This window comes from Myodes glareolus, chromosome 14, assembly GCF_982192425.1.
Source record: "Myodes glareolus chromosome 14, mMyoGla1.1, whole genome shotgun sequence".
In the NCBI taxonomy this organism is placed as follows: domain Eukaryota; kingdom Metazoa; phylum Chordata; class Mammalia; order Rodentia; family Cricetidae; genus Myodes; species Myodes glareolus.
Window position 1 is genome coordinate 68,293,272 of NC_142039.1, and position 144,179 is coordinate 68,437,450.

General features: G+C 46.3%; 2 protein-coding genes across 10 annotated transcripts in view; both read right to left on the reverse strand.

Moving 5' to 3' along the window:
• Positions 1-7,191: 7,191 nt before the first annotated feature.
• Positions 7,192-104,351, reverse strand: Auh (AU RNA binding methylglutaconyl-CoA hydratase). 5 transcript variants are annotated; one of them, XM_048447869.3, is made up of 10 exons: positions 104,134-104,351; positions 93,899-93,966; positions 93,701-93,788; positions 74,994-75,080; positions 65,306-65,398; positions 62,826-62,882; positions 12,905-13,092; positions 11,516-11,566; positions 10,722-10,769; positions 7,192-7,753 (listed from the first exon to the last, which is right to left on the reverse strand). In XM_048447869.3, the coding sequence occupies exons 1-10, from the start codon at positions 104,318-104,320 to the stop codon at positions 7,676-7,678; spliced, it is 945 nt and encodes a 314-aa protein (XP_048303826.1). In that variant the 5' UTR covers positions 104,321-104,351; the 3' UTR covers positions 7,192-7,675. The 5 variants fall into 5 exon arrangements, with proteins under 5 accessions (XP_048303826.1, XP_048303827.1, XP_048303829.1 ...); XM_048447870.3 differs by lacking the exon at positions 65,306-65,398; XM_048447872.3 differs by lacking the exons at positions 93,701-93,788; positions 93,899-93,966.
• Positions 104,352-140,058: 35,707 nt separating this feature from the next.
• Positions 140,059-144,179, reverse strand: part of Nfil3 (nuclear factor, interleukin 3 regulated) — a 16,366-nt gene continuing 12,245 nt past the window's right edge. For all 5 annotated transcript variants that reach the window (XM_048447863.3, XM_085699528.2, XM_085699529.2 and 2 more), the window contains one exon: positions 140,059-141,932. In XM_048447863.3, the coding sequence (XP_048303820.1) occupies positions 140,373-141,761 (1,389 nt within the window). In that variant the 5' untranslated portion in view covers positions 141,762-141,932 and the 3' untranslated portion in view covers positions 140,059-140,372. The remainder of the gene's footprint in view (positions 141,933-144,179) is intronic.

The following is a 144,179-nucleotide window of genomic DNA, read 5'->3' on the forward strand; positions in this document are numbered from 1 at the left end:
GATCCAATGTGATTTTTTTTTTTTGCCTCTGTGGGCACCAGGCATGCATGTAGTGCACAGACATACATGTAGGTAAAACACTCATATGCATAAAGTAAATAAGATTTTAAAAAAAAAAAAAACCACGTGCGTTTGCTGTACAAAGCAGTGGATTTCATATTATTTTGTTCAAACAGACCGTGCACTTTGGCGTTATTTATCCCTTACCTCACCCTGTCCTTTCTCCCTCCTCCCACTACTTCTCTTCCTTTTCCAGAGCAATTCCCCTTCCACTTGCACTGTGCATTTGTGTGCATGTCTGTGTGTGTGTGTGTGTGTGTGTGTGTGTGTGTGTGTGTGTGTGTAAAATTTGAAGTATATGAAGGAAAACAGTATTGGTCTTTCCAAATCTAGCTTGTTTAGATCAGTAAGTACAGTTATCTCCTCTTCAGTCCATTGTCTTGCAAATGACATGATTTCATTTTGCTTGTGTGTGAACAGTCTTGGACGGAGATCACACTTGCTGAGGTTGCCGCCGGAGCATGGCTGCTGAGAATAGCGCTAGAGCAAGCTTGGGTGCGCGGCGGTTCTGCTGCGCATGCGTGTACCTAGGAGTGATACAGTTAGATCAGAAGGTAGCTCTATTTTTAGTTCTGGTCGACCTTCCAGACAGATCCCCACAGTGTCTGGACTACCTCCATTCTCATCAGCCGTGTGCTCCCCTTTGCCCCACATCTCCACTGCTGATTGTTTAAGGACAGCCGTCCCAGGGCGCGTGCGGCAGAATCTCGGGGTGCTTTTGGTTTGCATTTCTCTAAGGCCTGTGGATGTTAAGCATTTCTCCAGTACTTAGTGGCCAGCTTTGCTCTGTTTTTGGAGGAGTACCTGTTCATTTCAACTGGCCTTTGTTGATTAGCTTATTTGGTTCTTTTTATGTTCTTCCTGTTAATCCAGCAGGTGCACAGCAAATGGTCTCTGTTCCGTTGCCCGTCACACACCTAACAATGCTTCCTTGTCCAGATTATTTTAATTCCATGCAATCCCAGCTGTCTATTCTAGCTGTGACTTTCTGAGCTGTCTTGGTCCCCTTCCCTGTCCCTGTGATAAAAGCAGCTATATGGAGAAAAGGTTTACTCTGGCTCACAGCTCAAGGGCTCAGTCTGTCCCGACCTGAAAGTCAAGGTGACTGGCACATTCTTTTCAATTCAGGAACGAAACATGCATATCCCACTTTCTCTACTCTTCCTCAATACTATGTTTGGAGTCCTAGCCAGAACCTGTTTGGGGCACAAAGGAAATACCCTGGAACTGGGCCAGGACCACAGTTATACAGCTCTGGATCTACTTAAAACAAACACTCAATTGTACATGCAGGTGGTGACTTTTGTCAAATATGAGATTTTCAAAAGAGAAATCCCAACTGAGATGGGTTTTCCTCTACCTCTACCCCCATGGCATGGTAGGATACATGTGAAGGTTCAAGCCCAGGAGGCAAGGGTTGGGTGCCCTGTGTTAGGTCTGGTGGGCAGATAACACTGAGCGATGCCGCACACACTTGCTACCCACCTTCCACCTGTAGTAGACCACAGAGACAGAGAAGAGGGGTTGGAGTCGGGCCAACACTGCTTCTTTTCCTTAGCACCTCGGCCCTTATGCCTGGAGCATTTCAAACACTAAAGTTCTAAACTTGTCCAATTTTTCAGGAAATTCAAGAGACACGCCTGTCTGTATACAGGACGCTCAGATGGGCATACAGAAACCACAGTCACGGGGTGTGACGTGAGCACAGAGGGCTTGTGTCACTGCATCACAACTGCACTTGGGGGACCGGTGTCAATGATGGGTCAGGATAAACACCCTACACCCATCAATTCTCAACAGCAGGTTAACAATCCCAGGCTGCACACTACACTTTTCCAAAAAGACCAGATTTAAAACAGCAAGTAATTCCACCTATCGGGCATTTCAAACAGAGCCAGCCACCATGGGCTGCTAAGAATAAACACCCTGGGGATGGAGATGAGGGTTAGTAGGTTGCAATGCTTGCCTTGCGTTCCCACCGCCCTGGATTTGGGTCCCAGCACCGCATAAACCAAATGTGTTCATTCCAGCACTGGGGAGATCAAGGCAGGAGGACCAGAAGTTCAAGGCTATCCTCCAACATGTAGCCCGTTCAAGGACAGCACGGGCAATGTGTGATCCTGTCCCTCAAACAAGAATATAGCACTATATCACAGCTGTCCATCATCAGAATTACCTCCTGTCACGTTAAATGTCACCGTCACTGCCTATCTCTTACAATATGTCACATGAATCTTGCAGTTACGTTTTTAATGCATTCGAACGATGGCCCTCTCAATGAGCCAGTTCTAGGCTCTGTGTAAAGCATTTTTATCAGACATCTTAAAAAAGAACTGTTACTCAATGAGGGAGAGGCTGCTCAGAATTGGACTTATCTTACTTGCCCAAACACTTTACCTTCTGCGGACTACACAAAAGATTCATTCAACCCGTTCCGAGGCTGAAAGCGAAAGTGACTCATTATTTTTGAGAAGGTCAAGAGGGTGCAGCTGCCAACTTTTAAATGTCTCTAGAACCTTCTGGGTGAACATCACCACTAGATGCCCTCGGTCCTCCGCTGTCACCTGCTGCCACGGGGCTGCTGCTTTTCCTGGGAGGTGAAGGCACTTGCTCTAAGACGGGTCCTGCTGCTGTGGGCAGAGCCTGAGATGATCTAGACATTTCAGGGGCTGACGCGCTTGAAGCTGTCTTGGCAGCCAAGATTCAGGAGTGAAAACTTAGGCAGGAGACCTGAATGCTCTCAGCCCAGTCTGACTCCTACTCAGGTGGCCCAAAGGAAATAGTAGGGCAACCATGTGGAAGCCAGTGGCTGATGAGAAAATTCAGTGCCTTCTTCAAGGTAATCCATATGCCCAGTACAAACTGGTACTGTAGAGGTGCCATACACATACGTGTGTGTACAGGAGCATACATGAACATGCAGGTCTGTGTTCAGGTATGTCTATGCACATGGAGGCCAGTGGACACCCCTGACCATTGCTGCACTGACCTGGAGTCCATCAAAAATGCCAGGCTGGCTGGCCAGTAAGGCCCAAGGATTATCCAACCCCTGACTCCCCAACACTGGGGTTGAAAGCATGCCACCACATTCCAGCTTTTCTCATGTGGGTTCTAGCACCTGAACGCCAATCCTCTTTACTCCCTGGGATATTGAGGCCATGACGGTGCCAGTTCTTGCACCCAAATTCCCTGCATCAGGGTTAATCCAGTGGAGCAGAGTGGCCAATCAGACCCCTCCTGGGCCATACTATTTTCCTCACTTCTAAGGCCTGACTGCCTTCTACCTGAGGCCAGTATCTATCACAAAGGCAGAGCTTCATACCTCAGTCCTTATCCATGTTTGAGGCAACAGGCTGGTGCACTCCACAAGAGTTGGCCCCCATCTCCTCCTAATATAGCTGGCCTGCCTGGGACAGTCCACTTCCTGTTTGCAGGGCGGCATGGATGGGTGTCCCAAGCTGCTTCTCCTGCCTTCAAGTCTCATCTCTAGTGACTGGGAGACTGTCATGTAGTAACTTCCTCCCACCCGGACAGCCTCTAATGCCCCTCTCCTGGGAAACAGAAGCGCAGTGGAGGGTGGTGCCACTCCAGGGTCCCCAAACTGGCTACGGCTGTGAAGCCCACCTCCTTGCCACACTGCTCAAGAAGGAACCTTGTCTGAACCAGCCACCCTGAGCACTTCTGATCAAGGCTGACATGCCTCATTTCTCCACCCTGGATGTTGTGCCCAGTTCCAATGGTGGCTCAGGGGCACAGTGAGAGACCAGGCCAGGTCACTTGGCTTCACGGTGGAGGCCAAACACCCAGCAGCGCCCTCCACACTTCCCAAGGTCTTCTGCTGTCTGTCATTCAGCACCAGGGTCCTGCACAGATACCCAGCACAGCTTCCACGCCTGACCTTGTCCACTAAACTAGAACCGGGTAACGTACATTTGAGGTCTTTGGGGGGACATGGGCGGGCATACGTGCAGCACCTGGGCCAGGGGAATGCCAAGGAGCGTCAGCTCTGCCGCCTGTCTGTATCACCATTCGATAAGCACACCTCCGTTATCTCGCCAAGTCATGAGATGACTGAACAATCAAGACGAAGGACACGTGTCCCTGTGTAGACAGCACACGCATCGCAGGCAGCCATAGTGTGGTTCTGTTATCCGGCTGGCTGCAAGTACAAAGAGCTGAGTCATCAGTTCTGGCTTCCATCCCTGACTCAATGCGCTGGTCTCCTCTGGGCACCACAGGAGACCCAGAGTACGAGTCCTAAGAGATAAAACAGTGTCTGAAAAGCTCTGGGCAGCTTCCTAATTCAGTCATTACCATGACAACATGTCAACAAACCTACATAAAGCACTTTGTTTTGAGGTGCTGCAAGCTGAACCCAGGGCCGCAAGCCTGTTAAAGTATGCACTCGACCACTGAGCCACACTGTTTGCCCAATGCTGTCTTTATGTTAGGATTTTACAAACAACAGCCATGCTGGTTCCTGTGAGCAGTTGTCCTCAGAGATCTGTCACTTGCCAAGGAAGGGTCCTCTTATCACCCACCTCTTCTAAATGTGGACAAGCAAAAGGACAGGGTAGCTCTCCATGGCGCCTGTGTGCACTGTTTTGGGAGTACCCCACCTTCCCTGTCAGGTCCACAGTGTTTTCCTGTTGTCCTGAAAATTTAGAAAATAATCAACCACAGCTGTCTGAGTGAGGTTCAAGTGAAGTTCTCGAGCAGGGGAGGCGAGTTCAGAACTTTCTAGAAGGGAGGGGCCGTAGCAACATAGAGATAGGCATCTGCAAGAACTTCAGGGCTCGCAGCACTGATATTTTGAGCAAAGGGTTGAAACGACCCTCCTTCTTGCCCCCCAGTCGCAATCTATTAATTAATGTAAACAGCTCTTAAGTTCAGATTTTCCCCTACTAACTTTCAGATACTTTCTTTTGTGACACATCTGCCACATAGTTATTTTTAATACACTATGAGAAAATCTGAATTGATTTTTTGATACAGCCCAATAAACACAGACACACTTGTCAGTTAATATTTAACTAGGTCAGCAGACAAATAGTGGACTTATTATTTAAAACTGGGATCTTTGGACTTCAAATGAGAGCTAATGGAGAGTATGTCACCAAAGTGGACATGCAGGCCAACTGAGGGATAGGACCACAGACAGCCACCCCAAAAGGTCGTTTTCTCAAAGCACTGTACCCAGGAACTGACACCTCACCTCTGGAAAGCATGGTTCCCGCTGCTGCTGGGAAAATGACCCCGCCTGTTAAAGATGCATTTGATGGAAAAAAGAGGGTAAGTCGATTGGTGGAGAAAATGGACCTAGAGATGACCCTTAAAGTTAAAGATGCAACCACAGAAAATCAGAGCTGCTAGCTTTGTCTTCTCGTTTTTTTGTTTTTGTTTTTGTTTTTGTTTTTTCAAGACAAGAGTTTCTCTGTGTAGCCCTGGCTATCCTGGAACTCACTCAGTAAAATAGGCTGGCCTTGAACTACTCACAGAGATCCATCTGACTCAGCCTCCCAAGTGTTGGAATTAAATGATTCTAGCTTTTTTTAAAAAAGGGATTCTAGCTTTTTTTTTAAAGGGATTCTAGCTTTTTAATTTTTATTTATTTATTTTTCAAAGTGTGCTAGAGATGGCTCGGGGGTGAAGAGCACTTGCTGCTCTTGCAGAGGACCTGGGTTCAGTTCCTGACACCCACACTGAGTGGCTCACAGCTACGGGCAAAACCCAGAGTGCTTGCTGCTCTTCCAGAAAACCTAAGTTTGGTTCCCAGCACTAATATTAGGTAGCTCATAAATGTCTTAATTCCAGTTCCAGGGGATCCAGCGCCCTCTTCTGGCCACTGTTGGCACCTGCATATACATGCACACAGACATTTTAGACAGAGTCTCACTAACTGTCCTAAAATCCCCTATGTAGACCAGATTGCCCTCAAACCCAAGGGAGATTTGCCTGTCTCTCTCCCAAGTGATGGGGTTAAAGGCATGTCCCAGGCCTATAAGTTATATATATATATATATATATGTAAGATTTATTATTTCTGATTGTATGTGTATATGCATGCATGAGTGTGTACATGGGTGAGGGTTATGTACAAGTGTCAGTGCCGGTAGAGACACTGGATCTCCTCGAAGCTCTATTCTAGGCGACCCGTCTTCTACAGGTTTAAGTCTTCAGAACCAGCAGGTCTCACACTGAGATGAAGTGAAATGCTTTTGTTGCTTCTGCTTCTTGGAGGACAACCGTGACTGGTACCCTCAGTCCCTTTCTGTGCCACAGGCGGGGATATCAGCAAGAGAAAGAGCAGGCAAGGTGAAACACCCAGAACCAGCATCCAACTCCTGCTCCCTCCCCATCTAAAGCTACCACAGGTCTTCACTTCTAGCCTCGCACCTTGTTAGGAAATCAAATGTGATTAATCAGCAAGTACAGTCTGGCTACAGATCCACACCCTTTCCCATCAGCAGCACCACTTCCAGCCCAGTCAGAATACAAGTGACATTTTTAGCATGCTCAGCAGCTTCCTCGGTAAACAAGTAGGGACACCCCCAAGGATCCCCTGAGGGCCAGGTGTGCACACCAGACAAGAGCCCCAGAGAGCCGAGCTCCTCAGCTGGCTAGCTGAGCTACCTAACAGGTAGGTATGTGGATCTGCAGCCTCAGTGGCTGAGGGAGTGAGGGAGAAGCTGGCCCACGGGCAGCATGTGGCTGTCACCCTAATCAGAACAGACAGCAACTGTAGGCCAGGTGGTGGTCAGCCCACTGTGTCTCTCTTGAGAACTTTAAGAATCATGTCTGTGTGCTCTCAAACAGCAGGGCAGCCTCAGGATGAAGATGTGAGGGCAAGGGAAGAGGCGGGATGCATATATGCTGCAGGACACAAGGCCCACTGCAGTCTCAGGCAAGCACCAAGTCCTATCTGAGCACAGCAAAGCTCGGCCCTGCAAACTTCTACAGAGGATACTGTGGCTAAGCCAAGCAGAGCCACCTGATGGCCAACCCCTCACTCACCTCCTGTTCTGGGACCGTGTCACATGGTTCCATGACAAAATCAGTACAGAAATATTATTCTAAAATCCAACATGCAGAGATCAGTTTTGAAGAGCAGGGCAAGGGGCAAGAGGCAGATTCTCAAATCATCTTCATTGGCTTTATTGACACTGGGGAGTTTCACTCATATGTCCACCCAGGTCCTCAGGTGGCAAAGGACATGTACACAGATAGTCAGCAACTGTATTTGGTATAACTTCACATTTTTGGTATACAGAAATAGTTTTATTTTCTTGATGCAGCACAGTAGACGTACAATCAATTATTCCCTAGAGTGTGCAATATAAATTATTCACATTAAAAAATTAACGACAGAAAGCTGATATGCAGGGAATATTAAAAACATACACCTAATTTGAATGTGTTTTGACCACAGACACGGCTAGCTTTATAAATCTGAATAAATACGACATGGCGCACAGTGGCTCGAGCACAGATGGGCCTGCTCCAGGCGTAGTGAGAACCAACCCACTCTCGGCTTTGGTCGCTGAGATTCCCCGTGCCAGACACGGAGCCGATCGAAGGAGTCTCCAGCACTACAGGGCGTCTCGGGCTTTTCCTCCTATTCTCCTTTATAGCGAGGGGGTCTTTTCTCCTTAAACGCAAGAAGACCTTCCAGTCTGTCTTTCGTTGAGATGGTCTAGGAAAGACAAAACATGAAACACTAAAGTCTGCAAACACACAGCGCATCAAAGCATTAACTACAACAGCCACCAGCAGGTGCTGAGAAGGCCACTTGTCCTTTGAACAAATTTCCTAAGTGTGTGGCAAACTAGTTTTAATCCAAATATTTTTTTCCACTTCAAATATGCTTTAAAAGTGCAGTATTTTGTTTTCAGAGGTAAACCAATGAAAAGCTCAGCACGGAGACCCTGGGCTCCCTCTACCACCAGCTCCAACTGCCTACGTCAAAGCACACCACTGCTATCTCCTGAACAGTCGGTGTGCCTGCGTGTTCTGGGAGTTTGACTGAGGCACGACGTCACCTGCTCGTCACCACAGTGAACAAAGAATGACTTAGCTGCCCCAAACGTTCTTTGTTCTCCACATACTGGTCTCCAGCCTTTCAGACAGCTCTTCCAGGATGTCACTGGACTGTCAGGAACAACTCAGGACCCAGTCCTTTCAGACTGGACCCTTTCACTGAGCGCCATGAAGTCAAGGCTCCCTTACACCATTTTCTTCTTGCTTGACAGGCAGGACAGGCTTGAGTGAAGGACATTTATTTATTTATTTATTCGTTCTTGAGAAAGGGTCTCACTACATAGTGGAGGCCACCTTCAAAGTCCCAAGGTGTGGCTCACTAGCCTTGAACTTTGTTGGATTTGAATCATGTGCCACTAAGCCTGACTATGAAGGACAGACATCTTTACTGTTTCTAAGTTAGTAACTATGAATAAAGTTTAGCGGCAGGTTCTGGGGCAGAGATGCTTTCACCTTATCTGGGCAAATATCCAAGGACATAGCTGCTGGGCAACATGGTAGTGGGCACCAAGGCTTTCCTCAAACTGCCATCCATGCTGGGGCCACAGAACCACTAACGCCTGGGCAGCCATGGTCAGTGCCCACTGTCCTGAGGTTTGGTCATTTAACACATACTTCAGTTTCCAAATGACAGGTAACTTCCAGCAAAGTCTCAAATGGTTGTGTGCCATCTGCCCATCTACTGCAGCAAGAGAACTATTCAGATCTCCTTCTGTTCTTTTATTTATTCATCTATTCAGATCTCTTGTCCTGTCTCTGTCTGTCTGTCTGTCCCTCTATCTAAGGTGTGAGCATTCTGCCTACATGTGCACCTGCAGGCCAGAAGAGGGCATCAGATCCTATTACAGAGGGTTGTGAGGCACCATGTGGTTGCTGGGAATTGAACTCAGGACCTCTAGAGCAGCAGTCTCTTAACCAGTGATCCATCTCTCCAGTCCCTCTTGTCCATTCTTAAAGAGGTTTTCACTACCTTATTGTGCAGTCTTCAAAGTTCCTGCTGTGTCTAAGATGTGAGACCTTCATCCGATCCATGTTTTGGAAAGACTTCCCATCCAGCACAGTCCTTTCCATCCTTTCAGCAGTGCCAAACCCACCACTCCTCTCTCTTGAGGGTTTGGCATTGCCAAATCAGGGCTGACCGCCCCCCCCCCACACTAGGGCTGACTGCCCCCCCACACCGGGGCTGACCGTCCCCCCTACACCTGGGCTGATCGCCCCCCCACACACACACCAGGGCTGACCGTCCCCCCACACCTAACCATCTGTCCATTCTACAGTTGCTCATTTCACACACAGCTTCTAGTCCATTTGGAACCTCATTCTGTGCACACTCCACGTACGCAGACGCCCAGTGCTCCATGCTGCTGCCTTCACGCCCATCGCTCTCCACTGAGCGGCTGCTGTCCTTCTGTCCAAGTGTCCATGGTTAGAATGAGTGGGCTCCCAAGTGAGGCCCTGGGTCCATTGACGTGCTCTCTCATCAGCGGCATCACGAAGTCTGGGTACTCTTGGTCTCCCAGCAGTACCTTCTGGCCACACAGAGCTATCTGTTCTATAGCTATGAACTCTGAATCAACCTTCCATCCATAAAGTTAGGAGTCAAGATGCTTGCTGTGATTGAATTAAATGTACAGACGCTTTATCTTTGTTTGGAAACAAGGCCTCACTTCACTATGTAGCCCTGGTTGACCTGGAATTCACGCCTGCCTCTGCCTACGGAGAGCTGACATAAAGGTGTGCACCACCACACACCGCAGGACTCATCCTGCCCTCCAACATGAACAGCTAATGATGTAGATCATGGTTTCTGCTACCAGTGCTTACTAGTTTTCTCCTCTAGAGCTTGTGCATTCTTTATTAAATGTTTTGACTACCAAGATACTAGCCATTATTTCCCTTGTGGCTGGTGGGCAGGATCAGTGCGCTCTTGCTGACTTCTGAGCAGGGTTTCCATTGTTGCTGGTGTGCAGGGTCAGTGCGCTCTTTCTGACTTCTGAGCAGGGTTTCCATTGTTGCTGGTGTGCAGGGTCAGTGCGCTCTTTCTGACTTCTGAGCAGGGTTTCCATTGTTGCTGGTGTGCAGGGTCAGTGCGCTCTTTCTGACTTCTGAGCAGGGTTTCCATTGTTGCTGGTGTGCAGGGTCAGTACGATCTTGCTGACTTCTGAGCAGGGTTTCCACTGTGGATCTTTTGGAATTTCCTCAGCTATGTCAGCAGTTTTATTTCTACCTTTCCAACTCCGTTCTCTTGCATTAGCCTGGCTCCTAGCCCGGCGCTGAGAGGAAGTGAGAGGACACCACCACCTTGATCCTGACAGAGGGACCACGTCAGCACAGGCCTGCTCTGCTCACACTTTATGAGAGCTGTGATGGTGAATAAGGACTAGAACTTGACAAAGACTTTTGTTTTGGGGAGGGGTCCATTCATATGATCATATGGTTTTCTTTTTCAGTGAAGACAGTAGGCTCAAAATCCCAGGAATAGCCAACAAACCACAAAGACCATCAGCATGTAGCAGGGCATCCCTGCAAAATCTCAGATGTACCCACCCCCAAGGATAAGAATGCACACAGAAACAGAACCCCGTGTAATTATCATGCCCTGATTGTATGACCATGTTACATACCTGAGCATAGCAGGCTTCTTCTATGGCTAACCCCGTTACTAAGTCGACCTGAGGATAAGAATGTATTTTAGCACAATAAGGAAGATTCAATATAATCTCAAACAATCTAAAATAATAGAATCCTTCAATATAGCACAACTGTCCTAAAGCATGTGCAACCTGAGACCTCCAACTCGGCTCCTGAAGTCGCAGCCTGACGCCACCATCTGAAGCTGTGCAGCTTGGGAAAGCTGTTGGCCCCCTCTGCTTCAGAGGCATGTCTGACAAGGACCTAGCTGCACTACTCCCTACAGAAGAGGTACAGTGAGGGTTAAACAAAGACTTGCACACTCATGCACACATGCACACATGCATACACGTGAGTTCCAAAGTTTATGAGAATCTGCACTGTCCACTGTTCCTCCAGCCCAGGACCCCTCCTTATGGTCATGTTCCCAGTGTGATGCACAAACACGTCAGACCAGCCTGGGCTCAGTGCTTCTCCCTGCTCAGGTAAAGCAGGACACTCGGCAGAGCTGGGCGGCTCTCCTTTAATTACCGATAGAATTATGATCTGGCTAAGGAACCTGTTTCCCCAGGGACTGGCTGAGGACCCCACTAAGGCAATGTCAAAGAGAACAAGGCTGCCATGAGCTGTCAGGACGCCAGAACCTTGTATCTATGGCTCTGAAAGGAATCCCAGCAGCTTCAGTCAATATGACCGCAGCTCTATTCCAGAGTACAGGAAATAACCCGGATGTCTAAGCTGATTCCCAGGAGCAGCCTCCCTCCCCTGCAGCACCAGAAACACTCACCTCCATCCCCTGATTAATCGCTAGTTTGGCCACTCTCATTGCAACAGGCCCCTGAAATTCAAAGTCAAAAAACAAGTTTTAATTAAAACTTATGTAAATTATACAGAATACCTAAGCATAATTCCTATAATCTCAATGCAGGATCCACAGATCAGCTAACAACAACCAGGATGCGAGACAGAAACTGATTTTCTGAGCTTCTTGGACTTCAGAGTGGCTGTCACTGATCACACTGGGTCATAAGGCAGCAGGAGGTGTGTCCTTTAAATGTCCAGCACTCTTTAGTCACTGTCCTTCCACAGGAAGCAGAGGGGAGTGTGGGGAGTCTGCCGGCTCAGCACCTCACCACAGGGGCAGAGCCTGAAGCTCAGGCTGGAGATGAGCTGGGCTGTGAAGTCAGGCTCTGTGTCGTCACTGATGCACTCGCTACCTCTTCCTGCAGCATGGAGAGCCCACAGGGATCGACCGGGCTGTCCTCTCAGCATACACAGCTAACCGCAGAGATGGTGGGCTGACAAAGGTATGTCCCCCTCAGGTATGTCTGGGTTAAGAAGGGAAGAACTAAACGCCCTCTCTGAGAAGACAGAGACACTCACAGGCTGTGGAAGCTCAGCTGCCATCACTACCCTGAGACGGTCACACTCTGCAAACAGAACTGAGGTCTTTGATCTTGGTTTACATCTATCTACAGGAGGTGAGTGTCAATTTGATGCTATATTTTGTATTGAATGGTCTTTTTAGGTTAACACACAATGCAGTAGGGCCAAGGAGAGGGCTCAGTGGGTAACAAGCTTACTGGGAGTTCAGATCTTCAATGCACATGACAGGCAGGTTGGTGTGGCAGCCACCCTGTAATCCCAGAACTTGGGGAGGTAGAAACAGGCAGAGAGCAGCTGAGTGGACCAATGAGCTGGGCTCCATAGCTCAGGGCCCGAGAAAGAGACCCCCTCCTCAGTACACAGGTGGAAAACGATGGAGGAAGACACCAACAGCAAGCCTGGCCTCCACGGGAGTGTGCACATGCAGTCTCCTGACTCAGTGGGAGGCAGGGTGTCATGCTTTAATGTGAGGTAGCAGCCTGCCCATCACTGTCTCTACAGAGATGACTTAGGTTGGAGTCTAAGTTGGTAAACAAGCTAGGTTTCGCCTAGGAAGTTACACTGTGTGTGTGTGTGTGTGTGTGTGTGTGTGTGTGTGTGTGTGTGTGGTGCACATGTGTGCCATGAGTCTGTCTGTATGTCTGTCTCCCGTGAAATCCTAGGATTACCTTCAAGTCTTATTTTAATTGCTTTACTTGAGGCAGGACAGGGCCACCTCAGGTCGTGAAATGGGCGCTGTACTATGCCCGAGTGTTAGTGATCTCAAATGGACACATGTTCTCACTGGTACCTGAGGTAGAAACTCTCTCGCCAGGTCCAGTGCCTTCCTGTAGGCAGCATCCCCTTCCTGGTTCTGTTCTAACACGTGGCTGATCAAGCCTACAGCTTTGGCTTCTTGACCATCAAGAACTCGTGCAGAGAAGATGAGTTCCTTGGCCAAGGACATCCCGATGGCACGCGGTAATCTCTGTGTCCCTCCTGAAAGGTGGAAGAGAGAGAGACGAATGGCATGTGATGATCTGAAAGAATTCCTTCCTAAAAATAAGCCAGGACCAGAGATACCTATGTGCTTCAAGAAAGATTCCAGTGTACTTGAGTTACCCATCCGCTAACGCCAAAGCACGTAAGAATACATGTCACAGAATGGTCTGGACACCTGGACACAGCTGGTCTGGCAAGGATAGGCCCTCCTCCCAGTCACTGACCTAAGCCAAAACCACACCAGCAGACAGCAGCAGACAAACAGGGCTACCAGGAATCCACCCACCAGAAACAGTTCCATTGAGCTTCCATTTCAGCCTGGGGAGAATTTCCCAAATTCTGACAAGATCAGTTCACAAACTTGAGAGTGCTTGGTGGCGTGTGAACTGTAAGCTAATTCTAACTCAGCAGAAATGAAAGCAGCTATGAGGAAGCTGGCTGTGTCCTACACCGCTCACTGCTCTATGGGCCTCTGTGCTGCTGGAGATGCTCGCTCACAAACGCGCTTATCCATCATCTCACTCGCTCTCCTCCTCATTCAGATGTGTTCTCCCTACTGAGGAAGGTTGCTCTCCAGAGTCAGGATACATACTTGGTCTTAGCTCTGTCAGTACCTCAGGGACTCCTCAGCTCCAAAGAAAGACAGTGGTACAACTGCCCAATTTAGGGTAAACACAGATCAGAGGCTAAAGGTCCATCCATACACCAATTCACTGCAGCATCTTCTGGGGAAAGGAAGGGAAGAGGAGCCAGATGCCCTGGGGCTGCAACTACAGGTGCTTGTGAGCTGCCCGAATGAATGCTGGGAACTGGACCTAGGTCATCTTCTAGAGCAGTAAGGGCCTTAACACCGAGCCATCTCTCTAGTTCCAACCAACAACTTTTTAATCCTTGAAAAGCATCCCTAACTTGCAGATTTTAACCTACTGGACACTTGACAACACTAAGAATTTCCCACTGAGGCTGGAGCCAAGCCCTCTGGGATGGTGGGGACCCATGGGCTCTGGTGAGGTTCTGATCCGTGGTCATGCAGCACTTTTGCTCTGTGGTGCTGACAATGTGGGACAGCCATGACTTCATATGCATGTTCCGAAGATTCTCTTAAATATTTTGCATAGGCTGAGGTTTCTACCTCCAGGGTGCACTGACTAATGAGTGACCATTCGGCACGTCCATGTGATCTCAGCAGATCTCCGACCTTCCCACTGCACACTTCACTAAAGGCAGCTCTGCAGCAAGGCATACAGTTTACCATCTTGATTTAACTGCTTCTTGAACTCCAGAAGTCAAACACAAAAATTTGAGGGGCTAATTTTCTCAAAGGTGCACAAAGACGATAAAGAGCTTTTGTAAGGTCGGAAACCAGATTCTCGCCAGGTTTCTCCTTTGCTATCCTCCATACTTTGTATCTTCCAGTCTCTACATTACATCAGGGGTCCAAAATTGCTGCTGAAGCCTTGCCATCATGTCTGCAAACATGCAGTGGGCAGAAAGAAGGGGGAAAGGCAAAAAGTACTCTGTTGGAGACCTTCATTACTGGTCAGCGACATTGAGGTGACTCTTCACTGGCTAGAGCTGGGTCATACAAAGCTACGGGGCTCAGAAGTGAGGCTATCCTTGCTGTGTGTCTCGCAGCACGAGGAATTAAACTGGACCTCTGTTTCTAAGAGAGTGGAAACTAGCTGACAATCAGCAGTCACAAACAAAATGGGCAAAACAGATTTAATCTTGTCACTAACATTTCACATTTACATGTTATTTGAATAGGGCGAACGTACACTAGACATGCCAAACTTGGTTTGCAATTTCTGTTATTTAATCTAATGGAAGGCATCAAGAAAAAAAATCTTCGAAAATAGCCTTCTGAAGGTACGCTACATAAAACAGGCAGAGGTTAAGCAGGGGCGCAGGCAGAGCAAACTTTTGCCAGAGGAGAAATGCAAGGCTGAGTGCAGGAGGCAGCAGACAGATACAGCTTCCCTAAGAAAGCTCTGACATTCATAATCGATTATAGCATAACATGCAAACAACTGAACATAATTTGGAGCCATCCTGTATGAAATGTAAACTGTAGAAGGCACCAAGCTTGGTCTGGCTTGTTTGTCTTCAGTTTCCACCCTCTTGACTTCGTAGAAGAACCCATGCTAACAAAGGGGGACACTTAGCACACAGACTTCATAGCAAGGAATTTTACCTACAGGACTACCAGTGACCTTTGGCCCCAGGAGCTCCTTATAAATCCCTTCTCAAATCCCTTCTCTTAAACAGAGCGCTCCACACTGCAGTAAATGCCCTTACATTCAACAGATGCTGAGAGCTGTGTCAGAGGCTTTGGGCCAAGCTTCCTCAGTAGACGAGGGCCCAGTGCTCACACAACTCACTTTCTCTCCTTTACAATATGTTGACTGGTGTGAACACGCATGTCACAATCACACAGAAACCGTAGGAATAGCTAGCCTTCGATGTGATCATTGTTCAAAGTGTTGTAGTGCTTTCTACTCCCCCATGCTCTTGGCATGTTGTAAAGCAATGGGGGCCAAGGAGGCCATGATCAGAACACATGAGGAGAAAAATCAGCTGGCTAAACCACAGCAGAACGTCCTGAACCACACAGGGAGAGCTCTGCCAGGCTCTCACTAATACCTCATTTAGCAAAAACTAGAATGCTTAAGGACTGGACAGAAAGACACAGGTTAGACATTCAATTATTTTCACAAGGTCAATTAAGCAACTGGCAGCAAATTAGAACACTTGATACAGCTTTACAGCTTTGGAATTAGTTATTAAAACCTTCCTACCAGGGCCCTAAACACCGTGAGTGGAAGACAAGCTGAAGCTTAACTCAGCACAAATAAACGATGCTTTTTAAATGTCTCGATATGCTTGCTTTCTCTAACAAAAAGAATTTGTTCAGACATCACTGTGTCTTAACTTCTCTTTCTGTGGTTCTGGGGCTCTAATCCAGATCCTTGTTAACTGTGGTAAGAGTCCCGCCTCAGAGCTACACCCCTAGCCATAATCACCCCCATGTCTCTTTAACATTTTAAAAGTACGTCACTGCAGACCAGATAACAGTCTTCCTTTTAAAAGCTATGGGAAGACAGCCAAAGAGCACTCTGACTAGTTCCAGCCACTACCAGCAGCACAGCCACCCTCTGTACCTCACAATAGCTGCTTCCCACATAGCTGAGTGGACTCTGCCGGTCTCATGTACGCAGAGAGCTCGCCAGCAGGGTCCCGCCATCAACACACCACCTGCCATCAACACACCACACACCATCAACACACCACCTGCCATCAACACACCATCCTCCATCAACACACCACCTGCCATCAACACACCATCCTCCATCAACACACCGTCCGCCATCCACACCATCAAGACACCATCCTCCATCAAGACACCATCCTCCATCAAGACACCATCCTCCATCAACACACCATCCTCCAACAACACACCATCCTCCAACAACACACTACCCACCAGCAACACACTGTCTGTCAGCAACACGCCATCCACCATCAACACACTGTCTGCCATCAACACACCATCCAAAGTTTTGAATCTCTGGAGAGCAGCAACCCAGAGAAGAGGCCGCGGGGAAGAGGGAGTAAATGAACCCTGTAGCACCACATGGTACCAGCTAGCTCACTTCAAGCAGCCCATTAAGGCGCCATGCCACCATACACTCTGTGACCATGTCTACTCTCCTGTGTGACACTCCTCCATTTCATTCCCTAGTCATACAAACAACATGTTATAGATTATCACAAACACCAAAGGCTGGGTCTCTTTCTGTGATGACTACCTATTCTACCTAAAAGAACAGGTGTGTGTGTGTGTGTGTGTGTGTGTGTAACATGACATAGTTGTTCTGCTAGAGGAATACACACTTAAAGGAGCCCCCAAGAGAGATACTCAGTGCTGGAAATGCAGTTTTCAACTGACAGTGAGGATCATCAGCTGACCCCCAGCACTAGCTGCCATAGTCAGGCCACGCCATGAGCTGTTTATCATTCTCTCTCTCTCTCTCTCTCTCTCTCTCTCTCTCTCTCTCTCTCTCTCTGTGTGTGTGTGTGTGTGTACATGCACCTGTGTAAGTGGACATACAGAGGCCAGATAATCCCCTGGAGCTGGAGTAACAGGTGGTTGTAACTCCTCCACAAGAACAGCAAGCTATCACTCTTAACCTCTGAGAGTCTTAACCACCGCCACCCCCCAACACACACACACACACACACACACACACACACACACACACACACGCACACACACACACACACTTCTTACATCTTAAATGTTGAAAACCAATTATGCAACAGTATTTCCAAACTCAGCTTGGTGGTGACAGTGTCTTCACTAAGTTCTTTACCAAGAAAAGGTTTCCTCATCCCTATGACCGGATAAGGGGGCTGTGGCAGTCAGCGAGCCAGCATTGCACAGGACTCTATTAATCAAAACAACAGCTTTCATCTCACAGGTTCTGCAGGTCCTGAGCTCAGGAGGCCTCTGCTGTAGGTTTCCCCTGCCTCTGCCTATCATTCTGTGTCCTGCAGCAGTGAGCCAGGTGAGAGGACTGCCTCCTGGCATGGTGTGACTCAATGGAGTGATTCAACAGAGACAAGACATAGTGGGGAGGCCAGTCTTAACCTCTCTGAGGGTGTCAACTCGGAGTGAACCTCAGTGGCGGATCGCCCACGGGAAAGTGCAGACCATGCAACACACCCTGTGCATCCCTTCCTACCCCTTTCTCTAGAAAGTCTTCCGAGCACCTCCCCGAAGTTTACAATCATCTCCATCCTCTCCAGGCTGAGGAGACAGAAACAGAGCATGCTCAGGAGTCACCTTTAAAAACAACGAAGGAGGAGCGAGGAGAGAGTAGCACAGAAGACGCCGCTGTCAGACAGGACAGCTCTTACAGAGGATACACGTGGTACCTGCCCATGACAACGAGGAGTAAATGATGAGGTGCACACATATGAACAGCTGGGGGCTTTCACTCGGTGAGGGGCCTGAGAGTTTAAGAAGACACAGTGGAGTACCCCTGGTAGCAGGCACGTACTCTGCCTCAAATCCAACTACTACACACTTCCTTCTCACAAATGTGGGGCGTTACCATCGACCAGCAAAATATTATTGAAAAAGAAGAACATGGAAAAACATTTAATGTTTCCAAAATATAACCAAACAATGACTCAGAGATGAAGAAATGAAAAGTTTTATTTTTCCTAACAAAACTAGGTCACACGGTGAAAACCGCAAGATTCTAGTACAGCAGGATTGTCATGAACACACAACCAGCATCTACTGGGAGCTGCCTACACACCACAGCATAACACAATGTCCACAAGACTTCCAGGAGGCCACACTGCCAATGTGTTATTAGTGAAATTGGCAACCCGGGCTCACAGAGCTGCAGTGACCAAACCATGCATGCACGCACGCACACACTACACACACACACACACACACACACACACACACACACACACACACAGGCTCATGAGTGGATGGGGGCAGATGAGCTCACCTGTCTTCCCTCACCAGCAGAGGCCAGAGCCTCACAACTGCCTGCCCTAATTCTCCTTTGACGGACAGAGGTTCTGTGAGTCTAATGAAAGGAGAACATGAAGTTGACAGTGTCATCCGGAGCCAGCAGTGATAGCGGCAGAAAGCTCTCAGAGAACAGTAGAGCTCAGCTCAGCGAGCAAGGGCCGCTGCAGGGAAGAAGGGGAGTCACCTGTGCCTCCTGGGGGATGGCCCGGTCCCCACTTACTCTGCAATGGATACATCTCCCACTGTCTGTGGGTTTAGGGCCTGGCCATTGTCACAGCATCTCTATGAACTCTGAGGTTGTGTGCGTGGAACCTGTCGTCCCAACTGGAATTGCCCACTGCTTTGTGTTTTTAAAGACAGAAAAACAAACAGCAAAATGAGCAAATTTAAGCAAGTAAGATGCTCGAGAGTCCACTGAGAAAAGCAGTGAGAATTACTGGTCACTGGGGAAACCACTGGCACTCTGCAAATGCGAGCACAGGAAAGCCCTCCTAGAGAAGCCAGTCCACAACTGCTTTACATTAAGAAAGGATGAACACTCTCTGGGGCATAGCCCAGCACGATGAGGCAACTCTAACTTATTGGAAAAAATTATTTTTGTAAACCATATCCAACTACTGGTCAGTTTTTCAAAACTCTGAGTCATATCTCAAGAAAAACAGAAAAGCAAGACAAATAACATAAAAACAAGATATACCACAAAATGCCTCAGTCTTCATCCAAACCAGCAAGAAGAACCATGCACAGCATAAACCAGTGTCAGCTTACTGTCCCCGCCCTTCAGGCAGCACTGCTAAGAGGAAGCCACCAATGCTTGCTCATGGCGCTGTACCCTGCCCCCAATCCACGGTTTCCCTTTCTGAGGTTCAGCTCCCCAAGATGTGTGCAGTTTAGTGGAAAACTCAGAAGTAGTTCATGGATTTACACTGATGCAGCTTGGGGACAAACTACTCCATGCTGCCCTGCTTTGGACGTGATCTCCTCTCCTTCAGTGTGCTTGAGAACACTACTGCCCCACAGTAGCCGGGGATGGTCTACACCGCTGACAGTGTTCCCCTGCACCTGGTTTCTACCATCAGTGCCTCCACAGGTATGTACCCAGAGGGAAGGCAGTGGACAGGACCGACCTGCTGTTTTAGGCATACACTGGGGATCTGAGAACACAGCCCCGTCGACAACGGGCAACAGGTGTGTTAGCAGTACCATTACTATATATTGATCAAAGCTGTCATAATAAAATGTCAGGGAACCCACAGCACAGCCTACTCACAGACTTCCTTCTTAGAGACTGCTCATAAATAGACAGTTAGCTGAGCGTTAACACCCATTTTTGGGGCAAATTTTGCACTGGGTTATTTCAAACTATTTTAAAGTACAGTTGCAAGTTAAACTGTCTAATGCTGACACACTTTCACGCTACCTGTATCTCACAACCAGCTCCCCAACTACACTGCCGAGTGTGTGAGTGACAAGGCTACAGTCTGTCCTCAGAGTGCTATCCCCCCTGGGGGTGAGGGGCACTGCCCAGGAAGACACTAGAGGACTACTGGGACAGCTGACACTGTCACTGCTTCCATGTGAGAACATGACTGTCTGCTACCACTGTGACACATTCAGCTGAGGGGGCAGTGATAGATTTACGGTGTGTGTGTGGGTGTGTGTGTGGGGGGTGTGTGTGTGATTAGCCCACACTGTCAGTATTTTAAACAAAACCATCACACTGACTGTAAACTTACAATGTATGTAAACTGCCGATACCTGCAGGGAACTTAGGTCATAGCTAATTCCTCTCTATTCTCTTCAAAGTCTGTGGGAAAAAAATCTAGTTGAAAAGGCATGGGGTGTGTGTGTGTGAATCAGTGTGGGCAGACCACACTCAAGAGGAAGAAGTAAAGCTAACAGAGCCAGCACAGGACACACATTCAAGTTAGGACACAGCAAGCTGGGGTTCCAAAACCCAGTCCCTCCCTTGCCTTGTCAGGTGGTTCCCACTGTGGAGATGAGCACTTTGTTTTTTACCTAAAAAGAGGAAAATCCGGAAGAAAGCAGAAAATATTACAGTTGCCTGGTCAAAGGATAAAAGAAAAATCACATGATAATCTCAAAAGATGCAGAGGGCTTTCCACAAAGTTCACTTTCCCTTCACGATAAACGTCTTGAAGAAAACAGGAAAAGAAGGATCATTCCCCTACCACAATAAAAGCTATGGTATAACCAACCTAGAGGCAGAGCTACACTCAAAGGGGAACCAAGGATGAGACAAAGGTGACTGCTGTGTCCAATTACTCACAGGATCCTTAGTGGGCCAGAGCAATAAGCAAGAGAAAGAAACAGGAGGGACCTGAAGGGGAAAGGAAGAGTCACAGTATCCCCATTTGGGATGACAGGATCTTACACAAGACCATAGGACCACCAGGGAACTCTTTCATCCAGTGAGCACGTTCAGTGAAATGGCAAGAAACAAAGCCAGCCTAAAGAAATCATTAATCTTTCTGCATATCTGTGACAAACAAGGTGAGAAAGCCATCCCGTTGATAACAGCTCTGAAATGAATGAATGAACGAAGCACACAAATAAAATACACAGAAATAGATGTAACCAGTAAGATGGAAGATTTCTGTAAGAAAAACTTTAAGAAATGAAAGACGACAGTGTAGGTGGAAAGACTTTCCATGCACGCAGATCAGCAAGGTCAGCGTAGTCAAAGTGGCTATGCTGCTGAGAGCCATCTAGAGCCGACTCTTCACAGGAAAACAACCCCAAAACTCATACAAAAGCACAAGAGATTCAGAATAGCCAAACCAATCCTGAGTAGAAAAAGCAACAGCAGAGGTATCACCATCACTTATCTCAAATGGTACGAGAGAGTCAGTGACAAACACAGGCTGACAATGGATGTGCAGACCAACAAGACCCCAACGAGGACCCGCGAAGAAGCCCACACATCTGTAGCCACCTGACTTTTGACAAAGGTGCCAAAAATATAACTGGAGGAAGAAGAGCCTCTTCTACAAAATGCTGGGGAAGATGAACATCCAAATACAGAAAATCACACTAGATCCCTCTCACACTGAATCGAAATCTACTCAAAATGGGGGTAAGGCCTGAAATTGGAAAGTTGCTAGAAGACCTTCAGGACACAGGCAGGCAAGGGCTTCCTAATAGGACTCGACAGCTGGGAAGTGAGAGCAAGAACTGACGGTGGGGCTCCATCACACTGAAAAAGCTCTGGGTGGCACAGAAAAGGGATGACAGAGTGGGAGACGGGAGACGACCTTCAGCCATGTACCTGGTGGGTGTGGACACAGAATGAAAAAGAACGTGAACTGAAACCCAAGAACCTCAAGTAATCCAATCAACAAGGACCAAGCGAAATGAATAGGCATGTCTCAAGAAAGTCAAGCTCAACTGGCCAATAAGTATGCAGAGAAATGTTCAATGCCCTTAGCTATAGGGGTAATGACCTGTCAGAAGAGGAACTACCACATCAAAATCGAAAGCCGGAGAGAGCACACTGCAGTGGGCACTAAACCAGTGCGGCCAGCAGATGGGCAGTATGGGGCATCTGCAGGGAACTAAAACTGTCTCCGCCCTCTGGCCCAGCTGCACCACTCCAGCTACACCCACGGGAGTCAAGGAGTAGACTAGAGACACCTGCACATCTGTGCCACTGCAGTACCAGTCAGGACGGCCATGCTACGGAGTCAGCCGAGGTGCCAGTCAGCAGATGGCCTGCAATATACATGAACTGAAGTACCCCAGCCATAAGGAAGGATGGAACTGTGGCATCTGCCATAAAGTGGGTGGAGCCGGAAATGTTACATTAAGTGAAATAAAGACAAATGTTGGCTCAGGAAGACCAATGTTGCATGCTTACCCCCAGCTCCATGTCTAAGGTGGGAAACATGTAGAGGGGGGAACTACTTAAGAAGAGGAAGCGGACTAGTGGGAAGGGGGAGGGGGACAAGAGGGAAATGAATGTAAGAGCAAAGCACACAACACACATTCCTAACACATCAGAATCCTGAAACTCAAACTCCCGAAAGCAAAACTAGCAGGCTAAAAATGTAAAGAGGGCAATGCCTGAAATAGACACTAAAATGTCAATCTGGCTAGAAAAGAGATGTGTGCAGTACACAAACTCAGAACACCCTGCTCACGAGTCAGATCACTACCTAAGGTCGGGGGAAGGAGTAAGCAGGATTGTCACAGTCCTCAGAACACCCACCATTAGTGACAGACAAGGCTATTCCAGTCTTGAGGACCTACTGAATGGCACACTGTGACATAGTATGTGAAGCTTTTCCTTGTGACATTATTTTAATAACAAAGAAAGGAAAACAAGCCCATTCGTACCAAGAGGGAGTAGTGGATGGACACAGCATTGGAGAAGAAAACGAGGATGACGTTCATGCAACGTAAAAGTAGCTGCAGGAGACACTCACAGACCACATGCTGCCGCACTGCTCAGGTGTAGACAGGCGCTCAACTTCTAAAGAAAATTCCAATGCTTCTTAAATTGCGTCTATCGTTTTACATGAAGATGTCCCACACCAACAGCAGTGCCCATCACTGTGGGTGTGGAGCTCAGGCCTGGCTGTGCTGAGTCCACATGCCCAGAACTGCTGATGGTCAGTATCTCTCCACCCTCTTATCTGCTGCCCTTCCACTTCTTAGGGAAATCTGCTCAAATCTCGACTCTTTCTTCAACCGGTTACTTTAATTTCCAAGGAAATCTCAAATCTCTTGGCTCTTTTTGTCAACTGGTTTCTTTGGTTTTCCTTCTATTGAGCTCCAAGGATTCTTGACATACTGCAGGCATGGACATCCTCCATCAGTCATGCCCTAATAGTGCACACACTTCCCCCACCCCACCTTAGCAGAGTCTTCTGACAACAGACAGTTTTCATTTCGATGGATCTGGCTGTTGTCCTGCAAGTCATGGGAAGAAGGGTTTCAGGACCCCTGGGGTTAGATGCACACAGTCTCAAGACCCTAATGTAAACACACAGCATATGCAAATGTATGCTAATCCTCTTGCACAAGCACAGCCCTTTCTAGATAATTACATAACATAAACACTATGCAGGAGGGATGGACTGTTTGTGGAAAATGACAAGAAGGCAGTCTGCATGTGCTCAGAACAAAGTCTCCAAATGTTTTTGGCTCAAGGTTGGATGTACATGTGGATGACGAAGGCTGGGATGCAGAAAGCCACCACATTTCTGCATTCTTTTCAAATGAATAATGCTTTTGGTGCCTGAGAATTCAGAAATCTTACTTTCTAACTCAAGACAATTCCTACAAAAGATCTTGCTGTAAGACATTTTCTTAATCAATGACTGATGGGGGAGGGCCCAGCCCATTGGGGTGGTGCCATCCACGAGCTGATGGTCCTGAGTTCTATAAGAAGGCAGGCTGAGCAAAGCCATGGGAGCAAGCCAGTAAGCAGCATCCCTCCATGGCCTCTATATCAGCTCCTGCCTCCAGGTTCCTGCCCTGCTTAATTTTAAGTTCCTGTCTTGATTTCCTTTGATGATGAACAGTGATATGGAAGTGTAAGCCAAATAAACCCTTTCCTCCCCAAGTGCCTTTGGTCATGGTGTTCACCACAGCACAGTCACCCTGGCTAAGGCAACAGAGGGTCATGGTGTCCTCCACTACATCTGTCCTTCCTATTGTCATCTAAGTCAGTACTATGCTGCCCAGGCTACTCTCAAACTCCTGGGCGCAAGTTATGCTCCAACCCTAGCTTCTGAATTAATGAGGTTCCCAGCACTGCCACCCCATGTCCTGCTGGTGATAGTCCCCATCTTATGGCAGCAGATAGACAGTCAGCCCCAAGATAAGCCTATCAGACTGCACATGATGATGACATGTGTGACCCCAGTACCCAGAGACTGTTCACTTCAGCACAGAGAGAGGTATGCTAGAGATTGTACATACCTCTGGCTTCTGCAAAGGCAGAAGGGCTAGCTAGAAAGAAGTCACTCCAGAATTGATGGGCAACTTCCTCATATAAGGCAAGCCTGTGAGGTCACAAAGACGCATGGAGTTCCTCTCCTCTGCCTGGGCGCCAGGTGCAGCAGCAGTGCTCCCCGCCCCATAGGTGAGCCCTAACATCTGGAGTGTCCTGGCACAGTCAAGTGTTAAGCTCTTCAAAGTTTTGCTAACTTGCAGTCCATCCTGCTCAGTAAGAGACTGCCTCATGTTCCCATCTGTTCTCCAAGCAGAAGTGGCCTGGGCAAGCACACCCTCTGCTTTGCATTTTCCATGAGAACTTGGGAAGGAATCACCTGTGGGGTCTGTACTACTTACAGAGGAGCTGGGCTTCTGAGAAGAGCCACTGGAGAGTGTTAAATACAAGTCAATCATGGATGATCAAGTATTCATTACAGAAGCCAGAGGTGTGGCTTCTCAAAGAGCCTGTAAAAGAAAAGGGAAAGGGGGCCAAGTGTGGAGTACATGCCAGCACAGAGGGCCTTTGCTTTGTCCTGACTCCTGAGCCTGCTCTCTGGCTCCCGGATAACTCTTTGGCCACTGTGCAATCCACTCAGGACAGGGGGACTTTCCATTTACTCCTGAGCATGCTCACTGTCTCCCTGATAACCCTATAGCCTCTGTACATTCCACTCAGGACAGGAACAAATTCTTACACCGAACAAGCAATGGATGGTTCCCACTGGCCCCTAAGTGCTGTGACTACATGTAGTTCACCTTCATATCCACAGGCTCTGCACTCAGACTCCAGTCACCACAGGCAGAAAATATTACTGAACACAAACGGACATTTGTCTGTTCCTACTCTAAATGATGCAACCTAACAGGCAGCTATCAGCAACTAGAGGTAATCTAAAGTACAGGGAGGGTGCACACAGGCCACATGCAAATACGCTCTTTACTGTGGACTGTGAGGTCCTCAGGCTGTGGTCTCCACAGGGGAGGGCTGTCCTATGAGCACTCTCCAGCAAATGCTGGGGAGCAGAACAACTACTGTGTGGTGAATGGGCAGGCTGTGTTTTTGCTCCAGTTTCTTCTTCAGCATCCTTTGTGGTAAAATGGCTCTTTAGGTCTAGTTGAGCTACCAACGTTTTTGAGGGGACCTACGCACCTACCTATCAATCTCTCTTATCTTTCTTTGAGTCATTTTTAACAATGTTCACCTATGTGTGAGGAACAAGGACACAGAAATGAGACCTTATAAAGGGGGCTTTGGGGGAGGATGAATACTCAGTTATGTGTATCAGGTGCTTACACACATGTCCAACAGCCACATGGACCCATGACCCACACCAAGTCTAGGGTCTGGCAGCAGGCACGGCGAGATGAGGGCTCACCCATCACACCATGCTAACCCTTCTGTCTAATCTAAGGATGACATGGCCGTGAAGTTGTCCTGCAGAGATTTAGCCCACAGAACTGAGAACACGATGGGGACAACTGGGCAGCCAAGGTCCACCTGGAGACAAAAACAAGTCCCTCTGAAGACCACACCACTGAGTACTGGGAGTGGGTACAGCACGTGTATTGACTACACCGAAACAACAGTGTCACAGACTGTGCTGGGGACGGGATCTTTTCTGACTGAGGTCCCGCCCAACCATCTCAGTTTGCCATTGTCACCCCTGGACTGTAGTCACTCACATACAGTACAGATGTGGATGTCAAAGAATAGGCAAAACTTCCTATTTCATTATAGTTATTATTATTGCTTTCTCGGTTTGTTTTTAAATTTTTTTCCTTTAAATCTAATGTACGGGATTTGTCTGTAGCTCACTGGTAGAACAGTGTCTAGCATGTACAAAGCCCTGAATTCCATCCTGGCCCCATAGATAGACGGACAGAAACAGACAATCAGATAGTTTAAATATATGATTTTCAAAAGGTATAAATTGGATACATTACTTTTTAGAAAATAATTCATCATGCAATTCTTCTAAAAAATTTATTTTAAATTTATTTATCATTCTGAATATGTGTGATGTGTGACCACTATTTATGTATTCACGTGGGTGTGAAAAGTGCACATATAGATGTGTATACACCCTCAGGCTGGCACCAGGTGTCTTCTTCTACCACTATATCCTGTGTTGATATGGAGTCTCTTACTGAGACTGGACACCAGATCTGCTGGCCTGATCTTATGCCTCTGCCCAGTGCTGAGATTACAGGTGTGAAGAACAAGCACTCTAATGACAGAGCCATCTTCCTGGACCCTTGTGTAATTGTTCAGGAAGGGTCATTCTAGCAAACACGGACCTATTTAAACCCTTCCACTTCAGAAGAGCCACTACTTAATGAAAACTGGCAAAACTAACTCGGCAGTTCAGTCTCATGTTTAATAGGACACACCGAGAGGCTGGAGAGTGTGTGCGATTCTGGCAGAAGACCCGGGTATGGCTCTCGTCACACATCAGGCAGCTCACAACCACATGGAACCCCATTTCCAGCAGGATCTGATACCCTCTTCTGGCTCCGTGGGCATCTGTACATGTGTGTGTGTATAAGCACACGCATACAAAATATACCATGAATATTTGAAAAGGGATGCGAAGTTGGAATTCTACACAGCGTACACAAAGTGGGCAAATAACTAGAGTGGATTGGACACTCTGATCTCAGGTAACCATCTCATCCTAAGTCCACGGGATCTACTACAGAAATCAGGCTTGTGAAGAACACCTCGTTCTGTTCAGTGTGCAGACACAGTCCTCAGAGCACCTACAAAAACAGGAAGCATGTTACGGTGTGCGGCCGAAACCTCATCAGAGGGCAGGAGACGGCTCCGTGTTTAAGAGTGTGTGCTGCTTTTGCAGAGGACCAGGTCAGGTTCCCATCACACACATCATGCAGCTCACACACTTTAACTCCAGTTCCAGGGCATCCAACACAGTCTACTGCTGTGAAATAATCCTTTTGTACACCCTCAGCAGCTTGGCACGTGGGGTCTGAGCTTCGTCCTACACAAACTCAGCTGGTAACCCAGCCGCATGCACTCACAGAACAGGCTGATTAAGGTAACGACAAGCACAGTAATGGACGCACATGTCTGAAACAGAAGGAAGACAGAAACCATTCCGAGGACATGCATGCATCTGTCCTGACACACAGCCTCTCTGATTAAGCAAGTGCATCCTGTGCACACACGCTCTTAAAGCAAGGGTATTCATATCTCCCCTGTGAGCTTAATGGAGCCATAAAAGGACATTTTTATTTCAATCAAATGCTAACTTGGCACATAGTGAAGTTATCATTTAGTAATGACCTTTCTTATTTAAAACCAAGTATAATATACATTAGCTTTGGAAAATGTCATTTTCTTTCTCACACTGGAAAACCAGCCACTTGCTTGGGAAATGGTGTATACTGATGTGGCTGTGAGAGGACCAACTCTAAGTGCTGGCATTTATCTTCCGTTTTACAGGAATTGAATTTAATCAAATTTAAATAATATTGTATAAACATCTTACTTCAGTTTTGTCTTATCTTATAAACAACAAAGATTGATCATTTGTAGTACTTGCAAGTGTTTGAAATTGCTTTCGGTTGCTCTATTAAATCAGTCAGTGAGGCTTAGACTGTAAACCAAATGTACATCTGCCCAGACTGCAGCAATCACACAAACAGTTTGTTTAGTGCTTTGTGAGGCTTGTCTAAAACAGCACATTGACACAAACAGGACCATGACAACGCTAAGACGACAAGCAGGTAACATGGTTGCCCACACAGTGAAGCACGGAAGTGTGCTCCTGATCCCAGACAGACACCAGTGAGCCACCCTACCCGCCCCCACCTAGGACGCCTGACTGGTAGCTCTGCTCCCTGCAACACGCGAACTCATTTGTGGGGCTGAAGGTAACGTCTCCCCATCAGGTTCACACTGTGTCGCAGGGCCATCCAATGCTGTGGGAAGCCCAGAAAGCAGCTGGTATTGTGCTGTGTGATCAGCTTCCCGGGCTATGCCAGGGGAGCTTCCCAGAGCTGCTGCTCTAAGAAGGAAATATCAGGATCAGGACAGCAGCAGCCTCTGCCACAGGGGACAGGGTTGAGGCAGATAGCACTATGGAGGGAGACAAGGAGTCCCCACGACAGAGAAGAGGGGGAGATCCCACCTCACAGTGCTGCCCCAGGAGCTGCATCAGGGCCGCACTCCACTCTGCACCCCCTCCAGCCAGAGCAGCAGCTGAGGAGGAGCTTGGGCAACTTGTGTGTAGTTGGCATGGGGGGGAGTGCCAACCAGCTCCCAAATAATGACACGGAGACTAATTAATTATGAATGCTCGGCCTTAGCTTAGGCTTGTCCCACTGGTTCTTTTAATTTAACCTGCTTCTAGTCATCTATGTTTTGCCTCGAGGCCTTTTACTTTTCCTTCATTCTGCATGTCCTACTTTCCTGCTTCATGTCTGGCTGCTTGGCCCCTGGCATCCCCCTGTTGTCTCTTTTTCCTCTGAGCCTAAATTCATCCTCCTACTTACTCTCCCTGTCTGAAATTCTGCCTGTAACTCTTCCCTCACTACGGGCTGTTCAGCTTTTTTTTAGACCAATCAGGTGCCTTAGGAACGCGAGGTAAAACAGCAACACATCTTCACATAATTAAACAAATGCAACACGTCTTTGCATAGTTAAACAAATATTCCACAACATTTGTGAGTTGAAGAAGTTTCTTGCTTGTAAGAATTTTTTTTTGATCATGAATGAATCCTGAATTCTGTCTACTGTTTTTCCTGCAAATGTTGGGATCACTGAACCATTTCTTTTTTTTTTTTTTTTTTGGTTAACAAGTTCAGTGTTAAGTGTTGTGAATGCCATATCATTTATTAGATTTGGTGATTTCTGAAAATTTCAGAATTCTGCATGTTTTCAGAGTTATGATCTATATATGGCTTTCTTTGCTTTTGGCAGGAAGGCAATAAAGACCCTGTAGGGTGTGCTGGGTTCCACACCCTTGAGGCGCTCTTCACAGAGAAGCTGTCGCAGCCTGGAGTCTTCTCTGTGAGAAAACCCTTAACTATAAATTGAAATTTCATTTAAAAAGTGCGGGCATTCTGCTTTCTGCTTCTCGGTTTGGTTTGGTACCTGCACCCTACAAACCAGTGAACTCCACAGCACAGCAGTACCTATACCCTGCAAGGTGGCTTGGCTCCCCCGACAGTCTTCAGTCCTGGAGCTGTGAGGAGGTGGACACCTTCCCATCCTCACATGGGCAATCTCTCTCTCTCTTTCTCTCTCTCTCTCCCCCCCCTCCACCATGTGGTCATCTTTTCTGTTCTAACAGACCCATCTTTGGGTTATTAATTTTCCTACCATTTCCATAGTTTGTTCCATTTCATGCCCTCCCAAAGGAAGGGGTAACTGAGAACCTTTCTCACTGTTTCTCCCTTTCTAGACCTGACTGCTTTCCTAGCAAGGGCTTTGCAAAGCTGTCCTCCCCTGCAAGCACCGTTTAACTGTACCTGAAACAGTTCACTCTTTCCATTTCATTCACTTCGAAGTATTTTTTACATTTCTCTTGTAAAGGCTTCTCTGGCTCAGAGATGACGAATAAGTGTTTTCATTTCCAGGAATCTAGGGCTGTGTCATATTGTTTTCTGTCACTGATTCTGTTAGAGTCAGAGAAGATACTCTGCATGATTTCAATTCTAAATCGTGGGTAACTCTTGGCTCATCACTGGGTTTTGATGACTATCTCACGTGTGTGAGTGGGAGCATCGTGACGGCAGCCCAAGTTTCCTAGGTCTGCAAGGGTTATCTTGCTTTGGCAACTACACAGTCACCAACTTTAGAGGAGTGTGCCCTCCCTCTCTCATCTTTTAAACAGTCTCACTATGTATACCAGGCTGGCTTTAAACTCACAGCAACCCTCCCCCACCCCATTCTCTTTTCTCACTTTGTGTATTCTCAAGTTTTGTTGTTATAGCCGCCTGAGCACAGGCTTGTTTGTGTCTTCCTGACAAATTTGCTCTGTTGTTAAGAAACATCGCCCTTCGTCCCTGGGAGCACTCCTGCTCTCTGCTGTTATGGAATGTTGTCCTTCATCCCGGGAGCACCCTTGTTCTCTGCCGTTAGTTGTCCTTTGTCCCTGAGAGCACCCTTGTTCTCTGTTGTTATGGAATGTCGCCAGTCCTGGGTCCCCGGGAGCACCCATGTTCTCTGGGAGCACCCTTGCTCTCTGGTGCTAAGGAATGTTGTTCTTTGTTGCCACTCCTGCTTCCCTCTGTCAGCAGATGGCACACAGACTTCCAACCTCTTCTGTAGCCTGTCCTGCCTTGCCAGGAGAGCGGCCCTTAGAAACAGCACACAAAGGCCTTGTTTCACCATCAGTCTGACAATCTCTTCCTCTGAACTGTATTCTGTAGAAAATTTACATTCGTGAAAACACAGTCTTGCTTATGCATCCAATTTTTAATTTTCATCTGTTCACCCCGCTTTCCACTGCACTCTGTCTTCGCTGCCTGCTTATCAACAACTATATGGTTTTGCTTTGCTGTTGTTTGTTTGTTTTGCTTTTTAGTAGTCTATCTGCAATGTCTTTCTCAGTAGGTTTTATGGAAAAACAAAGCTGACAGAAAATAAAATGTTTATATTTTTAAATTTTCCAGGGACACTACCCAAATACGTTATGTACACTGTAAGTTTTTAGAAAGTAAAACATCAGTTTCCACCCATTTTGGAAAACTCTGCCCAGCATTCCCTTTCACGACTTTCACTGTCAGCTATGACTCCAGTTCTGTCAGGCCTGGATCGGATGATCTGCAGCTCAGAGGCTCTGTCCACTGGTTCTTTCTGGTCTTCCCCCTGACATTTGCTTCAGAGAGTCTATTTCTGTGCTTTCAAATTCACCAAGCTTTTCTTCAGCAGTATCTCATTTGCTTTTAATTTTGTCCTGAAAGTTTTCTGCCTTAAAGACTGCTCCTTCAGCCCTGGGTGCTCCACATGGTTCTGTCTTCTAACTCCCCCTCCTCCCACCATGCTTACCTTCTGCTCCTAAACCCTTGAGTTTCTGAGCCCAGCCCATGCTGATTCTCTACCTTTATCAAAGGTCATATTTCCTCAGTTTACTGGTTGGATGGCAATTGGCTTCCTTTCTGTTATGATAAAAGTTCTGACCAAAGCAACTTGGAGAGGAAAAGATTTATTTGGCCTCAACTTCCAGGTCACAGTCCATCATTGAAGGAACTTAAGGGCAGGAGTTTGGAGCAAAAACCACACACAGAGGAACCAATGTTGCTTGCTGGCTTTCTCAAAGGCTATCTAGCTCCCAGGGTTTAAATTTCTGGAGCTTTTCTGTGTGCATGTAGTATACAGAAAGGTCCCGGGATTTCCCAACTAATACCATCCAGCCTGCCCCACACTTCCAATCACCCATCTAATGCACTCTGGCCAGCTGCACAAAGGCAGTATGCAGAAAGCTGCAGGGATTTTACGGCTTCCTATTGGATCACAGGCCTGTAATATTTGTAGTCTAGTATCTGAAAAGAGCTGTTTTATAAATTTGCTTAATTTCCTAGACATTTAAGGTATAAAAGCAAACTTGGTCTGTTAATTCAATGTGGTTAGGAACAGGACAAAACTGGGGTTCTGAAATGCGCTAGAATGCGGAGGTGTTTTTCTCTGCTGAAGAATAAAAAATGACTGTATCAGTCAGTAGTAGCTCCGGGGACTCAGCAAAAGGCTCAGCTGAGGCAGTAAACAGAGTAGAGCGCCCACGGCTACCACCCACTCCACTCACACTGCTCAATCGGCACCGGGTTCTCTGAACACAATCTCCAGGGCTGCATGGAGACATCGGTGCTTAGCATCTTCAATGTTTGGTTTAAAGAGTCACCTGCCCATCTAAGATTTACATTAGTTATACCTGAGATAATTTTAGTCAAATATTCTTTCTAATATCATACTTTAAAGTAGATTAGGTAATGAAGAAGTACCTGAGAGTGGTAAAAGCATTTAAAGAGGTGCAAAGTGGTGTGGGAGAATTGTCTGTATTCTGTCAATCATGTTTTAAATTAACTGAATCCACAAAAAGCCTGAAAAAGCTTGGGAAAGACTAGAGTAAAGCATTTTGGTTTTCAGCCGTAGCAGAAAAAAAGCTGCGCTGTTTTAAAAAGCTGGCTTTCTGGGCCGTCCTGCCAGGGAAAACTCTGACTCTTTCAAGCAGGCAGTCCAGACCATGGACACAATGTTGCAGCTTGCTTCCTGGCAAGGACCTTAAAACGCCTTAAGAGCTTTTGAGTGTTGTTTTCTCCATATTCCTTAGCAAATTAAAGACCCATGTGGTCAAAAAAAGAGAGATATACAGTAAAGAGATTCAAAGAGTAAAAAAAACCTCTAAATGGTTTACACTGTGTTAAAAATATATGCAGGCTTAAAAAAAAAAAAGGTTTAAAGCCTTAAAATAAAAAAGAAAGAAAGAGAGTAGTTGGGTGTGGTGGAACACACCTTTAATCCCAGCACTGGGGAGGCAGAGACAGACGGATCTCTGGGAGTTTAAGGATAGCCTGGTTTACAGAGGGAATTCCAGGACAAAGATATGCAGAGAACCTGTCTCAAAAAAACCAAAAGTTAAAAGTAAAAATAAAAGAAATAGAGGTTAAAATAAAGTCATGTAAAGATGAAAAATACACAGGGAATCTTGATACTGTATGCTATTATGCTCTCTTTAAATTGTTTAAATGCTGAGGAAGGAGCAACAGCTGCTAAAAGATACTTGCTTATATATGCTGCAGATAGGTATTTTGAAAATACCTTGGCTTCAAAATTGAAGTCAAAAGGTATGTTACTTTGGAGAAGAGATTTTGCTTTTGTTTCCACAGAAAATGAGAGGCTTTGGATTTATTCAGAGTTAAGAACAATCATCTTTGACCAAGGGAGACCACCTGATCAAGTCCTGTGAGTCTTGATCATCTCAGGTAGCAGTCTTGAACCTGTTCTGGATGAAGAACTCAGACAGGATACTCCAGTCAGAATTTGATTATAACTCTAAATTTCCTTTAGGTCCCCATAAGATTATCAGCGCCCCCAACCAGCAGGAAGTAGTCTGGAATACTACGCCCACATTCCCAAAAAAATGGACTATGGATATTTTCCTTTGTTTTTTTTTTAAAAAGAGGGGGAAGTGGTGTGGGAGAATTGTCTGTATTCTGTCAATCATGTTTTAAATAAATGCTGATTGGCCAGGCAGGAGGTGTAGGCGGGAAAACCAGACAGGAAGTGGAAATGATGCAAGGAGAGCAGGAGAATTCTGGGGAGGAGGAAGTTGATTCCTCCCACTCCTGCCCAGATCACGGAAGCAGCGGGATGTGAGCTGCCCCACTAAAAAAGGTACTGAGCCACATCGAAAATAGATTAGAAAAATGGGTTAATCAAGATGTAAGAGTTAGCTAATAAGTAACCTGACCTAATGGGCCAATAGGCATTATAACTTATAGAGATCTCAGTGTGATTTTTCTCTGGGACTAAACAGCTGGGGGGCCGGGCAGGACAGAAAAACACAAACAGGACCCCCTCATGTTACAGCAAAGCCCTGGCTTGGCTGCTGTTACCCCCCCCCCCATTTCCTTTATACCCACTCACTGGAAAGTATTATTTCCATGGATGAGAATATGACCCCAGGCATGTTCCCCAGGGTGGATCAGCACACGGCAACAACCTAACTGCTCCAGTCAGTGAAACTGCTTGGACAGCTGCCCAAGCCAGCACTGTTCACAAGCCTGGGACACCTTCCACCTCCTCCAGCCTTCAAAGCTCTCTCCACTGAAGACCAGAACAGCAGCCCAGACTATGACAGCATCATTAACGAGAGCGCTAACTTGCTCCAGACTATGCCCTCAGTGACTGCCAGCTGTTTTCACAAATGAGTCTCAGCCAGGATGAAGGAGGGAAGAAACTATGTTCATAGTCACATGACAGAAATTTGGAGGAAGGTACACAAGATTCACTAACACTTGAAAAACAAAACTCATGAGTATCATGGCAACAGCTAGCTTTCCTGGGTGCAGGAAACACCTTCAGTGCTTCTGGTTGAGGTTCCATTGTGCTGTTCCTAGCTGGCTCCTCTACCAACCCTCAGGGTAGGAAGAGACAACAGCTCCTGAGTCAACTCCAAGTAACCAATAACATTTATCTGATGCATGGAATGCAGAGTAAAAGGTCCGAGCCCATTTCCTACCAATCCCCGAGCCAAAAATCCCAGCAATCCTCGAGCTCAAAATTCCACCAATCTCCACTCTGAACAATTCCTCTCCCAAGAAACCCTGCTGCTTCTGCCTAAGCAGAGGCAGCCACCCTTGTGTGCCCCACATATCTCTTGAATGAGGTTTGTTATGTAGTATGACTGGCTCTGTGGCATTCTTTGGCTTCTGACTGCCAGGATACTGTTCCCTTCAGAGCTCTAACAGTTCCACAGGAGGAGCCTTTGCCCTCGGAGCTGTAACACTAATATATGGAAAACAGGGTTCAAGGATCCTGACTCAAGCCTCCACCAGACCGACATGACCACAGTCTCCCAGAGGCAGAGCACTATCTCCAGACAGAGCGTTAGGTCCAATACAGGACAGAGCACTGTCTGACTTGTTACTGCTCAGATTAAGAAGCATGACTGGAGGAGGAGGTCGCCCTTTACTGTATTTCATGAGGTGCCATGAATGTATTCAAAGAGACAAGTGCTCCTCCCTCCACATCCCATCGCGCAGAAGAGTTTCGGCATAGTCTCATTTTTTATTCTGGTAGTTACCACTGTTCCCCTAAATAGTACACTCATCTGGAAGTTTCTGGGTTTAACACTTTTACACGTCCATTTAGTCCTCTATTTTTCAATTATCACAACTAATCTCCCACCACCACTCCTGTGTTCAGCACCTTTACCAGCTGTGACTGTAAATAGATAGAACACAACTCAGCTCTCAGTCCCACCAAGGTCACCCCACTGATAGCCTGAGCTCCAGAGGCAGCCGGGGGTCAGTTTCACATCTGCTTTCATGGTGGCTAGACCTTGCTCTGCATGCCCTGAAGGAGACAGCAACCGCAGGCCAGAGTAACAGCCAGCCCCTACACTAAGATAGCCAAGTACTACATAAGCTCCAGGCAGGGGAGGAGCTCTAGTTACAGCTTCCAACCATCAGGATCTCCTGGCCACCCTAGAAAGTAAAAGGGTTCTAGCTTACAGACACGTTTCCTGCATATTGCTTTAAAGCACAGCCTTCCTCACAAGCAGAGGTTGTCTGCGGTCTCTAACTCGTCTTCCTGGGAACCTGAGTTCAACCCAGTCTGGTTTGAGTCTTTTGTACTCCTGGCTCAACATGAATGGCCACTGTGGTGGACTGAATGAGAATGGCCCCCATAGGCTCCGATGTTTAAATGCTTGGCCCCCACAGTTGGTGCAACTGTTTAGGAAGAATAAAGAGGTATGGCTTTGTTGGAGGAAATGCGTCACTGGGAGTGGACTTGGAGGTTTCAAATACCACACCATTCCCAGTTAGAGATCACTGACACAGTGCTGCAGATGATATCAATGGTGCTCGTTTGGTGGTTGGAACACAGACAGTCTGCTTTCCCTTCTCTCAGTGACTTCACAAATGCAATGTCTCCTTTCCATCGACTTCAGATGCCTCGGGTTCTTCCACAGCTGAAGAGGCGTCTTTGCCATCTCTGGGAAGTACACTGTCTCACATGATGCTATTTCTTCCCTCTCTTTTCTTATCACTAACTTTTTAAGTAAAAAAACCTATATTTTAATTCTAAAGTATCTGCATGCACACACACACACACACACACACACACACACACAGAGAGAGAGAGAGAGAGAGAGAGAGAGAGAGAGAGAGAGAGAGAGAGTCTGCACTTCATTTTTAAATGTTTTCCAGTATTCCTACTTAAATTTTGTAACTAAAAGAAACCCTAACAAGTACTCCCTGTAGTGTAATCATCTGGTTCTGTCTCACTGTTTAAACAAGGCTCTCATCAGTTGTTCTGGCACCTGTGATGTCATGGGATGCGTCCTCACCTGAGAGCAGAGCTGCTCCCTATTGTGCGACAGAGAAAGTACCCTGCGTCCTCCGTGCATGTAAGTCCTCCTTTACCATGTGCTCTCCAGTCCAGTGTCTGGAAGCACAAAGCTGATCAGGACACAACAGAGCCCCGTCTGCTGGCTTTAGGTCCAGACAGTACCACAACAACCTGCACTAGCACCATTAGCAACCTGGAGCCTAAGGAGGTACCTGCCACACACTAAGCATTTGTAGCACATATGCAAAGAACACGTTACCACATTGCTGTCAGATTCTGAATCTGTTGGGAAAATGCAATCAACCTTAAAGGACTTAGTATATGGGCAAGACCTGGCTTTCCTTTTAGAGAATTAAATAATCACCACAATTACAACATGCCGCTCAATCAATAAATGGCGTTAAGCCCAGTGCCTGCAATTCTAAACCTTCACTAACACTGAGCAAGTCCCATTTTCCCTTTGTTGACACACTCCCTTTGCCATGGCGCCTTACCCTATATGAACAGCCAGCCAAGTAGATTTATTTGAAATTTGTGGTTTTAATTCTTCGCATTTTGATTCCTTTGGGTCCCATCTGCTGCCACCCCAAGAAGATATGTGGGAATGATAACTCAGCTGAGGAGGTCCGAGCATCCCACTGCAATGTCTCTCGCTGCTAGTGGCTTCAGGGGTTTGCTGTGCTGAGTGCCCCCAGCAGGCAGGGCAGAGAGGTGCTTCCCTTGCCCTCTAAGGCTGCCACAAGTTCTTATCAAAAGACTGCTTTCCATCCCTCTGACCTACCCAGGACTGCCCTGGTACTCACACATCTGACATACTAACTTCTACCTTCACTACAGGGCTGCTCTAGGCTTCAAACGTCAGCTCTAGGTGATCATGAGGCTGCCAGGGGGAGGAAGACTCAAAGTCCATGATGGTGCCACCTCTCACAAGGGTCAGCTGTGACTCTACTCTTCACACTCTGGGTCCCGTTTCCCTCTGCAAGCTCTTCACACAGACACACTGGTTTGTTCTGTACGTGAATCAGGAAGCTCACCCCCAAACACTGAGCTATATTAGCCAAAGCACTATCACATGGGCGGCTCCTTCCTGTGAGACACTTTTATAAAGGACAACTCAACCCTAAAACCCAATGCATCTGGAAACTCAGAATGTGCAAATATGACACCCTCTGGAAGAAACAAGACGGTGTAAAGATCCCTGAAGGCTTCCAGTTTTAATGGCAGTATACTAGCAGCAGCTATTTCAAACCCTTGGCTTTAAATAAACCCATGCAGGTTACAGTGTGGTATTCTTAAATATATCCAGGGACGAGATGCCTCATACACCATCTAAGGACGGATCTAAAGCACTGCACACTATGATGTAGCCTCGTGAGGCACTATGATTTAGATGCTTAACATTTTCTACATATCTGCGAAGACATCTTCTCGTGAACTCCTTCACAAAAGATGGACAGGCTAAATGCCAACAGGATCTAGTCGAGGTAGGAAGACATGACTCAAAATAAAGAGCACACGGCAAGCCCTCAATGTAAATGGACACGTCCACTTTAGCTCACACTCACACTCCAGCAAGCACGGTTCTCCCAGCAATGGTTCTTCTCGGGAGAAAACCCATGCCTTCAGAGGTAACTATATATTTTATTCTAAATGAACTTCAAAAAGCAATGTTTGAAGTGTAGTCATGTTCTTCTTACCTCGACAGGGTCACCTTAAATAAAACAGCAAGAGGGAAAAGGAGACTGGGCTTGCTTTAATAAAATTTCATCACATAAAAATTCAGTGCACGACACACTTAAAGAGTCTGACTACCTATTTATAAAACACAGCCAGATCCAGTGAGCAGCTGCAGCTTCCCATGCCAGGCTACCGGAAACAACACTTGCCAGACCTCACAAACCACACCTCTAAAACCAAGCTACCACGTGTGGTAGTGAGCGCCTGGCTGGATACACCTGCCTATGGAAGACCTATCGCTGGGACAGCACCATCAAGTCTGGCAGGAGACCATGTGTAGTAAAACTAAAACTTTGCACTAGATTCTGAAAGGTTATATCTCTTGGCTTCTTGTGTTTTGAGGCAAAGTCTGTGTATAAGAGCAAGCTGGCTCCCAGCATGGAAGGAGAAGGGTCTCATGGTATTCTACCCCTAGCTGAGGATTGTTGGCAACTGATGGCTGGGAGAAGGGGCCGTTTTCTTCACGTGCCATGAAAAGCTGCCCACAATCCAGCAGATGATGCTTCCGTGCCCAGGCACACACAAACAGCACTAAGTGCACTCACCAGGTTTTTATCCTAAAAAAAGAGTACATGATGTTGGGTGGGAAAAAATGGTGGGGAACAGGAGAAGAATTAGATAGGAGGGGATGGGGATAGATTTGAGCAGTTTGTATGTGTGCATGCCTGAAAACCTCATAAGTAAATTTAAAATAAACAAATTTATTTATTTATTTATTCATTCATTCATTCATTCATTCATTCCAGGCTGGCCTGGAACTCATTATGTAAAAGAGGTTGAGTACCAGGATTATAGGTGTGTGTATATCACATGCTCTGACTTTGGAAGCACACACTTCTTAAACCAATTACACTCTTGCAAAGGTGTCAGTTGACTCTAGGTAGCATAAGGGAAAGAGGATTTATGGAAGGTCACAGAATCAAGGAGGGGGCTTCTGAAGTGACAGAGTAGCCCACCAGACCTCAGCCACCATAGCACCTCCCACTGGACGGCCCAAGGGCCAGGATGAAGGAACGAAAGATTGCCTGGTCATGTGTGAAGACTCAGATGGGCTCTGGTCCCATCCCCACAGAAACAGGTCTTTTATACAGGGAAACTGAGTTTTCAGGAAACATGACAGATGCAGGACTCCAAAAGACAGGCAGAGAGCTTCAGGAGCATTTGGTCAGCAACAATGAAATACTACGCAGCATAGGCACACAAATACCACATTCAAAAGACGTAAAACAGATGTCCCACATTAGGCCAAATAATGGATGGATGGATGGATGGATGGATGGATGGATGGGTGGAAGGGTGGATGGATGGATGGATGGATGCTTGGAATCTTTGCTCCAGTAAGACTGTGGTAAATTTGAGTAAAAGTTCTACTTGACAAACTGGCATAGCCTGCCCGCTGCTGATCAAACACCACTGTGACACACCCACACAAATGCACCTGTGCAAACCACCATCGTGACACACCCACACAAACATACCTGTGCACACACCACTGTGACACACCCACAAAACACACCTGTGCACACACCACTGTGACACACCCAGACAAATGCACCTCTGCAAGCACCACTGTGACACACTCATATAAAACCACCATGACACACCCACACAAACACACCTATGCAAACACCACTGTGACATACTCATACAAACACCACCATGACACATCCACACAAACACACCTTTGCAAACACCACCATGACATACCCACATGAACACACCCGTACAAACACCACTGTGACACACCCACACAAACACACCTGTGCACAGTCCACATGAACTCACAAACTAGCATTTCTCACTTGACCACTTGACACGGACAAAAGCAGATATGTCTCAATGCTTCTAGAAATGCCTACCTACATCTTGCAAAGATTAAATACTTACAGAAAAGCCCAACTGGAAGTTGGATGAGAAATAAAATAGATGGCCTACTATCAGACTGCCTCATTAAAAATATTAATGTATATGTTAGAATTCATGTACCTAGAAAGACTGAAATGTTCACAGTCCCCTAAAGAAACCTCATAAGAAACAGACTTTGCAGCACAGCGCCTGGCGCCCATGTCTACAGAGCGGTGTGGGGCTGAGCTGGAAGGGCTGAGCTGGAAGGGAAGGGAAGCTACATCTGAGTGCAGCGACATTCATCCTCACTAGATCGTGAGCCACTTTACAACACAGTAAATGGGAAAGCGTGTGTCTCCAAATGGTGACTGTGGGGAGCGAGCTTGCTGCAGAGACAATTAATGCATGCAGCTGGTGTCAACCATCAGTAAGTCTCAATCACTGCCTGACAGCTCCAGTTACAGCTCACTCAGAGTAATTATAGTAAATGGTGTTCAGGCTTAATGTTCTGCCTTTTTTTCCCTGGAATGTAATCAACAAGATATTAAGATTGCTTCTGCTTAGCTTTTCTTTAATATTCACGCTGACAAAAATAAACAGTCATCAGACACTTAGTGAAAAGTATAGGAGAGCATTTAATAGGACTGTTCCTATGACTTTAGTAAACATATATGTCTACTGCATAATAGCTTTCCATTAGTCCTTCCATAAAGAAATGTACACTTCCCAATATGCATCTAATTTTCTACGATTCCTAGACTTTCTTACATACATTACATCAGCATTTGCACATATCAGGTGTCAAATGCTTTTATGTGCTAAATAAGGAGAGAAGCAGCTGCTGAGGCAACTACATTATAATAAAGCCTGGCATTGCCACACAGTCCTTGTGTATGGGAGAACAGCTAAAACAGACACCAGGATAACAGCATACAGCCCAGGTTGGCAAGTTCATGGTCCAGGTGCTTAAACTTTTGCAGTTATATATATTCATTCTTACAGTCTCACGCTCCTTTAAAACTCCATACTACAGTGGTGACACACAACTTTAACCCCAGTACTCAGGAGGCAGAGGCAGGCAGGTCTCTGTGAGTTCGAGGCCAACCTGATCTACAGAGTGAGTTCCAGGACAGCCAAGGCTGTTACACAGTAAAACCTGTCTCAGAAAACAAAACAAACAAACAACCCACTTGTTTCCTATAGCAACAGAAAGTTTAACCCATTCCACCTGCACCTGCTCAAGTGAAGCTATGCTGCTCCCACACTCTTCCGGCCACCATCTGAACATTCTGCTCTAAACCTCCAGGAGGCCACGGGGAAGGCATATCAAAGCTGGGAGGGCTCTGGGCCAGCAATGTTCCTTCCTGGGCCTCCTGATGGGGGCAGACATGGGAACAGAACCCAGGACTCTGACTTGAGACCACCGGGCTCCTTCCAGCACACGCGCTGTAACAATCTTTGTTCACACTCCTGTCCTCCATGCTCACTTCTAATCATCCGAATCTCTTCTGCGCATGTGCTGCTAAGATTCAGGCTCAACCAAAGCAGTCCTGTCCTCCTTGTTGAGGTCTGTGTCTAGCCCACATAAAAAAAGTTGCTATATACTTGGTACTCAATAAAATACCCAGAATACATACACCTGCCTCCCAGGCCCCATGGCCAGAGGGACCAAGGGGAAGTCTGCATCCTAGCAGGTGTGCCCAACCTTCTAACATATCCACGAAGTCTACAAAGCTATTGCCCCCAAACCGTTAAATCAAATTACAAGGGGGAAAATAATGACATAAAAACCCATAGTGATTTAAGTAAATTTACAATTTCCTGTCGGGCTGCAGCCACACCTATCCTGGGGGACACACATTACTGCCCATGTACTGATGCATCATCCAGGGCAGAACACGGAGAGCACCCCCCTACTCTGCCACTAACAAACAACAACTAAACAATTCTGGTTGATGGATGTCAAAACTTTACTTAAAAGATTTGGGCAGCCTCAGCAAACACCAGAAATGCTGAAGAGTCTTGACATAAGCTGAAAGACTCCATGAGAAGGACTGCACCCTAATGTGTCTCACGCCTGCAGGAAGAGCTTTGCAACAGACACTCTATTCCAGACATGGACAAAGTCACAAAAACTCCACGGGCAGCTACTCAAACTCACACAGCAGGCCCAGAGACTCAAAGAGAAGGCTAAGTGCCAGCAAGGCCCTGCCCTTCATTTCTGTACCACAGGAGTCTCCTGGGGCTTCAGGACAAAAGGATACTGTCCACTAGCTCTTACTAGGGTCTGAATATATGGCTATTAATTAGCACAGTAAGGGACAACAGTTGAAGACAGTCTGGAAAAGTTATAACTCGTGAGTGAACAGCAAGTTAGATTTCTGAGGTTTTAACTAGAGATAGAAACGATACCTTAAAGGCACACACAACGAGGGCTGTAACCAAAATGTGTTTTATGAAACCAAAATTAATGCACATATGTGCACATTCATGAGGCAAATCAGCAAAAAAATAATTAGCACTTCAAATGACAGGCACTGGGAGGGGGATGGCTCTGATTCAGAGCAATCACTGACTTATAAAAATTCAGCGGCCAGCTTCTTAAAACAGTCTTTGCCACTTTCAACTAGTACTTTTTGCCCCCTTGAAATTTAGGAAGGCACAAATACATAAACAGCTCCTGAATAATCATCTTTAAAAAAGAGTTAGGTCTGTATCTGTGTGTATGTGTGCATTTGTGTGTGTGTGTGTGTGTGTGTGTGCACCACATATGTGCAGGTGCCCTCAAACCGGAAGATGGAGTTACAGATGATTGTCAGCTGCCCTGTGTGGATACCGGAAACCAAACTGGGTCCTCTTGGAAGAGCTTGCTCTTAAGTGCTTAGCCATCTCAGCAGTCCAAATATTCATGTTTTCTTTGCTCCCACCTCAGAGGTGTTAAAGGTACAGCTGAGTTGACCTGCTCCTTTCTCCTTTGGAAACCAACTGAAGAAGGAAGGAAAGCCTGTCATATGTTCCTCACAGCAGGGGGAAAGGTGCTTCAGGTTCCCAGAACCCAATCACAGGGTCCTGCAGAGCAGGCGGCCATGCCTGCTCACAAGCAAGCAAGCTACTAGAAAAATAGTAGACAGAGAACATAAATTCACGGGGCACACATCTCCATAACTTCATGTTGCACACATCTCCGTGGCTGCACGGTGCACACATCTCCGTGACTGCACAGGGCACACATATCTGTGAGGACACACATATCTGTGACTGCACACGACACACATCTCCGTGACTGCACAGGGCACACATCTCCGTGACTGCACGGGGCACACAACTCCGTGACTGCACGGGGCACACATCTCCGTGACTGCACGGGGCACACATCTCCATGACTGCATGGGGCACACATCTCTGTGACTACATGGGACACACATCTCCAACACAAATCCCAACAACACAGAAGGAATTTCTAGGAATTCCTCTTAAAGGTCCTAGAAAATACAAAGTTCAGAGAAGTCATTTGGTTCCTTTCAAGCGTACTATAAACAAGCACTACAGTACTGCTCTCTACAGAGAAGCCAATCACCCCACACCTCCCAGTTTCTGTGTGACTGCTTTGAGAACACTCCTCAGACCCCTCAGGGCAGCAGAGATGTGAAGCCTTCTCTAGGGGAGCAGGGTGTCTGAGCTCTTCCTCCAGTGTCAGAGGACGAGCTCTAAGTACGTGTACACTGAAGGACCCAGGCCTTTCTTCCGATGCTCACTTCATTTCCCACTGGATTCCTCACAGCTGCTGCAATGCCATGAAGAATTAGCAAAACTTTTATCATCGAGGTTATAAAAACTGAGAATGAAGTAAAACCTAGCATTCATCTTATTCTGAACAATCCTAATATAAACTCACAATAATAAATCTTGATGGAACCTTAAAATTGATTAGCTTTAAGATTGAAAAAAAGTTTAGAAACCCCAGGAGAAGGGCTGGGAAGATAGATGACTCTGTGGGTACAGTGCTTGCCATATAAGCAGGAGGACCTGACTTGAGATCCCAGCACCCCTTAAAAGTCAGCCATGCCAGCGGACATCTGTAACCAACACTAGCAGATGCTGAGGCAAAGCCAATCCCTGGAGCTGACTGGCCGGTTAGCCTGACCAGAGAGTGAGCTCCAGGTTCAGTGACAGACTGTCACAAAAACAAGGTGGAAGATTCCTGATACCTACCTATTGCTTACACACAGGTACACACACACACACACACACACACACACACACACACACACACACACACACACACGGGCAGGGCAAGACTCAAGAAAAAAAAGCATCTACTAAGAAACAAGTGTAGAACAGCAGACACGAAAGATCCACATCTGCTACCTGCTCTGTTGAGCTCTGCCCACCAAGGCTGGTCTGGAAAAGTTCCCGCTGACAGGATAAGGTGAGTCATGTGGGCTGTACAAGAACCACAGCTCCTGATGCCCTCTCAGCAGTAACAGTTTATTATACAAGTAAGGTCAAAGAGGACAGAGGACACCAATAAAACATGCCAAACTACCGCTACTTGTACCTGGCAGCACTCAGTGACCAGAACACTCAGTGTTTGCCCACACATTCACTCCCACAATCCTCTAGGGCCATATGAAACATATCTGGATATATACATCCATGAGGGGGCAGACTCCAGGGGTCAAGTCACATTCCCAAAGCCTCAGGACAAGCAGATGAAGGCAGGCAGTCTGTTTCCAGCCCTAACTGCCACCAATGGCCAGGTCAATGGCTCTGCAGTAGCTCCGTTTCGCCATCTTTTGAAATAGTAAACTGGCACACGACTAATCTCAAAGCAGCATTTACTACACAACCCAAGACAATTAACTTAGAAGAGATCCGCGGCCATAGCACACTCTGTGTGCACTTGTTCAGACTGCTAAACCCAACAGCAAATGGCCCTGTACTTATCAACAGTCAGCCACAGGCAAATGTAACCGAAAGAGCACTCGGCTTCTTCCTGTGTTCAGCTTCTGGGGGAGTAACTCCTATCCCAAGGAGAAGCTTGTTCCAAAGGCTCCACACAATGCCAGTCACTCTACCAGGCAATACCGCCAGCGAGGCCACATCCCGTTATATCACACTCCCTGCTCAACAGGAACCCCACATCTGTCTCAAGACTTCCTCTGCCTCCAGGATGTTAGTTACCATGTAAATAATAAGAATAACTAATATAATAAATTAATTCCAAGGCCCTGGGATTCTGTCTGTAAAAGGGCAGTGGCCTGCTGATGCCACAGCATGTTCACAGACAGCACACTCAACAGCAAGTCCCCCAGTGTGGTGATGCCCAAACACCTGCAGCTGAGGTTCACTAGGCTGGGAAAGGTACACAATTTACCCTCTGAGACAACACTGAAACAGTTAAATAGGCTACAATCAAAGTTGATATCGAAAATGACTTTCCTTTTTGTATCCCACAAATGCTAGCTCAAATGTTATTTATATTTTTTAATTAAAAACTAAGAATTGGTAGATACAAACACATTTTTTAACATTTCTTTCTTTGAGACAGGGTTCCACTGTGTAGCCTAGGCTGGTCTCAGACTTGCTACAATCCTCTTGTCTCAACCTCCTGTGTGCTGAGATGGCCTGTGTGAAGCACTGCACAGGCTTGTGTGGTGGTGTGTATGTGTGTATGTGTACACTCGTGCACATCCTCACAGGGTAGAGGTTGACACTGAATGTTTTTCTTGATTGCTTTCCACCTTTTTTTTTGAACAGCCACAGATATCTCGCTAACCCTGGAACTCATTTGATTTGAACTGCCAGCAAATGAACCCCAGTAATTCCCCTACTTGTGCTCCACAGTGATGGGATTTCAGGTGTGTGCTTCCACATCCAACTTTTCACCTAGGTGTGGGGATGTAAAATCAGGCTTCATGCTTTCACGACAAGCACTCTACCAACCTGGCACCAATTAAGTATCCTAAGTAAGAAAATATTTTCAGTATCTTATTGCTATTTGTAGTTTCAGAAATGTCTACTACTGAATGAAGGTGAATGTCTGTGCAACATTATATTATCAGTGTGATCTGACATTGTGACCTTAACAAAGAGAAACTCAAGCAAGATCACTGGCAGATTAACTTTACCAGTGCCGCATCTGAAGAGAAACACCACAATAAAACACAGCCCTAACGAAAAAGGACAAAAATTCCAGAACTCACAGTAACAGACTATAACCAAGCAAGGTGCACACTGAAGACTCCAAGGCAGGGCAGGGGCAATTCAGAAGGTCAAAATGCTTGCCATGCGGCCTGATGAGAGTCCAATCCCCAGGACCCACAGAAGGAAAAGAGCACCAACTCCACAAAGGTGTCTCTGACCTCCACAAATACGCCACAGCACCCACCATCACACACCCAAAATGCGAAATGCAAATGAAAATATTTGTACAGGCCTCTAACAGAGTAGCATCCGAGGAAAAGGAGGGGACAAGCCAGACGCAACCAGGACTACACAATAGCATCCGAGGAAAAGGGGGGGACAAGCCAGACGCAACCAGGACTACACAATAGCATCCGAGGAAAAGCAGGGGACAAGCCAGATGCAACCAGGACTCAAAACATCTTTACTATACATACAGCTTTCTGCTCAAGCAAAGCATGTGAGAAGAGGGGAAAGTTGCCACCTGGACAAAATGCACTACGAGGCACAGGCAAACTCGAACAAATCATGAGACATGCACCTGTGCAGTTCAGAGGTGAAGATAACAGCTACACACGGTGGCCAGCAATTGGAGGCAGAAGCAGGAAGACAGCACTGAAAGTCAGGATGACAGCATCTAACTCTACAGAGGTCACAGCGGTGGAAAGAGCTGAGACTGTACCGGTGCCTCTCTGTAAGGGGCTCCCTTAACCTGGCTGCATACTTTTTTTAATCTGTGTGTTCATCACAATAAAGGGATCTTCTTAAAAAATAAATAAAAATGAGTATAAACAAATCAAATATGTAAACTGCTGAGTTTAAGGAAAGGAAAGAAAGACTTAATGGAGCTCTGGACAGGGGAGGGCATGCACCGAGACAGCACAAATAACACTGCTCTGTGAGCGCATGATCGGAAAAGCAGAGTATGAACTAAGGAATTAGGAAGGGACAACAGAGAGGCCTAAGAGTAGCAGGAAATGCTATGCACATGTCAACCAATTGTGAAAAAAATCTCAAAGTGTCAAAGTGCAAGACACAAGTAAAACCGAATATAAAACTGCAAAAAAATGAGTGAATTCAGTGTTGTTTCACATACTTGAGAGACCAGACTATAATTCTTCCAACGTTCCTAAGACAGTGTCAAGATAACATGAAAAAAAAAATGCTCATTTCATCTATAAAAATGGACTCCACTGTAAGCACAGAAAGCTCAGAGTCACAGTTCAGCTCTAGAGGAACACAGGGTCATCAAGTAGGGATTCATCCAGGAAATCAGAGCTGTTTATCACAGAAAACCTACCTACGTAATTCAAGTATCAAATTTCTTAATGTTAATGTCATATCATTTCCTTATCATAGTTTAGAGGAGCATCTCGGGTGGAAAACCACAGGAAGGTTTTATGATAAAACACATCTCTGTGTTTGAGTTACACGTAAGACGAGATACGCTTGTGTGTTAACAGACCAGGGCATCTTAAAACTCTGAAATCCAAGCATTAAACTATTAGCAATCATTACTTATTACAACTAATATCTCTCTATACCAAAATCAAATGACATCAGCCAACATAAGCAAATACTTTTAAGAAATGCTTTACTAAAAAGGAGAATGAAGAAAAACATACTTTTAATAAAAAAATTTTCACTTACTAAAAGATAAAGGAGAATTTGAAATTCCCCAAAATGATTTCCCTCTAGTGTTTTGTATTTCTTATGTGTTGGTTCATCTCTACATATTTTGCTTTATTTTATTTTTTTTAAGATTAATTTATGTTTTATGTGCACAGTGTTCTGCCTGAATGTATGCCTGCATGACAGAAGAGGGTACCAGATCTCATTACAGATGGTTGTGAGCCACCATGTGGTTGCTGTGAATTGAATTCAGGACCTCTGGAAGAGCAGGCAGTGCTCTTAAACCTCTGAGCCATCTCTCCAGGCCCCCATATTTTGCTTTACAAATGCCCCCAAACCAGAGTTTCTCATAACCACTTCCTTTTTAGCTGAGGTTAGAGTCCTGGATGGAAGCCTCCACCCGAACTCAAGGCCTCCCACCTGGAGAGTAGGCAGTGCAGACAGAAGTGGGTGAGGACAGGACGACACAGACAGACGGACACAGCACTTATGCAGGCTGTGTACAGCTGTGCTGCCATAGGCTGACAGGTCTAGTGGCCCACAGGGCCCAGAAATACCCTCAAGGTCACTTTCTTGTGAAAACGAAGGACAAGAACAGCAGGGAAAGGGAGGCGGCCAACATGAAAGGCCGCTTAGTCCACAACTGGGCCTTAGAGTGCAGGCAGTTTCCTTACGAACGCCGTTTATACACATTTCTTCATTTCTTCCTCGATTCTGACAGACAGTGCTCACTTCTGAGGGACAACTGTACATGCCAATAGGTCCACTTCAAAGGAAAAGCAGCCCTGACCACAGCCGGCACCCCAGCGGGCACCACCACAGCTTAACTTCACCTCTGAGGGCAGTAAGTCCTGAGGGCACTTTGGCAAGACTGAGCGTACATTAAACAGCCGGCCTGCTCACGTGTTCTGCCCTTTGATAGGAGAATGCAGCCTGGTGACTCTGGCATGTAACAAGTAATTGGTTTAATCCCCAGCACTGCCTAGTTGCCTCAAAAGGAATGAGCTCTGTCTTTCAAAAAAAAAAAAAGAAGAAAAAGAAAAAACAAAGCAAAAGAAAAAGAAGAAGACGACAACACACAGCTAGAGGAACTTACAAAAACTGACACTGATTCTAAAATTCACGTGGAAACACAAAGAACGAAGATTCAACAAGACAATTGGCAGAAGAAAAGGTAGAAAAACCAATTTAGGTGATTTCAAGATTCACCATGTGGCTGGCACTAGCACCAAGCTAGATAAAACCATTTGTAAAACAATGCCAGTCTGACCTAATTCATGGAGACATAGATACCTTAGGGATGCAAAGTCTGAGAAGAGAGAACCCTTTCAACGTGTGATGTGGGCACAAGCATATGTGTACCTTATGTAAACCAGATGAATCAACACCCTAAGCAAAACACAGGAAACGAGCCATGACCTCGGTCGGTTAGAGACCTCCTAGACAGGAGCTAGAACACAGAAGAGCAGACACATAGGCTTGGTCAGTATAACATCTTCCTCTGACCTCCACTTGAGCGCTGTGGCCCATGTGCAAATAAATAAAACATCATTTATAAAAAGAACTTGTACCCATGACATTCAGTGACAAGAGAATTCAGCACTAACTCAAAAGCAGGTCTGTTAGTTAGAGCACTAGTTGCTCTTCGAAAGTTCTAATTCCCACCACCCATATCCAGCAATTTACAACTGCCGACAATCTCAGCTACAGGGGTCCAACACTCTGTCCTCCATCACACATGCACACCCACACACATAAAAACAAATCTGAAAAACAAAAGAACTCAAAAGCAAAGTAAACTGATTCTTTTAAGAAAGAGAGAGAAGAAAGGAAGGAAGGGAGGCAGGGAGGGAGGCAGGCAAGTAGGCAGGCAGGCAGGCAGGCAGGAAGGAAGGAAGGAAAGAAGGAAGGAAGGAAGAAAAAGAAACAGAGAAAGAAAAAAGAGAGAGGGAGGGAGGGAGGAAGGGAAGGAGAGAGGGAGAGAACACTCAAGGCTGAGTTCAACCCCTAGCACCACCCAGAGAATAGCAGCACTACTTTATAGAATCAGTAAGTCAGTCAGTGGCTGCATGAGAACACTGGAGAGGCCACAGGCATGTTCACTACCCCCGTGGTGGTGAGATTTCATGGCTGTGTATGTAACAACACTCACCAAACTGTGTGTTAAAATATGTGCTTTGGTGCACCTTAATTATAACTTGGTAACATTGGTAAAGATTTTTATAAAGAAGAAAAACTGCAGCAAGCACCAATTAGGCAGCAACAGCACACCAAGGAACGAGGATTTCCTTCTCATCACCCTGTGGGCTGGATGTTAGCCACAGGTAGACAGGGGAGTCAGCAGACAGTTAATCATGTGACTGCAAAGCTGTGGTGTATGTCCTGAATTTATGAATGAAAGCAACGCACTCCCACTCCCCCATTCCAAATCAGAGCACTCACCATCAATTCTCAGAAGAAACGCTCATCGACACACCAAAACATCGCAGAGCTAAGTTTGCTCGGCTCACACCGTTTCCACATTAGAGACCCTAGTGAATCACAAGACCCATTACCTAAGGTTGGGAGGTGAGCTCACTGACAGAACATTTGCCTAACACAGAAGGCACTGAGGTGGGGCAGCTGCAGTCAGAACTAATGCCATTTGGGCAAGAAACCGCTCTTGCCTGGACTGCCTGAGGGTATGCTGTATGAACTAGACATGCAGGACGGACACACACACACACACACACACACACACACACACACACACACAGTGACTACTGAACTTGCCTAAAGAAGGTGAGACAATTCTTCAGGGTTCCTGCTTCACAGAGGAAACTGTCAGACATCCTGCTGGACACAGAAAAAAGTAACTGACAAACTGCCAACATAGGCAAAAGTCTTTCAAATTTCCTGCTTCATAGAAAAGTCTGCCAGATACTATGGGCCTGTTGGCTGAAGATGGATGCCTCAACATTACAAAAGGACTGGGTGACTTTCAGCAGCAAGATGTCTCTGTCATTTCTAGAACTTTGGAAGCTGCTTAAATTGTAATTCCTGTTTATTTAGGTAATATATCCTTCTGGGGTCTTTGATGGAGCTGAAGACAGTTATAGTTATGATTTTCCTTAGTTATGACAAAAGATAAGTTAGAAACTCACAAATATTCTAACTGTAATTCTTGTTTGATACCTACTTTGTTATATGTAATTTTACTGTGTTAAATTTAAAAACTTCCTTTTTATTTAGACGAAAAAGGAGAGATAATGTGGGACACCCCCCCACCCACTCCATATGCTGTGAATATGCCTTATTACCATTGGTTAATAAAGAAGCTTCTCTGGCCTATGGCAGGGCAGAATATAGCCAGGCTAGAAGAAATACAGAGAGAGAGTAGGCTAGTCAAGGAGACACCATGTAGCTGCAGAAAGAGAAAGACACCAGAACCTTACCTTACCAGTAGGCCACAACCTCATGGTGATACACAGATGAATAGAAATGGATTAATTTAAGATGTAAGAGCTAGCTAGGAATACACCTAAGCTATTGGCCAAACAGTGTCGTGATTAATATAGTATCTGTGTGATTATTCAGTCTCCGGTTACACCTTATTTTACTAACGGTCTCTAATAAAAGTATTTTATCTGACTACTGCTTTCTACCATACTTTACAATATCGAAACCATTTAACCTGATACACAGACACTGTATTGTGTGAATACACAAATAAGGCTGCTGAGATCACTGCTGGACAAGAGAAATGGAACAGGCTGCTCACAGAATGTTTGCTGTTACTGGGTGTGCGATACATAATTGCAGACACACATGTGAGTGTGTGGGGGCCACAGGATAACTGGGTGGGTTGGTTCTCTTTGTCCACCTTTATATGAGTTCCTGGGATTGAACTCAGGGAGTCAGGCTTTTGCAGTAAGTGCTTTTACCCTCTGAGCCATCTTGCTGGCTCAATTAACCTGCTTTTAAAAGCACCAAGTTACTAGGTGTTAAATACAAAAAGAAAAAATAGTGTCTACAAGAGTAGACACTAATAGCACTCGCACTCTGCCTTATTGGAGTGCAGTCCACACACTCAAGAATCTCTATTAGCTCCTGGGCCAAGTCCCTGGGTCTCCAACACTGGGAATCAAGTGTGTAACTTCCAGGGATTTCAAAACTCCATATACACAGCTATGTTCTATTTTGAGCCGCTTTTGCATAGGTTTTCAAGATTAAATCAAAATTCTTTATTTTTGCACATAACTGTCAATTTAATCAAAACTAAACTACGCCCATGAAGGCTCCCCCACAACTGTCAGCCATCACAGAACTTTAGTAACATACTTATGACTGAGATACAAATTCTGCTCATTTTTCCTCATCTGTTAATTACCTCACTTCATCTTCGTTCTTTAGGGGGAAAAGGGGAGTATTGAGACCTAGCCTGAAACTTATAGCAATTTCTCTCCTTAGTATCCTGAGTGCTGAGATAATGGATCTGACCACTGGGTCTGGCCTAGCCACGCTCTCTGGGTGTGGCACCCCCGGATGAGAGCTCCTCTTTTGCCCTTCAGTGTCTCCACTGGTGCCTGACTAGTTTCTGACAAGGAACCAGCCACTCTAATCGCTGCTTCCTTATAAGCATGTCCCAGATGCCTCCTACTTACAAAACTTTATTTACACTTCAAGCAGTATGGCTGCTGTGTCTGCGCGCTGCTGTGGTGGACCTCACTGGAGCCCGTCCCTGGGGCTCTTTAACCGTAGACCTGTGTTACTGCTGTCTGCTCTCCCTCAGCTGCTCAGTTCTCAGTTATGATGGCTTCCATTTCTCCTTCCTTCTCATAGAACTTTTGGAAGCATAAACTTTAACCCTTTCAGTCCCACTGTGAGTCACTGAGTAGCTTTCTGCAGACTGTCTACCTATTTATACCACAGACCCTCTTTTCCTGCAGCTATCTGCTGCATCTCAGTCTACACAACAGGCTTGCTGGAGTTTTCTCGGTCCCAACACTTGTTTGTGTTGGGATTACTGAGTCCTGGCCTTCAGCTGGATGTTGGGACTAATGAGTTCTGGCCTTCAGCTGCTCTTCCCTCCTAGAACCTTCTAATTAAAGTTACTAGAAACTGTGCCTAGTTTAGAGAATCAGAGGATGGGATTATCACCTGTTGGCCATTGACTGCAGTGTATTTAAGCCTACATGGTGTGAATAAAGGGGGCTTTCTGAACCAGCGTTTGGAGGTCCATGTGTCGGTCTGTCTCTGCGTATGTCGGTTTGTCTCTGCCTGTGTATTCTCAACTTCCAGCCATTGCCCGAAGCTCGAGAACTGGGTTCTAGCTCACAGAGCACAGACACGGGAGCAGGGTGCGCGGCATGTTTGGGGGTATAAGCTGAAGGCATTCTAAGCCCTGCTCTTTGGTGAACAAACACCAGACGTTGAGATTTTGGGGCATCTTGGATTTCAGATTTTCAGATGAGTCTGTGTAAACACTCCACAATCAGGAAACTGGGATCTCACACAACCCTAAGCCACCACTCTGGGTAAGCTACTCAACTGATTCTTTGCGTCTTTCCTTCATTTTCTGAAACTCTTCTACATTAGAGTGAGTTTTAACTGTGTCCACAACGCACTAAAAGACCCAAACTTAAGGTCTCATGTGATGGCTGCCTCAGCACCTAAGGCTGAGAGGAGCACACGGCCAACTAAGTCCTGCCCACTTTTTTCCTCTGACAAGGCCTGAGACACGCATGCTCTCTTCCTCTTCCTCGAGAAGGCCAGGGTAGTTTTCTTAGAGACTGGGAACAATCCCATGAGTGACTCCAACAATCTAGGCATGTGCTCTGGGGGAACCAAGGGTACAAAACCTCTTGTTCCTCTACAGTCTCTTGCTACAGCCAGCATATTGGTGCCCCCATAAATACAGTGTGGGACTCTGACAAGCTGTTACCAAGATCACCATCCTGGGGAAGGAGGGTGTCTATTTCTGGGCTCAGGATTGGTCGGGAAACCAACAAATCCCATATTTTCATTCCCAGGCCAAATTGTCATCCTATCCTTGGTATTTGTGCAACCAACCATACTTGAGTAAGACATCATTTACATATTTAATAACCATTTTTAACCAAACAATAATATCCAGAACAATATTTTTTGTTGACATTCCACATCTCAGGAGAAGGCAATTTCTTTTTCCAAAACCCCTAGCTTGTTCTCCACACACCTCTCTTGATTATATTCCCATCCAACCTGCCAGGCATTTTCCCAGACTTGTCTTTAAAAGACACCCAGAATCTGATCACAGTCCTAGTTCAGCAAAACCACCCAGTCCAAGGCCATGCCACACCTAACTAGGCCACTGGCTGTGGATTACAGCTTCTAATGCTGGCCTACAGATCTCCACTTTCAGTACACACAACTGCTGACTCATCTGCTGTGGGACCCCTTCTCATTGGCTGAAATCTAAAGTCCTTATGCCAGGACAAATCCCTTGGTGACCTCACCAGTTAGTGGTTCCTGCTGTGGCTGCAAGCACTCTCCCACCTTAACTTTTCTTCCTGGGTGCTGTCTTTGTCTAAAACATTCCCTCTTCAGACCTGTGAGGCCTTAAGTCTAACTCCTGTGGGACCCTCTCAGTGAGGAGGCTACTGGCCAGGGGTTCCTGGGCTGGAAAAGAAGGTTCATGGCGACTCTGGCTTGTCCTTCACAGCTAGAGCCACCGTTTACAACAACGCAGGACCTAGGAGCTCTGAGTGTGGGGAGCAGGGCAGGAGTGAAATAAGGGAAAGTGGTCAGGGGGCCACATTGGCTTTGTCCCCTACTACCAACCAACTCTTCAGGAGGCTCATGGAAGTGACCAACATTATTTTCACAAAACTCAGGACTGCCAGTTTTAAATTTCTTTGTTTATGTTTGGCTACAAATTTTATCACAATAAGGTAGTTAGATATGTGGGCACATGTGTTTTCTCTTATACCTAATCTCAGAAGAGGCATTGCAAAGCAACAAGAGGAGTCCGCAGAAGGGGTGTTTCTTCCACAGCAGCCCTGCAAGTCAGGAAACAGTCTCCTCCCACCTCATACACACCCCCACAGTAGACTAAACTGAGAAAACGACCCTGGAGGGCACTTCAGAAAACAAGGGGACAGCTCTCTACTAGAGTCTTCAGAAAGCAAGCAAACAGCTGTCTCCTAGAGTCTTCAGAAAAAGTGCATGCACACAGCACACCAGTACTAGGCCTGCACCACTGTCTCCCCTTAGCCACATGGGAAAGGCCTGCAGAGGTGTGGTGGTAGTTTGAATGTAGTTGGCCCCCATAATCTCAGGGAGTGGCACTATTAGGAGGTGTGGCTTTGTTGGAGTAGGTGTGGCCTTGTTAGAGGAAGTGTGTCACTGTAGGGCGGGCTTTGAGATTTCTTCTGCTCAGGATACCACCCAGTGAGCCAGTTGACTTCCCGTTGCCTGCAAGATGGAGGATTCTTAGCTATTCCTCCATCACCATGTCTGCCTGCATGCCACCATGCTCCCCACCATGATAACGGACTGAACCTCTGAAACTGTAAGCAAGCCACATCAATTAAATATTCATAGTGTCTCTTCACAGCAATAAGTACCCTAACTAAGGTAAAGGGTTGAAAACCCACCCTTTGCAGCACAGGAAAGGCCTGCAAGGCTACCTGATGTTCTGGTGGAAGCTTCACCCCAGCCCCGGGCATCCATATACCCAAAGAGTCTGGAATGTTCTGGTGGACGCTCCACCCTAAGCCCTGTCTCCCATCGCTCTCCAAACCCTGCTGCTTCTCAAAAAGCCCACCAAATGATGACCCCTCCCCCAGAGATGCTCAAGACCACTCTCACAGGGTATTTAAACTGTCCCCCAGAGAACAGACATGTGGATTTCAGTGTCTCTTTTCCATCTCCTCTCTGAGGGCTGGAAAAATCAACCAGGAACATTTTACCCATTAAACCTGGGCTTTTTCTAATTTGGTTTGATTTGGTCTGATGTGAATTGCTGCATCAGTGGAGAGGCTTATCAGGGTGCTGAGACTTTTCACCCACACTTCACAGCACGGGAAAGGCCCACTATTACTAAGCCTCTTGGGTCTTACTTTTGTGCTACACAGCTCTCCTTCCTGGATGACCTTATCCATGGGCTTTGGCACAGACAGATCTCTTGCTATTTATGAAAATCAAGCTCAGCCTCCCAGAATGAAGATGACTCACGGCTGAGGATGCTCTAAGATAAGCTCAGATTCTGATGTAAATTCTAGGAGAATTTCAACAAAGGTTATAAACAGAGCTTCCAAAATCGGGACACTCACAGGATTTAAATGTCAGTCATTACCTCACAGACGCGCCTTAACACGGACTTCCTGGAAAATGTGCCAAGTACACAGCTACCCAGAGGCCCCAGCGCTCATCCTGGACAGCAAAAAGAACAGAACTGGGAGCGGCTCTTTTTCTGGATCTGTGGAGTCTGAGGACTACAGTACAGCCTCACACCCATCAGTGTGCTAAGAGAATGCCAAGTTAGTTGCTGCTTTAACCAGGTGACAACTCTCTCCAAAGGTAGACTAGTCCACCACTGTCACGGGAGAAAGCATGTGGCATGGCATCACCTTTCAGAACTTGTAGCAAGGCTTTTCAACCTAAACCCAAGCATGCAGAAATGCTAACTGAAACCAGAGTGTGAGATGAGCCAGCTGTGGCAGCTTGCCTTTCAGCCCCAGCACTGGGGAGGCTAAGATCAGGAGTTTGAAGCCAGCACAAGCTACAAAGTAAGTTCTGGGCCAGCAAGATATTAGAGATCTGTGGTAGGCACTGGCAATAAAAGTTATTAATAACACATGAACACTTAAAACTGTCAGGGAGATAGACTGTAATGTTGTCATGGGGAGGGTTGGGGAAGAAGAGGAAGGGAGGGCAGCAAGGTGATGTAAATGTAAGCTTTCCTCGGTCATACATGTATGCAGACATCAGAACACCCATATTATAGAGCATAAATATGTGCAGTTTTTAAGGGAAAGTGTCAATCTCACAAAAAAAAAGTCCTGGTGAGTGTGCTGGTGTCTTTTACATTAACCTAAGATAGAGTTGTGGGGGTGGTGGGGTGGTTCATGCTTTTGATCCCAGCACTCAGAGGTAGGGGGAATCCCTGAATTCAAGGCCAGCCTGGTTAACAGAGCAAGTTCCAGGATATCCAGGGCTACATAGAGAAACCCTGCATGTCTTGGGGGAAAAATAGCAACAATGACAATAAGATAAGATAGAGTTATCTGGGAAGAAAGCCTCAAATGAGAAGAAGTTCCCCCATCAGATTGGCCTGTGGGCAAGTCAACAGTGCATTTTCTTCACTGCTGGGGGGGGGGGGGGTCCAGCCCACTGTTTGTGGTGTCGCCTTTATGGTTGTCCTGGGTACTATATGTAGGAAAGCAGGCTGAGTAAACCACAGAGAGCAAGCAATAAGCATCGCTCTTCCGTGGTTCCTACTGTAGTACCTGCCTGTAGGTTTCTGCCCTGACTTCCATATGACAGACTTAAACTCTTTCCTCCCTAAGTTGCTTTTGGACACAGTCTTTATCACTGCAACAGAAACCCTAACTAAGACACGCGGACACCTTAGAAAGAGCCCATCTTCACTGTGAAGTCATTCTTAGCAAAGCTGAACACGTTCAACTTACTCAGGAGTAAACATCACACAAGCCTCAACTGAGGGATCCTCTAAGATTCTTGTCAGGCACTGCCAAGGTCCAAGATCCCACCTATACCACTACATAACAGAGAATTCTGCATCTGGTCCGGATCCTGGACCAGAAAGAGCATTTGTGAGGAAGCTGGCAACACAAGAGTAAAGCCACAGTCCAGCAGGTGACAGTGAAACCAAGCATGGCTGGTCACCAATGCTTCCCTACAGCATGGACACACTATCAGATGCTCTCTGAAAGGCTGGAAGGAGGAAGAGAGGGTCAGATGTCCGGAGGGCACAGATGAGCAGTTCTGCACCTTTCAGACTTCCTGAAGGGCCAGTGTGGGTACTGACAGTGTGCTCTACCTCGGGATTGCATCAGACTCAACTTACTTTAGCATGCATGCACATTCCTTTACACCTTTCATTAAACTATATGCTTATAACAGTGACTGAACAATAATCATAATAAAAACTACACTTGAGAATTCTGATCTAAATTACATGATAGGAGTGGTTCATTAGGAATATTGTAGTCTCTCCAAAGCATCCTTTTCTAGCTGAACCTCTGACTGATTTATACGATGTTAGAAAGACTCACACTGCTATCGGGCTCAAGCTCAAACTCCCAGAAATCCAAACGCTAGCGTGATCGGCATGTATGCCAGTGTGCTTTCACTGAAGGGCAGGCGTAAAGAAGTGGTGGCAAGAACAGAAGCTAATTCTCCTGACCCCACCCAATACACAAAAATCTAAATGAGAAGCAGAGCTTCAATTGGACAAATTTCCAAGTGTTGGTCAACAGAGAACCGTGGGCCTGCAGGACCTGAGGGAAGCACATCGCCCCACCTACAAGACGCTCTCTCTACTTCACATGTTTTGCTCAGAGACATTTATTTCCTCCAAACATTAAAAAGGAAAATGAGACATTCACTTTTCCCACAGTGATAACCCCAGTTCCCCACACATGGACTGTCCCTTCAGTCTTTTTCAGCTCTTGTCTGGAAAAGACACTGTAACCAGGTCTTTCTGGGAGACTCACCCCACTGGGTACACTTTCTGTGGAGGTCAGGGAAACCTTTAGCCACTAAGAAAAAAAAGTAAATGTAGATAGTTTAACAGCTAACAGAATGGCCACATAGAGCAGGTACCTTAGAACCTCTGAAGTGTAGAAAAATTCACCAATTTAGAAGCAGAACTTTTAAAAATGTATTTTATCTATCAGTGTATTGTGCATGCACGCATGATGGGGGAGGAGGGGTAGAAATTGGTTCTCTCCATCTATCTGGTATCCAGGGATTCAATTCAGGAGTCAGTTGCACAGCAAGGGCTTTTACAGGCTGAACCATCTAAGACCACAGGATGTCTTTAAACCAGTTTTTTTTTTCCCCATTGACGTTCTCCATGAGGAAAGAAAGGGGAGAGGAGAAATAAGAACAGGCAGGACAGCAGAAGACAATTCCTTCACAAGCTTTCAAATTCGCCCCTTTAAGTAAGACAAACTTCATTTGAAAAGGCCTATTCTGCGACTTAAAACAGAAAGTGCTTATTTTAAGAACCAAAATAATAATGCACATGTGCCCCCCCCCCCCCCACACACACACACACACGGTCTTGGTGAGTCGAGAAGAAACGATAGTCCATTCAAGGTGAAACTGCACCGGGCTAGCGGGCTGGGAAGTGAGTCATGAACTGAAAGCTTCGCAGGTGAGGAGCTGCTGAAATACAACCCTCAGACTCAGTTACAAAATAACATAGCAGACCTCCAGCAGACAAGGAGACTAGGGATCGCCAGCACACTCCAACGTTTACTATGACTGTATGCAGTAAACGTTAGAAAACTAGCGGGTTTTAAAGGTGGCGCACACCTTTAATCCCAGCACTCAGGAGGCAGAGGCAGGTGAATCTCTTGAATTTGAGGCCAGCCTGGTCTACAGAGTGAGTTCCAGGACAGTCAGGACTACACAGAGAAACCTTGTCTCAAAAAACCAACTCCCACCTTGCAAAAAAAGTGAGAAAGCCCCACTTTCTCATTCTCTTCATGAGAAAACAGTCCAAATTCAATGAAATCTACAAAAGCAAATTCTGATCAATGGATCCATTGTGACAGGCACCCCAAAGAACTTAGTGTATTAGAGAAAGTCTAATGTCTCGGACTCCAGCTAAGCGCAGGCAGTGTGTGAGAAGGTGAAGGTGCCATTCTCAATCTCCCAGAACTGTCAGTCTGGCCACAGGCAGCAAACAGTTATTCTCACACAACCACTGCATCTCATCCTGTGCTCACAAAGCGTTTCAAGTTCAAGACATAGTCAATACCCAAACCAGCCTCCCCCACTGCCAGTGCCATTTTCCAGCTATCACCCACCAAACACGTTCCTTACACATACTGCATAGGCATAATTAAGAAGGTCCACAAGAGCCCAGAATAAAAGATAACAAGTATTTATTTATTTGGGGAAAAAGTTCACAATAAGGGTGGACAACCCCAATCCTCTGAGGGTGATGGTAGCTGCGAACCGAACTCCAACCACCAACCAAGGGAGCGAGAGCACACTTCCTGTCTGTGTTTATATACCTCAGACCACACCCTAACAGGCCGATACCCAAGAGGCTATTGACTAAATGTATTCCCAAAACATTACTGGGGGCCACTGCCAGTCTCCTAAGACTGCTATGATAAATGAGCACAAACTGAATGCTAAACAACAGAAAGGTGTTCTCTTGCAGTTCTGAAATAGAATATAAAATACACACCAAGCTCAGCTGGCCATGGTGGCTCACACCTGTAACCAGCACTTGGGAGGCTGAGGCAGGCAAGCTGTTGCGGGTTTAAGGCCAGCTTGCTGTGGGACAATGCTCTTGTACATTGTAAAGATTTGTCACTCTTATTGGTTTAATAAAACACTGACTGGCCATAACCAGGCAGGAAGTACAGGCAGGGTGACCAGACTAGGAGAATTCTGGGAAGAGGAAAGGCAGAGAGATAGTCACCAACCAGAGGAAGAGGAATCAAGATGAGAATGCCTTACTGAGAAAAGGTACCAAGCCAAGTTGCTAAACATACATAAGAATTATGGGTGAATTTAAGGTATAAGAGCTAGTTAGTAATAATTCTGAACAATAGAACAGTTTATAATTAATATAAGCCTCTATGTTTCTTTGAGATTGAACAGCTGTGGGACCAAGTAGGACAGAAACTTCTGTCTATACCAGCCTGTCAGTGTTACCAAATGAGAGCTCCTGAAAGACAAGACTTAAGTCAAGACAAACAACAAGACCTGTGACAAGAAAAGGCAAGAGAAAGGAGAGGGAGGAAGGAGGGAGAAGGGCACAAGAGCAAGGGAAAGGGTAGACAGTGCTGCTCAGTGTTGGGGACAATCGATTCTCTGCTCTGGCCCTCAGTTTCTGGAGCCTGTCACACTCGGCTTAGGTATGTTAACTCTGCTGTCTTCGTGGGACTTCCTCTGTCTTCTTGAAAGGACTCCGTGTCATTGGATTTAGAGTTCACTCAGATACCTGTGATTTCATCTCAAGACCTTTTTATTCCCATGTGATGATCCCTTTTCCAAATGAGGTCATGTTTACAGGTTCTAGGTTGACACACTTGTTGGGGGCATACAGTAGTCATACACTAGCCTTCTAGGATTAATTATATCCTGATTTCCAGCCAATCCTTACTCAAGAAGCTCAAGGCTGGAATACAGCTCAGTAGCAGCACTCTCACAAGCACACTCCAGGCACCATGAAAAGACAAGTCAGAAACACCAGATCACACTTGCTTAACTTGGTTTTATTTCATGTATTATCTGACAGCTCCTCACAGACAGACTCATTCTCTTATGGCTCCTTCTCTTGCTGTCTTCCTTATTCACTGTAAAAAAAAGGTAAGCACATAAAACAGGCACATGTAAGCAGGCAGGCACGCTGGCCACAGCAATACTGCTCTCAGGGATGAACAGGCTCCAGCGCACTGATCTGGGCAGACTTAACCTCCCTATCCCTAGACCTCACACACAGGGAGACTTTGCAAGTAGGCTTAAGCAGGCAGAGGACCTACTGATATAAACACATCTGAATGAGAGTAACATCATTCGTATACTAATAAATTGTCCTTATACTGAAAATTATCAAATGAGGGTACTATAGTGTAATGCACCGTCCTTAAATGACACCTTCCTTGAGGAAGGACATCATAAAATGGGAATGCCTACCAATTCTCTGAATCACAACATCCAGATATGGGGAAAGAACAGATACAGTATTTCAAGCTGAGAACAGACACACATCTCCACTGTGTGCAGCTCCCTCCAATACAGGTTGTTGTCCTGCTGTGTACATACAGAAGCCAAAAAACAAAAAACAAAAAAACAAAAAACTAGGGTAGTTTAAATGCAAAATATCCCAAAACACCCAAGAAAGCTTGGCCCCCAGTGAGGCACTACAAGGAGGAGGTAGAAAGAGGGGCCACCTAGAAAGAGGATAGGTCACTGGGGTACTAGAGTACTGAAAGGAACCCTCTCCACGGCCCCCTTTCTCTCTCTCTCTCTCTCTCTCTCTCTCTCACACACACACACACACACACACACACACACACACACACACCATGAGGTGAGTTTTGGTCACCATGCCGGGCCACAGTGCTTAGCTCTCACACAGGCTGGAACAGCAGAACAACGGGAGTGAACTGAACCCTCTGAAACTGTGAGCCCAAACCAACCCTTCCTCCCTACAAACTGTTTACCTCTGGCATTTTGTCACAGTGGCACAAAGCTGAGCAGAAGAAGCAGCGTTTCCTCCTATACCCATGGTTTAGCTGTGTACAAGACACTCTGGGCTGAGGGTACACATGTTCAAATGCACACAGAGAAGTTTCAAGTCAGCTGTGATTCTGTGGGGAGACCATCCAAGCAGCAATACCCCTATAAACCATATGATGACAAAGGAAGCAAGCAAGTGCAGGCCAACCCCAGACTACAGGCCACACAGGCCAAACAGATGCTGAGCAGAGACTCTGCTGGATGCACAGCCACACAGCATCTGCCTCTTTACCCCACTGCACCCTGCATCTGGGTACAAATCAAGGATACCAAGAGACAGGCACGAACAACGCATACCTCCACCAGGAATAATTGCCAACTTTGTTTCAACCAGGCCCATTTTTGCAGAGGAAGCTAAAAAAAAGAAAATAAAGAGAATTAAGTGACAGGTATGTCACTGCTTTGGAATATGACAACTTAAAAAAGTAAAATAAGATTTTCTGAAAACATTGTTCACTGATTAAATTAATACCACAAATTTTGTTGTTTGTTTTTTGGCTTTTCGAGACAGGGTTCCCCTGTGTAGCTTTGGAGCCTGCCCTAGAACTCACTCTATAGACCAGGCTAGCCTCAAATTCACAGAGATCAGTTTGTCTCTGCCTCTTGAGTGTTGGGAATGAAGGCGTGAGCCACCACCACCAATTTATAAGAAATTACTTCAAAGGTTTTTGTTATGAAAACACTAATCATTCAAAATTACCTTCCATCCCCAACCCTACCCCCCTAGATGAACACATGACATTTTTTGTTCAGATTTCCTTGGCAATGGGCTAGGTCCCAGTGGTCAAAGCTCAGAGTGGAAATTCCATCTTTGGATCTGATGTTGCCAGCTCATGAAAACTGCCCGGACAGTTCCACACCAAACAACCCTATCTGCAGTTAGATATAAACAGGCAAAGCCAAGTGCCAGTTACTTTCCGACAGCCTGACTGCCTTGAGCTATCTCCCAGTCTGCTGCACGGGCCCTGGCTTCTCCCACAGTCTGCTGCACGGGCCCTGGCTTCTCCCACAGTCTGCTGCGCGGGCCCTGGCTTCTCCCACAGTCTGCTGCGCGGGCCCTGGCTTCTCCCACAGTCTGCTGCGCGGGCCCTGGCTTCTCCCACAGTCTGCTGCGCGGGCCCTGGCTTCTCCCACAGTCTGCTGCGCGGGCCCTGGCTTCTCCCACAGTCTGCTGCGCGGGCCCTGGCTTCTCCCACAGTCTGCTGCGCGGTCCCTGGCTTCTCCCACAGTCTGCTGCGCGGGCCCTGGCTTCTCCCACAGTCTGCTGCGCGGGCCCTGGCTTCTCCCACAGTCTGCTGCGCGGGCCCTGGCTTCTCCCAGTCTGCTGCGCGGGCCCTGGCTTCTCCCAGTCTGCTGCGCGGGCCCTGCTGCGTGGGCCCTGGCTTCTCCCACAGTCTGCTGCGTGGGACCTGGCTTCTCCCACAGTCTGCTGCGTGGGACCTGGCTTCTCCCACAGTCTGCTGCACGGGCCCTGGCTTCTCCCACAGTCTGCTACGCGGGCCCTGGCTTCTCCCACAGTCTGCTGCACGGGCCCTGGCTTCTCAACTGAAAACCCACCGGACCCCAGGACCAGGAAAAAATCAGGTAAAGATCACCACATGAACGTGGGGACCCAGAATAACATGGAGAAAGCAAAGGCACTCACACCCCAACCTGATGCCCCAAGATGTGTGTGGCCACATGAAGGCAGTAAAAGGCAAACTAAATGCCATGGCTTCAGCTCCTATCAACAGTAGTGGCAGTGTGAAGCAGGGTGGAACTGTGCTGACCCTTTGCTGCCCAGGACAAAACTCAGGACCAGGTGAACACCCGTGCGAGGAGCAAGACAGAAGCATGGGCTGTGGTACCACTGCCTGGGCTCAGATCAGAACCCCCTCACTCCCTCTGCTCCTGCTTCCTCCACAGAATCTCACAGGGGTTCCAGGCAGGAGAAGGAGTGAACCACATCAAGGGCCCCGGTCAGCACCCAGCAAGTAGTTAGCACCAACTCTTCTCACAATTCCCTCAGCATATGTTTAGAATCACGCGAAAGGGGGGACTTTAAAGGGATGAAGCTGTCACTGCTGGAATAAAGTCACTAAGTGCTGGACCACTGACTCCACAGTCAGAGTCACACAGCTATAGTCACAAGCTCTATTTTAAATGGGAGGAAGTTAGTCTGCTAAAAGAGAAGCCCTGGGGTCCCAATTCAGATGTCTGACTCAAATTCAGGTGTCTCTTTTCACTAAAACTGAACAAAGAATGGCAAAAGAGCCTCCTAAAGAGGACTTTCCAATGGTGGACTTGAAACACACAGCCTTCCCCAGTAAGAGCTGCCAACATCAGGCTCCACGGGCAGTTTGTTTTTTTTTAAATGTTCTACTGAAAAGGAGGCAGAGCATAATTATTTGGGCCTGAGGGATATGCACCGTGTGTGTGCATTAGGGGGTCAAGCCCAGGGCTTATCCTCCCAGAATCCAGCCTTCATTGGCATATTCATTGTACAAAATAATAGACTTCATTCTAAGACTCACAGTGTCCATAACGTATTTGGGTATGTGCTCCTCCCTCACTGTTCTTCACCCCCCCTGACACTGCCCCTCCTCATCCCAAAATCTCCTTTTCGTGTCTTTTTGTTTTTGTTTAGATTCTACATATAAAAGTTAATGTCTGAGTCAGGTTTACTTCAACAAACATGCAAATCTCAAAATTCATTGATTTTCATGCAAATAACACTGTTTTATACTTCTTTATCCCAAGTTCCTTTTAAAACTTAGGTTGACAGGATAAATTCTCACCTGCTACTCGAATATCACATGCTAAAGCCAGCTCCAGACCACCTCCTAGGGCAAGTCCATCTATGGCTGCGATCGTGGGCACAGGGAGGTTAGCTGAAACAGACAGAGTTTATCCTTCACTCAAAGCCACAGCAGTCCACACACATGGTTCATTCAGAACACAATCTAAAGCAGGGTCATATGCAGACTTTATGTCTCTAGCGTCTTCAATAGTACGTAAGTTTCATTCCCAATATTCTTTAGAACCTTTGTGTGACAATTGCAGACAGTTCAATGGGGAACACTTCTGAACCATCACATTTCCTGAATTACCTTCAAGATTATTTTATTGAATTCTATAACATCATAATCTGAGAACCTCAAGTCTTTTACAAGGTGTTTGGTTCTACAAATTCGAGTTGGGATAATTTGTGTAGCATTTTGGAACTCCTGACCCTTTATGGACTTGGTGCTCAGGATGGAATCTTGAGACATGGCATCTGCTCAAAGAAACACACAGTGCCAACTGACCACAAAGGGTATAAGCCAAGTGCCACCACCAAGGAAGGGTGGCACAAAGGTTCCATCCACAGTCCTCTCTGGCTCTGAGATCCTGGCCAGAAGTAGACATGGAAAGAGGCATCATTCACAGAACCTACAAGAAAATATTTCTGGAAGCTTCTACAGTAGCAGGCTTCCATATGGCATTTTCAAAGGTACTTGTATTATCCCTCCCCTACTCCTATCCCCCACCCATTTAACTCTTCCAATTCCATTATTCCCCCTTCCCCCTTCCTACCACCTACTTTCTATCTATCCCCCTTCCCTTGAAACCCGTACCCAAAGCCCTGGGTATTCTAATGCAAACCTACTATCAACAATCTTACCCAGGACTAAATTTGTGAGTTCCAATAACAACTTGCCAAGCAAGACATGCCCACTGGTGCAATAGTGGCACAAATGTTATTACAGCAAATGACCACTCTCTGATTGGATAAAGCCTGCTCTGCACTGCTAACCAGACCCAAAATTTATAGCTGGCTAGGTATAGGCCATAGAATAGAAGCTAATACTGTTATTTTGCTAAATGAACATATTAATAAATTGCCCCTCGCATTCTTAACTTTATACCCAAAAGTTAGTACATCTCTCAGCCTTCATCAGAGCACTCCTTTTTGCAGTAGATGATGATTAATAGAGAGACCCACAATTGGTCAATGTATAGAAAATAAGACTCAAAACAGAACATCTATATCTTACCCCAAAGCTAAGAAATATTGTGGAAGAAGTGTTAGGGAGACTGTACAAGCCAGAAGTCATGGATGTCTGCAGCAAAACATTTGCTGGACATGACAGGGCCACTGCACAAATGAACTACACAAGATCTAGCCAAAATCCCAGCACAGAGAGGAAAAAAAACTCTTTAAGTCCCACTTCCACCAACTGATGGCTGCTAGAGGGTCAGATTTCTCTCCAGGGATATAGCTACTGAGAGGCCTGCTCCAGTAGGTGGTCCTACACATGAAGTAGAGCCGGAAAGAGAGGGGGCTAGGGGAGGAGTTGGAAGAAAGGGAATGTGGTGGATTTGATCATGATATGGTGGCTGTAGAGGTGACTCCGCAGCTAAGAGCACACACTGCTCTTCCTGAGGACCTCAGTTTGATTCCCAGCACCCTCATTAGGTGGCTCACAACCCCTATGTCAGTTGCAAGAATAGCAGGTGACCTGGGAAACTGCTCAGTTTAGCCTGCCCAGGTCATCACTTTTTTCTTTTCCTCAGGTGAAATTCATTAGGTACACTTGTACTATTAACCCGTTCCTGGCTGAAGACAGTGACAGGGACAAGTGTCCTGTCCTTCAAGCACAAGTCTCCCCTCACTCACAGGAAGCATGGCCTCTGTAACAATCCTCGCTCCCAAGCCCTCTCAGACTGACAGCAAAGCAAGTGTGGCCGATTCCTAAACACAGGAATGTTGGACTCAGGGACCTTCAGGAGCTGTGTAGACTTTAGAAGAGGCCAAGAAATTAGCCTGTGCTGGGGGTGGGGGAGGGGTGACAATGAGGCCTTTACAAGTTTATTCTGTTTGGTGTGAAGGGGACAACCTTATGTCTCTTTCCCAGCCTGCATAAAAAAATTCTCTTTCATTCAATTTCTAGGAAGGAGTCACTTACTGCATTAAACACACAATGAAATTGGTCCTATCATAATTTATAAACCTTACACTTTCTCATTTTTTTTGGCAGAGAAGTTTATATGTACGTATAATTTTTTTAAATTTTATTTTTATTATGTTTGTGTGTAGGTATGGCCACATGAGTACAGTTACCTGCAGAAGCCAGAAGTGTCTGAGCCCCCTGTAGCTGGAGTTATGGGCAATGTGGTGCTGGCCCTGATCTCAGCCTAAGGTAACCTGTCTGTACAACCAAACCATCTTACATAATACCAGACAGATGTGACATAATGTTGCTTAGTGAGTACAGCCCCCAACCACACCATGTAAGAAACGGTGTGACAGGCTGGGTAGATCAGCCAGACACAGGACAATCTGACCAGCCTGGCTTGGGGGCAGAGTGAAGAGTCTGGCCTCAGACACAGGACCTGAAGTCAGGTGGTACAAGTACTAATGCTTTCCTACTATGATCACGCATTGTAGAATCAATTAATTTTAAATTTGACATTTAAAATTAAATTAATTTTTCCAAAGGGAATACAATAAATATAACATTGTAACTTTTAAGAAATGCAGAGCACAGAATGGCAACAAACTGGACTCCAAAGGACACAGAGAAGACTAACTGCCCATGTCATTCTTGAAACTTTCAAACAGTAACAGGCTGGCTCTCGAATGTTTTCTACTAAAAAATTATTTAATTAGAACAGTTTAACCCACCAATATTTTACAGTATATAAATTCTAAAGCTATACACCCTTGGAAAGGCAGACTATACCAGTGCACAGGCCTGAGGGAATACCCAGAGGGCAGCGGTGCATGCCTAAAAAGGACTTGAGGCAGGAAATGAAATGCCAGGGTCACAGCTCCAACGAGAAACCATGACTCAGTGTGTTACACAACAGTGGGATCAGATACTATTTTGAGTTTCATTCCAGGAAGTGAGCCAGGTATGACAAGGAAGATAATAATCCTTTGAAATGCTCCTAAAAATATAATTAAAGCAATAATTAAAGAGTTGATCTATTTTGAGAAGGGAAAGCGTGGTAGGCCTCCGGTGCACCTCAGAGCCCGCAGCAGCACAGCACACCAGGCCCAGTGAGGCTGAAGAGAGAGCAGAGCTGGAGGTGGGTGGCTCCTCTCTGCTCCTCAGGCAGAGGTTAATTGTAAGCCTCTAGAAAAACAAAGGATCTGATTATAAGGAGAATGTTAGTGATGTTTATCTGACTTTTAAACTTGGTTTTGCTTAAGGACTAGTGTTCTGGTGTCAGCGCTGACAATTAAAGTTCCACTCCTGGTGCCCATGTGGTGGCAACAGAGAACTAACAAGTTGAGTTTCACACAAATAAATAATAAAATGCAATTTTAAACAACTAGAAATCTAGCACTGCTATACAAAGCAGAAAAGCTGCTACTTTAACAGGAAGGCCCATATACGGTATGATGAAAAGTATGAATACCAAAATCAAGAATAGAAATAAAATCTCTATTAACAAAACGACAATACATTCCTAATTATTCCTAGATCCACTTAAAACTTTACTTTTGACTTAAGGTACTCTCTCCTGTCCCTCTAAATTCTGAAGAAACCACAAAAACAGAACAAAGCAGTCCCTGAACAAAGCTGACAGGCTGGGCTCTGCTGGAGGTTGGCAGGCTGGACTGGGCTGGAGGCGGGCCAGGACTGCCACACAGGGTGCTGCTGGATACCAGCAGGCACAGCAGAGAGGAGGGCCACAACCTCGGGTAGGAGAAGCCAGATCCAAGACTGGAAGTCTTAGCCACCTTAGCACCAGAGACACAGGAAACTCCTGTGACACCTAGGTTACAATCCAATCAAGGGAGACAGCTCTGGACGGCTGTGGCGGAGAAGGGAACTGTGGCAGTAGTCCGCATGGAGGAGCCAGTCTACCAACAGTCACCTCCTGGGGCCCCTTCTCCCACCACATATCCCAGTTTCCAGGCTGTGTTTATACATAAAAATAAGAGAGTAAACTGATGTTTTAGCCAGGAAAGATGGAGAAAAAAAATCTCATAACAATGTGACAAAATAAGCCAAAGGACCAAGAGAAAGAGACTGACGCCGCTGCAGGATGAAATGGAAAGACCGGGCAGGCATGGGAGTCCTGGCCACACGTGGGACCACAGCATGGGATAGACCAGAAAAGTACTTAAGACAGATGTAATTACTTTCAAAGTAAAGTCACGGGGTTGGAGAGATGGCTCAGCAGTTAAGAGCACGTACTGCTCTGGCACAGAACACCAGGTCAGTTCCCAGAATTCACACTGGGTAGCACACAACTGCCTGGAACTCAGCGGTTCCAGGGAACCAGGCACAGTCTTCTGGTCTCAGAGTACCTACACCGACATGTGTGCGCGCACACACACACACACACACACACACACACACATACACAATTTTGAAATAAAAGTATGTCTTTAAAGACATAGTCACCAAAATCAGAAAGTATAGAAACAGGGCATAGAGAAACCTGAACCAGAGGAGAGGAAGGAGTCAGATGAAGGCAGAGATGAGGCACAGGAGGAGACGGGTAGGGGGAGCATAACACACGCATGGTACTGCAGCCAAGCACTGAGGAAACATCTAGATCCTTAGCAAGGCAGCATGGGAAAGCAAAGATCCCTCATGTACAGACAGGTGTTTTGTGTAAGAGCCAAAGAAAGGTCTGAAGATGTATGTGTACAATAAATCAGCACATCCGCAATGACCACACCCATGCAGCAAAGGAAGGCAGCTGCTGAGAAACTACCAAAGCCTACAGTCAACCTACAATCAACACAGCCTTGGGGATGCTTATGGGATTAAAAGCATAGAAAAACCAACAAGAATTGCAATGAATTCCCTTTCTGGTCTTGACAAATTCTGAAGTGGTATTCTGGAACAGCAGCAGAAGTTAACAGTTAAACCACGGCTCAGACTTCAACAGCAGAGTGGTCAGGCGGTGGTGGAGCACACCTTTAATCCCAGCACTAGGAAGGCGGAGGCAGGTGGATCTCTGTGAGTTCAAAGCTAGCCTGGTCTATGGAGTGAGTTCCAGTATAGCTAAGACTACATAGAGAAACCCTGTAGGTAGAAAGATGATAGACAGACAGACAGACAGACAGAATAAATGAAAAGAAACGTAAAAAGCACAGTGCTCACAGCCGAGAGTCACAGTGCGCAGAGCACCCAGCACGCTCACCAGGCCAGAGGAGAGAGCAACTCATACAGAAGCTATGCAACTTCTAAAAGCTTGCTCTTCCTTCCCACGATTCTTCCCTGGCTCTCAGACACAGGCAGAAGACATGGTGAACATCCAGACTAACAGTCTACAAACTCAAAACTATTCGTCACCAAGTAACTCTCAGCACAGTGCAGTGCAAATAAAAGCGAAGTTATCATGTGACGAAGAACAAGGACACATGGGGAGCACTCAGCCTCAGTCTGCATGCCATGGACACATGGGGAGCACTCAGCCTCAGTCTGCATGCCATGAACACAAAGGGAGCACTCAGCCTCAGTCTGCATGCCATGGACACATGGGGAGCACTCGGTCTCAGTCTGCATGCCATGAACACAAAGGGAGCACTCAGCCTCAGTCTGCATGGCAGCGCCACTATGGAACTATCCAGCTGGGGTTTTTGATATAGTGGGACAAAAACCAGACACCTACAGGGCTGAGTGGTACTGAGTGCTGACGAGAGTCAAAGCTCCTCAGCAGGTAGCAGTACAGGAGGCAGAGCTCCGTAGGCCGTACCTGTGTTCTTAGGTTAACACTGCATGCAGTTAGAACGAACATAATGGTCAAGTGTGTAAATGTCAAACAGCACTTTAGACTCAGTCACATCACCCAAGCCTTAGGATGTCCCGACAGACTATAAGGAAATCCCGAGTCAGTGCTACACTTCACAGAGGTATCTGTGCGAGGAAACTATCCAGGTAATCTCTCTGATGCTTTATCCACAAAATGCAGAGCCACACAATGGGTTTTCACTTACATGTACTTACTTATTCAGTGTGTTTGCGAATGCACACGCATGTGAGGACGGTGCATGTGTGGAGGCCAGAGGACAACTTGCTAGAGCCAATTCTGTCTTCCACTATGTGGGTTTGAGATAATGAACTCCAGACCTTCACCCACAGAGCCATCTTGTTAGGGAGGGCCGTAATTTTATAATGCACTTCAGGCTTCGATGCCTGGGTAAGCTGAGCTATACAACACCCCCACACACACCACTGAGCAATTTACAAATCTGTGGCCACTAATGAGGCTGAACCCAGTTAGTAAACCCTTGGAGGAGTGGTTCTCAACCTGTGGGTTGCAACCCTTTCACAGGATAGCCTAAGACAATCAGACAACATAATATTTACATTATGATTCATAACAGTAGCAAAATTACAGTTATGAAGTAGCAACAGAAATTTATGGTCAGGGTCACTACGACATGAGGAACTGTACTAAAGGGTCACAGCACTAGGAAGGCTGAGTACCACTGTCCTGGAGTGTAAGGGACATTTTTTTTATTTAAATTATTCTTTCCACACAATGTATTTTGATTATGTTTCCCCTCCCCGACTCCTAGCTCCTCCCCTCCTCCCTACCCAATTTCATGCTCACGTTCTTTCCCACCCCCTCCCTCATCCCTCCAAAAACAGTAAGAAAAAAATTCCAAAACAAAACATTCACACAAAAAATAATAGACAGATAGATAGGCGGATGGACGGACGGGCAGGTGGGCGGGCAAGCACACAGATCAACCGAGTGACCAACCATGGAGTTCATTTTGTGTTGGCCAACTATTTCTGGGCATGGAGCCTGCCCTGCAGTGTGGTTGATACACTCAGAGACATTCTACCATAGATTTTTCCTTCCCTAGCAGGTATAAACTACGAACAGTTTCTTAGTTAGGGTGGGGCTTTGCACCCACTTCCCGGAGTGTCACAGGCTTCCAGGCTATCACGCTTGTGGGTGTGTTCGCATATGCTCAGATATTCTGTCAGCTGTTTCAAGCACTTCACCCAGCATGTTTTAATAAACTGATGCTCTTACGTTTAATGTTGAAGAGAACTGATTCATCTTTTCTTTCCATTTTAAAGAAACTCGCTCACTCCTTCCTCTCTGAGCATATTAACAATCTGTCATTCCCCAACAAATCCCGTCTGCAGCCCAACCTGGGGAGTCTGGCCACCTGTGTGCCCAAAGCAAGCAGTGCAGCACCCTGACTGTGTATACTAAATAGTCTGCAGCATCACTTCGGCAAGGCTCCTTGTCCTTTCTGTTTGGGGACTCAGGGCCGTGGTTCTGCTCAAGTCCCTCACAGATATCAAAGCTAGAAGTAAAGTGAGTCCATCTGACTCCACACAGTCCTCTATCTCACAAACAGCTGTCACTGCACATGCTTTGTGTGCTCCTAGACCCACGGTTATTTCTAGAGTCAATGCCATCTTTCTGGGCACTGATGATGACAGCCTTTGCCTACTGCTGACACAGGGGAAACAACTGACGGCTTCTCACATAGGCCCCGTGTGCCATCCTGCCGCACCACCCTACTTTTTACTACTTCATCTTTTGGTGTTTTGCTTTGTTCTTTTTTGGTTTTTATTTTGGCTGTTCCACTCCTTTCTCCAGAGGCAGGACTTTGGAACAATGGTGACAGAGGCCACCACAGTTTCTTCCAGCTTGTCTCTGAGTTCAGGGGACAGTCTCGAACATTTTACCATGAAAAAAACAGCTTTTGACTCAAGCTGAAGAACACTATTCCCATTTACTAATCTTTTCCATGAATACAGGCTGACATTTCTCAAATGCTTTTCTCACATTTTAATTGCCTAATGTCATGAATTAAATTTAGCTTTTTCCAATGGAAACCACCCTTATATTCCTAGGAACACCCAACTCTGTTTTTTTCCCTCAGTCTGCAGGTCTTACCCATCCCCCCACAGACATCAGCTTGTTTCCACCATTTCTGCTGGGTTTGGACATAAAAAATGCACTGTTGTGTGTTCATTAGCCGACTCCCATGGTGCTGTCCTGTGGAAAGGCTGGTACAGGTGTGCAAAGGCTCCTCCCAACAGCTCCATGACATCAGAGATAGGAGCCCCCGACACTTAAGCTGAGCCTGCTGTGGGTGTGGCATGGCAGGGGATAAGGGGTTGGGAGAAGGGGTCACAGGACTTTAAACAGCTGGTTCAATTTCTTCTTTCACATTTACCGGCGTCAAGTTTTGCCACGATAGTTTCTCATTACCTTCACATTCTCTGCAGTTTCTGGCCAGAGCCTTGTTCGTGTGCAGTATGTTAGCGAGCACCATGCTCTCAAGAGAAGCCTGACCCAGCCTGTCATTCCTTGTCTTGTGCATCACTAATTTCTGGTCCTTTCACTGCTGCTATCCTAAAGCTCTCTCAGCTTTTTCACATTTGCTAATGCCTGGTTCTTTGTCATCAGTGGGTTTTCTCTCGCTGACATGAACTTAAGGCTGAGACTGTCCCTCAAGTGTTTTACATCAAGTCTCACGAATTTGGACACACAGTAATGCAACCAACCAGTCTTCGAGTTACCACTCGGAGCTTCTCCTGACTCATGACTCAGCCCAAGTTCCTTTTCAATTTGTAAGTACACGTCTCTATGTATGAATTTTTTGGAAATTTAACTGACTTTGGATTCTGACCCAGCACACTTTTACAAAGACTCTGTAAGAATGATGCATGATTTCTGGTTTAGGTTTGAGTCTATTAAATCACACATGACAGTCTTGCTGTTCAGGTCCCTTTTTTTTTTTTTAAAGTAAGTTTTTTACCAGTATTTTTGTCCTTTTGGGTTTACAGCAAAGTGATAGAGATACAAGCAATGCTAATTTTACTAATACTGTCAGATTTGTCAGTGTATAATTTTATTTATATTGAGACAGAAGTTTTAAGAGCAATAACTAACAATATTTTTTAGCTATTAGTCTTTTCTTTTGTTTCATTTTTCTGAGAAAATGAAGAAGTTTGGTGGGCTGACCTCAGATTTGCTCTGTAACCTCAGATGGCCTCACCTGTAATCCTCATATCCTCCTCATCCAGACTCTTAATGTTCACGCTATAGGCCTGCATCACCTTACCTAACACTAGGTTAATAATACATGAATCAAAACTTTAAAAAGGAGAAAAAGGAGGAAATGTGTAGTTTTGCATGTGCACGTGTATCCTCATTTGTGCAAGTGACCTTGTATGCACATGTGTGTGGAGGCCAGAAGTCATGCCAAAGTATCTTCCTTAGTTAGTCCATCTACTCTCTAAGTCAATCTCTGGTTAGGCTGGCTGGCTGGTCCTGCCTCCCAGTGTTGGGCTCACAGACATACACAGCTTCTCATACCTGTTCTGGGGGACCAAGTTCAAGTCCTCGTATCTTGCATATCCTTTCAAATGGAATACATACAGTGCTTAAAAAGTCACACCTCATGACAATCCAACTACGTATTTGACCACAGCACAGGAAGACAGTTGCGACAAAAAGCCCAACCTAAGCATGTGAAGAAGATATGACCGTGCTTACCAATGTCATTGATCACTGCTCGTATCTTGGACACAAAGGGACCGACTTCACTGGAATGCATTTTGGCTCTTTCCTTAAGGTCAGCACCTACAAGACATTGTATTTACAAATAAGATGGTGACAGGCATAATTGTAAAGCCAAAAATTAGACATTTACTCAGGGCCAAGGCCACGTGAAGGCCCACTGAATTTATATGCTGCACTCCTTCCCAATGACAACCTCTGGAAGGAAAGACGGCCTGTCTTCCATACTGTTCAGGTGGCCCACAGCAGCATCCTGCAGATTTCTGCTCTTGGCCCTCTTTGTGCTCAGAGGAAGACCCTGTTAGACCACTGAACTCAAGCTAAAAAGCCTTTCAAGGACTTGTTTATTCACTAAAAGTCACAAACACAACGACACTGTCACAAACAACTGCAAATTGGTGCTGGCACCTGCATCTTGAAGAGACGCTGGAATTTTACCTACCTCCGCTCTGGACTCATGGATATAATGGCCAAATCAGTGAAAAATTACAAAGTACATTGAAGTCACCATGGTGACTGTAAACTCAACCTGAAAAATGTTAGCTTAAAGTTAAGTGAAGATTTTGTAATTATGACTTTGTCACACAATGCTAAGCTTGGAACAGATAAAAACAAACCTCAGGAGTTCCTTAGAGGGTCATTCACTCCAAGCTCAACACACAAGGTTTCATCAAAAGCTGACTCATGGAAACAAACTAACTAAGTACACTGCAATGACATGGCTGCTTACTTTCTTAACATCACTGTAGACTACAACTATGCACCATACCCAGGGGAGCTGCACACACACACACACACCTTCCCATGGTGGGAGAACTGAAATCAGCTCAGCACAGGCCTCACAATCCACCAGTTCTCAGGGGCACCTGCCACTGAAATGGCAGGCAGTCAAAAGCACAAGCAATCCTATGCAGTGCAGCACAAGGAAAGCAAGGAACCAGGAAGGACCTAAACAGCACTAGCAGACGTTGAACAGACCTAGGACATACTCTTATACAAGGGACCTAAATTAGGAGCATAACTGCAGACACACATCCGCAGTACCAGGACTGTACACGCATCTTCACACTTAGAGTTTTACAAGAGCTCTAAGGATCCAAACTTAAGTCCTTACATTTGTGAAGCACACACACCAAATTAAATGTGAAAAGCAATGATCTCTGATGCTTCCATTAGAACCGTTGTGTGGCACCATGAATCATGCTCAGGTAAGATAGAGAACTTATCTAGATGCAATTTTGAAATGAGGCCAATTAATAGCTCTACAGGAGCCTCTAAACGTGCTAGTGAAGAGATGAGACAAACCTCTCAATTTCAAAACAAAAGCCAGGCTAGAGAGATGGCTCAGCAGTTAAGGGCACTTACCTTACTGCTCTTCAGAGGACCCAGACTTGGGTCCCAGTAATTTACATGCTGTCTCACAACCACCTCTAACTCCAGTTCTAGGGAATTCAATGCCATATTCTGGCCTCTGTGGGCAGCAGGCATGCTTGCAGTACACATACATACATGCAGGTAAAACACTCATAAGTCAAAATTGAAGGTTTTTAAAAGAACAAAAAATGATTAAGGTTAGTGGGAAAGCTACACTAGATGCCAGACAGACAGAGACCTGGCCTCCTGCATCAGTTAGCCCAAGCTGCAGGTGTGAAGGAGAAGTTACTCGATACTCCAAACAGCAAAATGCCTTCCTGCACATGACAGAGAAAGTTCTAGTGTTCTGGATCAAAGATCAAAGCAGCCACAGCATTCCTTTGGCCAGGTCACAAACTATAAGCAGCCCATACTCTCTTCACTTCTGGGAAGGCCGAGGATGCTGCAGAACAAAGACTTGAGATGAAGAAAGCTCCAGCAATCGAAAAATCACAAACCAGCAAAAAGAGCCAGGAAACACCTCACATGTGAACTGGGTCACCTACCCCACCTTCAGCAAAAATACCAATCACTTTAACCAGCTTTAGGCCTTATTAACATCTTCCTTCCTCATTACCTTGTAATTCTTCATGGAAAAATTAATTATAAAGCTCTATCAGTCATTCAAAAAGAGTTAAGGCCAACCCTGAGCACATGCTGCCCAGCCCTAAGCACTATAATAGTAGAGGTCACCCTGACGGTTCACTGTTACAAACGAACCCACTAACCCCGCATGATGGGAGCACACACCTATCTCAACGGTACACTGTTACAAATGAACCCACTAACCCCGCATGATGGGAGCACACACCTATCTCAACGGTACACTGCTACAGATGAATCTGCCACCCTCACATGACCGAAGCACACACCCACCCCAACGGTACAGCTTACAGCCTGAGACTGCTCATCTTCAGAGACCTCCCATCTACACTAGCAAACCCTCCTCCTGTGACCCCACCTGGCACTAGCTTTATCCTGGTATGTCTGTCCTTTCTTGGCACTAGCTTTATCCTGGTATGTCTGTCCTTTCTTTTTTCTATCGCTGCCCCTAGCAGGATTCCAGGAGCCCAGCACGTCTCAATATGCCTACCTTAGGTGATGACTGCTCAGAACCACCTGAACCTGAAGCAAGGCAGACTCCTCCTGCTTGTGGACCTTGCTGAGCACCTGTGGTGTGAACTCACCAAAGTGGCGGCTGTGCATGGTCAGGTTTTCTTTTAGAGACAGGGTATTAAAGTGTAGCACTAGCTGACCTGGAACTCACTGTGTAGACCAGGTTGGCCTCCAGGTCGTAATGACACCCCTGACTCTGCTTCCTTTCTGAAAGACACAGTGAAGGGAGTTTGCCACATTCACGGAGTCCTGCCTGCAGGGTTCCCTTTACAGCATTTACCCACATGGAGAAGGGTTCCCAAATGGCCCATCTTTCCAAACCTTGTTACTGCCTTCTCAATAAAGTCCTGAAGCTTGCTTGTGCTGTCATGACAACAATGTCACAATGTCTTCAGCAACAGTAAACTTCACCTCCAGGTCCATGTATACCCAATCTTATTTTATATTGCTTTCAGGGTGGCACCTTAAAAAACATATGAACCAAGAACGGCTAAAGTAAAGAGTAAATAGCACACAAAGTCAACGTCCACTGTTCTGTGACAAGTAAGATAATCTAGTCTGTGGGTAAAAGCACTTGCAGCAAGCCTAGCAACCCAAGTTCAATTCTAGATCCCAAGTAGAAGAACTCTAAGTTGTTGACTCACATACCAAGAAAGCACCCAAAATATACCAGGGAAATACGTCAGGAAGAAAGTGACAAAGCTCTACCATAGCCGACTTTTAACAGCCCCTCTCCATACCTGATACAACAACCATTACGTGTATCAGGAAATGGAGGAAAGGAAGAACAGCAGCAGAGACAATGGGCACGTGCTGCGGTATGGTGCCCACTATCCCCGCAAGTGCAAAGGCGGACAGAGCCCCTCTGCTCGGAGCTGCCCAAACTCACAGGCAGCTCACTCAGGCACCGGAGAGCAAAGGTGTCCTGAGCACTGCAGAACGAACCTATTCTGGAAGACAGGCATCCCTTGCCAAGACACAAAAATCCGGAAAGGCCCCCAGCAGCAGCAGCAGCAGCACAGTGACGTCTACACCAGCTCGAGTTCCCCACAGAGCACAGTCACACCACAGCAGCTAAAACTGTGCTGACATAGCCGGGCTTCGTGCTTGGAAACCTTTACTCATAAGCCCATGACAGGTCTTGCCAATAAACATGTACTAAAGTGTTGTTAAGCTCCCTGTAGCCTTAATAAGAGTTCTTCCTGATCAAATTTCATTACCAATACTATTAATATAGCTGACCATATCATATATAAACTACAAACCTAGTAACTATAAAAGACTAAATGTAAAATTTCATTTTAAAATGTATCTTGTTCAGGACAGACTCCCATCTTCCCACTGTCCACTATTTAATATATCCTTGTATGGAAACCATTTCTTGCTAGAATGGGGCAGGGTTTACTTTCAATTTGACTCATGCTGAGAAAAATATTCCACAGTAAGCAGGAAGGAGTTTCATTACAGCAGGATCATCCAGCTGACTGCTGGGGGAAATAATCATGCAGCCATCAGGAAACAGCTGACAGTCTGTGTCAAAACTGAACAGCCTGTAAGTGATGCTCAAAATGGAGGACTGGAAACCACAATAAGGACACCAGTGAAGTGTCCAATGTCATTCTTCTATAAGCCTCACTCAGGAACTCAAAGGCTTTTCCCTCTCCCTGGAGCAATAAAATGCATATCGGGAGTGACTTCCTTGCTACAAGTGGGGCAACTCAGAGAGAATGTGCTCAACCCTGTAACCTACCAAGCAGCCTGGGAAGTCTTTGGAGAATGCACAGGAGCCATGCATTCCTGTTGCTTGGCAACAGAACTGAAGCAGCCCCACCTAGGGGGAAGGGGGAAAAGGGAAGCTCTTCAGACTCAGAAAGCAAAGGAAAGTAGAAACTTACAAGAATCATCAGGTCCCTTTCCAAGGTTACATAAGCGTCACCCCCAGCCCAGGCTTCCCTTTCAGTTTTTGGGACAGTGTGTCCTGAAGCATAGGCTGAGCCCAAATGATGACCTGGAACTTCTGACCTCCTGTCTCCACCAAGTGCCGGGCTTTTGGAATGCACCACAGAACAGAAAGCAAAGCTTTGTGCTTGGCAGACAAGCCCACCAAGCCCCAGTTTAGGGTAGGAACTCACTAACCATCTACTTCCCATTCCCTCCTCTTTTTCCCTCCCAAATATTTGTTTGCTTTGTTCCTTACTAGCTCCTGACCACAAATATGACTACGAACCCTCAATTCCCAGGCCCCTCTGTTTAGCTAATTCATTGTCTGAAGGCTCTGGCCTATATCAGGGTGCAACTACTCTAACAACAAAGCTCTGAAGCTTCTGGGGACCAGAAAGCATTTCAGAAAAAATAAAGTGTCACTAGCTTCTGGGGACCAGGAAGGCATTTCAGACAAATTCAGAGTCACTAGCTTCTGGCAATATAATGGCCACACTTCTGGGTGGCTTGTGAGTTTTTTCTGTTGCAGGATGTTACTCACCACTTGCCAGATGTCAGCAGTGGTAACTTGGACTACTGAAATGATAAGTCCACTCTGTGAATGTGATCTCGAGCCGCAGAGCCTGTGCTCACAGCAGCCCCTCCGTCACAGCCATGCCCAAGCCTACCCAGAAGCTGCCATGAACAAGGTCCACCCTCCTAGACAGATTTAGGGAAAAGAAATTACAACTGAAATTAAATGTTGGTATACAATTTCCAAGAACATTAAGGGGATATGACCCTTCTGAATACTGTAAACAGTGGCTGTGTGGAGACGGCAGCAGTGGGCAGCAGAAATCACTGGCACAGTGGGCAAAGGAGGCAACAGCAAGTGTTAGAACCGTTGGAATGATTGGCTTTTCAGCAGAGATCCAGCGCTGTTCCCCAAAGGGCCTGTTTTACTATGATATAACAGATCATATACATTTTCTATGAAACTTTTGCTACATAAACTCTTGTTGATATAGATATGAATAATTTGCATTGGTATGGATTTTAAGGTCAATTTTGTTATATGTGTATATATTTCTGATTTTGATTGTGTAGTTCATTTAAAAATGCAATGTATAATTAAAAATATAGGTTGTTAATGGATAATCATCGATAATAGTAAAGCTTGTAGTAATGTTAGTCTGACTTTCTAAAAGTGCATAGATATATTTCAGATAGACATTCACATCTTTCAAAGACTACAGAACACGGCATTTAATGTTTTAATAACTTAGGACTTTTCATGACAATGAGACACGTCTGCTCCTGGCAGCACCAATCTACTTCAAGAGGAAGATGGGCATTGAAGAGGCTCCTTATGGAGTTGGTTAGCCATTTGGGCAAGAAACTGCTCTTGCCTGGACTGTTATATAAACTGGACACAGAGAACCCGCAGAGAGAGGACTGCTGAACTTGCCTAAAGGTGAGATGATCTTTCGGGGTTCCTGATTCATGAAAGAGTCTGTGAGACATTCTGCAGGACACAGCAGATAGTGACTGAACTGTCTTTAAAAGTTCCAGCTTCATGGAAATGTCTGCTGGATATTATGGGCCTGAGGGCCGAAAATGGATGCCCCAACGATACAGAGGAACTTTGGGTGACTGTCCAGGCAGCGAGATGTCTCTGTCATTTCTAGAGTTTTGGAAGTTGCTTACTTCTTGTTTACTTAGGTAATATATCCTTCTGGAGTCTTTGATGGAGTTGAAGAATGGATAGTCATAGTTATAGTTTTCCATTATTATGATAAAGATAGAGTTATAAATATTGTGACTGTAATTCTTGCTTGATAACTGTTTTGTTATATGTAATTTTACTATGTTAAAATGAAAGCCTTTCCTTTTTGTTTAAACAGAAAAAGGGGAAATGATGGAGGAGGGTTATCTGTCTATTGTGTTATTTTCATTGGTCAATAAAGAGACTGCCTTGGCCCCTTGATAGGACAGAAAATTAGGTAGGCGGAGTAAACAGAACAAAATGCTGGGAAGAGGGCTATGATGCAGATGCCATGGAGCCAGCCACCAGGTCAGACATGCTGAATCTTTTCCGGTAATTAGATTATTAGATTATTAGAAATCTAATTAGATTATTAGAAATGGGTTAATATCAAGATATGAGAGTTAGTCAGTAACTAACTCTCTAGAGATAATGGGCCAGGCAGTGTTAAAAAGAATACAGTTTCCGTGTAATTATTTCGGGTATAAGCTAGCTGGGATCTGGGTGGCCGGAAAGCAGCCCGCCGCTCCTTTCTACATCTTGTAATATCTTAAAAGGGGGGGGGGGGGGCTGTGACCTTGATCAGTAGGTGTCCTAAGGAGTAGGCTGTTGTGGACCAGAATAATTGTTTAAGCAAAGATGTGTTGCAGAATAACTGTTTAACTATGTAAAGATGTATTACTTTTTATCTTGCCTACCTAAGGTACCTGATTAATCTAATAAAAAGTTGAACGGCCAATAGCTAGGCAGAGGAGGGATAGGAGCTGGCGGGCAAAGAGAGGATCCAGTCAGGGACCAGCCAGCGGTCAGGGGCCGGCCAGACAGACAGACAAACAAGGAAGAAGTAGGGAAGCAGGATGGACAGCATAGAGATGAGGGAAACAAGCCTCGGGACAACACGAAGATAAGAGAAATGGGTTGGTTTAGGCTAAAAAGAAAAAAGGCTAGCTAGAAACAAGTCTAAGCTAAGGCCAAGCATTCATAATTGATAAGTCTCTGTGCCATGATTAGTGGGCTAGCAGTGCAAAAAAGCCTGCTACACTAGGCTAGTTATTAGAGGAAATTTCTAGACAGTCTGAAGAGAGAGAAAGCAAGCAGGTGAAGCTACGGAGAGGTTCTCGAGGACCCTTGGTGCGGGGCCTGGTGGCTTTCCAAGTCCTCAGAAACACTTGCTGTGAACAAGCTGCCTGAATTTCTCCTTGGGCGCTAATTAAACAAGTTTCCAGCTCTAAAAAATCCCTATGAGAATCTTGAGGCAGGTCCCCGCTGGAGCAAAGGGCAGTGGTGGTGCAGGATCCCACAGATTCCAGGGCTCTGATGGCAGCGCTTCAGCTTTCCTCGAGGTGCCCTTGTTCTCCACTTCTGCTTCTGCCAGGCACCAAACCTCGCTGTCCTTCAGGATAAACGACTGCGCCCACATGCACACTGACCATAGTTCTAGTAACTAATGTGGAATGATTTCTAGAATGTACTATTAACTGACAAAAGTGCAAGCCTGGCAGTGGTGGCCATGCCTTTAATCCCAGCACTTGGGAGATAGAGGCAGGCAGACCTCTGTGAGTTCAAGGCCAGCCTGGTCTACAGAGTGAGTTCCAGGACAGCGATGGATGGAAAGATGGAAGGATGGATGGAAGGAAGGAAAGAAGGAAGGAAGGAAAAATAGAAGGAAGGAAATGAAGGTGCAGCAGTAAGAATACAGACATTTCTAAGATGCTACCTTTGCAGTTCTAACTTCTAAGACCTTGTTAATATTTATATATTCAAAAATAAAATGACATGAGGAAACCTACATCTAGACCATAACACAAGCACACTGGAGGGGAAGTAACTTACATGCCTTTCAAAACAGCATTTCTAGAACTGTACGGTTTAGTGTTGTAAACTCTCTGCACTATGCTCAGCACATTATAAACAAGCTGCTAATAAACTACAAAACAGAAAGCTGTGCTGCTCTGGGAAGGTGGCTGGCTGTCTTACGGGAGATCTGACTTGGGAGCACACTTCTGTAACAGGGAGGACCCCTGAAGCTCAGTGCCCAACCAGCTTAGTCAAATGAATGTGCCCTAACTTCAGTGAGAGACCCTGCCTCAAACAGTAAGATGGACTTACTTTATTATTTCTAATCACATGTATGTGCGTGTGCAGGTAAAGTCATGCAGGTGAGTGCATGCCACCGGAGCTACAGGCTGATGTGGGTGCTGGGTACCAACTTTCTGCAACAGCAGTAAGTGCTCTTAACTTCTGAGCCAACTCTACAGCATCAATAAACTTTTAAAGATGGAAAATGGGCGGTTAGGTGAGTAGAGAACACCACTAAGAATGTAAGACCTGAGGCAAACATTTTCCAAGTACTGAGTGCAGAGTCTGGGAAGAAAATGAGTTTTGCCTGGCAGAGAAAAAGAGCCGTGAGGCTGTGATGATAGAGAAGGAGAAAGGTAGGGCACAGGGCAGAAGAGGATGTGGCCAGAGCAAATGAAACCTAACACTCTCGGTGTCAGTTGTTACTAGGAAAGTGACCACAGACGAGATGCAATGGGGCACCCCCCAGTATCTCTAAATGGGCTAGCAGGCCTGCGATTCTGGAGGCACCAGGGTAGGTAAGCTAAGTGTCCATGCCCTCTGGGTTTCTCAAGTCTGGCTCTTTCTATGACCTCCTCCTTGTATAACAACTCTGACTTCTCCCCAGCATCATTTCTCACTGGTGAAGCTCCCCTGCCTCCATCTTTTGGGAATGCTATCTTACACAGGCCCAGGGGATGAAGCAGGAAAGTCTCCCATCATATCTGCAACTTACATATGCCACGTTCCCCTTGCATGTAAGAGCAGAGGCCACGGCAAGGCCATCTAAGGGCAGAGGTCATGACATGGACAGGTCAGGGCCTTAGCTGCATGCAGGCAGTGCTGCCATGCGGGAGCAGTTTTCTTAGATCACTTGGCTGTGTGGGTAAAGTGTTGAGTGGACAGGAGCGGAAGAGAAACCAGTGATGTCAGTACTGATGGGTGCTTCCTATGTGCTAAGAAAACAGTATGCACAAAATCTAGGACGGTATTTCAGTAGGTTGGCTGAAAATGGAAACAGTTACAAGTTAATGAGAGTCAATCAGTTACTTCCTTGGAATCGACAGGAGTCCTGAGTTAATGGAATCCTGGCGTGTTCAAAGGAAGTGAGGAAAGGCACATTAACAGGGAAAGGTCACACAATAAAAGAAGGCCTCAAACGCAAGATCTGACCTTCTACCTTAAGAATAATGAAAGACTAAGTCCAAAGCATGCAGAGAAATAAGCCAATAGAACAGAAAAGGAAAAAACAAAGCCATGAAACTATCTTTTAAAAGCACAGGTGAAATGATTATTTTGCCAATATTTTAAGGAAAAAAGACAAAGTTTATCAAGATTGGGGAAAAAAAGCTGAGCATATAGCTCGTCTGTAATCTCAGCACTTGGGAGGCTGAGGCAGAAGGGTGGAACGTTAAAGGTCAGACAGATCTACAGGTAAAGACGCTGTCTCAGAAAACAACCAACAAGTAGAAAGAGAATAGGGCAGAGCACAGTGGTGAAGCCGACAGCCCTACCGCCAAGGAAGGAACCACAGGGTGGCTGTGAGGCCGAGGCCAGGCTGCGCTACAGGTCCTTTCTCAAGCTAAAATACAAACAGTAACTACAGACTCACAGACATTAAAAACACAGGGAAGACTGGGAGCAGCTTGATGGTAATAAATTTGAAAACTTTGACAAAACAATGTTCTTTTAAAAAAAAATCACAAACCAACAAAGTTCTCCCAAAAGAAACAGGCAGCTGGAACAGCACGCTGTCTCCTAAGGACATTAAATTCACAGTTAAAACCTTCCCACTACAGATACCTGAGGCCAGGTGGCTTCCTTGGTAAATTTACCAACCAGCTAAGAAGTACTAAAGATTATATCCATCCATTTCCAGAAAGGCAGAAGTCAATGTTCTTATGAGGCCAACATGAGCCTGACATTCAGGGAGTGGCTGTCCTGATGAAGCTAACTGCAGACTTCCTCACCACTTAGCAAATCAGACTCTATATGCTGTTCAAATGCAAAAAGAAAACACTATGACCAAGAGGCTCCTTCCAAGGATCAATCACTAATATAATGTTAACGAGCAGAATAAACAAAAACACAACTGTCTTAAAGAGTCTGGCAAAACTCAGTTCATGCTCACAAGGTCAGCTGCAAGCCGCTTGTGCTGACCCAATGACTTCCACAGAAGCCAAGTACAGGACCAGGGCAGGCCTTACCATGTTGACTCACCCTTTTCCAAAATTCAGTCTGAGAAGTAAGGGCAAGAGGCAAAGATGCTGCAAAACACAGTTCACTCAAAGACACCATGATCATCTACAACGAACAAACAAAAGCTTTCTCAAAGGCTCCTAAATCTAAAATTTGAGTTTCACACGGATATTAACACAACCAGTTGTGTGGACAGCCATGGGCTAGGAATAAAAAATTAGAAGTGAAATTAAAAAGAAACACTACCTACAGTAGCATTAAACACAAAAATGCATCAAAATAAATTCAGCAAATTGTTGCTATGGTTTGGAGTTTTGACCCCTCCCAGGACTCATACCTGGTGAGCAGAGTCCCCATGTAGTGGTGCTTAGAGGTGTGGACATTTGTGAGAGGAGCCTAGCAGGTACAGGTCACTGAGGACACAGGAAAGCTATCTCCAAAGGACAAACATAGCTCTCATGGAACCATTAGTTTCCAAGACAGTAGGTAGTATAAACAGCAAGCTTGGTGGTTTCCTGTCACTCGTATGTGCTTGGGCCACTACAATATCATCCACCAGGAAGTAATTCAGCAAGGGAACCTTCACCAAGAGATCACACCCGATGATGCTGCCAAACTTTGACTTTCAGTTTTCAAAACTAAATAAACTTCTTTTCCTTACAAATGATGCACTCTCGGGTGCTTTATAACGGCAAGAGAAAATAAACCTAACACAGTAACTGAGACAGTATACTGCTGGGTAAACCCATGTTCATTAATGGGGCAGCAAAGAGAACCTGGATAGGACTCGCATACATAGCATCTGACTTTACAGTAAAGCCTCTCAATAATTCAATGGAGAGGAAATGTCGTTTCAACAAAAGGCTGCTACAAGAACTGGACATGCATATGCAATAAATAAGTCAAATAAAGATAAATGACAGCCTATGGAATGATAAACGCTGTGTCTGCTCTGACTCCAGGCTTCTGGTACAGAACCCCAAACGGTCTCAACCAACCACGCTGGTGGGCATGATGACCTCGCGACTCTCCTGGGTCAGGGCATAGCTTTAGCACCAGAAAACCACAGCGGTGATCAGAAGGTAAGAGTGCCACCCCCTCCGCGGGATGGGCAGGAATGACGGAGTGGAAGTGAGCAGCACTCTATCACCCATGGGCAAGGACTCAAGCCCCCACCCATGGAATAAGATCCCCACTAACACCAGGAAGCCAGGGCTTGCTGGTAAGCACACCTGGTGTTCTCAGAGAGTGACAGGCCAAAGAAGCTGTGGCTTTACACCCTCGCCTCCCTCCCACCTGCCCTGCCCCAACTGTCCTTGGTAAGTGGCACTCTGGTTTCCGTGAGTGAGAGACTAAATTCTCACTCCAGATGCAGGAGGGGCATCTTGCTCCTTCTCCTGATGCTATGATAAAAGCCCTCAACAAAGCAAGCTAAGGGAGAAAGGTTTATCTGGCTTAGTCTGAGGGCGCAATCTCTAACAGCAGGGCAGTACTGGGGGCAGCTTGAAGCAGCTGGAAGCAGAGACCAAGGAGGAACTCAGGAACCCTCCTTATTAACCTAATCAAGATAATCCCTCACAGGCACAGGCTTGCTGGGACGGCTAGTGTCCCAGGTGGCTCTAAATCCTATCAACTGAACAGTCTACACTGGCCATCTCAAAGGGATCCACACCGATTCTCCAGTTCCTGGACAAGTCAATAGACAACATCTCAAACTCCGCCACACGCTCCCACAGTTAGTACATACAGGCGTCTACCCAAGACTGTCTTCCCTCCACACGCTCCCACAGTTAGTACATACAGGCGTCTACCCAAGACTGTCTTCCCTTCAAACACCAACCACAGGACAAGCTTAAGGACAATTCACACTTTTGACCACAGCAGGTAAATGTGGAATTTCCCTCAAAGCCCTGCCCAACTCAGTAACTGAAAAAACTCAAAGGACTCAGAAACAGACCAACATAAACCGGGGGGTGGAGGGGTTGGCAGGGGGAAGGGTGGCCTAGAACATCACTGCATCACTGCTGAGCACTCAACACAAATGAGCCCCTGGGGAGGAGTCTCTTGAGGTAGGCCTCGTTCATAGGTGCCCTAAACTCAACCAATGGCCCCTATCCACTTACTAGGAGATGAAGGCAAGGGTACCAATTAAGTCCTCTAAATCCATTTAGAGGCCATGCCAAGGCCACCTCTTGACCAAACACAGGCATTTTCATCATTCCACGGTGTTCATGGTCTCAAGGAGCTCGACACTGAGAACCAAAGCAAAATACCTACGATCTTATTGTACCCTAACACTTCAACCCCTACTTCACTATATGCACACAAACCTAGCTCAGAATCACCCTAGGAATCAGGAGGGTGGGGCTATAACTTTGGAGCAGTCACCAGAAAGGTCCAAATGAGAAAACCATGCTAGATGTAAGCCTTCAGCTAGAAACAAACTGTGAAGAAAAAGAAAAGGCAAGCCACGGAGTGGGGAAAATACTAGCAAAGCAGACTAGATAAAAACAGATAGTTGTTTCAAATATAAAAAGGAACTGAACTCAATGAGAAGACATTCTATAATAATATGAAAGCCAATGATGGTGGCACACGCCTACAATCCAAACACTAGGGAATCTGAGGCAGGAGAATCATGAGTTCAAGGCTAGCCTGAACTACACAGGGAGACCGCACCTATAAAGATGAATGAGGAAGAGGAGGAAAGGAGGTAGGGAGGGGCAAGGCAGAAGAAGATGATGAATGAGAAAGAAGAGGAAGTGGTGACAGAGAGGGGAGGGGCAAACAGAAAATATCTGAATTGGCACTGTACCAAAAACCAAACCTGTGACAAAAGGCAGAAGACAAGAGGCTTAGACTCACTAGAAATAATGTAGACTAAGGCTATAATGCAACATGGAGGTCAGGGTGCAGAACAGGACCCAGGGCGTGGTGTACTGAGTGTGCCCTCAGACACACTCTCTTACACACACACACACACACACACACACACACACACACACACAAGAGTCTTTCAGTTTGGGGATCCTGTTTTATTTGTGTCCTGGCATCTAACCATCTAACTCAGAACCTTGAACACGGTTAACAGTTACATAAGAACTGGTAACTCCACTCCTGAGTGCTTACCCAACAGAATAAAAGCAGACACCAACAAAGACTTGTCCGTGAACGTCCCAAAAACCGTTGTAAGTTTAAATGTAAATGGTCCTCCAAGATGTTCCACGTCATCCCAGCCATGATGTACTGAGACACCTCAGGCCCAACCAAGGCCCCCCAAGCATGGAACTGAAACCTCCAACACTCTGAGCCAGAATGGACCTCTCCTCTTTCACCGTTCACCATCTCAGTTGTTTCATTAGTGATGCAAATGTGGTCCACAGAGAACTAAAAAGTGAAAACCTCAGGCAACCATTATGTGCTGAGCAGAAAACCAGCAGCTCAGGAAGCAATGCTCGCCGGGAAAATCTCTATCCCTGAAACACACACAGGCAAACACACCAGACACAAATGACCTACAATCTCCCCTGCAATGTTCCAAACACCTTTGTCTGAGGAGACAAAGTAGACTTTTTCAAGGGGGTTACTGTAAGGAAGACGGAGCTATGCAAATAAACACACTCAGTACACCATGAGTATCCTCATGGCCTAAACATGTTAAAACATCGACGATACACTGAAAAGCGGTATCATTACAAGTAATACATAGCCTCACTGAAATATTTAGCAATGTTTTATGTAAAAAATTGCATGTAACAGAAAACAGCAAAAATAACCCTCTGCCCCTTGACTCCTTCAGACCTGACTATGTGACACACCATGCAACAGCCTAAGCCTGAAGCAACGTTTAAATAGATTTCTTCATTAGTCAGAGACTCCCACATGCTATTCCCGTCATGACATCTGAACACACAGTATTTAACAACGCGTGCTGACGGTTTTAGTGAGGAGTCCTTAGTCATAACACAATTTACTAGAATTCAAAAGCAGAAGCAAAACGACCTTGACTTTTGGGGGAAAATACCCACACCGGGTATCATTCAGTGAAACACTCAATTTAGACTCCTGCACAGAGGACTCACTACCAAGAACTATCTTCTGTTGAGAAGCTGCAAGGGGCAAAGGTGAAGCTGGCTGAGTTCTCATTTTAAACATTACGGTAAAAACAGCTCTGGGTATGTACTACTTGGTGTTACAACAGAGGCACAAAGACAAACAGCTGACCACAGGGACCAGCTTCTGGAAGCTTCTAAGTACTGTGCAGCCTGACTAAAGGAATTTTCCATAATTTCATTTAAGGTGATATTACTAAAAACTGAACAGATCTTAAACATCTAGAAATAATTTAGAGCATGGATGAATGTGTAAGGGAGGAAGGAGAGGAACTTTAAAATCAAATACACAATTCCTATAAAGCACAGGAGACAGGGCCACAATGGGCTTATCATATACATGCACACACACAAACACACATCTCCCTGTGATGTTCAAAAGAGGCCAGCTATGCGCAAGCCCAGAAACTTGGCTTTAGCCTACGAGGAAGCACACACTTTGTGGCCCACTGAGCCATGGAGACAGTAAGAACTCTAACTCCAGAGAACTTAAAGACGGGTGTTTTGTTTCCTTGAGGTCTCGGGTTAGAAGTCAAGGTGCTGGGGTTCCACACCCCGAGCGAGCACAGGAGGAGTAAGTCCTGAGTTCCACTGGCAGCACGGAAGTGTCACAGGACTCACCAAGCAGCACTCTCGGCCTGGCCCTTCACCTCACAGGTAATCTTGATTTCTCTGAAGCCTTGTTTCAATCCCTACTTTTTCTTTTCCTTCAACAGTTTTAGCAATAATTCAGGAACTCAGTTACCACTACAATTTCAGTTATCAAAACAGAGAAATACACTAATACACTCTGTATTTTATTTAGGGTAACTTATTTCAAAGGTATGCTCAATACCATGAAATGAAACTACATTTTCAGTAAGTTTCAAGATAAAGTATTTTCCCCATCCAAGGTCGGCCTCGTAAACAGTCCACACAGCTGGAGTAACACTGGGCACATCTGCATGCCCTCTCTCCGCTAGCATCCCACATTTGACACAGCTTCACCCCAAGCACCTGCTTAACATCCTAATTGGCACGCTGATACACTTGGACATTTGTGTGAGTTAGTAAAGTAATACAACAGAAGAATTAAAAATGGCAGACTGTCTACTGGAGGAATGAAATGCAGGGTGGGGCAGCAAGATTTTGAATACTTTTTCATATATTTTTTTAACTAGAATCTTCTTTTTAAATTTTGATTTGGAATGCAAGTAAAATACAGTTTCAACTCTACAGAAGAGATTTAAATGGGAAGTCAAGAACACCCAGTCCAAGCACTAATACTATGTAGGAATCCTTTGCACAATACATGTAATAACTACGTTTTCACCACATTTTAGGAGAAAAGGAAGGAAAAATAAACAAATGTCTACAGCTAGAAATACTGTCAGTAAACAGGAGCATGGTCTGGGACAGCCAACAGCCCCTAAAAACACACTGTCAATGAATGCAGTCCGAGGGGTGAGCTGGGGCAGATACACGCTGAGGCCCATTTCAAACTGTCCTGAAACCACAAAACAGGATTTCTATGGCAGTTTGCTGTGTTCCAGAAACCTGAAGCTCTAAGTCTTCAGAAATGAACAAGGCACCACAGAGTTCGGGTAGATGGTGAGGGAAGACGACGCCCTGTGCCCCCCCCCAGGGTGAGGACATGCAAAGCTTTCAAAGGGCACGCAGATGGGCCAGAGCGCCCAGATTCTGTTGCCTCTAGTGCTCCAGAATAGGTAACTAAGGCTTCAGTGGGATACAAGGTGCTTGCTGAATAACTAACAAACACAGCTGACCAAAATTAAGACTTTACAATTATATTGGCTAATATACTGTCTTAAGTAGGTTTCTTTTCTGACCCTGAATTGCATTTCACACAAACAAACACAACAGAGCTTCTGGACTATCTCAAACACATTTATGAAAAGGACATTCTTTGGAGAAAATCTGTGGATTAGGACAATAAACAAACTGCCCCAAAATTGTCTATAGTACAAATACAGAGTATCTAACAGAATACAGAAGGAAGAAATAAAAGTCAAATCCAAAAGAAAACTACTTATGAATTAAAATATGAACAAATACCCTGACTGTACAAAAAGTTTAACATACATAAAACAGATACTAGATTAACTTCGGAAAAGCAATCAGGCTAACTCAACATGACAAAGAGCGCATGGTTCTGTATTTGCATAGCCTGCAATGGACAACAGCAGACTGTACCAAAACACCAAAATCTCATCCAGACAGCATCACTCACAGAGATGAAGGACAAGGGGAAGTCAAGGATGGCTACAGTAATCACCGTGGGACTATCAGGGGGCCTGTCAGGACCAGTAGACAGTACCAGTGGCTGACACACTCACCTGAAGTGCTCTGCCTTTGAAATGCCACCATCTCCGGTCTAGAATTCACGACACTGAATCTTAAAAACCCTAGAGCACTCCACACTCCCAACCAGCTGCCCCACAGCCCCCGCAGGCCTCACAGCCAATCCCTGAGAGACACAGACTAAGAATCCTAATGCTCTTGGTCTAAGTTCCTGGGAACCAGACGCAGCCTGCACACTGAAAGTCGCCTGTATCTACCAATTCCACAGCCTCAATTTAACTAAGCAAGAAGACAAATATTTGTGAGGAAAATGTCACCTGAATTCATTGTATACGATCCCTAAATGACTGACATGACATGTTGCCATTATTTTCACAGCTATTACACTGTTAGCAGGCATTGCGAGTGATCCATAGATGATTAAAGTACATGGAAAGATGGGAGGGGCCTACATGTAAACACTACGCAGTTGTCTATGAGAACAGTCAGCATCCACAGAGCCTGGAATTCTGGGAGAGGAGGAAATCACAAGGAAAGACCCGAGAACCAGCCATCCCATCCGCCTTCTCAGGCAGACAGAACAGAAGTATGAGAACACCATTCCCACAAGAAGGGCAGTAACCACCTTCCCGAATTACACAGTGAAATGTTACCTTTTTAGGTATGCACCATTTTAAGGAAGCAGTAAAACCTTACTAAAGCCAGAATATAACTCATCTGCACTGGATGTACCCAAATCCCATAAAATTCCACAACAGTTTGGGGTGAAGCCAGGCTTGTAAAGACGAGCACCCTGAAGGGCATGAGCCACAGTCACTAGGTCTCCAAAAGAACGGTAAATCATCCCACATTTTCGGAGCTGGCCCAGGCAGGCACAGCAGCTAATTCTTACTAAATAAACACTTGTGCAATGAATGAAACACTATAGGTGGTTCCCTTGAATGACTAGGGGAATACCCCTTTCACATTTCACTAACAACACTAGTTTTATCACTATCTTGTGGGTCATGATCGCCTAGGTTGTTTACTAGGGGAAACAGACTCATTCCGCACCACGGCTCAGAAGTTCTAACAAAGTAAACTGCAAGATAACAACCTTTAATTCTGGGGAAACACGGCCCTAACCGAAAGTACAACCGTGCCACTAGTGTAAAAACACTGTGACCTATGGTCACACTCACTGAAATGGGAGACACTGTTCACACCAACATTCGGAGCTCAGGCCTGCACCTGAGAATCCTCAATGAGGCAGATGTTGCCATTCAAGTGTTTCTGAGCAATCAGATGCACAAAGCAGAACGCTGTGACCTGAGACCTGGTTTCTCCCACTAAAGTTTCACAAGGATTGCTCCTTTGCCACAAATAATTATCTTAATGGCTTCAAGCATTTTTTTCAACTTCTAAAACAATCCACATGTTGCAAAAGTGTCTTCCCAATGTTAACAGACTAAGAATATTCTTTTCTTATGAAACTGTAAAAAGGAGACAAAGTGGAATCTTTGGTAATAGTTCAAACCACAGAACATCTTAAGGGACAATGGACCACTGCAGAGCAAGTATGTGACCAGCCCAGTCTGACAGTAAGATTCCCTTCCAGGAGGCTGGAAAGATGGCTCAGTTGTTCAGTTCTCAGACTGCTCTTTCAAGGGAGTTTAGCTTCTAGCCTGTAGCTCCAGTCCCAAGGGATCCAGCCTTCTCTCCTAGCCTCCACAAGTGCCCACACATGGCATATGGATCCACACATGCACATAAAGAAAATGAATCCTAAAACAACAACAACAAAAGATTATTTTACCTACCAGCACAGAATATCCCAGGGACTTCACTCCTGATTATAACGGTCCGAACTTTCTTATCTGATTTCAATGCATCCACAGCTTTTGAAAACTAAACCAAAGTAGAGAGGGGAAAGAAGAATAAGGGGAAAAAATCATTGTCAGGATCATGACAACAATGTATCTTAGTATAAGAAGCAAATAGCTTAATCTCACACTCACCATTTTGAGAAGATTTTTACTGAGTGAATTTTTCCCATAAGCTCTGTTTATTCCAAGCACCACAATTCCTGGTTAAGGAGGGAAGGAAAGAACACACACTAAGGTTAGTGAGGTGCTCAGAGAACAGCCTGCAGCGTAAAGCTGACTAACCTGGCACACGACCAATCGTCATCTTAACCAACGTTTCTTGCAAAGCTGGGCCTTTATTTCTACAGCTACAGCTTCCTTTGCAAAGCAAGTCTTTTTTTCTTAATATGGCAGCTAAAAACATACCAAATCAATCAGTGCTGACTATTCTCAGTTTACTTTAAGGAGAAATTTTCAGCGTTATGGGCCCTTCCTTCAACTTTTGTCTTTGAAAGCGACACAATAGGAATCTGCAATTTCACAGGAATCGCTAAGACTGGGGAGGCCGCACAGTAGAAACTGGCAATCACAGTTCCATTCATCACCGTCCAGTAAGTGGTATACACAAGTCACAGCACTGCTGCATGCAGGCCTCTGATCTGCTTTCTGCGGCTGCTCCAGTCACTGCTCCTTGCTGCTTAACAGAGTCAGCACTTCTATGCCAGGCTTCCTCCTGACCTCTGCCCTGCACCCTTAACCCAGCAACACTTCATTCAGACCTACATGCAATTCAGACTCGGCCCAAATAAAACAGAGTTTATTTTATCTTTCCCCTAAAACCCAAGCTCCCCCTGCTCGCTCCCAGTTTTATCAAACTTTCATCTGAACCCAGGCTCTCCAGCCCAGCTGCAGCTGTCAGACTAACTTTCTGAACCCAGTTCCATGCACAGAATTCACCACTTCTGCAAAATCCTTCATTTACTACAACACGTCTGAACTCAATGGCCAGAGCTGCAGATCTGAAGTTCTGTACAACCTGCACTCGAACTTCTCCTCTAAGTACAAACTTTCACCGTGGGTCAGAAAAGCCTTCTCCAGCTCTCAGCATGGGCCTTATCGGTCCCTAACTTAAACCATGGGAAACTACACACATCCAAACACCCTCAGGGAGGAAAAAAGCTTGCAGGGGACTGAGGCCGTGAGAAGGTTCAGAGGCCTACACCTGCGGTGACTGAGAGCTGCAGCCCAGGGCCTACAGCATTCGTATAGTAGCTCACTAATCCCACAGCAACCCAACAGATAGCCACCATTCTTTCCCAGTTATCTAATCCCACAGCAACCCAACAGATAGCCACCATTCTTTCCCAGTTATCTAGGAGAGGTTAAGTATGTGCCATTAGCAAGTAGGTGGTTATCTAGCCCCACACCTAAATGACTGCACTACATACATGCAAACTTCAGTTTCCATGCGAAGATAAGTGAGTAGCTCAAGCCAGATGAACTGAGTACACATTATAGTACTCAGCTGTCCCATTAAATACACACCAACATGAATGGTGCTCGGTGACTCTGACCAGACTGGCATGGCCTGGAGCAAAAGAAGGCCAAGGAGTGGGTCCTCCAGACACTGCTGAGACCAGCCAGAAACTGGATGCACAGGAAGGAAAGTGGAAATCACCGGAAAGAAGGCTTAACTGGACTGAGACACGCCTTGAACTAACTAGTAAAGCACACCTCTAGAGGTGACTACGACCACCCCTACAGCTGCAACCTAATGAATGAATTAATAATCCCTTGATGGAGTCTTAGTGTGATAGTGTTATAGGAAAGTAGCAAAAGGCAGGAGGTGGGCCTGGCTGGAGGAAATGGACTACTAAGTGTGGTGTCTTTGGGAGCTGTATCTTGCCCTGGTCCCTTCTTATCTCTCCTCCCTCCCTCTGATCACCATCCTCCATGAAGTGAACAGCTTCCTCCACTGATGTGGGATTCCCCTCTGTATGCTGTGATTACCAATAATGAATAAAGAATCTGGCTTGGCCTATAGCAAGGTAGAGCTTAGTTATGTGGGGAAAACTAAGCTGAATGCTGAGAGAAAGGAGGTGGAGTCAGAGAGAAGTCATGGAGACGCCACCAGAAACAGACATATTGGAACCTTGCGGGTAGGCCAGAAATAGACATGTTGGAACCTTGCCGGTAGGCCACGATCCTCATGGTAAAATATAAAATAATGAAAATGGGTTAAATTAAGATGTAAAAGCTAGTCAATAAGAAGTCAGAGTTAATAGGCCAAGCAGTGTTTTTAAATAATATAGTTTCTGTGTGGTATTTCAGAGTCTGGGCAGCCAGGGAAACAAACAAGCGGCCTCCTACAACAAATTGGTCCTCCAACGTGGTTGACTATATCCACATAAAACATTAGAGGGCTTGGAAAGGAATTCTAGATACTAAAAAACAAAATTTAGCTGCATTTTTTTCGGATGGGCTCTGATTGCTGGCAGCATGCTGCAGATCCTTTAAGAAAGGTTTTCCTGATTCAGCGGTAGCAGAATTTAAAAAAAAGGCACACGGCTTTGAAACGGCAGTTTTCTGGGCCATGCTGCCAGTGTGAACTGGCTCTTTCAGAAGGCCCAGCATTTAAATGCAGTCTATGGGCAGAGTGCTGCAAGTTACTTGGTGGCAGCATGGGCCAACTGATTATCAAAGAGAGTTGAGTTGGTGAGGACGGCTCCCACACAGCAGTCTCAGAGGCAGTGAATGGACTTCAGCCATGTCAGACAGGGTGGAGCAAGCAGGCAGGGTCATATTTCCCCTGGTAATGCTATCACTTAAGTTCATAAGAAGGGCTTAGCATTTTAAGAAGCACTTCTGGTCAGAAAAGGATTACAGATACACAATAAAGACAAATCCAGATTTTAAAAAAGACCTCCAAATGGGTCATAGTGTTGGATAAATGTAGGCTTGGGAAAGAGAAGAAAAAGAGTATAGAAAGTTGGAAAAGAAGTAAATCGTTTAAAAAATAAAACAAAGTCTTTAAAGAGACAGAGTACACACAGTCATAGATTAAAAGGAGTAAAGAAAAATAATCTACGTAAAGATGGAAAAATACACAGAGAGTCTGGATTATGTATATTATTGTATTTTCTTTCAATTTTTTGACTGTGAAGGATCTAAGTACAGAGAGACATTTCATTGTATGGGCTGCTAAGATAAATCAGCATAAATATTTTAGTGGTTTCTTGACTTCAAATTTTGTGTCTAAGGATATGTCGCTTTGGAAAAGAGGTTCTTCTTTTGTTTCCACAGAAGATGAGAACCTGTGGAATCCTTCCAGACTGATGTGGTATGTATGCTTGTGCACATGTGCGCCTGGTGTCATGGATGCTATATAAAGGACATCAAGTCCCCTGAAACTGGAGCTATGAAAGGTTGTGAGCCACCATGTGGGTGCTGGGAATAGAACCTCTTCCTTGCAAGAGCAGCAAGTACTCTTGACCCCTGAGCCATCTATCTCTCCAGCCCTGTATCAACTTTTATAACAGGCAACTTAGAGAGAATGTAACAATCCATTAAGAGAAACAATTAAAAACAAAAGTAAACACATGAAAAACACTACTACCATAAAAAGCATCCTTTAAAAGACTGAATCATCATAGCCATAAGAAACAACCTAGTAAGGGAATGGAGAGGAGGTGCTTTTAAAGCTGGGGTAAGACATCACATTTTTAGAAATAGCCAGAGAGGAGAGGCTGAAGGGAGGACCAAGCGACACTCTTAGCAAGATCTAGGCAGATCCTACTGGCAGACACTTCCTACAACTCTGAACGCCAGAAAAATAGAATTAAACAAATTAAACATGTCCTCACACAGTAAGTTAGAGTTGTAAACAATTCCTTCACATCTACAACACAACACTGATTCTGAACAGAACGGTGCTAAATCCACCTGAAAAGCAGCAATGCATCAAAAACCAAGGAAATACTAAAGAATGAACAGGGCGAAGGAGGAAGGAGCCAAGCCATCACGCAGGGCAACAGTAGTCAGGGTGGGCAGAGGGCCTGCCTCCTGGGGATTTCCTTCAAACACACCAGTGTAAGTCAGTGGGACAGAGGTAAACATGCAAGTATGGCTAAGTGCTCACGGGAAAAGCAAAGGACATACACATACACCTAAATACAGAAGACCTAACGGGTGCAGCTCAAGGACTGACGACTCCTAAGGAGTGGCTTCCTCCGCCCCCATTCTTTCAATTTGGTGCTGCGGGTGCCCACGTTTTGTCCTTTGTAGGTGGCAGAAGCATCCTTCAGTTTGTACAGTATGAATTCTGTCAAATGTTTTGTCTGAGTATGTTGGGATAATTGCGGTTTTTCTTGCTTAACTTGCTGGTGCGATGAATCACTTGAAATGCTTTTCAATAATGACCCACACCTGCATCCCCCAGAGTAAACTCCGCGTGGTTGTGGTAAATAGCTCTTTTTATGTAGTGTTAAGACTTAATTTATTTGTGTTTTATTTGAGGCCAAAAAAGACACACACACCTAAATACACAAGACCATGAGGGTGACGAAACTAGTGAAAAAGACAACAGAAAGAACAAACACGATGCATAATAATCCAATCATTCAATAGTAACCTTAGGCTCGAAAGACCTAAAGAGATCATCAGGGTTTGTAGAAATAGCTCAGCTAGGGGAACGCTTGCCCTGCATGAATTCAGCAAACAAAACTGTCAGTGACTAATAAGCAAGACTTGATGGCTGGCTCTAAAGACACACGCTGTTGATTTTAAGGTAAATCATGCTGGCACTAATCTAAGAAAGCTGGAGCAGGTATATCAATTTCAGAGAGCTGATTTTGGAGCAAGGTATAGCCTTCCAAAAGAAAGGGACATGCTGTAATTCAAGGGTCCTGCTCCTCTAAGACAGTATCATCCTTCATGTGCTTGCAACTGTAGAAAAACCAACTTTGGGGAGAAGAGATAAACCACACCCCATACAACTGCAGACTGTAACTCTCCTCTACCAGCAGACAGGCTGACTGCAAAAGCCACTCACTGAACGCAGAAGCTTTAGCCGATCACAGTGGAGTTTACACTCTTCGCAAGCTCAAGGAAACATCAGTAAGAGAGACCACACTGGGGGTGAGAACACTTTAACCCACATAGTACACTCCTGTAATCCCAGCACTGAAAAAAGATCACAATTCTAGGCCAGTGGACTATTCTGCAAAGCTATGTTAAAAGACAAGAAAGTGGGGGTTGGAGAGATGAGATGGCTCAGCGGCTGAGAGCACGGGCCACTCTCCCAGTGGACCCAGGTTCGACTCTGTCACTCACATAGCCACTCACAGTTGTCTGTAACTACAGTTTCAGGGGATCCAACACCCTCACACAGACAAAACACTAATGCACATAATTTTTTAAATATTTTTTTAAAAACGAAAGAAAAGAAAATGGAACTGGGACAGCAAATAATTGCAAAGGAAGGGAAAGGTGAAAACCAGCAGAATCAATGGCAGAATTAACGACAGTGGGAAAAGAAACCCAGCACAGAAAGTTCAAGGTAACAAGGGTAGTGTGTGCATGTGCGCGTGCGTGTGTGCCCTGGGCTGACAACAGGTGTCCTCTCCATTGAGGCAGTCTCTCAGCTGAACCCAGACCAGGCGCTCTGTCTAGTCCAGCCCTATGATTTCCACTCTCTGCCTTCACACTAGGGTCACAATACCAGCTGCACGAAGCCCAGCTGGGCACCAAGGCCACTCGGTGTCTGGGTGGGCTCTGTAAATCCAAACTCCAGTCTTCACTCATGGATAGTAAGCATATTAAACACCTGAATCAATCCTCTAGCCCCCAAAATGATGTTTTTGAAAGATGAGTAATTTGATAAGCCTCTATCAAAGAAACTTGAACAATTCTCAAAAGGCTCTGTAAAAAATAGAAACAAAAGAACCGTGTTCTACCTCAGTCCACAAGGTTAGTTAGCATCAGACCAGATAACAATTACAGAAACAGAAAACTAAAGACAAGTACATCTCCTAAACACAGATGCAAATCAAATACAAGCATTCTTAACCACAACCACATGGGATTACTTCAGGGTAGAGGTGTGGGTCATTATTGAAAAGCATTTAAAGTGACCCATCGCCTCAGTAAGCTAAGCAAGAAAAGCCAAGATTATTCCAGAAAAAGTACTTGACAAAATTCAACAAGATTAAAAATTTAACCTACTGATGGAAGAAGCTTCCTCAACTGAACCAGACTCAGACAACAAAGTCTGAATGCTGTCCTCCGCAGCCCAGAGCAGCGGGAGGAGGGAAATCCAGCAGTGTAAAGTAGCAGGAGAAAGAAATTAAGACTTTCAAAAAGAAGCAAAGCCATGACATGCCATATATGGGGAACACAGAAAGTATTAGTACAAATAAAAGAGCCACACAGTACAACGTCTCTGGAAAGAACTCCAGAGAATTCCTACACATCAGCAATGAGGAGCTGGAAAATGAAAGTAGCGAAACAATTCCTTCATGACAAGAAGCAGAAATGGAGCCAGTCAGTGCAGATAAACCTATGAAGACAAAAAAAAAAAGAAAAAAAAATTGGGGGGAGGGGGGTTCTGAGAGAGGGAGCAAATGGAGTGTCCTGTTGAAGACTAGAGGGTTTATGTAGTTTGATGTTTCGAAAATGATCTAAATTGAAGCTGAAGAGATGGTTTGATGGTCAAGAGCACTTGTTGCTCTTGTTGCGGCCCTGAGCTTGATTCCCGGCATCTACACCAGGTGGACTGAAACCACTGTTAACGCCAGATCCTGAGGATCCTTCGGCCTCTTTTGGCTTCAGTGAGCACTGTGCTCCCGTGCACATTTATGCACACATGCACACACATATATACATAAATCTTTTTAAAAAACAAAAATAAAAATGTTCTAAATTTGGATTGTGTTGAGAGAGCAGAGCTGTGAAGATGCCTTATTGAACATTATGGTCCATCAATCAATCATACCTCAGTAATTCAAAACTCTAACTTTATTATTGACATAATACATATATTCATAAAATATATGGAAATATATGTACTGATATTTTGTTTGTAATCTAACAAATAAAGGTTGCCTAAAGATCAGAGTGCAGAGCTAAGCTATAGAGACCAGGCAGTGGTGGCACACACCTTTAATCCCAGCACTGAGAAGACAGAGGCACATGGATCTCTGTGAGTTCAGGGCCACCCTAGGCTAGATGAGATTGAATCTGTCTAAAAGACAAACAGAGCTCACACAAAGGTGATCACATGCCTTTAATCCCAGCACTAAGGAGGTGGAGACAGGAGTGATATGGCTGGATGGAGAGAGACATTTAGGGTGGGAGGAGACAAGAGCTCAGACACAGTCTGAGGATTCATAAAGAGAACAATCAGTCTGAGGTTTCCTTGAGACAGCACCCAGTCTGAGGATTTGTAGAAACAGGATCGCCCCTTCGATCTGAGCGTTGGTAAAGAAAAGAACTCTCTAGTGCTGACTGTTCTGCTTCTCTTCTCTCTAATATCTGACTCTGAGTTTTATTTATTAAAACCAATTAGAATTCGTGCTACAACTATATCTTTTAGAACATGAAGAAAGATGTGCTAGCAGACTTGCGCCATGCACCAGTCTACCATGATAAAGTTGGCATAAATAAAGGCCATGGAAGGGCTCAGAGAAGTCTCTCACCAGATCTTTGCATCTAGAGTGAAGGATGAAGAAGGTGCATCAAGAATTACTTCTCTGTTCACTTGTTCATTTGTTATCTGCCAGGAATTGTCTCAACAGTTTTACAAAGACATCTTTAAAACGGGCCACAGTATAGTCCAAGCTTACTACTCTACAGAAAACAAAGTTCCTAGGGCCAGGGAGAAGCCATTCCCGAAAGCATGTGCAGAAGCCCGAGCAGAAAGGGCTGCAGAATAGCAGGTCAGGGGCAACTGCAGGGTGTGAGCTGACTAGGCCCAAGGGAGAAAGCCTGCAAGCAGAAGCTCCCCAGCACACCAACATGAAGAGTGAGCAGGAAGGAGGGTGACTGAAAACAGCAGGGACGGGATGGGGGGATGGATGGACTAAGAGCAGCCTCTGTAAACCAAGACAAGACCTCTAGGCTCCTCTAAAACTGAGTAGGGTGAACAAAGAAGAAATAAGCACTAGGGAGACCTGGCTCTCTGAGAGGACTCCCACTGCAAATGACAAACACAGCTCTGACAACAGCTACAAGCCCGCAGCATTCTGCATGTGCCGACTTCTGCCACTGGCCTAAACCTTACACAGCTGGATGCTTCTCTGGTCCCAGAGGGTTCTAATATTCCTGAGAGGCTGAGAGCAACAAATTCTGGACTCATCACTCTGACAAACCCACTGGGAAATCTTGAGAATGTGCTGATGGAATCCACTCAGACCTCAGCACCTGCAGCAGCCCCTCCCCTCTCCTACACACCACCAGGCACCCTACCTACATGGAGATTTCTCACCTGGAGAAGTGAGTTTACATTAAAGGGGATATTGGTGGCCACACAGTCTGAGCCCCACCCTTTCCCCTACCTAGCCTGGGAATCATCTAGCCTGGGTACAAGATTCTGCTATGAAATTACAACCATCCTCAAAGATCTGTGAAAGATCATCACTCCTGCCTCATCCACCCTGGTTCCACTCTTCAGAACCCCCTCAACGCTGTGTCTCTGGTGCCTGGGTCTGAACTCTCCTGAGTCCCTGCCATGCTGTTTGCTATCTGTCTGTTCATGGCAAAAACTCTAGTAACTAAAACACCAACAATCTGCCTCAGTGTCCCTCTTAAACCTACATCACCAACCTTTCAGAGACTCCATCTGGCAGTATCCCACCCCTCACGTTTTCCTTTGCACTCCCTTACAGTTGGCTCAGCAGTAAAAGCAAAGCAAAGCCTGCACTGTCATTCCTGCCAATCCTAAAGGAATGCTGGGTCAGTCTTAGGGCCGGGGAGTCCTAACTACTGATACTTACATTAAAGACTAAACTGAAAGCATTGCTGCTTATCAAATCATCTTCCATGTGCTCTGTCTTCTCCTGCAATCCAACCACATCCCAACTTAAAGGCTTCCCAGATGTTCTATGTGGATTTGCATGGAACATGCACTCAATTTGGTACATATAGTTAGCTGTATTCCCGACTCCTTCATAAGCAACGCACCACTGGGGCATACAACTTAACTGAAACACCAGCACCCCTAAGCTTACCCCAAAGACTGACATTCAAGGCTTTAATGATTCTAGGCCTGTCTAAGCTGCAAGCTGGGGGCTGCCTGCTACTCCATCATACCAGACTTGCCTTTGGCGGTTTCCCAAATACACATCTCCATCATTTTGACCATTCCATTGTCTCACACGACTTGAATGAACGAGAAGCAAAATGACTCCCCATACTCCTGAGCACCTCGCACAGCCTACCTACTCATCTGGCATAGAGACTGTATCATCTCATCATTCTGCTTGATGCATCGGATAGTTGGAGAGCAGGGGAACCCGCTTCAGAATCGTCAGTTTCCATTGCCTATGTGGAGTGCCTTGGAGTGGGCTGGGTGGCTCAACCCTGTGATTCCAGAACTCTTGTGTCAGGATCTTCGGTTCCAGGGCAGCCTAGGCTACACAGTGAGAGATAAACCCTGCAGATACTGCAGGGTTCTCCAAAAGCGTGTAAGCGAGCATCATTTGACCTTCAAAAGACAGGAGAGCTTCTTAAAAGACAGCCATCCTGACCAACTTATTTTTCCTTTCTACTTAACAGATTCCAGCACTCTACAAATGGACGTCGCGATGCAATGAGTGGTCCTCTCTTCCATCGTGGGCAATAATAACCTATCCCACCTTCTCCACCCCTGTAGCGAGGCTAACACTGCAATTAAAAGGAACTTCCCCAATATTCCCCTGCATCTTACCTTTGCATCGCTCCCCACACTCTGTCTCCCAGAACAGGGAGCCCAAGAACAAGATGAGTATCTTTTATTTGCTCCACGGTGCTCAGGAAGGGAAATAGATAAATAAATAAATAAATAAAAGTGCCCAAAATTCTTTAAGTGGAGTGCAACAGTTCCCCAAAACTAACTCTCTGAGATAAAATGTACAAAAGAAAAAGATGACTCTCTCTAATTTAAGATTCTCTCGGATAATAAAAGGTATCCCCGCTGCAGCTCCTACAACTCTCGCACTGACGCCGAAGGTGGCAGGGAGCTATTACACAGCAAGAAGCAACCCTGGCCCAGTACTGAATCCCCGGCCTTGACCTTGGTTGGAGAGACCCCAGACGCGAGCAGCAGCACCGTGCGCGCTGAACCCGGAGGGCCACCATACCCTCCGGCCGCAGAGACAGCCGGGCCGACCTCCGCGGCCTCGCCCGCAGCTCACCTCGGTTCTCCTCCTCCAGGTGCCGCACGCGCAGCTCGTCCTCCGTCTTCACCTCAGAGCTGTAGCCCCTCCTTGGGGCGGGATCCCCGGCCCAGGCCACTGGGCCAAGTCGCGCACAGCACGCGGCCACCAGGCGGACGCGACCCGCTCTCAGGGCGCCCAGAGCGCCCGGAGCTGCCGCCGCCATATTGTCTGTTTACAGCGGGCGCCCGCGGCCAGGCCCCGCCCCCCGTTTGGGAACGCGCACGCGCTGGACGGCCGTCTGGTGACCTGGCCCCGCCCCTTGCCGTCTGGCCCCGCCCAGGCTCTCATTGCCCAGGTGGTTAGGGAGAGACAAGTCTGTGCTGCCAGTGAGACATTAGTCTCTTGCCACCACAGAGAAGAGGCATCTTCTCTTAGCTATGGAAACGCTAAAGGAACACATTCTGAAGTACTAGAGGGATTTGCCTCCCTGCCCTCTTTGGGACATAGTCTAGGGTTGTGACTTCCGTAGGGAAGGAAAGATAAACACCCTTGTACCCCTCCCTTTGGATGTCGAAGTGTTAAAAATCCACAAGGAAAAGGAATTTCCTTCCAGAATCCCAGGTGGGGCAGTTTGGAGCCTTGAGTTCAGTCAGAGGAGGAAGTTCTCTCCAGGCAGAAGAGTCACGGGTCTGTGTCAGACCATCTTGGGGAAAGACTGGAGATGGCGATGGGTCAGTGATGGATGGGACCTCACCTTGACCCGGACTACCTAGCTAGACATACTCCTCCATTTACACCTAAACCTCATGTCAGGACCTTGAAGATGGACCTGGGGGACAAGGACATCATAGGACCCCTTTGTTCCTCTTCCCTATGTGGACACATTGAACTAATCTCTAATTGGCCTATTAAAGTCAGGTGGTTGAATCTAGTTGATCAGCGCTGGCTTGGTACTAAGGACTCCCATCACAAGGTCATTGTATTAAGTGAGCAGAATGGTGAATGAAATTGCTCCATTCCCTTAGGAACGGGGGGGGGGGGGGGGGGGGGAGGGGGGTAGTAGCTCAGCCTGGGACCTGGGCTTGTCATTACATGTGCCTAGTAAACCTAGCAAGTGAAGGGGAAAGCAGCAAGTAGTGAACTAGGCCTACTTGTCTACCTATGGGGACTTCCTGGAGGCCAGTGTCCCAACAAAAGCCCACCCCAAGGAAAGCTCAGCCAAAACTCAAGCCCAGGAATAGTTCCGAGTCTAGGGCTCCTCCCGAAACCTCAGGTCAGTTCTGTAAAGATATTTATTAGAGTGCCTTGTTTGAGAATTCCCTGCTACCTGGCTTTTGTCAACGCTCCACCCAGGGAAAGCCTATTTAGGAATAGTGTCTAGTCTTCAAATTGTACCACTGTTACTGAGTTTAAGGGTTGGTGCTTGTGTGCTCCAGAGTCCTAACAAGCCAGGCTCCACCACGTGTTCTCAGTAAGCCAATTAAAAAGTAAAAATCAGAAATGGGAGAGTGATTCAGATATGTCCATACTGGAAAGAGAGACAAACAGATTCAATGCTGCTTCAAGTCCTTCTTCAATTTAAGCAGAGAAACAGAGTCATGCAGAGCCAGGATAATGTGTGGTCCCTTCCATCATCGACCCAGCATTGTCTGTGAGAAATACCTGGGGTGGGAGTTGGGGGGCAGGGGATTCCAATTCCCTGGGGAACCTTATTTCCCAGTATAAAATCAGAAGAAGCGATAGAATGTCTCTTTAGAATACTCCCAGTCCTCCCAGACCAGGAGATTACACGCTGGCCATAGAAATTCTGATAGAATACATTATGTTTGGCACCCTCAATGTTCCACCTGCTGGGCTTGTAGCCAGAAGGAAAAGAGCCAGTAGAATTGCAAGTAGCCGGTGCAACGATAATGAGACAATGACCTTGGGACAGCCTCTACCGTGAGTTCTATCAAGTGCCACTTGGGAAGTTGTTCTTAAAAGCAGCTCGTATCCTTTTTTCCAAGAGCAATGTTCCTTTTGCTAAGTGCTGGGATTGCTAGTGTTGTGCTTTATGGTTTCTCCAATTTGGTTTTGAAGTCTTTAGGCAGATAGGAGGTGTGGGGGTGAAAGGGAGGCCAAACAGTGGGAGGGAAAGCGAGGGAAAGAGAGAAGAGAGAGCGATTAAGGATGAGAGCCAGCTGACATGGTGGCTCCAGTTGGGGGGCTGAGCAAGTCCCTGTTTGAGTCCTGCTGTGGTCAGAGGGTTCATCTCTACACACCTGGAAATCCATATAGGGTGAGGAAAGTCACAGACTGTCCCATATGAAGGTAAGACAGATGTCTGAATGGACCAGATTAAGAACTGGGGGCGGGGGAGGACAGAACTGGAAACCGACTGCATCAAGGGTGGCTGGACCCCGTCTCAGGGATAAAAAAGTTAAAATGATCTTTAAAACAGCTGCAGAGTCAACATAAAATTTCAAGACTCCATTACACTGGGAACACCCCCCCCCCATTTGTTTGTTTGGTCAGTTGGCTTTTTACATGAGGTTACCTACACTGCCAGATTGACCCCCGACTGGAGATCCCAGGCCTTCCGTATGTCAGACGCACTCCCTGAACTGAGGAAAGCATTTGCATCCTTTGTAGGTTATTACAAAGAACACTTGGAAGGGCACAAATGGCCAGTCAGGTGAAGGGGAACACCAGGTAAGGCCCAGAAGCTTCCTCCTGTGGATGGGTTAGGATGCAACACCTAAGGTCCTCTGGCCTCCACATGCTTGGACATTCACATGCCCAAAGAAGTGACTTTGTGTTTGGGTCTTTTCAAAGGCTGGCAACAGCATATCCCTCCACTCCCGCCCCATCCCTCTTCCCCTCCTCCTTCCTGCTCAGCCTGGGATCATGACAACCTAAGCAAGACTGGGCAGGGCACCCTGTCACTAAGCTGGCATATTTAGCACTGGAGAAGTATTAAGCAAGTTTTGAAGGAGGATATTTTCAGCTTCTGATGTGTCTAGTGAGATGGGATTCACGGAAAGGCAAGGAGTACCTGGACACTTGAGGACAGTATGGTCCTCTCCTCCACTTATCTAAACAGATTAAGAGTGGGAATTGGCCACAAAGCTGTCTAGAAACCAGCCCTATTGTTCTTTATCCCTCTTTAATAAGTCTGCAAGCACACCCTCCTGCTTCTCCTAAACAGACTGAGTCCCTTCTCTGTTGCTAGAGAACCAGAAATCTATGGTTTGATCTCTGTCTTGCTGTAGCCCTGGAATCCATGGTTCCTTGTGCCTAGTGGTGGGAATGATATTCTGTCCTCTAACTCCTTTGTCCTCCAGTGGTGTAAAGGGGACAGGACAGGGTGTCCAACCGGCTCTAGCCGCCATAAACCAGGTGGCTTAAACAACAGATTTTATTTCCTCATAGACATGGAGGTTGTAATCCAAGGTCAATGTGCTGGGTCAGTTTCTTCTGAGGCCTTTCTTCTTGGATAGCAGATGGTCACCTTCTCACCGTGTCCCCACATGACTTCTCCACTGCATGCACCTGTCCCCGGTGTCCCTTCCTCTGCTTGGAAGGACAGCAGTCCTGGTGTAGCAGACCTGGCAGAGGTGAGGCTATTCGAAAAAGACATTCATGTCTTTCAATCTGACTTTGAGATTATTGAAACAGTGGGCCCCAAAGAAATGGGAATTTCCCCCTAGAAGTCTCATGCTGAGAGAAGGAAAAGGTGCCAGCCAGGGAGGAAACTTGACTCCTAGAAAGAGATTTCACACAGTCCCTACAACTCATTAGACCACTTTGCATGATGAGACTGGAGCCCAAATAATGTGGGCAGTACCACACCTTCACAGGACTACTTAACTATTCATAGTCTTGGCCTCTAGATTGTGTTAGAGGCTTCCCAGGACCTCCTCGCTCCTAGCTCCTCCTCCCAGTGTGGCCACACTGAACAAAGCGCCTTTGCCCACTTTCCACTCTTCTTTTGTTTTGTTTTTTTGGGGTTTTTTGTTTGTTTGTTTGTTGAGACAGGATTTCCTTGTGTAGCCCTGGCTGTCCTAGAACTTTCTCTCTGTAAACCAGGCTAGCCTTGAACTCACAGAGAACCGCCTGTCTCTGCCTCCCAAGTGGTGGGATTAAAGGTATGTGCCATCACTGCCCAGCTCCCTGCTTTCTACTCTTATTTGACTCTTTTAATTGGCTTGTTGAGGACAGGTGGCTAGACCTAACTTGGGCCACTAGTTGTAACCCCCAAGTTTATTAACAGACAGTGTTATAGCCAGACTCCACCCATATGAGCCTCCCAGCCTTGATTACTTCATATTCACACAGCAAGGTAGAGGATTTCACTCCATGCACTTGGGAGAGTCATATCTCAGTATGAGAAATTATTTTATTTGTTCATTTATGTAAAGTCTTATGACAGCCCAGGCTGACCTAGAACTCCAGCTCCATCGTTCTCAGCCTGCTAAGGTGTATACCAACAGAGATCACACAACAGAGGACTGACTCCCTGGGTTCCCTGCAGCCAGCTCTGCTGACCTATCCCTGTTCCCTGACTAACCCTGATCTATAGCAGTGCCTCAGGTAATGATAGTACCAGCAGCCTGAACCATCTGGGGCTCACACGCACCCTGTCTCACATGCTCACACATCACCATAAGAAGCATTTTGTCAACAGTCACATCATTAATAAGCTTCAGAGCCCAGGGCAAATCCACGCAAAGTTCCTTCATGACCTCCCATGTCCCTGCTACTGCCTCTCTTTTCCCTAGGACATCTGCTTATGCATGTTCCATCTTCACCATGCTGAGCATGTGTCCTCATCGTGGAGACGCTGGTCCTGCCATGCTTCCCGTCCAGGCAGAGTAGATCCTGCTTACCAGGTTTGGCACACCTGTGATCCCAGCACCCAGCAAACTCAGCAGGAAGACCATTGTAGTTCAGGTCAGCCTGGGCTACAAAGGGCTAACCTGAGCTTCACGGTGAGTTTGAGTCCACCCTAGGCTGCTTGAAACACCATCTCAAATAGCTAAGCTGCTGCTTTCGGAAGGTTAATAATAGAGCAACAGATGACAGCTCTGTCTCTCCTCTCTCTCTCTCTCTCTCTCTCTCTCTCTGTGTGTGTGTGTGTGTGTGTGTGTGTGTGTGTGTGTGTGCTTTGTGACTTTCTAGAAGTCTGTCCCTCAAAACAGCAGATAGAATCTACTTTGAAGTGCTGGTGCGTCAGGCCCATGGTGGTCTCTCTGAACAAAGCATCTGTTCACGAACATCACAGCAAAAAAAAAAAAAAAACAAACAACAAAAAAAAAACACCTCACCGTGCAGGATTGCTGGGCCTGGATGAGTTGCAGCAAGATCAGGATAAAGCCAGGCAATTCCGTGGTCCTCCTGCAGCAGAGGGGGCAGCTGCCTGAACCTCCAGTCTGTTACAAGCTGACTTTTCCACTCTCCGAGAATGTCCTCAAACACATTAGTTCTTGTCATTTTTATTGCACTAATACTACCTAAATGCGAGCCCGTGGTTAAAAGCATTCATGTAGCCAGGAGAGGTGACACACGCCTTTAATCTCAGTGCTCTGGAGGCAGAGGTAGACAGATCTGTATGAGTTTGAGTCCAGATTGGTGAGCTTGGAGAGTTACAGGTTAGCCAGAGCTACTTGGTAAGACCCTATCTCAAAGTAAAATAAAATAAAAAAGTGCCCAAGCGGAATAGAGTTTTGTAGTGGGAAAAGCATCCATGATACATAAGTTTTGGTTTGGGTTTTGGTTTTGTTGAGACAGGGTTTCTCTGTGTAACAGCTCTGGCATGGTCCTGGAACTCTCTTCCTAGACCAGGCTAGCCTTGAACTCACAGAGATCCTCCTGCCTCTGCCTCCCAGGTGCTGGGATTAATGAAGTGTGATGCCACACCTGGCATGAAATCATGGTTTTTTTCGATAGGAAAAGCTCCGTGTGACTTGCTGTGTACTCTTAAAACGGTATTTGGTGATGTGTAGACACAAAAGGTTATAAGAGTGTGCAAAGACTGGGAGTGTCTTAGCTCAAGTAGGTGTTCACAGAGCACTGGAGAATCAAACCCTTGACTCTTATCTCCAGTACACATCAACTGAGTGTGGTGGTGCTCACCAGTCTTCCGAGTACTGAGGCAGTGGAGGCAAGAAGATCAATCTGTGCCACTTGAAACTCTGTGTCAAAAACAGCAAAAAAAAAAAAAAAAAAAAAACAACCCATAAGATAATTGTATAACCAGATGCCATAGCCCCACCATGATGTGGTTAAGGGGAGGTTTCTATTGCAGACGTGTGTATGAGAGAGAGTGTCCAGAGGCACCTGCAGGGATTCAGAGAAGATGGAGAAAGTAGCACACTGACTATGGACAGCAGACAGGACCTGACCATGACAGAGGCAGGAACGGAGGGCGTGGATAGAAAGAGGGAGAGTGCTGGAGAGCTGGGTGGGGGGGGGGACAGAAGACAGGAACTGGAAGACCAAGAAACAGCAGGGTTATAAGGAGAATGAGTAGCAGGGGGAGAGAAGCCCTTGAGCTGGAGGGAGTTTAGTGTAGGGGAGGAGGTGAGAAAGGCTAGGAGGCTAACAAGAACTTTGAAATGTGTAACAGGTACTTGTGATGTGTATGGAGGGAACCTAGAAACCACCATGCTCTTTGGTATGCTAATAGGCACCTCAGATAGCCATTTGTCTCTTCTGCCTTTTAGAATCTGGGGCAATGGAGTTTCCTTTGGACCTGACAATAACATACACAAATATCCATTCCAAATGCAATATAGAGCAATAAGCCTTAATAGACTTGAAGATCTAATGTAAGAGACTATTACTTAATTTCAAATTTCACACTGCAACCGACCTTAAATAAACTAGGTGGAAGGAGATGGCTCAGCAGGTAAAAGCCTTGTTTCTCAAGCCCGGTGATCCCAATTTGTATCTCCCTAACCCATGTGAAAACAAAAAATGGGAGTCATTGATGCACCTACAATCTCAGCATGCCTACCTTGTGATAGGAAGTGGAGATGGGAGAACCATCCAGAAGCTCATGGGCTAGCCTGGAACTCAGAGCTCCACCTGCCTCTCTGCCTCCCAAGTGCAAGGGTTAAAGGACTGCATGGAGATGCCCAGTTAATAATTTTAGATCCCATGCCAGGCATCACAACGCTATGTTATAGAGAAATCATGTCTCTCTGAGCAGCTGCGTCAGCCCAGAGTTAGTTACCTTCTTCATGACACAGTGGGCAGTTCTGAAACCTCTTGTAGTTCTTTTTGCCTTAACTGTGCGGCCAAGAATTCCCTGCAGGAATGGTGCCCGGAGGCTGGCCAGGGTGATGGGCAGGTGATGGGCAGACCTCTCATCATCCCTGCAGCTCCTATTCTCCACCTCTCTTGTCTGAGACTCCACCCACTCCTGGATGTCCCAGATACAGTAGTCATCCACACTTTGTTCTCTGCTCCCTGGACTAGTGTGACTGCAGATTTCTGAGTGTTGACCACTATGTAGGGCACAAACCACAGCTGGCCTGAAGCTGGGAAAGGGAAAAGTCGAGGGACTCACTTTCCTCTTCCTTCCTGTCAGGTGTCCTCCCCAGAACCTGCGAGTAGCAGGTTTCCCTCTTGTTCCTCTTGTTGAGAGACTGTAGGTTGGATTTGGTAAGGACCGCTCTGACAGGAGACAAACACGGCCGCTACTGCGGAGAAGGAATGAGTGCAGGGGCTGCAAGGCTTTCAGCAAGTCGCCTAGAAAGTCGAGTCAGGGGGAGAAATGAGTTTTCCTGTTCCATTCAGGCGTATTTGATCTGTCCTGGCTAGTTTTATACCAACTTGACACAAGCTACTGTCATCAGAGAGAAGAGAGCCTCAACTGAGAAAAATGCCTCCGTAAGATCAAGCTGTAGGGCACTTCTTAGTGAGGACAGGGGAAGGCCTGGCCTGTGGTGGGTGGTGCCACCCCTTGGCTGGAGGTCCTGGGTTCTATAACATGCAGGCTGAGCAAGCCATGAAGAGCAAGCCATTGAGCAGTACCCCTCTGTGACCTCTGTATCAGCACCTGGCTCCAGGTCCCTGCCCTGTTTGAGTTCCTGTCCTGACTTCCTTCAGTGATGAACAACAATGCTGAAGTGTAAGCCAAATAAACCCTCTCCTCCCATCTTGCTTTTGCTCATGCTATTTCATCATGGCAATAGAAACCCTAACAAAGACAGATCCCTATAGTTTTTAAAACTATATTTATTGTTTTATACATTTTTTAAAGTGAAGAAAACAAAATTGAAGATCCATTGCAAAAACTAAGGTCACCGTTGCAGAGTCAGGATTAAAAACAGGCTCCTTGGAAGTGGCAGCAGATGGCCTGTCTACCTCCCCACGTTGCAGGATAAAAGGCATGTGCCACCATGCTGAGAATCGCTGCTATTGTTATTTTAAAGAGTTAATAGCTTTAGCATGAAGAAATACATTCCAATGCAATATACATGGAGGTAAGGAAAGATATCAGGGCTTCTTTGTCTTATTTTTCCTCTACCTATAGATTTTACTTGTGTGTGTGTGTGTGTATATATATATATATATATACAGCTACACATATGCACACACTTATATGTTCTTGTTTCCATACTGTTTTTATAATAAAACACTGTGACTGAAAGCAACTTAGGGGAAGAAAGGTTTATGTCATCTACTACTCCCAGATCACAGCCTATCATCAACAGAAGTCAAGGCAGGAACCCAAAGCAGGAACCTGAAGCAGAACCATGGTGGAACACAACTTCCTGGCTAGTTCTCTGTCTTCTCACAGGCTGATGCTCAACTAGTTTCCTTATACAGCCCAGCAAATGAAGCTGCCCACAATGACTGGGCGCTTCTATATCAATTAACAATCAACATGATCTCCCATGGATATGCTCATTGCCAATCTCATCTAGATAGTTCCTCAATTGCAGCTGTGCCCGTTTGACAAAGCTAACTAGGACAGTATGTCTATAGACTGCTCTTGCAATTAGATCTTTACGTTTTTTTCTATACCTAAGAGATCCCTGAAACAAAAATGCCTCTGATCTGCAAGCCCCTTGCCCAAGGACAGACAGTTCCTGAAATGATGGAGGCTGTTGTTTATGGGAGATAACAAGCCACGTGTTTTCACCACCCCCCCCCCGCACACGTCTGTCTGACCCATCTGCTCCAGATGTGCTTGATCACATGTGGGCAGAACATACATAGGCAGGAAAGATGTCAGGATATATGCTTGCCCTTGATTGGACCTGATGGGAAATGCAATGAATTATGGGTTTCCCTGCTTATGCCCTTGTCATACTTGATTCTGGGACATTTTCCAGGAACCTAGGTATGGATCTGGCCAGAACCCATCCACCTGACCAGTATTTAATTAAAGCTTGCTTCAAACTTGGCTGGGATAGTTGACCACTGGGATTAACAGACAAGCAGCCACATGGCAAGGAAGGGAGCTTTAAAGAAAACCTAAGTCCAAAGTGTCAAGGAAGCCTGAAGCCCTGGGGGAAGCATGCTTAGAAAAGGACAGAGAGTAGCAAACGGGAAATTGCCCTCTTCCAAATAATTTAGAAGAGTAGGCAAATTTACAAAGCTACCTGGCTTTAGCCCAGGAAGTAACTATGCTAGAGGCAGGGATTCAGAGAAGAAAAGTTCAGTATCTCATTAAAGGATGAATTATTCCATCTATCTCTTTCATATGGTTTAAGATGAGCCCATGTTCCTAAGGGTGGTCCCTTTACAGAGTGGTTGACCATGGCCAGCTGGAATGTTGGACCTTTATTGCTACTCTAACACACAAGCCCCTCTGGAAAGAGAGTCCTAAAATCATTCAGGAAGAAGTCAGGAATAAGAACCATAAACACTATTGGCCTTTGACTTCTGACAAGGATGAAGCTGCCAATCAAAATGAAGTCTCTTTCATGCAAACCACAATACCTTCAACTCATTAATTAATCATTTAATTTTAGCAGTCTACAATGTAGCATGCAAACATTCCTTTCTTGAACTAAGGCCAACGCACCACGTTTACTCTCTGCCTCAACACTGACAGTAAGCCCCTTTGTGGGATCACGAGATTCTGTGCAGGGTTTTGCCTACAACTCGCGGTTTTATTCTAAGCAACAGAGTTTATCAATAATTCAGGAAGCAAGTCAGACCTTCTTTCAATCAGCAGCGTTACTGTCATTTGGCTGTAGAAACATTCTGCATACGCCATCCCTGAAGTCACTTGATGAGCTGTTTGTAAATTAGAACGTTGATTAAATTAAGCTGAAGCCTGGAGACCTGATAGGGGCATCTCTAGACTTTAGCTCCCATCCAGCTACAGCAGTGAGCAGCAAGAACCCTGTCTTTCTTGTACAGTTGTCACATGGTTGAATGGTTGCTGCTTGGAAGCTGATGTGGGGTGGCTGTCACCTTGGACAAATGACTTTGGGTGTTCTTTTTTTGTTTTTATTTTTTGTTGTTGTTGTTGTTGTTGTTGTTGATTTGAGACAGGGTTTCTCTGTGTAGCTCTGGCTGTCCTGGAACTTGATCTGTAGATCAGGATGGCCTTGAATTCGGAGATCCACCAGCCTCTGTCTCCCAAGTGCTGGGATTAAAGGTGTGCACCACCACTACCCAGCTACTTTTGGTTATTCTTTTTTTTTTTTTTTTTTGATTTTTTTTTTGATTTTTGAGACAGGGTTTCTCTGTAGTTTTTTGTTGCCTGTCCTGGAACTAGCTCTTGTAGACCAGACTGGCCTCGAACTCACAGAGATCCGCCTACCTCTGCCTCCCAAGTGCTGGGATTAAAGGCGTGCGCCACCACCGCCCAGCACTTTTGGTTATTCTTAAGACAAAGTAATACACAGCTAACATTCAGAAGCAAAAAGACAGCTAGGATGAGTCTCAGTTGGTCCAGTGTTGGCATATAGCTCAGTGGTGGCACACATGCCTGTCAGCCCAGCACTCAGGAAGTAGATTTAGAAGAAACAAGCAAGATTAACTTCTGCTAGAAAGTAGGTTTCAGGCCCTCCTGGACGACATGAGTCCCTGCCTTAAAAAGAAATTAATTAAAATTAAGTTTAACAAAATAGAGATACTCAGTATCAAAATTTTGTTCAACATGACCTTCTTGTTGGCTGAAACACAAAGTGGTTTATTTTGTCAAATGAGTAAAGTTATGGAGGGGGTGTCTACACACACACACACACAGAGAGAGAGAGAGAGAGAGAGAGAGAGAGAGAGAGAGAGAATTTCTCTGTTTTCCCTCCCTCTTATGAAGTCAGTTGGATTCAATCCCCAGGCTCCTCCTGATGATCACCTGCATTACCTCACAAGGTTCCTCCTGCAAACCCATGGTGGGATTGCCTCCATCCTCATAACTTCATGTAACGGGGAATAGATTTTAATATACAGAGCCTGGAGACATGCAGACCCATGTCCAAACACAAAACTCAATGCAGATAAAAACAAAAACAATGCAGATGCCCCCACCAGTAACATAGAAGATTATTGGAAGTTCTGTTAAGATGCTTTTTGTCCTTAACCACTTGCATCCGACAAGCCACCTCCATTTTACCCAGCAGCACTTCTGGCCCTTTGCGTGTCCCAGAGTGGGCAACACGAGAAGATGTGCTCGTGTGCATGAGATTGTTCAGTGAGCTGAACTGCCTGGCCTGACTCTTTCCTGGGCTCCAAGAACCAAAGGTGTCTGTTTGGGCAAACAGTGAGTAATGCTGGCCAAGAAGCTGTTTCTAATAACCGGAGCTCTTTGGTCTGTTCTGGATTAATCTTCTCTGAATTATTAAGCAGAAGCGCCAGTCTAAAACCTCATTTATCATGAGTAGGCAGAATAATAAAACACAAACCACATCACAATAATAGCATTTTCTTTATCTTGATTGCTGTGTCTATAATAACAGGGAACAGCTGCTGTTCCGAGGCTTCCAAGGGCACAGCCCCGTGCTCTTCCTTTCCAGAGCGGCCTGAGCAGGGTGACCCCTGCACAGGAAGGCTGTGAGAAGCAGCAAGGAGCCCCACTCTGCCGAGGTCAGGGGCCACAAGAAAGTTCCATCTGTGCTCACAGTCACATCCATGCGGTGGGACTCAAGAAGCGAACCAATCGGGAACGCAAAGAGATTCAGAAATGTGATATAAAGGAGATGAACACATTGGTACCCAGCTTAACACAGCCACAGGAATCGGGAAGGAATGAGGATGACGATGTGCCAAGCAAGCTCTGTATTTCGGCTCCGCATGCACTGGTTGCCCACTGCAAACTCTGCAGGTCACCAGTGTGAATGGTAACTCACAAGTGACTGTCAAAGCTGAAGTTACAAAACCACCGCCCACGGAATCAGAGCGATACCAGTTCAGCCCCTGTCACAGTACATGCTGTCAGAGCAGCGTGGGGCTGAGGACACTGGGCTGCACTCTTTATTTGTGTCCATGTCATGTCGGGGTCAACCAGTTCTCCCGCCCCTGAGAGGACAGGTCACAGCAAGAAGATCTGAGTGTAACTTTCACGGCCATACATGAAAGAAAAGAAAGAAAAAAACAGGGTCTTGAGTGTGTGGCTCCATTGGTAAGATACTTGCCCAACATTCCATGAAGCTCTTGGTTTGATCTCTAACACTGTGTAAAATGGGGGTGGAGGCACACATGCACACATAATCCTTGCACTTGAGAAGTGGAGAAAGAATGATCACAAGTTCAAAGTCACCCTCAGCTACATAGCAAGGCGAAGATCAGCCTAGGCTACCAGGAACCTCCTTGGAGTTGGGGAGGGACGACAGGGCTGTGAGGTGGCTCACAGGGTAAGAGCGCACAGTAATCTTCCAGAGGACCCGGAAGTGCTGCTTTGCACACAAGCAGCACTCACAGCTGTCTGTCACTCCAGTCCAGTGGGTACAATCCCTTTTCTGGTGGCCTCCACGGGCACTGCTCTCTTCCATGCACATACCCACCTATAGACATACACATATACTCACAATTAAAACATTGTAAAGTCAATTTTTAGAAAATAACAAAAAAGAAGGCCATGTGTTTAATCCCAGCACTCGGAAGGCAGAGGCAGCTCGATCTCCATGAGCTTGAGGCCAGCCTGGTCTACATAGTGAATTCTACATAGTGAGACTGTGTCTCAAACAAAACTAAATGACAGCAGTTCCTGGCAAGGATGTGCTTTGAAAATTGGAACCCCTTATCTATTGCTAGGGGAGTGTAAAGTGGTATAGCCACTATAGAAATCAAAGTAGAGGCTCCCCCGAGAATTGAAAGGAGAGCTATAACACCATCTAACCACATACCACTCCTGAATACACACTTGGGAGACTCAAAGTTGACAAACCTGTGGAGGTTTGAATAATAAGAGCTCCCATAGGCTTAGAGGGTGTGGCATTAGGGGATGTAGCCTTGTTGGGGTAGGTGTGACCTTGCTGTAAGAAGTGTGTCAGTAGGGTGGGCTTTGAGATTTCAAAAGCACAAGCCTGTCCCAGGTACTCTCTCTTCCTGCTGCCTGTGAATCCAGGTGTAGAACTCTCAGATTCTTCCCCAGCACCATGTCTGCCTGCATGCCACCATGCTTTCCGCCATGCTGATAATAGACTAAACCTCTGAAACTGTAAGTCAGCCCCCATTAAATGCTTTCCTTTATAGAGTTGCCATGGTCACGGCAACTGAAGTAGAACAGCACCTAAGAAGCCACTTGTACAATCCTGACTATGGCTGCTTTATTCATGATAGCCAGGAAATAGGACAAGCCTAGAATACAGCAGCAGATGACTAGTTAAACAAAATTGTGACGTATATACATAATGGAGTTTTATTTAGCGGAAAAGAAGGAATTATGTCATTTGCAGGGAAATGACTGGAATTGGAGATCATCATGTTAACTGAAACAAGTCAGACTCAGAAAAACAAATACCACACATTTCCTCCCATGTGTGGGAACAAAAAGAAGACAGTTCTATGCGCATCTCCCTTCAGTAGCCTGTTGTCCCTAGGACATAGCAGAATCAGATGTAGCCTCCCGAGGGAGAATAGCAGGGAGAGGAAGGCACCGAGATCAGTGTGTGTACAAAGGCTGTGATGCAAGAGATTAGTTGTCAACTTGACTGCATATAGAATCACTGGGAGATGGCCTCTGAGCACGCGTGTAGGCAGCTGTCTTGATTACATTAAGATAGAAAGGCCTGCCCACTGTGGGTGGCACCATTTCCTGGCTTGGATCTTGGACCCTGTAAGTGGTGTCAGAAACCTTAGCCCCAGCATGCATTTCTCACTCTCAGTTCTGAGACTGTGGGAGCCACATGAGCAAAACGTCAAGCTCATGCCGCCTTGCTTTTGTCAGAGGACCTTATCGCTTCCACAAGAAGAGCAACTAAGGCAGAAGCATTTGGCAGACAGTTGGTACCACCCAGAGTAGGCAGGTCTTCCCAGCCTCCGTTAGTGCAATTAACCCTCAAGGGTTGGCTGACGCTGCAGATTCGGAGCATTGGCAGTCATACTCAGAAGTAAGGCTTTATCAGATATCTGGTCGACCCTTAGCCTAGTCGAGTAGACACAAAAAATTAGCCAACACACTGGCCAAATGATAAAATCTGAAAAGGAAGAAAGAAGACATATACAGACAGAGAGACAGAGACAGACAGACAGGGACAGACAGACAAAGAAAGAATCCACTGGGACTTCCTGCTGTTACCAGCAGATGGGAGGCATGCTTCTCACTGCACACTTGCTCACAAGATGTGTTGATTATGTATATCTTTGCACTGGAATTAGTTGATGAGAGTGGGCTAGTGTAGCAGGTGTGAGAAGGCTTCACATGGAACATGTATACATGTGTTTCAGAAGAGTCCTACATTCATAAGCTTTAGTATGGAAATCTACACACGGACTGTTGATCAATTGGTCATTGTAGGAAGACCAGGTGGTGAAGGGCAGGCGAGAATTTATATTTCTATGTGGTATTTCTTCCACATTCCACGACCTTACAAATATTGTGGAAACCTCTTTGTCTACTTGAGTCAAGTTTGAGTATAATGCTGCCTTTAGTGGGTGTCAACCATCTGAAATCAGCTACTGCTGAAAAAAGATAGGGAACCCTAGCAACGGAATGGATTTGTGAGTGTGAGCTGGACCGCGGAGGAGGTATGCTAGGTTTGTGCAAAACCTGCCAAATACGCACTACGCACAGTCAGATAAGGCACTGATAGGGCTGAGCGGTATACTGCCAGTTCCTCACTTGAAATCCTCAGTCCTAGACTTCAGAGTGTGACTATATTTGGAGGCAGAGTCTTTAAAAAAGTGATTCAGTTGAAATGAGGTCACTAGGGTGGGCTCTAATCCAACATCACTGGTATAATTACAAGAATAGGGATCATGAGATAGAGAGGGGGTGGGAGGTAGGGAGGGAGAGAGGAAGGGAGAGAGAGAGACAGAGAGAGAGAGAGAGAAGACAGGAAAGAGAGAGATAGAGAGAGGGGGGACGTCATATGAGGACACAAGGAGAAGATGCCCTGCTCACAATTCAACTTGAACTGGAATTTCCCGCCTCCAAACTATAAGAAACTCGAAATCTGTTGTTTAAGATGCCCAGGCTGTGGTTTTTCCTTAGGCAGAAAACAAAGCCAGACAGCCACATCCTGCTGTCTCTGGCATGTCTCCATTCTTCAGTTTTTTAATTTTTGGTTTTTTGGTTTCCCCCAAGACAGGATTTCTCAGTGTAACTGCTCTGGCTGTCCTGGACTCACTCTGTAGATCAAATTGGCCTTGGTCTCAGAGACCCGCCTGTCTCTGCCTCCTGAGTGCAGGGATTAAAGGTGTGCACTGCCACTGTCCAGCTCCATTTTTCTTTTTTAATTCGTGTGTGTGTGTGTGTGTGTGTGTGTGTGCGCGCGCGCGCGCGCGCGCGCATGCGCGTGTGCACGCACCACAGTGAGTGTGTGAAGTGCGAAGGTCAGAGGACAGCCTCTAGTGCCGGTCCCCAACTTCTACCCTTGTTTGAGGCTGGATCTCTTGGAACTCCTGGGGATTCTCTGGTTTTTACCTCCCATGTCTTATAGGAATACTGGAATTAGAGGCACTCATGCTACAAGGATGGATTTTGCTTGGGTTCCGGGGATTCAAAGGCAGACCCTCACACTTGCCCACTAAGCCACTTCTTAGCTCTAGCAATTTCCACTATAATAGGATTTTAAAAGCAAAGATTAACTACTTCATGTATCTTTAACTATTTGTTCAGTATTTCAACTTTTATTTATTTTTCTTTTACATGTCTGCGTGTTTGCCTGCATGTATGTATGTGTACCATGTGTGTACAGAGCCCTCGGAAGCTTAAGAATGTATTGACTCGCCTAAAACTGGAGTTAGAGATGCTTCTAAGAGTCATGTGTACTAGGAACTGAACCCTGGGTTCTCTGCAAGAGCAGCAGCTGGTGGCCCTAACCACTGAGCCATCTCTCCAGTCCTAACATTTCAACTTTTAAAATGAGGTCACTAGAATGGCCTCTAATCTGGTATGACTGGTATTTTTACACTTCCCACAACTCTTTGCCTTTTACCCTCAGGATTATCAGGTGCAATGAAGAACATCAGAGAGATTCATGGTTTACAAGTGAAAAAAACCAAGGCACAGACCGAGTAAGTAAGTTGACCAGCATCTCCTGAACCATTTCCCAACCTGTGTGAACATCTGGAACCATGGAGGGTGACGAGGTGGAAGGAAGGGAGAAGAGAGGTTGTTAGATCCAGCAACCTGGTGCACAGGAGCTGGTGAGCGACTTGCCTTACATTAGTGTCCCATGAGTGCCTCATGAGTGTAAGTCTTGGGGAGAGGAGGTTGTGGAAGATGATTTTAACATGGCCTCCCGGGTCTCCAACTGATTCATTTCAGGAATAACAACTGGAAAGAACCCCACAAATCTTCACAAACTAGACATTCTCTGAATTTCACTGCGTATGTCTCTTCCTGATTCAGAGCTTCATCTTTCTTTAGTAGAAATGGAATTTTAGTGAGATTTGTTTGAGTAAGTCACATGCTTCCATGGCAGACTATTTACAGCAAATAAATAAGTAAAATGAGTTTAAAATAATGTTAGCAAACCAGCAGTGGTTGGCTTGACGCCATCTCTTCTCAGGGACTTGCAGAGTGGCTGAGGACTGTGTGTGTGGGGAACAGATTGCTGCCCATGAGGTCTATTAGAAATTAACAGGCAGGCAGATGCTCCTGACGATTCTGTTATCACTGAAGATTCAACATGCAGGGGCTGCTCTCATCCTAGAAGAATGTGTAGCAACAAACTCACATAGTTTCCATCACATCTTAATAAGGGTTAATGTGTAAAGGTTACCCAAGGCCCTAGGAAGGTTGCGAGAGAGTGACCTAGGACTGAGGATGCAGCTCAGCTAGCAGACGACTTCCCTAATGTTCATAAGCCCCTGAGTTATCTCTATCGCATAAAGGCAGATGTAGTGGCATCTGCCTGGGCTCCTACAGGAAGTAGAGTCAGGAGGACCAGAAGTTTAAGGTCAGGAGCTAGAGAACTGGCTCAGGGGTTGACTTCTGGCCGAATATTCAAGTTGGGTTCCTAGCACTGGTTTGGGTATCTTAGAACTACCTGTGACCCCAGCTCTAGGGGACCCGATGACCTCCAATGGCCTCTGCACAAACATGCACATACACAGGCACACACATATAAATAACACAAAAATTTTAAAGTAAGACTTAAGATAAAGCTCAAGGTCATCTTTGGTTAGCTGGTGATTTGGAGGCTACATGAGGGTAGCCTGGGCTACATGAGGCCCTGTTTCAATAAAACAAATGAAACCACACTGCTTTAACTAATGACTTTTATTACAGCAGAAACCAAGGTAGATGGAGACAACCAAAACAGATGGTGGCTTTCGAAGCCTACAAATACAGGGAGGGCTGCTGGGATGATGCTGGGTGAGTCTTCAGGTTAGCAAGTTGTCTGCTCAGAGGTCAGCTGGAGCCCGTTTAGTTCAAAGACTCTCCCCAGAATGTAATAGGTAATTGATTACTTTCCCTAAGGTGACTCGAACAACCGTGAAAGGATTTTTACTCCTCAAGGGGGTCTCCTATTCTTTGGCCTTCTATTCTATGAGGGGCTATCAAGTACTCCCCAGGATTGAACAAAGAGTTAAATAAATAATCTAGAATTGAATAAATAATTCCTGATGGCACACGCCAGTCTGATATAGTTTCCCAGTGCATAGCTGATGTGATGGTTTGACTGAGAATGCCCTCCCCAAACCCGTAGGCTCATATATTTGAATGTTAGGTCCTGAGTTAGTGGAACTGTTTGGGAAGAATTGAAAGGTGTGGCCTTGATGGAGGAGGTGTGTCACTGGGTGGGTAGGCTTTGAGGTTTCAAAACCCCACCACAGGCCCAATGTTTTTCTCTGCCTGCTGCCTGTGGATCAGTACACAAAAACTCTTAGCTATGGTTCCAGAACCAAACTTGCCTGCTTCCTACCATGATGATCATGGACTAAACCTCTGAAACTGTAAGCCAGCCCCCAATTAAACACTTTCTTTTATAAGTTGCTTTGGTCATGTCTTGGTCTCTCTTCACAGTGATAGAACAGTAACTAAGACAGCTGACTTTAGTCGTGATGGAAGAAAACCCAGGCAGGCCTGTGAGTTCCCACACACCTATAGATATCAGATGAGACTCCAGCACCTTCCCAACTCCAAACTCCTTACGTATAAAGCATAATTAGTGCAGGCGTCGGCGGAATCAGAGCCCCGAAACTCCAGTGATGCCCTGCTAGGAGACAGGAAGCAGAAGAACGGGACATGCACAGCATCTTTGAAAGTTCAAAACATCCCAGCACGGGCTGGAGAGATGGCTCAGAGGTTAAGAACACTGACTGCTCTTCCAGAGGTCCTGAGTTCAATTCCCAGCAACCACATGGTGGCTCACAGCCATCTATAATGAGATCTGGTGCCCTCTTCTGGCATGCAAACATACATGGAAGGAATGTTGTATACATAATAAATAAATAAATCTTTAAAAAAAAAATCCCAGCACTTAAAACTGAGATGCTAAAATATGCCTTTAAAAAGCATAAAGTAGGGGTCTAGAGCTGTAGCTCAGGCAGTAGAGCGCTGACCTAGCACGCATGACGTCCTGAGTTCAATTCCCCAGCACCATATCAACCAGGCACAGAAGAACATGCCTACAGGCTCAGTATCTGGGAGGTGCAGGCAGGAGGAGGAGCAGCTCAGACTCAGCATAGTGATCGCAGAGTGAGCGCTGAGGCTTGCCTGTAACTCTTCTTCTGCATCCCCAAAGCCAGGCACCTCCCAGCCCCCAGGACTCAAGAGCACAGTTGACATGGGGTGGATGTGCATCTTTCTCAAGTTGGCCTTGCCTGACACCGATAAGAGATGGATTTGACATTGGAAATGGAACTCTATCCTGTACCGATCCCACAGGACTGCAGTCATTCTTATCATACAAAAGGTATCACTATGGCCTCTATTCACATTCGGAAAGGTGGTTGACTTCCGTCAAATCCTTGGCGCTGTTTGGGATGGATGCAAGTCGCACTAGGATGGATTGACAGGAAAGGAGCCTGGGCTATAAATTCCATACAAGGCAACTGTTGTAAGGCGAAGTTTCTCTGAGTCAAACTGTCAGCATCTTCATGGGAAAGCCACTATCCATGCTGGGTGAAGACTTCACAGTCACCCATGCTCTGTAAGTAAGCCCCATAAACTCTTGGGTTCCCTCACAGTAGGCTGCCCATTGTTACATGTAAACAAGAGTACGGGTTACTTTTCATTTGCCTTTGATTTTTAAATTATCATTTATTATTCTTGCACATGTGTATGATGTGTGAGTAGACCCTGAGCGCATGCATGCAGGTCAGAGGACAAATCTGTAAAGTTGGCTCCCCCCTCCAACCTTTCTGTGTGTTCAGAGGTTCCAAGTCAGGTGAGAATCATTGCTGGCAGAGCCATCTCGCTGGTCTTGCTTTACCTTCTGACAGGAATTCATGTGGTCCAGGCTGGCCCAAATTGACTGTGTTGCCAAAGACGACCTTGAACTTCTGATCTTCCCGCCTCCACCTCCCAAGTGCTGACCCCACAGGAATGGCTTGGATTCAGCCATTCAGGGGGAAGGGCCCAGCCTCGTAGCTGTAGGGATGTAGCCAGACAGTGGCAGGGAAGGACTGTTTCCCACCTTGGTCCTACATCTAGGAGCAGCAGAAAGTTGGAGTCAATGAGGCCACGGTGGCTGTGGCTCTCACAGTGCATCCTGGTCCTTAGCCATTGGCTCTGTGGCCTGGCCCACAGAGAACACAGAAGGACAGAGGGCCACACACCAGTCAGTTGTTTGTTTTTGGATTATTGAGTTTTTTTTACAGTGTGTGTATGGAGTAGGGGTCAGGGGGTGATGGCTCGTGTGTGAAGGACAGGACAGCTTTTGGAAGCTGGTTCTCTCCTTTCATCATGAGTTCCGCAGTTTGAACTAAGGTGGTCAGCCTTGGCAGCAAACACTCCCACCCACAATGCCATCTCACCAGCCCTACTTCAGATTTTCACTGAAGATCCCCTTCCTGAGGTTTCAATATTGGCCTAAAAATAGATGTTTTCATTTATTTTTCATATTTACTCCTTAAATAAAGCAATTCAAGTTGTGGGCTGTCTCACTCCATCCATTCCTGCATGAGTAATACCCTTTAGTCCAGCTTGTCCACACTGCATTTGCTACAGTGCCAGTTACTTAGCTGCTTCAGGCAACAGACTGAACGTTACCACACAGAGTGTTCCTATTGAAGAAACCCTTGTTTTCCTAATAACTTTTCCAATCACCTAAGCAACAGTGCCTCCAGTTCCATGCCACCTCCATACTGCCTCCGTGCAGAATTACCACCACCACGGGCGCCACTGCTTCCCTCCCCACCCCCACCCCCGCTTCTTCTCTCCCTCTTCTTCGTGAGACGGAGCTTCTCTGCATGGTTCTGGCTGTCCTAGAACTCACTTTGTAGACCAGGCTGGCCTCAGACTCAGAGATCTGCCTGCCTCTGCCTCCCGAGTGCCGGGATTAAAGGCGTGCACCACCACACCTGGCTCCATGCTTCTTTTAAATGAGAGGGTTAAGTGCACTTTTAACAAAGGGGAAACAAGTGAAACGTTGTGATACCAAGACCTATGGGAAGGACAACTCGTCCATCTGTAAAATTGTGAGGAAGAAAAAAAATCTGTGTTCATTTTATTGTATCTAAAACTACAAATGTTACAGAGATCTCAGGTGTGGAACTATACCAGCTTTGTGGAAGGTGGGGACACCATGGAGCTCCCCCAAACGTAAGCACTTGCTCCACAGTGGGGACAACTCCTTCCTACCTGGGCAGGGTATTTTTTTGAAGAAGCTTTCAGATCTGCTGTCCCAGGCTTCCCGGCCTCCTTTCACTTCCTTCAATCATGGCTCAGAAGGGGGATTGCAGGGACTGGCTGAGGGCTCTCGTCTCTGCGGTCAACAGAACTGCGTTTCCATGTTCCTATGAAAACAGAGTAACATGATCTGTGGCTGCTCTATGTCATGCTGCATTATAAAGGCATTACTGCACGTTTAGCGGGGAGCGCCATTGGTGGGAAGGTTTCAGATGTGAGTTAAAAGTCCCTGAAGGCTTCAGGTGTTGATATATCTTCCCCAGCACAGGAGGCTAAAAGACAGTTCTTTTGTGGTCTCCACAGTACTGGCCTTCAGAGGTGTGATGACAGAAAGAAACAGTTATCAGGTAGAGAGAACCTGGTGATTGAATACAAGTGGCTTTATAAGAGGTGGGAAGACCAGAGCAAGCGTGTATACACACACACACACACACACACACACACACACACACACAGTGCACATGGGCCTGCTCCCTCACTTTTCTTCATCTGATACTGTAGGTACCAAGGTCTTTCCCCTTTTCTTCCTTGGCGATTCGCAGGGCCGTGTGAGGCTCCCTGGAGATTCTGCACTAGCACTGGCTTGAGGGGATAGCTTAGGAAGAATTTGGCTCTCTTTGTTATGGTGATTCCACCTGTAAACAAGGTTCTAGCAGTGGGCTCCATATGCGGCCTGTAATCTCCTTCTCCTGCTCCTGATGGGAGGAGGCCTTGCCCTTTTGATCCCCCTTGCCCACTGGTATAAGTACCCAACTTGAGTTTAATAAAGGGCCATTTACTCTTTGGTAAGTGAGCAAAGTCTCTTTTGTGTGTGTCTGTTCAAACCCTCAGGACAGTCGTCCATTCTCGTGGGCCCAAGTTCGGGAAAGCGCGTGCCTGGATCGGGTGTGGGTATCCACAGAAAAGGCGGGGTCCTACATGATACCACATACCTCTTCAGGACTCAACCATCAAGGACCTCGGCTGACTTCTTGCAGGACATTTTTTTCTCATTCTTTCTTAGTGATACCGGCTTGCCCAGTACATTTACTGGGTAGAGATATCCTTAGCCGCTTCCCCAAAGCTTTGTTCCGCTTCTTGGAGCCCCTTTCCAACATTCTATTTTGCAGGTTCACTCCTCCTGCCAGACGTGTGCCCAGGCCAACCCACAAGGAGCTCTCCACATACACCAGCTTCATGGACACCAACCGGGCAAAGATTGACAGGTTAATTTTACCCATATGCCTACTCATAAAAAACTCCTATCTCTTAACACTTGTGTACACTTTTACAGGATGGATAGAAGTGTTTCCAGTCTTCAGGGAAACAGCAGATGCGGTGGCTCAGGGTCATGGAGCTGATGTCACAAGCTCTCAACATCTCCTGGACAATGGGACTCATCAAACTAAGCAAGCTCTCCATTGAACTCAGGTTATCTTGGCCCTCCATTCTCCCCACTACCCTGACTTGTCTCAGGGTCAGCTACCTCACGTTCCCCTATGGGCCTGAGCCCTTTCGAACGGCTTAATGGCAGGCCCTTTCTCCTTAACCATCACCTCCCAGTTCAAACTCCTCCACTGGCGGGGTACCTGCCCTACCTCTCCCTTTTAAGGTCGCTTTTCCATTCACACACTGACAGTTGTCTCCCTGCCACCACACCAGTGGACCCTAGTGCCTCTGAATCTGCCCCGCTCTCCCCAGAGGACAGAGTACTCCTCAGACAGCTAACTCCTAGGTCTCTTGAGCCTCGATGGACAATTTTTTTTCCCTAGACACATGCCTTCTCATCTCCCCCAAGGAACAGATGCCTGCCTTCTCCAGGATGACAGTTCATGGGATGCCTTTCCAGCCATACCTCTCGCTAAACGTGGACATTTGGCTCTCCCCTTCCCCACGCCGCCCCGTGCCTGCAGGAAGCAGCCAGATTTGAGTCTATGCCCTTTTTCCAAAGAGAGCCTAAGTGTTTGTCATAATTACCATTCCAATTTTCTGTCATCCCTATATCCAAAGAGTCTGGAATGTCAAGTTGGGAGCATAGGACCCAGTCCCTCGCATCTATCCCAGACCCCAGGCCTGGTCTGGACTCCAAATCCCAGCAGGCCAGATCCTGACCCCTGGGGTCAGGACCATTCCCCAGGGTACTTAAGTGATCTCCTTTTCTTCCTCCTGGGGGTCGTGTTTCTGAGGCTTCCTGGTTCCCCCTTGGGGCCACCTGAGAGTGTAGATCTCCCATTAAACCTGGATATTTCTTAATTTGACTTGTTTTGATTTGGCTTGATTGGGAATTTTTGCAACAGCAGGGAGCTAATATTAAGAAATATTCCTAACAGCTGGGGAGATGTCTCTGTGGTTAAGAGTATTTGCTGTTCTTACAAAGGATCCAGGTTCAGCTCCCAGCACCATAGCAGGGGGCTCACATGCACTGGTAACTCTAAAACAAGGGGATGGACCTCTAGGACACTGCAGGAATGTGTGCCTACACATACATAAACACATACACTAATAAAAATGCGTCTTTAAGCCGGGCGGGCGGTGGTGGCTCATGCCTTCAATCTCAGCTCTCGGGAAGCAGAGGCAGGCGGATCTCTGTGAGTTCAAGGCCAGTCTGGTCTACAAGAGCTAGTTCCAGGATGGACTCCAAAGCTACAGAGGAACCCTGTCTCAAAAAACAAAACAAAACAAAACAAAATTTAAAAAAAAAGGAAATCATCTGATAGATTGACCTTGGAGAGGAATCATGGGCCACCCTGGTATGAGAGAACTTGACAAAATTGCTGAGCATAGTAACTCTAGCCATTCCTGGCATTGTCTTCTGTTTAGTTTGATGCTTTTTGTTTTGTTCTTTCTTCATTCTTTTTCTTCTTTGTACTGTGAGGAAGGATGCTCAGGCCTAATGTCTGGCTAAGCAAGCACTCTCTTACCTAGATACTCTGGGCTGGGTTGTTGCTTCTACCAGCTGTTATATGCTACTTTGCTTCCTTGTGGAACAGTCTGGCCTGAGGTTAATTTACTCCCAAACTCGATGAACAGAAAGAATGGCGTTTTCCTTAGTTCTGCCCCACTGCACGCTGCCAAGAGTAAGATGCTTCGTCCTCAGGAAGAGAGTGAGTCTTCTGCGCATTTCACAAGGTTTAGTCCCACCTTGCTTGTTCATGGCCAGTGAAGTGGAGAACACAGATAATTACCTTGCTTTCTCTAAAAACAAACTAATTTATAGTCTCAAAAGACTCACTGCTTTCGCCTGCATTATACAAATAATGGTCTCAATTTTCTTCTGTAGTGAGGGAGAGGTGATCTTAGATACCACATGAGGCATATAAACACAAAAACATCTACAAATCAAAGAAGCCGAATGTAATTTGTGGTATTTAGTTCTCTTTGTACATGGCTAGGAATATCTTCATTACCATCCCCCAAACTTCATAAACCAGGCATGGCCTGTGAGCTAATGCTGAGGCATCTGGAGAATGCTGACATTCTTTCATGGGTAGATACATTTTAGGACCTTTACAGTTGTTCCTTGGTATCCATGGAAACAGTTCCAAGACACATGAGGAAATTTAAATCCTTAGATGCTCACATCCTTATATAAACAGCACAGGATTTACATGTCACTACATTAGTTATTTCTAGACTTCCTATAGCAGTTGTTCAATGAAGACGCTGTAGAAATTGAATGCTGTATTATTTAAAGGGTTTTTCTCATCGTATTGTAAGACAAAATATGACCAAAGCAATTTCAAGAAAGAAGGATTTGCCAGGCAGTGGGGGAGCTTGCCTTTAATCCCAGTACTCAGGAGACAGAGGCAGACAGATCTCTGTGAGTTCGAGGCCAGCCTGGTCTACAAAGTGAGTTCCAGGACAGCCAGGGTTACCCAGAGAAACCCTGTCTTGAAGAAAAAAGGAAGGGTTTATTCTGGCTCACAATTTGAGGGTCCAGTCCATCATGGTAGGGAAGGTATGTGTTGTAGCACATGGTTGTTAGAGCAAAACAACCACCATCTTTATTACTTCAGCTGTGCCCGCTGGCAAGAGTCCATCACAATCTGGCTTGTTGACTGTTGGTGTGCCATCATAGAAGACGAGGGTAGGGAAGGTCATCGGACCTTCTCCCGAGACTCTAGCCACTCCCCGCAGCTGTGTGTATGCACTTCTACCCTAACTGTCCATAACCACGTGCCTCAGGCAGTGCTGACGTACATAATAGAGGCTGGAGGAACTTGAGATGGGTACCATCTATGTGCTGTGGGTGAAGACTTTCCACTGTAGCTGCCCTGGGACTGCTCATGCTCCTGTCAGTGAGCTCCTCTCCCCCATGCTCTGTACGTGAGACCAATAAACTCCCTGGTTCCAGGGAGAACTTTAGTTTGTCTTTGGGACCGTAAAGATGGAGCTGAAATAGTTTATGTCCCCCAAGAGAGGGATTTCCCAACAATACGCAGTAGAAGCATGAGATGGCTGTATGGTATCTACAGTCAGAAAGCAAACACACACACACACACACACACACACACACACACACACACACCCCTTGTCTGAGGTTTTCTATCCTGTCCAGTTCCCATAATCATTAAGCCCCCCAAAATTACACAGAGGTTTTAATTCGTTATAAACTGATTGCCCCATTAGCACACACACATGGAGAGAGAGAGAGAGAGAGAGAGAGAGAGAGAGAGAGAGAGAGAGAGAGAGAGAGAGGCTGTTATCAAATATTTTTCTCCTTTTTATTCATTCCAGGACGCCAGCCCATGGGACAGTGTTGCAAGTTGACAGTCAACATTTCAACATTTGCCATCACCAGGAAAAATGACAAGAAGTCTACATGCTTAGAGCAGATGCAACTTATTTTCAAAACCATGCTGGCCCATGGCTGCTTGAATCTTCAGCTGTCGACTTCTCGTACATGGAGAACCAACTCTGCTGTCAGATCATAAGGTGGCTTGGAGTTCAGCAATTCGGGGGAGAGAATAAGTCATTGTCTACTTGATGTCAGCATTATTCCTGTTACTTTTAGGGTCAGAGCTTAGACCCTGGCGACAGTTAGGCTTGGCTATTGGTCCTCAGCAAGCCCATGAAATCAACAGATAACAGCGAAAAGCAGAAAGAGGAGATTGATTCAGTGTGGCCACATCGAGATGAGGACCAAATATCCAGTGATTCCCCAAGTCCATCTTCAGAGTCCTGCTTTGAGGTTTACCTTTAGGAAGAGGGCGTCTTTTGTACATCAACAGTGAAAGGTATATAGAGTCTTGGTCAAGGTGTGGTCCTGCCCATCATTAGTGTCTCCAGTCTGTTCTGCAAGGTGATCTGACAAGTTGCCAGCACTGTGTGAAATCTCTTTCCAGGAGAGAAGATGACTGGTACCAGATTTTGGCTTGTCCCTTCTCAGCATGTGATTACTGGATAATTCTAATTTCCTGGCATTCATTGTCTTCATCGGTGAACAGCCAGAGGGAGGAGTACAGAGATCTTTCCAGAATGTCTTCACTCTCAGACGGTGGTGGTCCTAAGTCCTGGGGGGCTTAAGCATGTTGCTCGTGACTGGGAAAGGGTAAAGCAGTTACCATGTAAGGTGGTGGTAAGGAAAACCTGGGGCTCTTTTCTGCTCAGCTCTTTGGCCTGACCATGGCCCGTAGAGATTAGCATCCTGAGCTGGTCAGTGAAGAATGCTGTTTGAATGGCAACCTAGGACTTTGACAAATGTGGAAATGGAGACAAACCACTTTTCTGGGCTCACCATCAGCTTCTGTTCCAGGAGTTCTGCAGAACCCATCTTGTTGCCCCCCGCCCTGCCCAGTACTCATTCCCTCTGTCAGCTCACGGCTCTACTTGTTCTCCTCCCATCCAGAAACACAATCTGCTTCTCTCCCACCGACTCGACTTCCACATCTCTCTCTGTTCTCTTTCTTCCATCTATACACCGCCATCTTTCCTCTTCTTAATGTGCCCTTGCCTTCCAGTTCTCGTCTCATTATTTCCCTGGGCCAGTTAGCACCCTTATGCAAAGGAAAGAGAAGTCGAAACCAAACCTCAGAGATGAGGGGGAGGAGTCATTAGCTCAGCGGTGGCTTTTGACCATTTCGACCTTGTAACAGGATGAGGGACAGTGAGGAATGTTCCTCAGCCCTATTGGTACAGTTGCAGCTGGAAACACTAATGGTCCGCCTTCTTCATGAAATGGGGAGACTCACCCAGAAACCCATGGCTGGTTGGGCAGAGCTTCATACTAGAGGGATCGAAAAGAATTGAGAAACCAAAGCACCGGAGAGTTGGGCCTGGTGCCTACCCAGGCATTTCTAAGGCACTTCCCACACCCGTACAGACATGCATTTCTTTTCTTTAGACCTCTTAGACTCCTAGAACTTACAGAAGGGCAGCACTGCACCTAGTAAGAGCTATTTCTTAAGGTTGGAAGCCGATATCCAATGGCAATTAGGCCTGTGTTTACCTGTAAATCTGTGTGTATGTGGGGGCAGGGTGGGTGTATATGGAGAGCAAAGGGTGATGTCCAGGGTTTCCTTCGTCACCTCTTAAGATAGAGTTTCACCTATTGGCTAGCCTGACTGGCCAGGATGCTCCAAGATCTACCCAGCTCTGTTCTAAAAATGTGACTTACAGACACATGCCGTCATGCATGCATTTTTACATGGGTGCTGAGGGCCCAAATTTAGACCTCCCTGCTTGTCCAGCAAACACTACCCAACTGAGCAATTCCCCAGCCCAGTTTTTTAATTGTACTTTATTTTTATTTTTTAGAGATTTACTTTGATCATTTTTTAATTATGTGTATATGTGTGTTATCTCTGTTGAGGTATGTATATGTGACTGCAGAATCCTAAGAAGCCAGAATCCAGAGGTCCGGGAGTCCCTGGAACTGGTATTCCAATATAGGCAGTGTTGAGCCTCCATGTGGGTGCTGGGAATTGAACTTGGGTCCTTTGGAAGAGCAGCAAGTGTTCTTAACCACTGAAATCTCTCTCCAGCCCTTGAATTTTATTTCTTCTTAAGGCTCCAGTTAAGTCCACTTCAGTGACATCCAATGCCTTGATTGCTTCTCTCCAGAAAGGTAGTAAGTGGCCAGTCTTTTATTGAGGTAAACACTGAGAAATGTGTTGCCAGGCAATGAGGTTATTGTGAGACCTCAGAGCATGCATGTTTCTACACAAACTAAGGTGGCCAAGATGTCACAAGGGCCATCACTTAGGAGACTGTCACCAAACATGAGGCCCACTGCCCACACAAACACCACTCCGTGGCTCGCCTGTCGATCTGACTGTTCTATTCTCTACTTCAGGTTTACCACTTACAGCATGGCCTTCCGTTCCCTGATGACAAGAGCAGAGCTGAGTCAGCTTGGTAGGCATGTAACCGTCCTGGCAGGAGAGGGGACATTCTAGACTCGCTGGTGGCCCTTCCTTAGGCTGTCAGACTATTGGAACAAAGGACCTCATGCTGGGGCAAGGCAAAGGCTCAAGCCTCTGCCATCCAGAGGAGGCATTTGCTTCCCAGAAGAGATTTCGTACGGTTTGACAACTTGTCAGAACCCTGTCGTAGAAGAGACGAGAATGAAGGCAATTATGACGCTGGGAGCACACCTTGACCAGGACTGCTCAGATACCCATGCCTCTTGTCCTCTATTTCACCCTAGACCTCACATCAGGACTCTGAAGTTGGACTGGAGGAAGTGGGGGTTTCCACAGGATCCCTTTATTTCTTCCTCTTCCTAATGTGAGCACATAGAAGATATCTCCCTTCCCTGTCTTTTACTGTCTCTTGTCTTTTTAAATGTCCCGTCGAGGAACTGGATTACCCTGTCTGGCTATGGCTGCCAGGGCCTGGGCTTTGACCCTAATGCTCTTTCCACACACCCTTCTTCTTGCTGGTTCTCTCCTGGCTGTGACTACTGTTAGTATCTTGATCTTTCTTCTACAAGTGACTTTAAAATTCTTCAATAGCAAAGACCGTTTCCCTTTGCTAGGTTTCTGCTACAAGACCTCTAGGTAGGAGTTTCTCTTGAGTCTTGGCGACATGGTGTTCTTGTTTCATTCTGTTATGATGAGAAACTCTCTGACCAAAAGCTACATAGAGGAGGAAAGGGTTTAGTTGACTTATGCTTTCAGGTTGGACCTACCATCGAGGGAAGTCAGGGCGGGAACTCAAGTAGGAACTTAGAGGCAGAAATCAAGGAGGAACACACGCTTTCTGGCTTGCTCTCTGTCTTCTTCAGACTCATGATAAACTAGCTTCCTTAAGCAGCTCAGGCCCTTCTGCCTAGGGATTGGTTCTGCCTACAGTGGGTCTGGTCCTTAAGTCAGTCCTTCACAGATCAACCTGCTAAAGACAATTATTCAGTTGACCATTTTACGGGTGATAACAGGCTGTACTGACAAGTTAATGTTATCTAGGACATGTGGCTTATCAAAGTCCAGGTCTCCTCTACTTGCTGGGTGAAACCAGCACTCATAGCCATGGCCTTGGGCTCCTGCAGTGAGGGAGGCACTTCACTCTGCAGAATGCTGAGCCAGATATATAGTCCGGCAAAGGTGCAAAAAATACACCCAGAAGGCATCCAATTTACTGACAAAACTGAGGAGGAACTGACCAAGTATTTTTGCCTCTTCATACCAAGCCATGGAAACAGTTTCAAGTCACAGATCTGACTTTCTGTGTCCCAAAGCAGTCCACCCACAGTGGGTCAGCGGTGGCCCAACTGTCTCTCTAGTCCATCTATCACCCAGCTTTGCCCTCCTTGACCCTTGAAAAGGACACACCCCACTCCCAACTACCCCCTCTTTTATCTACAAGGCAGCTTATCGGTTTTCTAGCCCTGGCATTCCTGTTCTTGTCTCCGAGTTTCCTGTCCCTGGAAACCTGACAAAGCTGGGGAATGGAAGGTGTTTGTTCACTTCTGGGTTACTGGTCTTGGGGTGTCTTCCTCTTTGGTTTCTATTGTTCCATGTTATTATCAACAGCTTCCTTTCCCTCCTTTGCAGCCTCCTGCTCTCTTCCACGTCTTCTTCCTTCCTTCCTTTCTTCTACCTTTACACTCTTATTACATTTATGTATTCACAGTGTGTGTGTATGTGTGTGTGTCTGTGTGTATGTGTGTATGTGTGTGTGCATGTGTGTGTGCCCAGATACATGCAATGATGCGTGTGTGTGGGCGAGAGGACAGCTTGTTTGCAGGAGTTGGTGGGTTCTTCCACCATGTAGGTTCCAGGGGTGGAGTTCAGGTTATCAGGATTGGCAGCTGGTGCCCTTATCCCATGCTCTCTTTCAAAGCCGCGTTTTTCTTCCTGCGTGAGTGAAGTAGCATTGGAGACACTTGGCTGAAGTGGAGGTGGGTTCTGCTCCCCACCAGCAGCCCTGGGGGTCTCTCAGGGACTTCCTCATCTGTCCCCATCCCGTCCTGAGTTCACCCTTTCCTTCTAGAACCCACACTTGCTCCCTCTGACTGTACTGTGAGGTAGCATGTGTAGGCAGCCACAGGAACTCACACAGAAGTGAGCTGTTTTTATTTCAGAATATTTCCTCTCTTGAAGCTAATAAACAAACCTATTTTACAATAGAAAACTAGACACCTCAATCACAGCTTCCTGCTGTTCTTAATTCAGGCAGGTTCCTGTTGTGGCTAGCCTTGGATGTGCAATCCGCCTGTCTCTGCCTCCCAAGTACTGAGATTATAGGTATGTATCACTATACTTAGCTTTAAAGGCTATCTTATGACTTCTCCCTTCCTCCATAGATGACTTTTTCTTCTCTGGAGCTCCCCAGTTGGCTCCTGCCCACCCTCCTTGTCCAGGTTCAGGGCTTGGATCCTGAACACGGCCCTGCTGGCTGCTGGAAAAGTTTCTGCAAGGGACCCTCAGAATCCTGGCACAGTGGCCACCCTTTCTGCACAGACTCAGTTGCTTGCGGTATTGATTGTCAATAGAAATTGCTAGAATTTTTTGTTTGTTGTTTGGGGGTCTAATGCGCTGGATCTTGCTAAGTCACTGAGGGTGGGCTTTACCTCCTGCTTGCTATTCTAAACAATTCATTTAAAAAGTAAGTTTTGGGGGCTGGAGAGATGGCTTGGCAGTTAGGAACACACACTGCTCTTGCAGAAGTCTTGAGTTTGGTTTCCAGAACCCACAACTGCCTGTAACCCCTGCTCTGAGAGAACTGACACCTTCTTCTGGAAAGGCACCTGCACGCATGTGCACATACCTACACCCAGGTGCACACACATACACACAACTAAAAATAAGTCAAAAACCACTTCTTTTTACACTACTATTGCTCATTTTCTTATTAGTTGCTGATCTCTCTCTGCGTAAGTTATAAACTAAGCCAACCATGCTTACGTGTAGGGCAGACCCAGTCACTAGTCGGTGGCTACCTATAGTTTCAGGCATCCCTAGAGATCTGGGTACGATTATAAAAGGCAACACCTCCTTATGACCAAGGCATGTGATAGGATGAACTCTAACCAATCCCGTACAGGGAGCTACCAATGAAGACAGTGAACACATAGTGAGGAGGCCATGTGGAGGGTGTGCCTGCATTCCATGTGAGGAACTCCTCGCCATCTTTTTGGTCATGCCTGGTTGCTGGACTGGGCCTTTGGAGAGTACCTTTGGGTATGTCTGGCTGTGACTTCCTCTTATGCTATCGATCAAGCTGAGAGCTGCATTGTGGACATTGCTGAGACTTTTTGGTGCTCTGAGGTGTATGTTCTGTATCTTTTGATAGTCAGGACTGTGCACAGCTGTAAACCTCCTCCATTGTGCGCATGTGAACAAGTGTGCAGGCCAGAGGCCAGCGTCAGGCGATTGTGTGTATGTGAACGTGTGTGCAGGCCAGAGGCCAGCGTCAGGCGACTGTGCGTATGTGAACGTGTGTGTGCCTGCAAGACACCAACCTCAAGTGGTTGTGCATATGTGAACATGTGTGCAGGTCAGAGGCCAGCGTCAGGCGACTGTGCGTATGTGAACGTGTGTGTGCAGGCCAGAGGCCAGCGTCAGGCGATTGTGTGTATGTGAACGTGTGTGTGCCTGCGAGACACCAACCTCAAGTGGTTGTGCATATGTGAACATGTGTGCAGGTCAGAGGCCAGCGTCAGGCGACTGTGCGTATGTGAACATGTGTGCAGGCCAGAGGCCAGCGTCAGGCGATTGTGTGTATGTGAACGTGTGTGTGCCTGCGAGACACCAACCTCAAGTGGTTGTGCATATGTGAACATGCAGGTCAGAGGCCAGCGTCAGGCGACTGTGCGTATGTGAACGTGTGTGTGCAGGCCAGAGGTCAACGTCAGGCGTGTTTCAGGTGCTGTCCACTTTCTTTTTCGAGACAGCATTCCTCAATGCAGCCTGCAGTCACCTCTTAGGCCAGGCTGGCAGGCCAGTGAGTCCCGGAGGTCTTCCTGTCTTCACCCCACTGACTTCGAGATTACAAGCTTGGACCGCCACATCTGGCTTTTCTTTTTTTTTCCTGAAACAATCTTTCTATGTAGCCCTAGATGTTCTGGAGGTCACTATGTAGATCAGGCTGGCCTTGAACTCATAGCGATTCACCTTCCTCTACCTCCCAAGTCTAGGATTAAAGGCATATGCCACCATGGCTGGCCTCACATCTGGCTTTTTATGTGGATTCCAGGGATTAAATTTAGGTCTTCATGCTTACATAGTAGCCCTTGACCAACTAAGCTACCTCTCCAGCCCCATTTTCCATCATTCTGGGGATCTCTGGGCAGGAGGCGGGGACAACAGGGATTTCTGTTACCAGAAGTGATTGACTCTATTGTGCGATCTCTTTGGCTCTTCACATGGCGATGACGCTCCTCCTGTTTTCAAGGCCTAACAGTCTCGTCATCCCCTCAAAGATAATGTAGGGTCTTGAAATGCTAAGGCCAAGTGACACCAAGAGGAGAGCTAAAATAACGGGGGGGGGGTGGCATCCCCAGTGAAGGGTCACATCTTACAGCGGATCTGGGAGACATTGCTGCCCACATCTTGGGAGGAATGACCATGTTTTAATATTGATTTATATTTGTGTGTGTATGTGTGTGCACGTGCGTGCGCGTGCCTGCGTGCACGTGCTGGATCTCTTGGAGTTGGAGTTACAGGTGGTTGTGAGCAGCCCAATGTAGGTGCTGAGAACTAAACTGGAGTCCTCTGGAGGAGTAACTAAACAAGCAAGCTTAACAGCTGGGCCATCTTTCCAGCCACTACACAACGTTTTTCCCATCCAAGTCCTAACCAGGCCCAACCCTGCTTAGCTTTCTGGACAAGATTGGGCTGGTTCAGGGGAGCATGACCATTGGCCGTGTTTTCTCTTGCCCCACTGCGTGCATCTGCAGAGACAGGGAACGACTGGATGTGCCGACACAGACACTACCTATTCTTTCACAGGGCTCTGACTCAGCAAGCTTGAAGGAATTCCCCTCTCCTTATTGTAACTATTTGGGTTTTTTTTCCCTTATTGTGACTGTTGCTGTGTAGTGCTAAGAACTGAATCCAAGGCCTTGCACATCTGAGCTCAGTACTGTACTGCCTGCCATACTATGAGCCCAACGCTGACTACGCCTTCCCACATAGGAAAACTCTACATCCTGTTTCTACCACCGCTCATGTTGGGTGATTCATCCTGCCCATTCCGGGTTGCTAAAGTATTTTGACTGTTCTGTCTCTTAGACCTGCTTCTTTGCTTTACAGCATTTGTGGGCATCTCTACCTCAGGCCTCAACTCAGCCTGTAAGACGACTGAGAGAAAGCTGGGTGGTGGTGCACCCTTAAATCCCAGCACTCACAACGCAGAGGCAAGCGGATCTCTGTGAGTTCAAGGCCAGCCAGGTCTACAGAGTGAGTTCCAGGACAGCCAAGTAAAGACTGGAAGAACCTGGATAGAAGTGGAGGCCACAGCTAAAGGATAAAGTAGGTGGCCTGGGTATGTGTGTCTGTGTGAGACAGGCGGTCCCTTGAGCACAAAGCACCACAGTGTAAACTATGCCAATGCAGAGAACATAGCCTAGAACGAGCGCCAGGCCTGTACTGGATATGGAGAGTCAAAAAAGACTCAATCAGGATCCACTGCTGGGCCTGCTCTGCCTCCAGGCACTGCGGCTGTCTGTGCAGCACAGGCAGAGAGAGAGGCCGAGTCACAGGGCAATGGCTCTCCATACCCAGCACGGAAAGACGAGTATGCAGAGGGCCCTTGGGTGATGAGTGACCTACGGGGAGCACTGTGTACCACCCACCCACCCACTCCACCTGAGGGACTCAGGACACCAACCACCATACTGCGGGAGCCCATGGTGTGTGAGTCTCATGACACTTGCTTCTTGGGACAGTGGAGAATTCCAGACAAATAACCAGGCCTGTTTTTTTGTTTTTTTTTTTTTTCTCTATTTGCTGGGACCTGTGTGTTATCATTTCTAATATCTAAAGATAGAGAAGAGGCATTACTAACAGTTTTCATTAACAGAGCTCCCCTCACCAGGTGATGGGGGTGGAGCCTACGGCCTCACATGTGCTAGGCCAGTGCTCTGCCATGGAACTCTATCTCGAGCCCATAATGGAGTCTTTTAACAAGGCACTGATAGACCTATATTACATAGATGTTGGTGTGTGGTAACTGATGGGGTCTCAGAAATTCCTTTAATGACACCTAAATGGTATTTTGCTATTTTTCCCTGGATGGCCACACTCTAGAACTGTGACGCTTTGGGGTAATGTTAAAAAAAAAATAGTAATAATGAAAAGCAAAACCCACCTTCTTCGTCCTGTCTTTATTCGCTTTTAACAATGGTATTTCAGCCAGGAAGGTGGGTCGGTGCTCAGTCACCAAACCATGTGCCACGCAGTATGCGGCGGTGACTACGGAGATGCCGGCAGCAAACTGCCTGGAGCCTTCCACTTAAGAAAGTTAGAGAAAACTCGGTCCTAAAGAAACCTACCTAATGGGAATAATTTGGTAACCCAGATCCCCCGTACGGGAGCACTCACTGTGTCTACACCTCTCTCTTCCCTGGGCTGTACAGTCCCGTTTATTCCCTGTCCCTTGCTATCCCTTTTCTTAGAAGGTTTCTGAACACACTATTGCTTAGAAAACTGGAAAATTAATATTTTGGTTTTTCTCTCACTCTGGGGAAGCCACCACTCCACATTAAGTGGAAGGCAGAATATCGGGTTGTACCTTGCTAACTTTCGTGTGTGCATGTTTGGGAGTGGGTGTCAGGTCAAGGGTCACAGGTTGATGTCTGGAGTCTTCCTCCACCACTCCCTACCTTAGTTTTTGATTCAGGGTCTCTCACTGAGCCTGGAACTTGCCAGTTAGGCTAGACTCTCTGGTGAGAGAGCCCTAGGGATCTTTCTGTGTGCTGTGTCCCCAACTGTCCCTGCTTCTCTAGGGTTGTGGGTGTGTGTGCAGTACAGCGGGCCTTTTAGATGGCAGGAACCAAAACCAGGTCCTCTTGGTTGCGTGGGAAGCAACTTACCCCACTGAGACATCCATCTCCCCAGTCCCTACCTTAAGAAACTTCTGCAACCTTTTCTCTCTTTCCATTAGACCAAGTGGAATGGAGCCCGGGCTGTGTTTGTCACCAATCCTTTATTGAAACTGGCAACATACACACTTTATAATAGAGCAAAAATAACGTTCGCTATGTACAGCCTCTGTGGGGGCTATCTGACTATACATCAGGCAGAGTGAGGACATCAAGTCTTCAGCGTGTGCACACAAGGACACCAGACGGACACCGTGTGCACAGTACAGTGACATGACAGCAGAGGTCCAGTGGAAATTCGGCATGGCACCAACAGCATCCTCCTCCTCCTCCTCCTCCTCCTCCTCCTCCTCCTCCTCCTCCTCCTCCTCCTCCATCCACAGCTCAGTCAGTAGTCATTTACCTGGAGTCCGAGGCTGAGATAGGTTGTGTGGCTATGAATCTTTTGAGCGAGACCACCTCTGTGGATAAGTTTGCCATCCCCTGCTTCAAATACAAATTCTCAGCCTCAGAAACCTTATAACCACCGTCTTTGACTGCCACCACGCCCGTTTTGAAGCTACTCTGAGTTTTGCCATTCAGTTCTTTGTGATGCCAGGGTTCCGATTTGAGGGACCAATCTTGAATGTTCGTCACCTGCACTGAGAAAGGAGGGAGGGAGGAATGGACCATACCCGGGGTGCCATGCTTCTCCAGGTCAAAGTGTCTTTTGGCCATGACATCAGCTGGGGAAGAGAGTTTCTGCATGCCTTCAAACTCGCTGTCCAAAGCCTCCACTTTGATCTGCATGGCCTTGGCTTTGATTCGGAGCTTGTGGGGCAAGGCAGAAGGGTTCACTTCTGGAACCTTCACCACAGTGGCGTGCACCCGCTGAAGCTCCACCGGAGAATGAATGGGGCCCTTGGGGACTTGCTGCTCGTCTTCCCCATCCGAGGACTTGCCCACAACACCCTCATCGGCCTCTGAGGTTCTCGGGGAGTTGCTGGTGGACCCGTGGACCTGCAGGAGGGGTGGGGAGTGGGAGTAGGTGGAGAAGGAGCTGCCCATGTAACTTTGGTAGATGGAGGTGGAATAGGCACCCCGCTCCTCCCTGGACTCCCTGGCAAAGCTCTCCAGCTCCACTGGCTCCTGCTTGATCACTGGGAACTTGCTCTCAGGGCTCCGGCAGCCTCCCTGAGCGGGACTTTCCTGCGTGTGCTCCACAGAGGACACCTCAGACACATCAGACAGAGAGCTCTGAGGAGAGTGTTTGATGACTGAGATGCAGCTCCCGGCTACCATTGCTGGTTCATGCTCATCCACAAATGAGCTCACGGCGGCCTTGGACGTCTGGTAGTCCTGAAAGTACACAGCTGTGGAATTACTGAGTTTCTGGATTTCTTGGGCATACGCCGTGGAGCTAATTAAACCAAACTTTAATTTGAGAGAGAGCAGCTCGGCTTTTAAAGTGGCATTTTCTTCTCCCAGGGCAATCAGCTTGTTCTCCAGAACCAGGTCATTGAGCCGGCGCTTCTCCCGAGACCTTTTGGCAGCTTCGTTGTTCTTCCTCCTTTTCTCCCAATACATGGCATCTTTCTTCTCGTCGGGAATGAATTCCCGTTTTCTCCGACACGCGGAAGATTTGTTCTTCCCCACGCTCCCTTCATTCAGGAGCAGATCTTCACCGGAGGCGAGGTCCTCCGCCACCTCGGCTAAGGCAGAGTTCAGCACCATCATCTTGTCTGAGCTGCTGGGAGGATCCAGAGGGGCTGGCTCCTTTTTGATGGTCTGCATTTTTCTCAGCTGCATCAGAAAGGACCGTACCCGACAGACCCACTGTGGGAGAACAAATCACTTTCCCAGTATACTTTCAGGTCTGAAAACCTTCGGCTTCTCATCCATCAATAGTCCTTCTGCTGTCCAGTCCAGGATAAATCTGCCAGGTGCCTCTCTGAAGCGGACCGAGGCCGTATTGGGTATCTGCAATGAAGGAGAACATGGTGAGTCCCTGGGGCAGATGTGTGACAGCAGCTGGAAGGGGGCTGTGCTGAGTGGGCAGTCAGGGGGTATGGGCTCCAATGCGGTTCAGGTCTCTAAAGAGTGAGCGAGCTGGAAAAAAGCTGTGAATACACACACACGTCCACTCTGGTGGCAAAGAACATCTTGGCAGAGGACTGTGTGGTTCAGGAGTGTGAGGAAATGAGTTAGTCACTCAGTCACTCACTTACTCACCCAGTCACTAAATCTGTCACACAGCCAACCATCCCTCCATTCCCATCCCTCCCTCCTTCCATTTACCCACCCTTGTATCCATCTAATCCCTCCCTCTAATCCCAGGTATCCATCCATCCACTCATTCCTTCCTCCTCCCTCTCCTCTGCTCCGGATTCCATAGAAGAAAGCTGTTTCACAGAGATGCAAGGCCAAGTGTCGTATTCAGGATGATTCATTAGAGGGAGGAAATGACAGACAGCCCATCAGTGGTGAGGTGCTAACCAGAACCCGCTACCCTGCTTCTGAATGACAGCAGATAACAGGCTACGTAAACTCCCTAACTCTGTTACCTGCTATCTCACATCGGAGGGTGTAGTGGTCCCCAGTCTCCCCTGGAGACGCCTCTGGCCTCACCATCAAGATGCTACACTTATACGAAATGCCCATAGTTAGATGATTTGAACTACAAAGCCCCTTCAGGCTCACTGAGCAGACTTTTTAAGACTGATAGCCACAGTGCTTTTTGGGGTCCTAAAACCTTAGCTTGCTAGACTTCAGTTACATATTCCCTGTGGACTACAACACTGACTATTCAGAGGGACTTTTTTTCTAAGAGCCCTCTTGAAAGTTACGATTACTTCAAAACTAGAGAATATAATTATGGAAAGAACTTCTTTCAATCTTGCTAATTAGTTTCAAATAAAATATAAGAACCAAAAAATAGAATCAACTGTTTTTCACACCCATGAGTAAACTATTTATAACATGAATTGGGTTTCACCGTGTGTGCGTGTGTGTGTGTGTGTGTGTGTGTGTGTGTGTGTGTGCTGAGGATGGAGCCCAGGGGGGTGCTAGGTAAGCATTCTAGTCCAGGCTTTGCTACAAGATAATAAACCCTTATTATACGCCAATGACTCTCTCTCATGGTGCCTTTGGGTCCTATGCCAACTCCACAAAGCAAAGGTGCACACGCAACCTGCACACACCATTCCCCTGTTGTACCCTTCAAGGTGTTGCTCATCCTGACACGTGACAGTGTGTGTTTTCACTTCACGTCAGTGTTTCTTGCTCTTTGTGCGTCTCCACCAGCGTGCTGCCAACTGCAGGCCAGAGGACAACCTCAGGGGCCATTCCTCAGGCTCTGTTCTCTTTGTTCCTCTGGCAGAGTCTCTCACCAGCCTAGAACTTGCCTTGTAGGCTAGGCTGGCCAACCAGTGAGCTACAGGGATCCTCCTGTCTCTAGCTCCCCATCGCCTGAACCATCCACTGAGCACCATGATGCCCAGCTGCTTTTTATATGGGTTCTGGGAATCAGGTCTCCACGCTGGTGTGGCAAATGCCACAAGAACCAAGCCATTTCCTCAGCTCTCTCACTCCCAGAAGCCTGCCTGTTGCTTCTGTCATTTCTGCGGCAGCAAGAATGTCAAGGTCATAAAGACTGGGGTGTCACACAAGGCTCTGTCCATCAAAGTGGGCTACTACCACACAGGGAGCAGCTCCCCTACTTGAGGAAGCCCAAGGGTTATTAAGAGCAGGCTTCTGTGTGCTTGGTGACAACGACACGGTAATAGGCACCACTTCAAAGGCCAAAAGACAGCTTTTCATCCTTTAGTAAAAAGACATGATCTCCTATCACCTCCATACATCCTTGCCTTTCAATCTGCAAACACTTCCCTCTGCACAGTGCAGGCACACTCCTCATGCTGCGGCAGGCATGCAGCCACTAGGGTGGGTCCTCACCCCTAAAGTGAACTGAGCCCGTGGGAAAGCTCGGAGAAGAAACAGAAGTCGAGGAAGGATGCTGACCTTGGCCTTTCTCCACCACAGTCACGGGTTCTTAAACACCACACGGTCCCTTCCACGCTACTTTTTTGGGGTATTTTTTCCTTGATGTGCTACTATTTTCCTCCACGTACTTACTTATCTCAGTTCTTCCTTAAAATATACGTTATATTTCATTCACACACCCCACCATCTGTGAGTTACTCTCCCTAGGGGGTCTCACAATTTCTC

Bases quoted from the DNA above. Each gene is read 5' to 3' on its own strand.
- Auh (XM_048447869.3), bottom strand. From the start codon at position 104,320: ATGGCGGCGGCAGCTCCGGGCGCTCTGGGCGCCCTGAGAGCGGGTCGC. The intron at 93,789-93,898 runs GTGAGTGTGAGA...ACTTTGGTTTAG, and splicing joins GTAAAAATCTTCTCAAAATG to TTTTCAAAAGCTGTGGATGC. The intron at 65,399-74,993 runs GTAAGCACGGTC...TGTCTGTTTCAG, and splicing joins AGCAGTGATCAATGACATTG to CTAACCTCCCTGTGCCCACG.